The sequence below is a fragment of the Balaenoptera borealis genome, assembly GCF_965194805.1.
Source record: "Balaenoptera borealis genome assembly, chromosome: 16".
Lineage (NCBI taxonomy): Eukaryota > Metazoa > Chordata > Mammalia > Artiodactyla > Balaenopteridae > Balaenoptera > Balaenoptera borealis.
Genome location: NC_138872.1, coordinates 28,649,966 through 28,773,417, shown reverse-complemented (window position 1 = coordinate 28,773,417; position 123,452 = coordinate 28,649,966). Strand labels below are relative to the sequence as shown.

Genomic DNA, 123,452 nt, shown 5'->3' with positions numbered 1-123,452 from the left:
ACAGCAAACATTTTCCTGCCTGGAATATCACAGCTTTCAATAGCTAAAGCCAACTGCTACAACATAAGAAACATCATACAAGAGCATATGGATCAAAGGCTGGTTTCCTCCCTTGAACTTCATAGTAAATACTGATAAATCTTGGAATAACAATGGCATCCAATATATAGGTTATTGATAAGGTCCCAGGCTCCTTGCTGATGGGTTGTCTTATTTACTCTTCAAACAACCTCACAAGGTAGTTAGTAATTTCCCTCCTTTTGAGATGAGGAAATGGCCTGGAGGGAGAAGCCACCTGTCCAGGGTCACATAGTTGGGGATGATAGAGACAGAATTCAGCTCGGGTTTAGCTCCCCTTTTCCCACCTCAGGGCACGGTGTCACAGTGACCACTCAGGCAGACATCTGGGAGATGCCCTTGATGCCAACCTCACGTCTTCCTTAATATCACTCCATAAGCAAGCCCATCACTCCACCTTCAAATAGGACTTTATCCACTTCTCACTGCCTCTACCCTCTCCACACTGGTCTAAGCTGCTTCCCTCCTGGAAAAGCTCCAACAGCTTTCTCAGCAATCTCCCTCATGTCACTTGCCTTCCTTGAGCCCATTGTCCACACTGAAGCCAGAAGGGTCTCCCCCTTTAAAGCCCTTTAAGTCCTCCTGTTGCTCTTAGAATAAAATAAACTCCCTCCTAACAATTACAGGGTCCTGCATAGTCTCCCCCTTACTTATTATTCTAGCTTCATGTCCTATGGGTGGATTTATCCTGACCACAATGAATCTTCAGTTTCAGGGCCCTTGCTTGCATGGGCCCCTCCAAGGCCCTGGGAGAAACATAGCAGTGTGTTCACCTGGGTGTGTGTTTTTGTAAACATTGCAGAAGTAAGATATTTAACTGTAATCCTTTAAGATGGATGTCTTTCAGCTCTCCCTTTATCATACTGTATTGTGGCAATGGAGTACCTGAAGGATGCAGCTAAGGCACAGTTGAGTTAGGTGTACATTAATTTAGGTTCAGAGGTGTTATGGATTGAATGTTTGTGTCCCCCCAAATTCGTATGTTGAAATCCTAATCCCCAATGTGATGATATTGGGAGATGGGGCCTTTGGGAGGTAATTAGGTCATGAAGGCTCCACCCCGATGGGTTAATAATATGGGATTAGTGCCCTTATAAAGGAGACCTTTCAACCTTTCTGCCTTGTGAAGACACAGCGAGAAGATAGCTGTCTGTGAACCAGAAAGCAGGTTCTCACCGGACACCAAATCTGCTGGCAACTTGATCTTGGACTTCCCAGCCTCCAGAACTGTGAGAAACAAATGTTTGTTGTTTAACCACCCAGTCTATGGTAGTTTGTTATAGCAGCCTGAACAGACTAGGACAAGAAGGATCAATTTGTACGGTTCACAGCCCCTTTCATCTTTAGTTGTGTCATTGCCGTCCATCTCAGTGTAGGAATGGCTTCCAGGAATACCCCTAATGTCCACTGTGCTGACTCACCCTGCACCGTGACAGGAAGGTGCAGGGCCACATGTTATATGAGTGCCCAGCATCAGTGCAAAATGGGTGGAAAACAAGATTTGGAACATACGGTGCCAGAGTTAGTCTACAGAAAATTCTTCTGATCATCAGATGTATTAAACTATATGCAGAGGATTTGGTTCCCCACAAAGCCTGGTTAAAAGCAGAAGTATATTTGGCAGTGCAGCCTATACAATTATAAATGCACTGCATGTTTTTTCTTCCTTTCTAATAGGAATTGCACAAACTAGAAGATATCAAAGTCCTATGTTTGTAGGGATATGGCGAACTGTAAACAGCGAGTATGTCCATGAAGGAATTTGAGTGTTGTATGAGCTCATTGTGTTGGGTCATGCCTTACTTAGCATTTCTGCCCTAGCAATGTCTTACAGATGAAATGGCCTGTAGATGGTAACGAAAGTAGTATAGTAGGCCCTCCATATCCACAGGTTCTGCATCCGTGGTTTCAACCAACCTCAGCAAAAATTTTCGAAAAAAGATTCCAGAAATTTCCAAAAAGCGAAACTTAAATTTGCCACACAGTGGCAACTATTTACATAGCATTTACACTGTATTAGGTATTATAAGTAATCTAGAGATGATTTAAAGTATGGGGGGGGGGTGTGAGTAGGTTATATGCAAATACTATGTCATTTTACATAAGAGACTTGAGCATCCATGGATTTTGGTATCTGTGGGAGAATAATTGCCCCGCAGATACCAAAGGGCAATGGCAATTCATTAAGAGGAATAGATACATTTCAAATCAAAGTAATGAATACACTTATAGATTGTTGTGATAATCTAATTAAAAGGAGTGAATTATATAAATACATTTGGGGAAAGATTCAAATATCTCACTTATTTGACATGAAATACTGATATGGATGAAGATAATGAAGAATTCATATTATGCCACCACATGGTGATGCTGACAATAAAATTAGTTAATGTGCTGTCAACCCAAAAAGTATTTAAGCTTAGTCACTATATAAAGAGACTTATAGCTCATGTATGAAAGAAATTTAGAGGTTTTCTCAGATTTGACAATAATCCTAAGAATTTACATGGCATTAAGCTTTACAACTTAAAGAAAATCGTTTAAACTATTCACCAAAAAAGTTAATCAATCTTGTAAACACTAAATTATCATCTTCATATTTTTATAAAAAGACAACAAAATCATTGTCTTATGAGTATATGGTCAAAGAATATACAGCAAAAAATGTAGAGAAAAAATTATTATAGAACCATATCATGGCGGCTAATTAATAAAATATTATGCTATGTTTCCAGATTTTATGATTTTATGATTGTCAGCTTTTAACATTTTATAATTTGTTGTTATTTCTTCTGTCATTCTAGAAACAATTCCCCTTTCTAACCTAGTTCTGTATTTATGACTTTATTCTTTTTCTTTAAGAAAAGAATACTCTACGTTTTATAAGCTTCAGGCCCCATAAAACCTGGCCCTGTCCCTGCCCAACCCTGTGCTCTTGCTCCCTGTGCTCTAGCCATATTGGATCCCCTCTATGCCCATTGCTTAGAAAATTGCCTGGCACACAGTGGTACCAGAAAACTATTTGTAGATGAATGAATGAATGAATGAATGACTCAGAAGTCAGAATGCTAGAATGTTAACTCCAGGGAAACATGAATTTTGTCTGTTTTATTTGTTCTTACATTCCCACATCCAGAACAGTGCCTTGCATACAGCAGGTGCACAATAAGTATTTTTCTAAATGAATCCAGACCTGTTTTATTGCAGATAATGCTTCTTTTCATTGCCTCCAGTTATTCCATTTACAAAGTACTTTCCTAAGATCTCTCCATAACTCTCAGAGATGTCATTTTCATTTTAGAGTTAAAGTTCAGAAAAGGAGAAGTGACTTGCCCCAGGTCATTCAGTCAGTGGCAGAGCTGAACTTCAAACCTAGATCTCCAGGGCCAGAAAGCCTCAATGTCCACAGCACTCCCAATAACCTGTCCCACAGTAGGAAAGCAGACAGTGAAGAAGCCACTCCCACAACGCAGAGCAGGCCGGTTCCCAGAAGAGTTACTCTGCCTGGACACCAGGTGGCGCCATCCACCGAGTAATTACCCTAGTCTTTGCTAACAACTTGATAAGGTCAAAAAAGTTTATCAGAAACCAAAGTTTGAACCCCCAATTTCATTTGCTTTCAACTGCCCTGCTTTTCCTTCATTGCCCACTTGCTCTTTGGGTCTCAGTTTCCTTTCTGTCAAATGGGAATATTAACAGGTACTTCCTAACCAAGCGATATGTTATGGTGCCCATGCACAGCCCATATTCAACAAACATGCATCCTACTTCTTCCAACAGGGCTCACGGTAATCTCCAGCTGTACAAAATTCTTCTTAGCCCTGCACATTGCCAGAGAATGATTTCCAGCAGGAATGAGAAGGAAATTCCTTTTTGTTGATCACCTACTGTGGTAGGTGGAAAAATGACCTCTACATCCTAATCCCTGGAGCTTGTGAATGTTACTTTATGTGGCAAAGGGGGGATGGGGGGTCCTCCTTTGTAGATGTGATTAAATTAAGGATCTTGAGATGGGGAGATTATCCTGGATTATCAGGTGGACCCTAAATACAATCGCATGTATCCTCAGTAAGAGGAAGACAAAGGGAGATTTTACACAGACAGAGCAGAAGGCATAGGTGTGGCTTCAAATCAAAGAATACCAGCAGCCACCAGAAGCTAGACAAGGTCAAGAACAGATTATCCCCTAGAGCTTCCAAAGGGAGTGCAGCCTGGCCCACACCTTGATTTTGGTCCAGTGAAACAGGAGCAGAACTGCAACCATGGGGCAGAGGCAGGGCAGAAATCCCACCTATGAACTGGGTTCAAGATATGCTGGAGGCAGGGAAGGGGGCACACTACTGGGGACACCCAGACGCTAGGTCTGCTCACCAACCATGGTGATTCCAGAAGGTGTTGTCTAGAGATGTCTTTGAATTCCTTTCACACATACAGAGACTGTCTTGCCCCAGACTCTGCCAGAAGGAGTGGAGGGGTTGGTAGCGGGGCATGTGAGCCCAGCATCTCTGCATCCTCTTTCCCACGGCACCCCTCCCTCCACTGCTGCTGATAGGAAGAGCACCATCATGCTGTGGGTCAGAGCTCTGCTTAGGCAGAAAGTAGATCTGAGACTTACTCAGTGTGTTATTTTGGGCCACCTAGTTCCACTAAAACTCAATTCCTTCATCCGTAAAATGGAGATGTAATATCACCCTTGCGGAGCTGTTGAGTGGGTTCAGAGCAACAATATCTTTACAATGTTTCATATGGTGCTGGTAGTTAGGGTAGATAATTGATAATGAAAATGAATAGTTTACATGGCACACACACAGCCCTTATTAGATGGCAGGCACTGTTGTAAACGTTTTGCATGTATTTTTTTTTTAATGGGACTAGAAAAGAGTTTTATTTGAGCCAAACTGAGGACTATAGGCAAGGAGACAGTCTCTCAGATAGCTCTGAGGCACTGTTCCAAAGAAGCACTGTTTTCAACACAGCTTTGTATCTTGTCAGAGCAAAGAACATCAAACATTACAGAGTACATTCCTTCAGAATTTCAAAGGAGACAGATGAGCACGTACACAGCAAATCAGCCCGGCCTTGACGCCTGCGAAGAGGGTATTATCATCAAAGGAGTATTAGCATTGATGTTCCAGGAAGGGAGGTATTTATCTTTATCTTCAAAACAGACATTCTTTACTTCTGGACAATGCACCCTTTTCTTTAATGATTAGAGCAGAGGTACAGTGTATGCTTTTTTTTTTTTTTTTTGGTGTAAGCAATATTTTTTTTTTTTTTTTACTCACATCACTCTGTTATTGGTCAAATCAGTCATACAATCAACCGGGTCATTCCATAATTGGATGACTTGAATAATATATACACATATATATTTTTTTATACAGCAGGTTCTTATTAGTCATCAATTTTATACACATCAGTGTATACATGTCAATCCCAATCGCCCAATTCATCACACCACCACCACCACCCCTCTGCAGCTTTCCCTGCTTGGTGTCCATACATTTGTTCTCTACATCTGTGTCTCAATTTCTGCTCTGCAAACCGGTTCATCTGTACCATTTTTCTACGTTCCACATATATGCGTTAATATACGATATTTCTTTTTCTCTTTCTCACTTACTTCACTCTGCATGACAGTCTGTAGATCCATCCACGTCTCAACAAATGACCCAATTTCGTTCCTTTTTATGGCTGAGTAATATTCCATTGTATATATGTACCACAACTTCTTTATTCATTCGTCTGTCGATGGGCATTTAGGTTGCTTCCATGACCTGGGTATTGTAAATAATGCTGCAATGAACATTGGGGTGCATGTGTATTTTTGAATTATGGTTTTCTCTGGGTATATGTCCAGTAGTGAGATTGCTGGGTCACATGGTACTTCTATTTTTACTTCTTTAAGGAGCCTCCATACTGTTCTCCACAGTGGCTGTATCAATTTACATTCCCACCAACAGTGCAAGAGGGTTCCCTTTTCTCCACACCCTCTCCAACATTTGTTGTTTGTAGATTTTCTGATGATGCCCATTCTAACTGGTGTGAGGTGATACCTCATTGTAGTTTTGATTTGCATTTCTCTAATAATTAGTGATGTTGAGCAGCTTTTCATGTGCTTCTTGGCCATCTGTATGTCTTCTTTGAAGAAATATCTATTTAGGTCTTCTGCCCATTTTTGGATTGGGTTGTTTGTTTTTTTAATATTCAGCTGCATGAGCTGTTTATATATTTTGGAGATTAATCCTTCGTCCGTTGATTCGTTTGCAAATATTTTCTCCCATTCTGAGGGTTGTCTTTTCATCTTATTTATGGTTTCCTTTCCTGTGTAAAAGCTTTTAAGTTTCATTAGGTCCCATTTGTTTATTTTTGTTTTTATTTCCATTACTCTAGGAGGTAGGTCAAAAAAGATCTTGCTGTGATTTATGTCAAAGAATGTTTTACCTATGTTTTCCTCTAAGAGTTTTATACTGCCCAGTCTTACATTTAGGTCTCTAATCAATTTTGAGTTTATTTTTGTGTATGGTGTTAGCGAGTGTTCTAATTTCATTCTTTTACATGTAGCTGTCCAGTTTTCCCAGAAGCACTTATTGAAGAGACTGTCTTTTCTCCATTGTATATCCTTGCCTCCTTTGTCATAGATTAGTTGACCATAGGTGCATGGGTTTATCTCTGGGCTTTCTATCTTGTTCCATTGATCTATGTTTCTGTTTTTGTGCCAGTACCATATTGTCTTGATTACTGTAGCTTTATAGTATAGTCTGAAGTCAGGGAGTCTGATTCCTCCAGCTACGTTTTTTTCCCTCAAGACTGCTTTGGCTATTCGGGGTCTTTTGTGTCTCCAAACAAATTTTAAGATATTTTGTTCTAGTTCTGTAAAAAATGCCTTTGGTAATTTGATAGGGATTGCACTGAATCTGTAGATTGCTTTGGGTAGTATAGGCATTTTCACAATATTGATTCTTCCAATCTAAGAACATGGTATATCTCTCCATCTGTTTGTATCATCTTTAATATCTTTCATCAGTGTCTTATAGTTTTCTGCATACAGGTCTTTTGTCTCCCTAGGTAGGTGTATTCCTAGGTATTTTATTTTTTTGTTGCAATGGTAAATGGGAGTGTTTCCTTAATTTCTCTTTCAGATTTTTCATCATTAGTGTATGGGAATGCAAGAGATTTCTGTGCCTTAATTTTGTATCCTGCAATTTTACCAAATCATTGATTAGCTCTAGTAGTTTTCTGGTGGCATCTTTAGGATTCTCTATCTATAGTATCAGGTCATCTGCAAACAGTGACAGTTTTACTTCTTCTTTTCCAATTTGGATTCCTTTTATTTCTTTTTCTTCTCTGATTGCCATGCCTAGGACTTCCAAAACTGTGTTGAATAATAGTGTCGAGAGAGGACATCCTTGTCTTGTTCCTGATCTTAGAGGAAATGCTTTCAGTTTTTCACCATTGAGAATGATGTTTGCTGTGGGTTTGTCATATATGGCCTTTATTATGTTGAGGTAGCTTCCCTCTATGCCCACCTTCTGGAGAGTTTTTATCATAAATGGGTGTTGAATTTTGTCAAAAGCTTTTTCTGCATCTATTGAGATGATCATATGGTTTTTCTTCTTCAATCTGTTAATATGGTGTATCACATTGATTGATTTGTGTATATTGAAGAATCCTTGCATCCCTGGGATAAATCCCACTTGGTCATGGTGTATGATCCTTTTAATGTGTTGTTGGATTCAGTGTGCTAGTATTTTGCTGAGGATTTTTGCATCTATATTCATCAGTGATATTGGTCTGTAATTTTCTTTTTTTGTAGTACCTTTGTCTGGTTTTGGTATCAGGGTGATGGTGTCCTCATAGAATGAGTTTGGGAGTGTTCCTTCCTCCACAATTTTTTGGAAGGTTTGAGAAGGATGGGTGTTAGCTCTTCTCTAAATGTTTGATAGAATTCACCTGTGAAGCCATCTGGTCCTGGACTTTTGTTTGTTGGAAGATTTTAAATCACAGATTCAATTTCATTACTTGTGATTTGTCTGTTCATATTTTCTATTTCTTCCTGGTTCAGTCTTGGGAGGTTACACCTTTCTAAGAATTTGTCCATTTTTTCCAGGTTGTCCATTTTATTGGCATACATTCACTTGTAGTAATCTCTTAGGATGCTTTGTATTTCTGTGGTGTCTGTTGTAACTTCTCCTTTTTCATTTCTAATTTTATTGATTTGAGTCCTCTCCCTCTTTGTCTTGATGAGTCTGGCTAATGGTTTATCAATTTTGTTTATCTTCTCAAAGAAACAGCTTTTAGTTTTATTGATCTTTGTTATTGTTTTCTTTGTTTCTATTTCATTTATTTTTGCTCTGATCTTTATGATTTCTTTCCTTCTGCTAACTTTGGGTTTTGTTTGTTCTTCTTTCTCTAGTTCCTTTAGGTGTAAGGTTAGATTGTTCATTTGAGATTTTTCTTGTTTCTTGAGGTAGGCTTGTATAGCTATAAACTTCCCTCTTAGAACTGCTTTTGCTGCATCCCATAAGTTTTCGATTGTCGTGTTTTCATTGTCATTTGTCTCTAGGTATTTTTTGATTTCCTCTTTGTTTTCTTCAGTGATCTCTTGGTTATTTAGTAACGTACTGTTTAGCCTCCATGTGTTTGTGTTTTTTACATTTTTTCCCCTGTAATTCATTTCTAATCTCATAGCGTTGTGGTCAGAAAAGATGCTTGATATGATTTCAATTTTCTTAAGTTTACTGAGGCTTGATTTGTGACCCAAGATGTGATCTACCCTGGATAATGTTCCGTGTGCACTTGAGAAGAAAGTGTAATCTGCTGTTTTTGGATGGAATGTCCTATAAATATCAATTAAATCTATCTGGTCTATTGTGTCATTCAAAGCTTCTGTTTCCTTACTTATTTTCATTTTGGATGATCTGTCCATTGATGTAAGTGAGGTGTTAAAGTCCCCCACTATTACTGTGTTACTGTCGATTTCCTCTTTTACAGCTGTTAGCAGTTGCCTTATGTATTGAGGTGCTCCTATGTTGGGTGCATATATATTTATAATTGTTATACCTTCTTCTTGGATTGATCCCCTGTTCATTACATAGTGTCCTTCCTTGTCTCTTGTAACAGTCTTTATTTTAAAGTCTATTTTATCTGATATGAGTATTGCTACTCCATCTTTCTTTCCATTTCCATTTGCATGGAATATCTTTTTCCATCCCCTCACTTTCAGTCTGAATGTGTCCCTAGGTCTGAAGTGAGTCTCTTGTAGACAGCATATATATGGGTCTTGTTTTTTTGTATCCATTCAGCAAGCCTGTGTCTTTTGGTTGGAGCATTTAATCCATTCACGTTTAGGGTAATTATCGATATGTGTGCTCCTACGACCATTTTCTTAATTGTTATGGGTCTGTTTTTGTGGGTCCTTTTCTCCTCTTGTGTTTCTCACTTAGAGAAGTTCCTTTAGCACTTGTTGTAGAGCTGGTTTGGTGGTGCTGAATTCTCTTAGCTTTTGCTTGTCTGTAAAGCTTTTGATTTCTCCATTGAATCTGAATGAGATCCTTGGTGGGTAGAGTAATCTTGGTTGTAGGTTCTTCCCTTTCATCACTTTAAGTATATCATGCCACTCCCTTCTGGCTTGTAGAGTTTCTGCTGAGAAATCAGCTGTTAACCTTATGGGAGTTCCCTTGTATGTTATTTGTCGTTTTTCCCTTGCTGCTTTCAATAAGTTTTCTTTGCCTTTAAGTTTTGTCAATTTGATTACTATATGTCTCAGCATGTTTCTCCTTGGGTTTATCCTGCCTGGGACTCTCTGAGTTTCCTGGGCTTGGGTGGCTATTTCCTTTCCCATGTTAGGGAAGTTTTCGACTATAATCTCTTCAAATATTTTCTCCGGTCCTTTCTCTCTCTCTTCTCCTTCTGGGACCCCTATAATGTGAATGTTGTTGCGTTTAATATTGTCCCAGAAGTCTCTTAGGCTGTCTTCATTTCTTTTCATTCTTTTTTCTTTATTTTGTTCCGCAGCAGTGAATTCCACCATTCTGTCTTCCAGGTCACTTATCCGTTCTTCTGCCTCAGTTATTCTGCTATTGATTCCTTCTAGTGTAGTTTTCATTTCAGTTATTTTAGTGTTCATCTCTGTTTGTTTGTTCTTTAATTCTTCTAGGCCTTTGTTAAATATTTCTTGCATCTTCTCGATCTTTGCCTCCATTGTTTTTCCGAGGTCCTGGATCATCTTCACTATCATTATTCTGAATTATTTTTCTGGAAGGTTGCCTATCTCCACTTCATTTAGTTGTTTTTCTGGGGTTTTATCTTGTTCCTTCATCTGGTACATAGCCCTCTGCCTTTTCATCTTGTCTATCTTTCTGTGAATGTGGTTTTTGTTCCACAGGCTGCAGGATTGTAGTTCTTCTTGCTTCTGCTCTCTGCCCTCTGGTGGATGAGGCTATGTAAGAGGCTTATGCAAGTTTCCTGATGGGATGGACTGGTGGTGGGTAGAGCTGATTGTTGCTCTGGTGGGCGGAGCTCAGTAAAACTTTAATCCGCTTGACTGCTGATGGGTGGGGCTGGGTTCCCTCCCTGTTGGTTGTTTGGCCTGAGACAACCCAACACTGTAGCCTACCTGGGCTCTTTGGTGGGGCTAATGCCGGACTCTGGGAGGGCTCACGCCAAGGAGTACTTCCCAGAAGTTCTGCTGCCAGTGTCCTTGTCCCCATGGTGTGCCACAGCCACCCCCCACCTCTGCAGGAGACCCTCCAACACTAGGAGGTAGGTCTGGTTCAGTCTCCCCTGGGGTCACTGCTCCTTCCCCTGGGTCCCAATGTGCACACCACTTTGTGTGTGCCCTCCAAAAGTGGAGTCTCTGTTTCCCCCAGTTCTGTCAAAGTCCTGCAATCAAATCCTAGTAGCCTTCAAAGTCTGATTCTCTAGAAATTGCTCCTCCAGTTGCCAGACCCCAAGTTGGGAAGCGTGAAGTGGGGCTCAGAACCTTCTCTCCAGTGGGTGAACTTCTGTGGTATAAGTGTTCTCCAGTCTGTGAGTCACCCACCCAGCAGTTATAGGAGTTGATTTTACTGTGATTGAGCCCCTCCTACCGTCTCACTGTGGCTTCTCCTTTGTCCTTGGATGTGGGGTATCTTTTTTGGTGAGTTCCAGTGTCTGCCTGTTGATGATTGTCCAGCAGCTAGCTGTGATCCTGGTGTTCTCACAAGAGGGAGTGAGAGCATGTCCTTCTACTCTGCCATCTTGGTTCCAATCACATTTTGCATGTATTAACTCATTGTTCCTCACATCATCCTCAGGAGGTAGGTATATTATTATTCCCATTCTATAGATGGTGAAACTGAGGCACAGAGAGTTTAATGACTTGCCCAAGCCCACACAATGAGTAAATGGTAGAGCTGGGATTTGAACACTGGCAGTGAGTCTCCAAGCTGTACCTACAGCCACTACACTATCCTGAGCTTTAAAATAGTAGCTGTTATTATTAATTATAATAGCTAAGATTGATGTGCCAGGACCATGTTGACTCACTGCATTTGCTCAATAGCTGTATGAGGTAATTTCTGTTGTATTCCCGCTTTATGGAGGAGCAAACAGAGGGAAGAAAAGTTATGCTATTTGCTTAACATCACAGAGCTAATGAGTAGCAAACCTGGGATTCAAACCCAGGCAGCCTGGGGTCAAGGCCCTCACTCTTAATCATTGCACTGTATTACCTGTGTATTGACGATGATGATGAAGGAGAAGAGGTAGAAGAAGAGGAGGGGGAGGAGTAAACACACCTACCTTATACCAACCACCTATGATGTCAAAGGCTGAGCTGATCCATCAGATTCTCTCTCTCTAGACTTCTGTTTTTTTTGAATTTTGTTTTATTTATTTTTTTATACAGCAGGTTCTTATTAGTCATCAATTTAATACACATCAGTGTATACATGTCAATCCCAATCGCCCAATTCATCACACCACCACCACCACCACCCCGCCACTTACCCCCCTTGGTGTCCGTACGTTTGTTCTCTACATCTGTGACTCAATTTCTGCCCTGCAAACCAGTTCATCTGTACCATTTTTCTAGGTTCCACATATATGTGTTAATATACAATATTTCTTTTTCTCTTTCTCACTTACTTCATTCTGTATGACAGTCTCTAGATTCATCCACGTCTCTACAAATGACACAATTTCATTCCTTTTTATGGCTGAGTAATATTCCATGGTATATATGTACCACATCTTCTTTATCCATTTGTCTGTCGATGGGCATTTAGGTTGCTTCCATGACCTGGCTATTGTAAATAGTGCTGCAATGAACATTGGGGTGCATGTGTCTTTTTGAATTGTGGTTTCCTCTGGGTATATGCCCAGTAGTGGGATTGCTGGATCATATGGTAATTCTATTTTTAGTTTTTAAGGAACCTCCATACTGTTCTCCATAGTGGCTGTATCAATTTACATTCCCACCAACAGTGCAAAAGGGTTCCCTTTTCTCCACACCCTTTCCAGCATTTGTTATTTGTAGACCTCTCTCTAGACTTTGACAGAGAGAAATAGCAGGAGGGTGCAGTCTTTAGCAGTGGGAGCGGACAACGAAAATATGCAGAAAGAAGACAAAGTAAAGCCCAGACATAGTTAAAGGAAACTGAAGCTAGGAGCTAGGACAAACAGCAGAACAGCCCCCGGCCCCAGTTCTCAGCCTTCCCTTGGGGGAGTGGGGGCTGTGGAAACTCAATCCCCCGACCCCACCTCAGAGGCTCTGGTTCAGCAGGCCTGGGTGGGCCTGGGTGTCCGCACTCCTAGTGCGCACCCGAGGAGCTTCTGGGACAGTGGTGGAGACTGATGAGGACCCACTCTGACACGCTGAGGAAGCCGGTCTGTTGAGAGAGAATGGAGCATGTGTCTGACATGGGGGTGCTTGCCAGACTCTCCGTCCACTCCTCACATTTCCCGGCCCCCACACTGGGACAGACCACGTGACTAACTCTAGCCAATGGGCTGTGGGCAGAAGGGACACATGTCACTGCCTGGCTAAAGTGTGGAAGAGACAGTGTATGACTCTCCTTATGTATCTTCCCTGCTATAGCATCTGGTGACAGCGCAGATGGTGGCTGGGTCCCCGAGCAGGAGCCTCCTCTCCCCCCGCTCCATAATAGGGCCATAGGACATGTAGTGTGAGCCAGGAATGGACCTTGGTCGTGTTGAGGCCTTGAGATCTCAAAGTTCGTTTGTCACAACAGCAGAGCTGAGCCCGCCTCTCAGTAACACACTGAAACACAGTAATGCTGGAGTGATGGAGTGAACTCTTGTAGATCCAGACCTACACTTCACATCCTGGAGTTCCTGCTCTTGGATTTTGATGAGATTCTGTCTTATCACTCTGCTTGAAGTTACAAAGTGTTGGTGCCTATTCCTTGAAGCTGGTGTGCCACACTGGAAACCTATCCAGTCTTACATGATGTGGTGGCTTTAAAACATGTCTGCAAGTTCTTTGATGCTCCTCCCATCAAGAGGTGGTCTAATTCTCTTCCCCTTGAATGTGAGCTGGCCTTGGTGCCTGGTTTCTGCTGCATAAGATGCAATGGATGTGACACTGTGTGACCTCCAAGACTGAGTCATAAAGGCTATACAGCTTCCTCTTGGCTCTCTTCAGATGCTTGTTCTTGGCACCAGCCACTATGCTATGAGGTAGCCCAGGCCACAGGGAGGGGTCATGGGTAGGTGTTTCAGCTGACAGCATCAGCTAAGGTCCCAGGTAACAGCCAGCATCCACTGCCAGACATGTGAATAAGCCTTTGAGATGAATCAAGCTGGACACCATCTGACTGCAACCACTTGAGAGACCAAAAGCAAGAACCACCCAGCTGAACCCAGTCAATCCCCAGAACCGTGGGAAGTGTGATTTACTGCAATGATGAATGTTTGTTGCAATAATAAAGTGACTGTTGTTTTAAGTTTGGGAGCATTTTGTTACATACCAGCCAGAACACTTGGGCTCTGTAAGACATCAAGCCTGGCCCAGGGCTGGACGCTGGCCCCAGGTAAAAGTGAGCCTCTGATCCTTTCTGGTTAGTCAGAGGATGAGTCCTGAACTGCCGACCCTGACAATAGGTATCACATCTTGAACTGTTCTTCTTCTGCTCCTAATTTTTTAGCTTCTGACCCCATCAGTCCTTTCCCCACATGTGTCCCCTTCTCTCCTCACCCTTGGTTGGGAAGCTTGGGTGTACAGTCCTGTTTTTGCTGCCTCAGCAGAGAAAACCTCAGATTTTCCTTTGTGACCATGATGCAAAGGCTCCCTCTGGTGCTCACTTGCTCTCTTGGATGAACATGATCTATAACCCAGCCCTCTAGGAACCCACACTGAGGACGTCATTGCCACTCCAACCCCCTTGTCCCCCAGCATCTGGGCTCAGATTGAGTTTGTTCTGACCTGGGATCAGGAACTGAACACTGGTTCCAGAGGTGGGGTCTGGAGAACAACACATACCCGAGCAGAGGGTCAGGTTTATCTTCGCAGATTGTTAGAGGGGCGATTGGCAGATGCTTTTGGTCTGGGGGCCCAGCTGTGGGAAGCTGGGTGAGGCAGAGGGTGCTGGTTGTTGGCATTGGGCATGGAAAACCAATGTCATTGTTACTTTGCATGGCCAGGCAGATGTCTCTCCTAATGATGGTTGCTAACAAGCTTGTCTACTTGTAATAGTCATAGTTTCACAAATCAATATATTTGTGATTACTCAGCAATAATAACAAGCTGTCATTTATTAGCCTTTACAATGCCCAGTGCTGTGTAAAGTGAGTTATATGCATTCTCCTATACAATACAAATAATAATCCTATGAGGTAGATATTATTATCCCTTCTTTTACAGATGAGGCTCAGAGAGGTTGAGTAACTCATCTTAGATCAAATAGTAAGTGAGTGGTGGAGGTGGAATTAAAACTCAGGTTAATCACCACATTTGTAGGAATATGCAAGTTAAGACCACAGTGTAATACCATTTTGCACTCATTATATTGGCAAAAATTAAGAAGATTGATAATACCAAGTGTTGGCGAGAATGTTGAGCAACAGGAGCTCTTGGACACGGCTTGTGGGAGTTTAAGTGAATACCCCACTTTGGAAAACACGTTTCTTGTAAACTTGAGTATTCACACACATACTTCCAGTTCAACTCTTTGCTCTACAGGTATCCATTGTTTTTCGAAAGTTCACTTTATGCCACTTTGCTTTCATGAAAGAGCTACATTAGTACCTGTTTTCATGAACTGAAAGAAAGCCAAAGATGATTTTCACTTTTACAAAAACAGGTGAAAAGTGAAAATGGTGTTCAGTGTTTGATCTGGGGTGAGCTGTTCCAGAGGCAGCAAGCACCCTGGGGGGGAGTGGCACCACCAAGCTACTTCCCCAGGAACCGCACTCAGCATTTCTGCACCAAGCCACCATAGGTTTGACCTGGCTTTGACCTGTGTCTATGAGCATCTGTGCTTCATCTCAATTTATTTTGGGCCTCTGTTAGCAAGATGTGTCCTAAGGTAATTGCTTCTTCACTTTACACAATTTTGCCTTGTGAAAGGTTACATAGGAATGCTCTATTTTCAGATAGCGGGGGAAAACCTGTATATCCTAGGGGCACTGGGCTTGTGCACCGGAGCACATGAACTAAAGTGATCACAGCAGCATTGGTAATTATAGCCAAAAACTGAATTATTTTAACAGAGAGAATTTAATATAAAGAATTGCTAACTAGGTATAAAGTTGTTAACTGGGTGACCGAAAGTTTACAAAAAGAGCTCTTAGAATGAAGGTAGCACTTGCAGGAAGCACCTACCACTCCCAGGGCTGAGCGAAGAAAGAGAGGAGACTGAAATTATTAAAGCTTTCAGCCTTGCAGAGTTCCACTTCAGGTATCTGAGAAGGGAGCTCTGCTCAGCTGGGCTCGAGTCTCAGAGAGCAGAGAGGAGCCAGGGAGGACAGGAACTGAGACTTCAGGGGAGGAGATGCTGGCCATCTGGAGCTGATGTCTCTGAGGTTGGGGGAAGGGCCCCACAGGGCTGGCACCTACAGCCTTGAGAAGGGGGTTCTGGCTGGTGCCACAGGGAGGAATTGCTGCTTTGAGGTGAAGGAGCATTGCCGGGTGATGCTCATGAGAGCAGGAAGGCCACAGGAAGCTACAAAGAACAAAGATGAAGAAGCAAGTCTTTTGTCTCTCGTCCAGCCCTGTGGTGTCCCTCTAGCCCCACCCTGTTTATTGGCAAAGTCTAACCCGGAGCAGCTAGTAATGCAGAAATGGGGTTTGTGGGGCTCCAGCCCCAGCATCACAGAGCAGGTAATTTTAAAATTTAAAGTATTTATTTTTAATTGTGGTAAAATATATCATATGATAAATATTACCATTTTAACCATTGTAAAGTGTATAGTGCATCAAATATTTTCACGTTGTTATACTACCATCACCACCATCCATCCACAGAACTTTTGTCATCTTGCAACACTGAAACTCTACACCCATTAAATGACCCCCCAACCCCCTACTCCCTGCCCCCAAACTCTTGACAACCAGAACTACTTTCTGTCTCCATGAATTTGACTCCTCTAAGTATCTCGTATGAGTGGAATCATATCATATTTGTCCTTTTGTGACTGGCTTATTTCACTTAGCACAATGTCTTCAAAGTCCATCATCCATCTTGTGGCATGTGCCAGGATCATCTTCCTTTTTAAGGCTGAATGATATTCCATTTTATGTATATATCACATTTTGTTTATCCATTCAGCCATTGATGGAGAACTATTTTTTCATATTATCAAATATTATATAGAAACCCCAGGTTAGTCTGACCGTAACCATCGTACATATAATGCAACTCCCCCACCCTTTGCCTCTGTATGCAATGGATTTACTTCTTCAAGGCCATTAAAAGCAATATCCTAGCAACATGCAAGAAGATTTTCAAAAATAAAAAGGCCTGATGATACTCGGACCATGTTAACACCAGGACTTTATTTTCACCTGTTCCATTTATATCTTTCTTATAGGCAGACATAATTTTTCAAAGTTATGACTCCTGCACCCCATACAATTGAGGGTTCTGCCACATCATACACCTTGTTGCCTGCCTGCCAAACTCGGTTGTCAGAAATGCCATTTGTTTCATGATTTCTCTTCTTTGCTTCTTTGACCATCCGGACTGTTTTGGTTGCAAATAAGGGAAACCTTATTCAAATCAGCTTAAGCAAAAACAAACTGGTGTGTGCCTTTGTGGGTGGTGGTGGTAGAATTTACTGGTTTCTGCTCTGGAAAGACAGCAGGAGTAACTCACAGAATTAGGGTCTGAAACCAGGGACTAAAAAGAGCCAGCACCCTTCCTCTCCACCCATCTCTTTTGTGGCCCTCTCTCTGCTTCTCTTTGAAGATTAGCCTCTTTCTTTCCTACTTCAAGCAGGTCTCCCTCACCTGACAGCGATCACGGCCACTGGCAGCCCCAGGTTTGCGACCGCAGTAGAACAAGAATCAAGAGGGCAATCCCAGAGAAGGGCTGTGATTGGCTCTGTTGAGTCACATGCCCACTCATTGGGCCAATCATGTTGTTAGGATGACCATGAATTGTAATTGGCCAGGCCTGGTTACATGCCCATCCCTATGGCCAGGGTGGTTGTAGGGCCTGTTGCTTTCAGATAAAGGGGAATAAGAAGGCCTGCCGGGAAGACAGAAAACAACCGTCAAGTCACTGCACGGGGTTCTGTATTTTTGCCATGGCAACACTAGATAAACATCCTGGTACATTGAGCCCTTCTTTAACAATCACCTTGTGGGAAATTCCTAAGAATAGGATTACCACCATGGTGCTTTCCAGAAGCCATGTAACATGTTTGTGTTTTCCAAATGTGTTCACATCCAATACTTTATTTGTGCAAACCCTGAGAGGTGACAGGAGAGGAAAGAGTGACACAGAGAAGCTGAGTGACAGGTCCAGGGACACACAGGGAATGAGGGCAGGGGTGAACCCAGAGACCGGCCTTCCTGACTCCCATTCCGGTGCTCTCTCTCATCACAATCAAAGTTTAGACCAGTGGGGGGAGGGTTTAAAGTCAGGGTCATCTCTGGCCTGTTAAGGGAGGGAGCTTCGTCTGCTGTCTACCCCTTGGAGGAGCTGGGCCAGGCCCCTGGAGGAAAAGGGCTGGTGGCCCCTGCCTTCCGAGCCTGCTCGAGGTCTGATGGGGGAGGTCCCGCCACTGGATCTGGCATCCTCCCAGTGGGCACTCTCAGCACGCAGCTCCTCCAGGACACTGTGAAGATGCTTCAGCGTGAACAGGAGTCTCTGGTCTTGGACCTGCATCTCAGCCTAGGAGAAAGAAGGAGTCTGTGAGGGGGCGGCCAGAGGGCTGGATGTTCCCCCAGAAAGCCTGCTCCTATCATTGTCTCATTGGAGACAAGCCCACAGCCTCATAGAAGCCATGTCCACCGAAGCCTCAGTTTCTTCATTTGCAAACTAGAAAGCAAATTACTTGCCTTTCAAGCCTCTCTCCCCTGTTTTAGATTCCACCAGGACTTTGGGGGCTGACATAATCACAGGAAAGGAGGGAGAGCACCAGACTTTCATCAGTGTTCATCAGTGGCAGTTGCTGGTGTCACTGACTTGTTCCTTCTGCTGCATAAAGTGACTGACATACTTCACTGATGGTCAAGCGGGGCTTCTTGGCTGGGCTCCAGACGGGAGCCCTTGTGATGTCATGTAAATTCCCTGTGATGGAGGTTAAAAACACACTTGACTGGGCTTCCCTGGTGGCGCAGTGGTTGAGAATCTGCCTGCCAATGCAGGGGACACGGATTCGAGCCCTGGTCTGGGAAGATCCCACATGCCGCGGAGCGGCTGGGCCCGTGAGCCACAATTACTGAGCCTGCGCGTCTGGAGCCTGTGCTCCGCAACAAGAGAGGCCGTGATAGTGAGAGGCCCGCGCACCGTGATGAAGAGTGGCCCCTACTTGCCACAACTAGAGGAAGCCCTCGCACAGAAACGAAGACCCAACACACAGACATACATAAATAAATAAATAAAAACACACTTGACTGAGAAATTTGCAAGTCAGGGACCAGCAAGTGGAGACTCAAGGCTCATCTCTTGGCATCATGTGGAGGCAGAGGACATTTGGCCCCGGGAGGCTGTGCCCTGGGTAGGCTTCCCCCCACCTCTACCTCTTCTCCCTCCTCATGGGTAGGAGAGAAGAGAGGTACTTTATCAAGTGGAAATCGTCACTTTGGGTTCAGGTACTAAGCAGTCTCAGTGTAGTGCCTAGTGTTTAGGGGGAGCATGGGGAGGGACTGCCACTCAGCCTCTAGATCCCTGAGGACTGTAAGAAGCTGCAGTTCCTGCTGCTGGAGTCCCCTGGGCCCATGAGAAGCCCTACTGGGTCAGCCCCTCCCACCGAGGTGAGGACAGGGTTGGTTCCCAGCTAGTCTGTTTCCTGGCAACCCAGACAGGTCATTTTTGGACAGTCCTCTCTGTCCCTCCCCAGAAGAAGAAGCTGGCGTATTGGAATACAAACTTTGGGTGCCTTCTGTGGTTCCCCAAACCACCTTCTTCTCTCTCTGGGCTGGTGTCCCCACATACTTTGGGGCTCCCCTCTATTTTTGGACTTGGAAAAAACATCACAAGGAGAGGCATAAGGCCTGGCTTCCTGAGCAGCCACTGAGGGGCCAAGTGACACAGCTCATAAGTTCAGGTGAGTTAGTGCCCCATGGGGTAGAGCCTTACAGACAGGAAATGCGAGACAGGAGTGAGCTGGGCAGATAAACTTCCTCTTCTTCTCTCCCCCAGGGTGCAGATCCTCCTTCAACCCCTGCAGAGAATCCTGAAGCCAGGTAAACCGGCAGCTGAGAGGGCCTCTGGGCCTCTTTAGGGCTCCTTTCTAAGTGGCAGCCAGCTTGATAACACAAGGCATCTCCTCAAATAGCATTGGCCTTTGCCTCCACTCCCTATTTCCCTCACTCTCACCACTCTGGGCTTGTACCTCCAAATAAACGGTTAATATCCCAATCCTTGCAAGCCTCTGCTTTCTAGAAGACCCAGGCTAAGACAGCTGATGTACTCCATATCCAGCTGGGTCAGGATTGTAACAGCCAACATAGATGTGCCACGCAGGCACTAAGTGAATTACACCATCTCCTCACCAAATTCTTACAATAACCCTTGTGGTGCTGGTACTATTGTTATCCCCATTTTACAATAAGGAGACTGAAGTTCAAAGAGGTAAAGCCACTTGCTAGAGGCCACACAGCTGCAGAGCTGGGCACATACCAGGACTCAGTGTAATTCTAAAACCAGTCAGGCAAGTACCGCAACCAGAGCCTCCTATGTAGGCCACGACCTACTTATCCCAGCACCTGAGGTGGTGATTGTGCAGTGTGTGGCTGGTCCCAGGGGTGCCTGCAGGGCCTACACCCCAGCCTGAAGCTCTGCCCCAGCCTAGGGGGCACCTGGGAGTGGGGGAACCAGGGAACCTTGGAATATATGGTGTGAAAGCGCCAGGTAAAAAGAAATGTAAAGCCTTACCAGCTCCTTTCTCAGCCACTCCAGGGTCTGCCCAAGACTTGAGGTTGGCTCTTCTGCTGTTTTCATCTCAGCGTCCTTGGGAGAGACCTTGATGCTGACCTGGTGATGGGCCTGAGGGACCTTTGACTTGGACAGTCTGCTCTCTGCTTCAGGCCAGGAGCAGGGTCTGGCTAAGTCACTGAGGATGGAGTTAATGAGAGCAGGAAGTGGCTGACATTGGAAAATGTAGTGTGTGTTTTTTTTTCAAAGGGCTTCAGTGCTCTGAATAGAACAAGGGGCGGGGGGAGGGAGATCACTGGGGTATGGGTGCCTCAGTGCCTATGGGCTCCAGAATCCAAATCTGATGCCAACAGGATCACAGAGACTATAAAGCTTTAAATGATAAAATTAATAATTATTATGAAAATAGGTGTCCCCTTTCTGAGGGCTTGTTTTGCTCTAAATGCTTTGTTTTATTTATATATATAGATAGATAGATAGATAGATAGATAGATAGATAGATAGATAGATATAGATATAGATATATAAAACCTCATTTGGGGCAGATGGCACATCTGTGTCCCCAGTCCTCTCCCTCCCTCCCTCACCTATCTATAGAGTCTATCGATAAGGGAAATGCTCACTTTCCAAGTCCCCTTTCTTCTGGATGCCCATGCGCCCCACTTCTAGCACATGAGATCAAAGCAGAAATTTGCTGTTAGACTTCTAGGAAAATGTTACCTACATGATAAGGAAAAATGTCAATGATGCTTTCCCTTTACTCTTACTTTCTTCTACTTCCTTCTGCCTTGAATGTGGATGTGATGCCTGGAGCTACAGTAACCATCTTGCAACCCTAAGACAAAGGCCAAGAAAATTGCAGAGTCATTGAAATCACTCAGTCACAGAATCACCAACATCATCTGCCTGTTATATGAGGCAAGAAACCCAATTTTTAATTGGGCAAACACAGTTCTAACTGACATCCCATTTATTCTTCACAACACACTGTGAAGTGGGCATCCTTTAGTTCTCTCTTTCAACAAATACTTTCTGAGTGCCTACTGTGTTTAAAATTCTGCTGTAGGCAGATAGAGGAGTAGAGCCCAAAATCAGAGAGACAAAGGCTGGAGCTGACATCCTAGTGGATGGAAACAAACTATAATCAAGTTAATACTATGATGCCAATAAATAGGATCTATTCTCATGCAGGCTTTTAAAAAATGTATTCTATCCACTTGAACTAGGAACCCCAAACTAAGAATTAACATAGTGATCCCAGGTAAGGAGCTGAGGTGACCAGCAAAGCAAACTTAACCTGTTTTGGAGGGACTTGCCCTCAACTGGGCTACACAAGCTGTCCACAGGTAAAGCTCCACTGAAGGTGAGCTCTTAGCCCCAAATTACAAACCACACAAGGAAACCATCCACCGTAAGTGAGAGTCAGCAGACACCAGCAACAGCAGGATTAGACCCCACTTCCCCTAAGAACTTCAGATGAGATTTTTAAAAAAAAAGTATTTTGAAAAGAATTAAAGTCATACAAAAGAATTCAAAAACATAAGAAAAAAGACACGATTTTAAAAGGCAGATATGAAAAATAGCTAAATAGAATTTATAGAAGTAAAAATTATAGTAAATGTTTATAAATTAAAGAAAAAAGAGTGTACATTTAAGTGTAGTGCCAGAAGACAGAGTTAGGGCAGGCGATATAGGACATAGGGAGGCAGATTAGGACTCAGTAGGAGGAAAATGTTGCTTAGAATTCTTCCAAGCAGTGGGCACTCAGCCAGTGGAGTGGGGAAGCACAGCCCAGACGATCAGGGAGGCTGGAGAAGGGGCTCCACTGGCTCAGAGATGGGACCTGCAGCATCCTTCCAAGTGTGAGACTGACTGGGCAGGGAAGGGGGCCAGGACACTGTATAGGAAGCCAGGACACCTGGGTTCTAACCCGGTGGTACCAAATTTTCTATGTGAGCTTGAGCCTCATCCTTTCCATCTTAAGCATAATGAGGCTCAAAATAGTTACAAAAATGAGTTGTAAGAAACATCACATTTCTTATACCCTGGAGTTTACAGCTTAAGATGCATTCTGACTGCCACATGCAGAGAAAATTTTATGTGCAATTTCTCCTAGTTTAGCTGTCACTCTTCAGAACCAAAGAGGATCCAAGAATCTCCTGCTTGCCACACTCACACCCCTTCTGAACACAGGGGCCAGAAATGAATGCTTCCAGGCAGATCACCAGGCTTTGTGTCACTTGACCCTGTAATTATGGGACAACTGCTTGGATCAGAAATGGGTGTCCCAGCCCAAGGCAGCCACCTGCAGACTGGACAGGAGGGAGACCTTCGGCTTGTGGGTGATGGTGTGAAAGCAGTTATGTTCTGGGTGGTGGCCAAATGATCCAATCAGACCTTCTCTCAGAGAACTTGAATTTGCCACAGTTAGAGGGATTGGATTGTCACAAGACTACTGTGTAATGAAACTCTCCAAAACTCCATACCTTCAAACAACTGTTTATTTTTGCTCTTGAGTTTGTGGTTTGGCTAAGATGGTCTGCATCGGTCTTCAGGTCTGCAGATCCGAGCCTTCGCCATGGGTCTCTTGTCCTCCTCCTAGAATCACTGGGCTACTGGGGCAAGTTCTTCTCTTGGCAATGGCAGAGGATAGAGAGCAAGTGGAACCATGTGAGGCCTCTTGAGACAGGCTCAGAACAATCAAGCTGTCACTTTTGCCATGAAGCAAAGTGAGTCACACAGCCAAGCCCCAAATTAAGAGGCCAGAATGTATACTCTACCTATGAAGAGATTGTGCCATGTGTGGAGTTAGGGAGGAGTGAAGAAGGGGGGCTGGCGATTCTATATGAGAAGGAAGTTAGTTCAGAGGCAGGGTCACAGGCCCCGAGGGGTCCAGAGGGAAGGTGGCAAGCAGAAACCATGAGATGGCAGGAGCTGGAGGCAGGAAGAGTTGCTGGGTGGCAGCGGCAGGAGACACAGAAAGGCCTAGAGAGACTGGAGGATGATTTAGGACAATTAACATTTACTGCTCTCTGACTCCAGACCAGGCGTTGTGATAAGCCCTTGACAACACAACCTCATTTCATCCTCAAAACCTTGTGACTGCAGTTCCCAAACTGAGTGCCAAGGCACCCAGAGGCACTTCAGAAAACTCACAGAGGCACTGCAAAATATTTTTAAAATTTGAGGGAAACACAATAATATCTGTTGGATACTGTACAAACTACTATTAAGTTGTTTGAACCTAATTTAACAAACAACTGTTAGACATTTCTTCGGGCCTGGGGCACTGTGAAAAAATTACAGAGATGATAAGGATGCCATGAACTGAGAACATTTGGGAACCGCTGCCTACGAGGTAGGTACCATTGTTATCTGCATTTTATAGTTGATTAAGAGCCTATTATTAACCCCTTTTTACAGGTGAGGAAACTGAGGCTCAAAGAGGCATAGATTTTCCTAGGATCACCCCAGCAGGTAAGCAACAGGGCTGGAATTAGAACCTGTTCTCCCTGACCTGTGTGGGAGGGTCTTGCCTGTTGTCTTGCAGGGGTGGAGGGTCAAGCGGGGGCTCAGGCTAGGCCATCTGCTGCCGTCCTGGGCAGCCCAGCAGGTTCTCTGACCGACACAGGAGTGGTGTTGATAGGAGTGCTTGGCTATTAGAGTCTGATGCTCTGTCCTTGGCCTCCAGTGCCAACACTGAATTATCCTGGGAAGACATTTCTTGTGGTTAACTTGTTTTGACACACTTTCATTTATTTTTAAGCCCACTCTCACGATTCTGGCTCAGAGAACATTTTATTTCATAGGCTAGGAAAGCCTTGGCACATGGGGAGAAGGGGAGGTGGAGCCAGGAGGCCTAGGAAAGGAAAGAACTTAAACTCCTCAGCGAGGAAAAATGTTCTCACCAATTATCAAAGCCAGAATGGTCATCCATGCATCATCCATGGGCAGCTGGCAATATGGCTTCCAAGTGCCAGACGAGACTCTGCCCTGGACGCCAGAGGTATGGCGGTGAGTAAGAAAGACCTCACACCTGACCTCACAGGGCTTATGGTCCAGCTAGTAGGCGAGTTCATTAGCAATCAAGTGGTTCAAAAATCGTACTTTATATCACAAGCCTGGAATATATATATGAATGAATGAATATATGAATGAATGGACGCATGAATAAATTTGCAGATGAAGAAACCATGGCTCAGATGGTGATGGGAGTTGCCCAAACAAGTCAGCAGCTGTGGCAAAAATTGCAGGTTGTTCCTCAATATCCCTTCTCCCATTCACACATGGCAAAAGACTATCCCTAGACTCCGTGGCAGGGAAGTGTGGTCAGATGATTAAATCCTGGTCAGTGGGATATGAATGGATGTGATGTGTGCAATTTCTGGGCTGTGCCCTTAAAAGGAGGAAGGAGGGTTCCTGCCCCTCCCCCTGCTTCTCCTTCTGCTGACTGGAATATAGTCATAAGGGCTGGAGGTGGAGCAGCCATCTTGGACCACCAGGTGGAGGATGGCAGAGCAACAAGATAAAAAGGACTGAGGTCTCCTATGACTTGTGAAGCCACCATATCAGCCTTAACTGCTGTGTATGCTTTTACATGAAAGAGAAATGAATTCGGTTTTATTAAAGGCACTATCATCTTGGGTCTCTTTATTACAGGAGTCAAACCAATATCCTAAAAATACAGCAGCAGAGCTAGAGGGAGAAGCCAGGTTCCTTGATTTCCCCCACTCAGGCCCTTCCATAATCCCCCCACCTATATATTTTATTCTCTTCCCAGTGTCTTCTTGTTTGTGACCTGATCTGCTCCTCACAACAGCTCTGTGAAGTCCATAGCAGGGAGAGGACTTCCGTGATGCTCACTGGGCAGACAGGGAACCCAAGATGCAAGAGTAGTAGGTGACCTGCCCTGAGACACATGTGCAGAGTTATTTCCATCTCTTGGATGGGGCAGGTGGGCTCAGTGATGTCACTGAGCTCTGCCTCCGTGTCTAACTCCTAATCTAAGGCCCTACCCATCCTTGAGGGCGGTCCCTCTTCTATCCTGGGCACCTTCGCCCTCATCCCCACTTTGTAAAATACAAATAAGGTGGAAGTTTAGCAGAGAGAAGCTTCCACATTGTGAGAGCCCTTAAGCCCACCTTTCCTACCACGCAAGCACATGCCATCACAGCAGCCAGCTGGAGCACACGGATGGAGGACCAGTTGACTTGGGGGTCCCAACACTGCCTCTTCTTCTGTGCTATTTACCCCCTCCCAGCAGGCCCTCCCTTCACCCCGGACAGCAAGGCTGGTAATCTGATCATTTGTCTTCTGCCTGTGCCCTTTATCTGTGTACTCATCGGTCCTGAACATGCCCTGCACCTCTGTGTCCTGTAGCAAATGCTGCCAGGGTTCCACCCACATCCCCCTGACATTCCCCTTCTCCATATGTGCCCAGGGCTTCCTACTGCAAAGCACATCTGACTCTCTGCTTAAGGAACGTGCCTGACCTGTGCAGAGGACAGGCTGGAAGTGCTGGCAAAAAGGAGATGGTAGATAAATACCTCCCTTCCCTCAGCTCTCAGGTGGGACAATACTCAGTCCAGCGGGACTGAGTCCCAGTTGCCTGCAGCAGCCATGTGCTTGCTCACCAGTACATCGGAAGCCTTCCCGTCCCTTCCGCGTCTAACTTCCCCACTCCTCTACAGTGCTGGAACCACCTCTCAGATAAACCACTTGCCCTCAAATTCTTGTCTCAGGTTTGCTTCTGGGGGAACTCAACCTATGACACATCCTATCCATGCGTGCCCTGTACACATGAGTCCCGTGCACCTCTTCTGCGCATGAGTGTCCTGTATACAGGTATTCTAGCTCTTCTGCTCTGTACCCTGTGTACGTGTATCCTATACACACCTGTCCCATGCCCAGGTACCCAGTACACAACCCTATGTCCTTATGTCAGGGAAGCACAGCCTCTGACCCTGACGAGGTGGTGGAGACTCTGGAAGCAGAGTGGAACTGTGGGAAAAGTGTTTCTTGGCCGCAACTAGCCTTGGGTGTGACTCTGAGGCAAGTTGGCCAGTTGATTTGAGCCCCAATTCCCTCCGCAGGTGAAGGAGTGGGAGATAAAACTGAATGGGGTAGGGAGAGTAGGCATGCGGCCGATCAGCCCCGGGACTTTAGGTCTATCTGAGGTTCCCAAATCCATCTGCAAGTCAAGGCCCTTGGTTCTGGTTGTACTTCTACTACCCCTCAGTGTGGCTACAGAGCAATCTCCCCTCTTTGGCATTCAGTTTTCCTAAATGTAAGAAAAGGGATTAGGAATTCCCTGGCGGTCCAGTGGTTAAGACTCGGCGCTTTCACTGCGGTGGCCTGGGATCAATCCCTGGTTGGGGAACTAAGATCCTGCAAGTCTTGTGGCTCGACCCGCCCCCCCCAAAAAAAGGGGTGGGGAGAATAACGTTAACAGCTCAGGAATTTTGCACATGCTTTGAAAATTATGGTGGAACTCAGCATAGTGACTATCAGCACTTAGTTGGGGTCTGGATTTGAATCCCAGAAATGTCGTAAACCAGCTGTGTGACCTTGGGCAAGTTATTAACCACTCTTGCCTCCACTTCCTCATCTTAAAATGGAGATAATCATAGCACCTGCATGATAAGGTGGTTACGATAATTAAGTGAGTTAAAGTTTGTAAAGCACTTAGAATATTGCCTGGCATATGGAGAGGGCTACCTAAGTGTTTGTCAATTAAAATAAACACACAAGTAATTCATTACTATTATTTCATCCCTGAGCCTGTTAAGAGTTATTCCCTCCTCCAGGAATACTTTCCCTTTCTCCCCCTTTCTTCCCCTAGTGAAACTTCAAGTTTGTCTGGGTTATTCTTTCATATCACCCTTTTGGACACACTGAAGGCTGTATTCAGAGTTTTCTCACCTGGAACACAGGAGGTCAGATTGGATCTGTATTTTTCAAACTTCAGCTACTCACATACCTCCTTCTTGGTTTTGCCTACCACCTCTACTTTGATTTACTTGTATTTGTCTTTAAACCGATCATATTAGATAGGAATAGCTCTTCTGAGTGACAGAAAATTCCAGGTAATAGTAGCTTATACAAGAGTTTATTTCTCTAACAAATAAAAGTGTGGGAAACTATCCCAGGCTGGTGTTTCCATGGTCATCTGGGATCTAGATTCCTTCAATTTTGTTGCTCCCCGATCCTAACATGCTTCCAGCTCAGGGTCCAAGACTACTGCTCCAGCCCTAGCCATCAGGTCTGCATCCTGGCAGCAGGAATGACAAAAGGGGAGAAGGAGGGCATATCCCCTTCCTTTAAGAACACTTAATGCATTTTGCCCACACCTTCTCCTCTGATGATGAATAATGGCTTATTGCCTACTTGGTCATACATAACTGCAAGGGAGGCTGGGAAATGGAATCTTTATTCTGAGTGCACTGTGCTAGCTATCGGTCAACAAGTCTATCCCAGTGGAAGAAAAGGAGAGTGGATAGTGGGGGAAACCAGCAGAATATGTTGCTCCAACTTCATACAGACTCATATATTTTTCTGTCCTCATTCTAAGCAATATTATCCATGTTAGCTTTAGTTTCATGAGCTAGTTATCTGTTTTTCTAAAACACATTAGAATAAAATAAATACCTAGCCATTAAAATGAATACATATACACATGGGTGTGTGTGTATATAGATACAGGATAGATGGTGGGAGACTGTTACTGCCTCCAGTGACCCATGCCTCTCAGTATTCATACACTTAGGTAGACCCCTCCCCTTGACTCTGGGCTGGCCTGTGACCTTCACTAAAGCAATAGCATGCAGCAGAAGTGACACTGTGACTGTTCCCTCAGCTTTAGAAAGCTCCAACAGCTTCTGCTTTTGTACTCTGGGAAAGTTGAGTGCCATAAAAAACTCTGACTACCTTGAGACCACCATTGTATAAGGAAGCCCACGCTAGCCACCTGGAGAGTGTGGTAGATAATAGAAAAACCCACAGCCAGTTCCCAGCTGTTTGTACCACCCCAGCTGACACCATGTAGAGAAGAATTGAGCTGCCCCCACCGAATCCAGCCCAAACTGCAAAACTGAGCAAATAAATCATTTTCTTTCAAGCTGATATATTTTGGGGTGCAGCCATAGATAACCAAACACATTTATCTATATAACACCAAGAAATCATGTCATGTACCACTACCCTTTGGAAAATTCTGGATTAAGTGATATTCTAATATTCTACAAGAACATTCTCCCACAGACCCACACGTCTCATAGATACATAACCGCAGTGAATTGATTGAGGACTTATCACATGCCAACATGACCACAATAACCTCCTGATGGTCTCTGCTATCTCTCTTGTCCCCTTGCACCTGGGAGCAGCCAGAGGGAGAATGTTTTCAAAATGCAAATCTGATCACGTCATTCCCCTGCTTATCACCCACTGCAATGTCCACAAGGAGTCTTCTTAGGTTCAACTACACACTCAGACTCAACAGATGACCATAAGCCATACGTGGCATTGACATACTCTGATGGATATAAGACAGGAACCTCAGCTTGCTAGAATGGCACTCAATGCTAGCATCAGCACTCAACTCTCCCTTTCAGTGGGGGAGTCCTTGTTGAATGTGTACCAGAGCAGTACAGCACAGGTTCAAGGAAATGAATCCCCATCTGGTGGGTGCAGGAGTCATCCTGGCTTAAAAGCTTCATGTCCCCTGGGAGCCGATACCTTTGTACCTGCCCAATTACATGAGTCACCATGCTCATGAAGCCCAAAATATGATTTCCCACCAGGTATTTATAGTTCCTCTCATCCCAGATGCAATTTACCAATCAGGGGTCTTTAAGAAAAAAAAAAACCTTTAGTTTTTAGAACAGTTTTAGATTTACAGAAAAATTGGGAAGGTAGCACAAAGAGTTCCCATATACCCATACCCAATTTCTTCTATTATTAACACCTTATATTAGTATGATAAATTTGTTATAATTAATGAACCAATATTGATCCATTATTATTAGCTAAAGTCCACACTTTATTCAGATTTCCTTAGTATTTACCTAATGTCCTTTTTTCCTATTCCAGGATCTCATGCAGGACACCATAGTACATTTAGCCATCATGCATCTTTAAGGCTCCTCTTGACTGTGACAGTTTCTCAGACTTTCCTTGTTTTGACAGTTCTGAGGTCAGGTATTTTGTAAAATGTCCCTCAGTTGGGATTTGTGTGATGTTTATCTCATGGTTAGACTGGGGTTATGGGTTTTGTGAGAGAGATCACAGAGGTAAAGTGCCATTCCCATCACATCATATCAAGGATATATACTATTAACATAATTTGACTGTTGATGTTGACTTTGATCCCCTGGCTGAGGTAATCAGGTTTGTCAGTTTCTCCACTATAAAATTATCTCCACCCCCACTTCCATATTGTACTCTCTGAAAGGCACTATGTTCAGCCCACACTTAAGAATTGGGGAGTTATGCACAAATAATAGAGAATAAACTAGTGGTTACCAGTGGGGAGGTGGGAGGGACAATACAGAGGTGGGGGGGTGGGAGGTACAAACTATTGTGTGTAAGATAGGCTACAAGAATGTATTGTACAACCCGGGGGAATATAGCCAATATTTTGTAATAACTGTAAAGGGAATGTAACATTTAAAAATTGTATTAAAAAATCTCTACACAGAAGTCTAAAAAAAAAAAAAAAAAGAATTGGGGCGTTATGTTGCTCTTCCTTGAGGATGGAATATTTGGAATTCTGCATCAGAGATTTATCTTTCCCCCCCCATTTTTTTTTCATTTATCATATTTTAGGTTACAATCCAATATTTATTTTTTTGATCAAATTTTTCTAACTTTGGCTATTAGGAGCTCTTTTAGTCAGCCTCTATGTCCTTTGGCATACCCCCATCATTGTGTGTGTGTGTGTGTGTGTGTGTGTGTGTGCGTGTGGTTTGTTCCTTCCTTCCTTTCTGGCACTATCAGATGCTCCAGGCTTGTCTTGTACATTTCCTGCTCCAGTCCTAGAATCAGCCATTTCTCCCTGGTTCCTTTTATTGGAGAGTGGTATTAGAAACCAAGATCTGGGCACCAGGTGCGCTTGTTGCTATGCGGTGTCATGCAGCTAGGTCCTCTCAGCTGACAGAGAAAGGAAATATAGTGTATACTGACTTGTGTATATATACATTTATAGTTATCTATCACATGTATCATAAATATGTACTCATCTGTATCAATATTATGCTAAACATGAATTCATACTGATAGCTCCAATTCTAATCCATTACCACATGGATCATTCTAGGCTCCTCCTTGGGGTCATTTTTATCATAGCAATGTTGCCTAGTAACAGAGTGATATATGTTTATCTGTTTCCAAGGAAACAGAGCTAGACAGTTAACCAAAGGTCAAATTCTCATGCAGAAGAGGAAAAGTTTGTTAACTCTTTACTCACACAGATCAATGACTCCCCACTGCTCTGGGGATAAAGAACCAACTGCTTGGCTTACAAGGATTCTCAGACCTGACTCACGGATAGTCCAGCCTCCTCTCCAACGTTCCTTATTGAGCCCTTCAGGGCAACCACCCTGGTCTCCGTCAAGCCTCACACTCACCATACTCTCTTCCACCCCAGGGCCCTTGCCCATGCCAGTCCCTCCGCTGGGCCTCTCTTCCTGCTGTCTTTACCTAGTTGCCTCCTATTCATCCTTTCAATCTCGGCTCAGTCCTCACTTCTGCAGGGGAGCCCGGAGCCATCCCCATCTCCCAGAAGAGGTCAGCACCTTGCTGGAAGCTTGAACAGCACTATGTACCTTTGCTCTGTGGCAGTGTTACATTTACTTATCCTTTTCTCTCACTGGAATACAAACTTCTAGAGGGTAGGGATGAAGTCTACCTAATTAATCAGTATATAATAGGAGCTCAATAAATATTTGCTCATTTTCTCCATTCTTTATACAATAAATATTTATCAAGGGTCTCCTATGTGTTGGCTCCTTTTCTAGTGTCTGGGGATACAGGAGGGAGGGAAACAGGCAAAGCTTCTGCCCCTTGACACATATTCTAGTGGTGGTGACAATAAAGAAAGAAATAAGCAACTGTCAGGAGTTGATAAATGCTATGGAGAAAAATTCAGAGTTAAGGAGTAAAGGGTACTGGGGCACTGCTAGTTTTAAAAGGATGATGTGGGAAGGTGTCTCTGAGAAGGTGACATTTGAGCAAAGACGTGAAGGAAGTGAGGGCGAGCTCTGGGGGTCTCAGGAAGAAGAGTGTCCCAGCAGAAGGAACAGCAAAGGCAAAGGCTCTGAGGCAGGGCTGAGGGAGGGAACTGTGTGCACTTTACAGGGAGTATCTCATCTAATCCCTATAACCCTTACTAAGTCCATTAAACAGATGAGGAAACTGAGCTCTGAGAGGGGACGAGGCCACACACCCATGAGTGGTGGAGCTGGGATTCTCTCGGGAGTCTGGTGCCACAGCCAGCTTCCTTTTGAAGTCCCTAACAATAGGTCAGGCTTCTGGAAGGCAGGAAGAGACTGAAGCCCTCCCATCCCCGGAGGTCCTGCCCAGGTCTCTGTCGCACTGGCCTTAAAAGCCTGGGCACCTGGCCTCCAGGGTGGCCTCCACTGTCCTGCTTGTCAAGGATGGCACAGGCCTTTGGAGCAGGACAGGTCAGGTTCTCACATGAGGTGGCTGAGGAGCCAGGACAGGCATCCCCATCTGCCTGTCCTTCCAGATGGTTGATCTCTGCTGACCCTCCCAAAGCTCCTGGAGTCTGCATTTTCATGATTCCATTGGCAGAGGCGAACACGGAGGCTCAGAGAGGCGGGAGGACTTACCTGAGGCCACGAGAGTGAGCTGGCCACGGAGACTTCCGGAAACCCCATGATCTTCAGACCAAACTCCTCTCTGGGCTTGACCTGGGCCCACAAAGAGGGAGAGTCTCCTTAACTTTTGTGCTCTAGGCACCTCACTTGATTCACCTTAATCTGAGCCCTTTAAAGGAGAGAAATAGTGAAATCTGCCCTACTCACCACCTGTTCACCCAAACCCACCGCTGGGCTCTGGGGGGGATCAGACAGGGGCCCTGTTCTCCAGGAGGTGCCAGTCTGATGAGGGAGGCTGGCACTTACTGAAAATCACAACTCTCAGAAATAAGGACAATAATGCAGGCAAAGAGAGCGCTGTAGGGGCCCCTGGGGCGAGAGAGTGTGCGGGGCAGCCAGCTAGGCTTCCCAGGGGAGGGGGCACTACAGCTGGGCCTTGGAGGGAGAAGGTGTGTGTGGCCATTGGCAATCCTCCAAGATAACACCCGTCTTGGGCTGTGTACCTCAGTGTCCCACAAAAAAAGAAGAGCAGGGAAAAAGGAGGAGCGCGCGCGCGCGCGTGTGTGTTTGGGGGTGAGGGGTGGTCTTCAGAGGCTTCCTTTCAGCCTTCAGGTGGCGCCCTTGAGCCACGGAGCCGCAAACGCCAGAGAAGACTATCCCGACCTAAGGACCTCGGAGAGGACCATGGGTTGTGGGTTGAGGGCTGTGTGTGTGGGAGGGGGTGAGGAGCGGAGGAAGAGTGGGGGCTTGGCGCAGTAGGGGCTCCCCAGCCGAGGGGCGAGGCCGGCGGCCGAGGGAGGGGTCTCTTTCAGCACTCACCCCCGCGCCTCGCCCCTGCGCCCAGGCACCACGGGCTGAAGGCTTCAGTTCCCTAAGCCCAGGTGCTGGCGAAACAGATCTGCCCCAAGGGAGGGGGCGGGGAGGAGGATGGAGCCATGTCCCCCCACTCTCACCCTAGTCCGTTACCCTCCTCCCAGTGCCTCCCCGTGCTAACTCTCCCGGCGCCCTCGCCGGCCGCGGGCGGAGCTCGATCCGCTGCGCTCGGCGATCCCCGGCTCCCGCCCCTTCCCCGTCCCTCCCTCCCCGGAGCCCCCAGAGGCCGTGGCCGCCTCCGTACAGCCCCGCGCGGAGCGAGCAGGTAAGTGCGCCGCGGCAGCGTCTCCGGGCCGGGCCGGGCCCGGACGGGAAGGGGGCGGGAGCCGGGGAGGGCGAGGAGGAGGCGGCGGCCGGGCCCGCTCCCTCCTGGGCTGCGCCGCAGCACAGACACCGGCGGGCGGGCACCGGCTGCGGGGAGGCGCACGGGGAGGAGGCGCCCTCGCCGTTGCCCGGCGCCCTCGCCTCCCGCGTGGGGAGGCAGTGAGGGAGGCCCGGCACAGGTACGCACGCGAGAAGGGGACTGCGAGGGGCGGCGGGAGACCGAGGGCCCGAGGCGGGGAGGGGCGGCCAAGGAGAGCTAGCCTGACCTCGCGGCCCGGCCGAAGGACACGAGTCGAGGGGACCCGGGCGCACGCCTGTCCTCGCAGATCCCGGCCTTCTTGGGCCGCCTGGCCGCCTGGCTACCGGCGCCGCTCGGCCCGGTCCGGCCTGGCCCGGCCCAGCGGCGTTTGTGGTCAAGGGCAGGAGCAGGGGGTGTGAGCTGCGGGCTGGCGGGCGCGCGGGTGCGGCGGGCAGTCGGGGTGCTGGGGCTTTCCGCGCGGAACTTTGGGTATAACAGCGTGGACATATCTGAGCGCCCAAGGCTTTGTGTACAACTCGTGCGTGTGTCTATCGATTGGGTTTTGTGAAGCTTACCCACTCCCGCTGTCCGTCTGTCTCCCCGCGTGTTAGTGCACACCAGTGGGTGGGGTGCTGGGCCTGGGGGGATCTTGGTGGATCTTGGTGGATCTTAGCAGTCCTGAGGGTAGTAAACTCTGTGTGTGTGTGTGTGTGTGTGTGTGTGTGTGTGTGTGTGTGTGTGTGTGTAACCAGCTCTGTCCCTTGCTGGGGTGTGGGTACCAATGTGGTCTGTGGATCTGTGGCTCACACTGTGTGGCTTCCCATGTCTGTGAATGTTGCATGTGGAAAAGGCCCCTGGGGGTATGAGTGTGGAACTGGGGTGTGCTTTTCAGGTCCTGCTGGACTGCAGATGAAACTGGAGTGTTACTGGTACAGTTGTGGGGTGTGAGCAGTGGACACCAGCATCATTGTCAGCTTGTCTGTTTCTGCTTATGTTTTGGATAATTGACTGGGCATGCCCTTGTAAGTGGTGGGTATCTCTGAACCTGTGTGTCAGATACATAGCAACTCTAGGTAAGAGGGAACTTCCTTTTCCTCCACCCTCTTCCTAACTCTGCTGGCATCCTAAGGAAAAAGTTTTGGGTTCCTGCCAGGTGAAAGAGCCCTGCTCCAAGAATTTGGGTGTCCTGGGTTTTTTCTGGGATATGGAAACATCAATGTGTTGGTCTGGGAAGGGGGTTCCTGGGCCACTCCAGGGGCTGAGTTCTGTGGAGGATTCTGAAGACATGGGTGGGGGACCACATCTGGACACCAACTGGGCAGGAGTGGTCACTGCCAGTCCCTGTTACTGGCTGGGCACTCAGGAAAATGCTTTTGGTGCCAAAAGTAAAAAAAGCCAATGAACACACCTCTCCTCTTGGTTTACTGGAAAGTGGGAGCAGTCTGGGCAGAGCCTGGCCCTGAGTAGGCACTCCCCACCCGGTGTGTGGGAAGGATTGTCTGCCTGGGCAGGTTGCCAAACCATTCCTGAGGGCTGGCTGTGTTCCAAGCCCTGTGCAGGGGGCTGCGGACCCAGACATATCCCTGCCCTCAAGCTGCTCGTGGTTGATGTTAAACAGTGGGATAAAGTAGAGAATCTACAAATGAGGCCTGGAAGACCAGGGAAGGAGGGCGGAATGATGCCACTGGTACAAGAGTATGTGGGTTTGCAGGCTTTTAAGTGATAACAATTCTTGGAGAACCTGCTTTCAACTCCTGGCCCCCACATGCATGCCATGGGATCTTGGCCACATTTTGTAAAATGGAGATAGTAATAACTGCTCCTGGGGCTTGTGAGGGTTATACACAATACTCCTGAGTGAAGTGCCTGCAATAGGGCCCAACAGGGAGTGTAGGTGCTCAGTAAACATTTATTAAATTGGAACTCAGGAAAAAGGGACATGGTCATAGAGATGGGTTGTAAGTGGAAACAGGCTTTGTACTCAGATGAAAGGCCCTGTGTGTGCTAAGAGGAGGTGTCTGATGCAAGTCCATGTTGGAAGGAAGATCAGAAAGATCGTGCCTTCCTGCCCTGAGGCTCTTTGAATTTCATTCATTCCATTCATTTTCACTTCATTCATTTGCTTATATCCACTCTCTCTCTCTCCCTCTCTCTCTCACACACACACACACACACACACACACACACTGAAGCACAGAGAACTGGAGAATAAATTCAGGCACACGAATGCAGAGGAAGGTCTAGAATCCTGTGTACGTGTGTGTAGACACACTAGACATATGAGCCACTCTGCACCTGGGGCTCTCTGTGCAGTGTGGGGACTTGGGTCTGTGGTGTATGTGCCCACAGTACATCAGTGTTCAGGGGGAACGGGGTAGTTCTGCTGTGGGATCAGGAGTTCTACATGCCAGGTGGGGCCTGTCGGGGGAGCACCAGATCTGCCTGAGGGAGGACTCCATCATCAGCTCCAGCTGAGTGTGGCTGTGAGGGAATGGGGGCTAGGGTGGTCAGATTCTTTCCATTTGCAAGAGAAGCCAGGCATCCAAGGTTTAAAGTGTAAAATGTTCATTGCAGCACTATTTACAATAGCCAGGACATGGGACCAACCTAAGTGTCCATTGACAGATGACTGGATAAAGAAGATGTGGCACATATATACAATGGAATATTACTCAGCCATAAAAAGAAATGAAATTGAGTTATTTGTAGTGAGGTGCATGGACCTAGAGTCTGTCATACAGAGTGAAGTAAGTCAGAAAGAGAAAAACAAATACCGTATGCTAACGCATATATATGGAATCTAAAAAAAAAAAAAAAGGGGGTACTGATGAACCTAGTTGCAGGGCAGGAATAAAGAGGTAGACATAGAGAATAGACTTGATGACATGGGGTGGGAGGGTGAAGCTGGGGCGAAGTGAGAGTAGCATCGACATATATACACTAAATGTAAAATAGTTGGCTGGTGGGAAGCAGCAGCATAGCACAGGGAGATCAGTTCGGTGCTTTGCGATGACCTACAGGGGTAGCATAGGAAGGATGGGAGGGAGGCTCAAGAGGGAGGGGATATGGGGCATGTGTATGCATATGGCTGATTCGCTTTGTTGTGCGACAGAAACTAACACAGTATAGTAAAGCAATTATACTCCAATAAAGATCTATTTAAAAAAATAAATTAAAAAAATGAAGTGTAAAATCTTTTGCTTTTTATATATTGGCAACTGCTTCACCAAAAACCAGATGAACAGACCAGAAACAAAAGGAAGCAAAACTTCTATGAGCCAAATATGGCCCATGGGCTGTAAGCTGGTATCCTTTGGCACATGTGCTGTCTGTCTCTCTGTGTGGGTGTGTATTCAGGTACTTGGGTAGGGTGTCTCCTCTTTGAGCAGAGAGTACCCCCTTACCCACTCCTCTCCCAGCTCCCCTTCTGTGGTCCGCATCCATGTCCTCCCATCTTCTATTTACATAAAGGCATTTGGCCTTGACCTCAGTCATGGCTCTCAGATATGCTCCTTTCTCTTTGCCCTCTCAGCTTCCATGCCTCCCCTGACCACGCTGGGTTCCTCCCTGGACCCCTGGCCTCCACTCTCCTCCTTCCCCATCCTGTCTGTCCTCCATGCAGCAGCCAGAGAGAGCTTTCCAAAACCTAGGCGATGTTAGCCTTCCCATCCCCAACACCTCGCCTCCCTGACTCCTTGGCCTGGTTTTCAGAGTCCTTAGCGAGCTGGTCCCAGCTGACCTCCAAGGCACCCCTTCTCCCTCTCCAGAATGCCCTTGTCCCCTCTCACTGCTGGGGGATTTCCCACTCATCCTCCAAGGTTTGGCTTAAATGCCACCAACTCCTAGAAGCTTCCCTAACTTTCTCCTCTTTGTTCTTACGACCCCTTCATCTCTACCCCTTCCCCTGCCCCCAGTCACTCTCACTTCATCACAACAGTGTCCATTAATTGAACTGGCAGGGGCCTTAAATGCCTTATTTTATGAAATCCTCCATCATCCCTATGAGGGAGACATTTGGCTTATTCACATTTAACAGATGAGAAAATTGAGTCTGGAAAGGTCACCTCACTTGCCTAAGCTCAAGTGGTGACGCTGGGATTAGAACCTATCTACTGTATTTAAATTCCCTCCATCATAATAATAGCTCATTGCTGATACTTACTGAGTACTTACTATTCTGAGCACTTTATATGGATTAACTCAATCCCTATATCAGCCCTGTTAAGTAGGGAGTGGTAGTATTACTGTCATTTAATATAGAGGGAAACAGGCCCAGAGAGGATACGGGAATTGCCCAAAGCCCCATGCCCGCCAGTGGTGAAGCAGGATCCTAGCGCGGATTGGGTCTCACTGCTCTGTCATTGTCTTATTCCCTGCCTCCCCCTCTGGCTGGCGGGCTCCCCCCGGTGGAAACTGGGCCTGACTCACCTTCACATCTCTCGGGGCCTTCTGTGATGTCTGGCACCAGCAGGCTCTCAGTAGAGGTTTGCTAAATTCCACTGACTTTCTGTTTTCTCTTCTAGCTGCCAAGCGGCCAAGGGATGAGCTGGGGCCCGCCTTCCCAATGGCATCTCCCCGTGGTCTGGAACTGAAGACACTGAGCAATGGTCCCCAGGCCCCAAGGAGACCAGCTCCTCTGGGTCCAGCGGCCCCACGCAGGGAGGGTGTGGAGAATGCCTGCTTCTTTTCGGAGGAGCACGAGACTCATTTCCAGAACCCTGGGGAGGCCAGACTGTGCAGCTCCCCCAGCCCCCCTGAGGGCGTCCCCTCATGGCCCCGATCCCAGAGGGACGCCCTGTCCCTGCGTTCAGAAGAGGGGCCAGGCCTGGAGCCTGTGAGCCGCCCGGTGGATTACGGCTTCGTTTCCGCTCTGGTTTTCCTGGTGAGCGGGATCCTCCTGGTGGTGACTGCGTACGCCATCCCCCGAGAGGCGCGTGTCAACCCGGACACAGTGTCAGCACGGGAGATGGAACGACTAGAAATGTACTATGCGCGCCTGGGCTCACACCTGGACAAGTGCATCATTGCAGGCCTGGGGCTGCTCACAGTGGGCGGCATGCTTTTGTCCGTGCTGCTGATGGTCTCCCTGTGCAAGGGAGAGCTGTACCGCCGGCCGAACTTCGTCCCTGGCAGGGGCTCCAGGAAGACCTACGGCTCCATTAACCTGCGCATGAGACAGCTCAGTGGGGATGGGAGCCAGGCCCTGGTGGAGAACGAAGTCGTCCAGGTCTCGGAGACCAGCCACACCCTCCAGGGGTCTTAAGTAAGAGCCCACCCTATCTGGCTGCTTCAGCTTCAGGGCTACAAGGCCCCCGAGTCTGGGGTTTCGGACTGAGCTCCACATAGGGCCCCGTGGAAGGAGTCCTGGGTGCTGGAGGAGGAGCTTGGGGCCTGGCCCAGGCTTTGCTTGGGAGAGCTGCCCCCGATCTGTTTTGTAGCTTGAGGTTTTGCATAAGGTTTTGTTTGAAGGATGGCTTCTGCTGCTAAAAATACAAAAGTTTGGAAACTGCTGCCCTTGGAGGATGAGTTTCTTGGCCTGTCCGAGGATTGAGAGCTGTCTGAAAGGCTGCCCATCCTGTTCCCCATGCCTTGGGGAATTCCGGGTCCTCTGCTGTCCTCATCAGCCATGTTTGGGTGTTGGGCAAACTTGGCTTTGAGCCCTGACTGTCTAAGGTGGGAGGTGGCTTCATGATGAGGGGAGAAGTCAGCCCTGGGATGACCTCCCCACTCCAGGCCTCAGTCCCCCTGACTGTGAGGTGAGAGGGATGGCCCCTCCAGTTCTGCCCTAGGAATTCCTATATGGAATGGGAGCCCAGTTTCTGCATCTGGCCGCTCCTTCAGGGGACGAGAGTGTCTGGCAGGTGCTGACCATTCTCTGACCCAGTGTTGGTGGCCACCAGTGTCACACAGCCAGCATCTCACACGGTCCTGTTAAAGGACCCCCTAAGTCCTCAGGTTAGACTGGGCTAAATCCAGAGTTTGCTACAGCCTGGTCTTGGTCTTGGAATTGAATTACCTGCAGTGACTAGATCTTAGCACACATTTTACAAAGTCATGTGCACAGTTTTCACTAACTCCCTGGACAAGGGCTGGGGGATGTTTCAAACAGGAAAGGGTAGGGGCTTTGTTGTATTTCTGTGGACACAGTGTGGGCCTTCATTACCTCCCCTTCCTCAATAGTATGTCTCTTAGGCCTGACCTTATTCTGGTAACAGAAAAAAAAATTTTTTTTAATGCTGAATTTGTAACCTTCCTTCCCCAACTCCCCTAGCTGTAAAGTGCAGCCCCAATTTATTTAGGGAGAAATCAGGCACATTCTGGTGGCCTGAAAATTCTAGCCATATTGATCACATTTGTTCTGTTTCTCTTGTCGACTGTTTCCAGGCTCTGTCCAGACTCTCTTTAAACTACTGACAAAGAAAGGAAGTGGGCCCTAGCAGGCAAGGAGATAAAGGTGTTTGAGGACTGGGGGAGGGCATCGTCCATTCTGAAAGGCCCTAGAGGGCTTTGAGAGTACGTGCCTTCTAGGCCACTGGCGTGAAGACTCTAAAGGGGTCATTTCTGTGAGCCCCCGACCCATGCAGGTCCTACGTACTCCATCTCAGTTGGCCATGTGGGACATTGATCCTAACTGACTCTTCAGGGTGGGAGGATAGGGTGGGCATGGGGTCTGTAGGCTAGAGCAGCCCTGATTATCTGTAACCTGAGCCTTCAGTCCGGTGAGTTGAACATCTGGGCAGTGTAACATCATAGCTTCTATGACGGATCAAATATCTGCTCCTGCTGGCAGGTTTTGCCAGGAGTAGGGGGCTGGGGGAGGGCTGGAGGGGACAAAGGCTATTCAGCTTGGCCTGCCAGGTTCTGTTCCTGGTGTTTAAGAGGTGTGGTTTGAAAAGGACAAAGCCTCAAGATGGTGAAAGATTCACAAGTCAAGTCTCCAAGCGAGGAGTAGAGGCAGAAAGTGGCGTGAGCCATTCTAGGTAGTAGAATTGAACATCCCAAATGATGGGCCTTTCATATCCAAAATGATAATAAAAATATCAATCCAAGCCAAATGGATTATTGTGAGATATTGTCAGTTTAAATGCAATGGATTGTTTTTAGGGGCTAAATCTATTAGAAGATTAAATCTAGATTAAACCAGGAATCTCAGGTTTTCTCTAAGTCAGAGAAGCCAGCTTTGCATCCTAATACAGAAACTCCTTTAGGAAATGTGTAAAAGGGATGGAGGCAGTCATTACTTTGTCAATGTGTTACGAAAACTTGAGCGATGCCAAAAACATTTCCCCAAGATTGCAGCTGAGATCTCCCAGCCAGTGGATCAGAAACAGGGTCAGGAGGGAGCATGGCGTAGGGTGCCGAGAACTTTCTTTGCAGGTTTTTTGGGGGTAGGTGTGAAGTGGTCCCAAGGGACCCTGTGGTAGCCGAAATGTGCCTCATCTGCAGGAACTCCCTCTCCCACCCGACAGCCTACTAGGGTCCCCAAACCTTGCTTTTCCTGGTGTATGAGAACAGATAACTGATTTTGGAGTTGGTAAAACCTGGGTTTGAATCCAGGGTCTGCCATTTATTGTCTGTGTGGCCTTGGGCAAGGTACTCTATCTCTCTGAGTATCCTGAGTATTGTTTTCTTTGGGAAGTGGGAGGAATGAAACTTCGGCCTCAGCCTCCTTGCGGGGAGAGGGGGGTTGGTGAAAATCATAGAGAAGTTAGAGGCCTGAGTGTATGAGGTCCAGTTACCATGTTCATGCTCCTTCCCCACGCCAGTTGAAGATAACTGGATTAGGCCTAAAACCTCAGGGTCAACCCTTCTTACTTCTCTCGAGCCTCCCATTCTACCCATCAGCAGATCTTGTTGGTTCCACCTTTGGAATCTGACCCCTGCCCGCCCCTCAGCCATAACTGCCTGGCTCAGGTTGCTCATTAGTGCCCTAATTCCTCTACTCTGCCCCAGTTCATGTTCCACTCTGCGGCCAGGCAGATCCTATTCAAAGGTTAATTCGGTCAGGTAGCTCCTCTGCTCGAAACTGTCCTATGGCTCCCTCTCATTCCAGGCAAAAGCCACCTTTCTCGCCAGTCAAGGGTAGATTTACCATCCAGGCTCCTCACTTGCCCAGGCTCCTTCCAAGGCCCTGGGTCAAACTTTTATTTGTAATTTTGTTTTTTTAAAAGAGGACAGCTCCCTAAATTGCATAAGCTTCAGGTCCATCCCTCACAGTGGCCTATAAAAGGCCTACACAGTCTGGGCCCTGTGCCTCTCTGACCTTATCTCCCACCCTAGCCTCTGCTCACTCCACAGCAGCCATGCTTGCCTCCTGGCAGGCACACTCAACATGCCAGGCACACTGCCACCTCAGGGCCTTTGCACTTGCTGCTCCTGGAAGGCACCCCTTCCCTGTGGGCCTTTGGGCAAACTATTCTACCTCTCTGGTCTTCCAGAGTGAGACTAGAAACCTTCCCACTCTGCCTTCTCTTGGGACTGAGGGGATCAGGAAACACAAGAAGAGGGCTTTCCAAAGTTAAGACCATGGTACCATGTCTGGAGAGCTTTGGAAGGGCAAGAGGAGGGGGAGGAAATGAGGCATTATGAAGAAGCCACAGGAGGCAGGGTTCTAAGGGTTCTGTCTGGGAGGAAAGGGGAGGGTCAGTGGCACTGACAAGAGGCAAGGAGATGCCCTCCAGTTGGGTCTGTTGGTTTCTCCCGAGAGAGTGGGCTCCTCTTGATGTCCCCAAGGAGATGAGTTTCAGCTAAGGGAAGGAGAAGCTTGCTGAGATTTTGCCTGGGTTGGAGTGATAGGGAAGTCCTTGTCAGTGGAGGTACATTAGCATTTACTGGTCAGATGTTGGGTGTCTTCAGGCAGAAGGCATAGTGGAGTTGGGTAGGATTTAGTCACGAGGCTCCCCAGGGTCCCAACCCCCCTCCTTGGAGGAGAGCCTCTGCCCCAATGGCCAGAGCCTGGCTAAAGACAGTAGCAACCCTGGCCCTCTGTATCTTCTTTTCTTTGGCCCCAACACCCTCTTCCCAAGATCAACCCTCTTCCTGGGTCGGGTTGTCCTTGAGCAAATGGGCAGGCCCAGGAGGTCTGAATGGTGCAGAGGGCGGCAGGATTACTGCCTTCCTCCTCCAAGGGGACCAAGCACTTCTGAGCTTTCTCCCTACTCCAGTCTCAGAGGGACTGGGGGCAGAGCCCCTTATGGAGAGAGTCCAGTGAGGAGCGCCCACCATGTAATAGTATAAGGGTACTGGCTCTGGGGTCGGATGGCCTGGATGCTTAGTGGATGTCTAATTCCTCTGAGCTGCTGTTTCTTCATCTGTTAAATGATAGCACCTTCCCCATAAGGCGTAGTGAGCAGTAAATGAAATACCTGTAAAGCACTTAGCATAGTGCCTGGTACTTCATAATTCACTCAATAATGTTAACTATTCATTTGTCCGTTCACTCACACCTATCTGTATTCTTCCCTGGGTGGGGCACTACAGGGACACATGGGCCCTGCCCCTGGGGAAACAGGACAGTGCCCAGAGGGCTGTGTATGTGGGGCCAGGTAGGGGGGTGTTGGCACAGAGGGGGTATCTGATTAAGTTGGGGTCAGAAAAGGCTTTCCTGGAAGGGGTGATGTCTAATAGGATTCTTTTAAACAGGAAGTAGGACTTATAAATTTATTTATTTATTTTTGCTGTGTTGGGTCTTCGTTTCTGTGCGAGGGCTTTCTGTAGTTGCGGCGAGCGGGGGCCACTCTTCACTGCGGTGCGCGGGCCTCTCACTGTCGCGGCCTCTCTTGTTGCGGAGCACAGGCTCCAGACGCGCAGGCTCAGCAGTTGTGGCTCACGGGCCCAGCCGCTCCGTGGCATGTGGGATCTTCCCAGACCAGGGCTCGAACCCGTGTCCCCTGCATTGGCAGGCAGATTCTCAACCACTGCGCCACCAGGGAAGCCCAGGATTCTTAAACAATGAGGCAGTATCCAGTGTGGGGTGAGAATGGGGAGCAGGAAAGGTATTCCGGGCAGAGAGGAAAAGCATGAGCAGAGGCTCAGAGGCAGCCTGGTGTGTACTGGGGAGGGGCAGGGGTGGGCGGGAGGCCTGCAGGTTCTGGGCTGGAGTGTTGAGATGAGGCATGCTGAAGAGCAGGGCCATCATAGTGGGGGCTTGCATTTCATCATCTACAGCCTGGGGGCAACCACAGTCCTTAACTCACAGGGTTGTTAGGAGGACTCGGAGTTCATACTGGTATAGCGCATACTTAGGGGCCTGGTACGTGGGGAGAACCCACTGTCAGCCATATGATTGCTTATAGATGTGTGTGGCAGGAAGACTCTTCTTTTTTTTTTAAATTTATTTATTTTATTTATTTTATTTTTGGCTGCGTTGGGTCTTCTTTGCTGCGCGTGGGCTTTCTCTAGTTGCGGTGAGCAGGGGCTACTCTTCGTTGCGGTGCTCGGGCTTCTCATTGTGGTGGCTTCTCTTGTTGCGGAGCACGGGCTCTAGGCACCTGGGCTTCAGTAGTTGTGGCACATTGGCTCAGTAGCTGTGGCTCGCAGGCTCTAGAGCACAGGCTCAGTAGTTGCAGCGCATGGGCTTAGTTGCTCCGCGGCATGTGGGATCTTCCTGGACCAGGGCTCGAATCTGTGTCCCCTGCATTGGCAGGCGGATTCTTAACTACTGCACCACCAGGGAAGCCCCAGGAAGACTCTTCTGAGGGCAGGTGCATTGTAGGGGTGATGCTGGCATTGGGGAGGCCAGTCCATGGGACTGTCCAACTGCAGCCAGAGGACATAACCTTGAACTCCAGACCTCCATCTCTGCAGCCTGTCCCTTCTCAGCCTCCGAGCTGCCAAGGTTGAGGTGGAGGCTGCTGTTCTCCTGGGCCTGGGGGAAGGTTAGTGAGTGGAAGGATCTTCTGGCAGGAAAGCTGGCCCCAGGGGAGCAGGGAGGATAGGGGAACAAGGCGGCTGCCATGCCAACCTTTTCGCGGGTGGGAGGGCATCGGAGCCAATAATGACTTAGGGTAAAGGGCATTCAGAAAAGGCCATCTCTCTCCCTCTCCCAATTCTTTTCAACCAGTCTCTCCCTATCCTCCTCTTTTTTATTTCTCTGTGTCTACATCCCCTTTCACTAAAGCCACTCCTGGGGGTTAGGCACCCACAGGTGAGTTGCTACTATTGCTGACTCACCTGCCAGCCATCTGATTCTCCTCCTGAGAGTTTCCACCCTCCCCCGCCAAAGATGAAAGAAGGGCCCCAAATGCAAATGCCTGTACAGCTTGGCAGATGACATTCCCGAATGAAGCAGGTGGCGGTGAACAGCAGTGGCAGGATTAAAGGGGTGCCTGCTTCAGCTGGCTAGCTGTTGCCCTGGTGAATGGGCTCAGGGTTGCCAGAGCTCCTGACTTTTCAAGAGCAGCTGGACATCTGGAGCTTTGCGTGGGTAAAAGGATGCTGAAAGGGATTATCCCATTGCCTGAGAGTTGTGACGGGCCAGAACTGAGGACAAGGGAGTGTCCAATGAGATGCCACCTGCTGGGGCCAGACATCCACCCCCTCCCTGGCCCAGGGCTTACTGAGTCACTCATAGAGATGGGGGCACCCTCAAGAAGTGGACTAGACTGCCTCCCAGCTGGAGGCTCACTGAACTACAAGGTCTGCAGACCACTTGAGTGTTTCCCATCCAAGATCCTTCGTTCTTTCAACAAAGACTTAAGCACCATTCTGTGCTAAGTTTTGAGGTATAGCACCAAACAGATGAAAAAGGTTTGGGAAGTATTCTTTTTTGTTTGTTTGTTTTGTTTCTTCTTCTTTTTTTTTTTTTTTTTTTTTTGATCGGCAGCTAAGTTTGCCATCAGTTTTATTTTTTTTTCCCCATCTTTGGCTTGATTGTGTCTTTTGGCTGGATACCCACCAAGAGGCAAACCCAGTTTACAGGTGACAAAATTAATTTCATATTCTTTTTTACTGTTATAATGTGGCTACTAGAAAAATTTTAATTATATATGTGGTTGTCATTGTATGCCTATTGGACAGCACTGGTCTATATGTTTCAGCCAAGTATTATACGTATATACATGTATGTGCACATGATATATCTATAACATGGCTTATATCATCTTTCCATAGCATCTATCACCGTCTTATTACCAAACACTTAGAGAGAACTGTTCAATGTCAAAGTGAGTGCCAGCCTTTCAACGTCAGCTGAAAGGGCTGCCCCCATCATCTGAAGTATCCACTTCCAAAGCAGAGAGTACCTGTTGACTCAGTCTGACTCATCTGCCTGACTGACCTTAGTCTGATGTTGCAGAGCCTTGGCAGAGATGACAAACCTCTTGGGAATGTTTTTATTTTTTCTCATAACCTTACTAGTTCAGAAAGGATTATAACCATCCTGCCAACGGGTATGCACTCCAAATGGCCACACATCCTGGATTAGGCAGGAAATGACTAGGAAAATATTCTTGAGAGGGCTTGACAAGTATCTTCTGGAGCTCGTGAATTAGTGTGAACATGGAGATGAGGTCTATTTCTGACCTGGAGAATTTCTGATGTGGGAGGCCCATGCAAACAGCCCACGCTGGCTTGAAGGGATGATGGTGCTGGGAATCAGGGAGGAATAAGGGCAGTCCTGCATCCCCTCCCAGTGTTCTGAGGCCCTTGAAGGTAGGCAGGTGAGAGGAGGCTGGAGCTGTGGGGTGGCACAGGTAGCTATGCAGCCCAGCATACTACTTCAAGAAGCAGAGGGGCTATGAGCCTCTTACGGACTGAGAGAGATCCTCACTACTCTCTGAGAGTCCAGGATAAAGCTCTCAACACCCCCCCCCCCATATTTGGCATGTTGTCTACTGAAGACTCCAGCATCAAAAACAAACAAAACCTCAGCATGAGTTAGAGTAAGAGCACCTCCCCTGGCCCATCATCATGGCTAGTGAAGAGACACTTCATTTTCCTCCCTTCTTCCTCCCCATCCCACCACAGTGGAGGAGCAAGGGTTCAAAAGGGGTCAGAGGAGACCTCTTGGAACTGGATATAAGTTGGAAAGTTTTAAACTGGACTGGACTGAATTTGAAAATCAAAGTGACCAGTTAGTTATTGGTTGGGCCCTAGATGCTGAGATGAGAAAGGGGGATTTGACAGAGGTTAGTCGGATAAAAGAAAACACTTCATGTTTCTACATTTCAGTGAACCCGTTATGCGTTATACACATTAGACCAAATATAGTGTTCTTTCTGTGCCAGGCACTCTTCTAAGTCTTTATATCTACTAGCTCACTTAAACCTCACAACCATCTTGGAGAGTGGGTGCTATCATTACTTCCATTTTACAGATGAGGAAGCTGAGGCACAGTCAGGCTAAGTGACTTTCCCAAGGTCACACAGCTGGCAAATAGCAGAGTCAAGACTCAAATTTAATAGCATGCAGGCCAGTCAGAGCACGTTTGTGGATCTGGGCTGTGGGCTGCCACTTTGAGGCTCGTGGTGGAGACATGAATTGGGAAGCTCTGTGGGGGAGAGGAGGGGACAGTTGGGGGAGCACTGAACTTGGGCAGACTCATGGCCTACTTAAATCATGGAATCTCACAGGTGAGCAGGATCTTGGAGGCAGTCAAGCCCACCTTTATCCCCATTTTACTACTGGGGAAAACCAAAAAGGGGGGTGGAACTTGCCCAGGGGCCCCATGGCTCAGGCCACCTCTCTTCTTCCTAGGCTTCTCATGTGAATTTATGTCCTAGGAATCAAGAAGCGTACAGGATGAAACTGTGCTCCTGTGGCTCTAATCTGAAGGAGAGAGGGAAGGCGGAGCTCTGCCTTGGAGGCAGGATACCTAGGTTCAGGTCTCCTTCTCTTAGGGATGCCTGCCTGTCCCCAGGGGAGGGCCATCCTGGATTGGGGAGCAGCAGACACAAGCTTACCCTGGCCCAAAGGCTACCTCTTGCAGCTGCGCATAGGTGGGCGCTGACCAGGGTGCTGAACCTGTATGGCCCCTTCCCCTTACAGCCTCACTGAGGGGAGAAAAGGAAGTGGGAGGGAAGGGGATTCTCCTATTTTTGTCCCTCAGAGACTAACATGACTGTTTTGGGTACTGTTTAGTAGGAAAGCCTTGGGCTAGGATTTCTGTGGTCTTTGTGGCATAGGTAAGGTCACTCAAGTGCTCTGGACCTGCTTCTTATCTGTTCAATGGGGAGAGTAGCTCCCATCCTACCAAACTCAGAAGGCTGGGGCGAGCATCACTTGTGGTCAGAGCACAGAGTCCAAGGCCATTTCTGGGGCCCAGTGAAGCCTCTCAGGAGGTCACCCTTACAGAGAGGCTTTGTGGGCCTGTTTCTTCCTCTGTGGGATAGGGGTTGGGCTGGGTGGTTTCAGATGCTCCTAACCTGGGTGCTTGGGTGCTGTGGCTATAGGTGGAAGTGCTCAGAAACATGAGATACACTTTGCAAACAGGGCTGACTTAGGAGTCTTAGACCATCTTGGGAATTATGCAGCACTGTTCTCATACAAGACCTGACTTGTTTTCCAGCTTCAGGAGTGGGTTTTGCCCATACTCCTCATCTGGACAAGATGTGAGGTCTGGGTACAGCAGTTTTACTAAAAAGAGCACTGGTTTTAGAACCAGCTGACTCAGGTCCCCATCATGGTTCTGCCACCCCTAAAAGAGCAAACCCAGCACCACTTCAACTAATGCTGCTATCAGTGTTTCCTGCGGGAGTAGCCAGGTGTACTACATGAAACAAGGAAAAGCCTAGCACACTGTGGGCACCAGATACAAGCTTGTTTTCTTTGTTGGGTAGCAGCCTAAGGTTCCCCTCCTCTTGTCCATGACCCTCAGTCTTATCTACCCACGTGGCTTCAGTAATGATAGCTGGTAGCCACTGAGCTCCTGCTATCTGTTTATAAGACACATTATTTGGTTGGACCCTGCAACAATCCTGAAGGTAGAGGTGATGCTCATTTTGCAGATAAAGCCACATACCAGCAAAGGGAGGGCTGGAAGTCGCACCCACTCCTGCTTGATTCTGAGAGCCCTGCTTGGCTTTGGGCAAATAACTAGACCTTTCCAAACCCTCTTTTTCTGGCCTAGAAAATGGGGATAGTATTTCATTATGGTTATGATTTGAAGATATAATGTATGCTATTTTACAAGGGTCCATGCATATTTTAAAACATATATGAAACACATTTGAGTGATATGGGAGAAAAGAATGGAGAGGTTACAGGGGGTAAAACGGAAAAAACTTAAAATAAGGATGTTCTTGCATGCGTTAGTCATAGTATGCCATGAACCGAGAAGACTGACCTGATTCTTTTCACCTGATATCCAGGTAAAGGAAAAAGATATCAGGCTTGTACACTAGAGAGTTTCAAACTTTAAAGTGCACACGAATCATCTGGGCAACTTGTTAAAATGCAGATTCTCATTTAATAAGCCTGGGTGGGGCCTGAGATTGCACATTTCTAGCAAGTTTGTAGGTGATGCTGTTGGTGCTGCTGGTTTGAGTAGCAAGGATGTAGCCTTCCCTTCTCAGGAATTCTCAAACTGGTCTCGTCACATGAATCACCTGAGGAACTTGTAAAAAATGAACTTAAAGGCCCTTGCCTAGTGATTTGGATCCAGGTCTGGGTTGGGGCCCAGGATGTACTGTGTCCTTCGAGCAAGCATCTTAGGAGACTGGTAGGCCTGGGCAAGCTGGAGAAGCATGGCTGTGGTGCTCATCTCTATCAAGGCCCATGCTGTAGACAGACTTGAGACACTGGCTCATCAGAACTCTGTCCCAAATGTGCCTTCCTGAAGGGACAGGGAGGAAAAGGAAACAAGAACATTTCCCCAGGCTCCCTTGCAGCTATGGTTTGAGAGGTGATGTCGGTTCCAACTATCAGATGCATGCAGTTGAGCCTTGCACTTGGAACTGAGCTGAGAGTGGGGGCGGTCAAGGTGGCAGTATGAGGGGATTTAATTTCGGGCGCAGATCTAGGCAGTTGCTGTGAGGCTCTGGAGTTTCCTGATCCCCGGATCAAGGCAATGATGATGTGATCTTGCTGATGTCTGCATCCAAATCTTGTTTAAAAAAGCTGAAGTAGTTTCTGTTTCCTGCAGCCCTCCCACTGTCTCCTCTCTCAGAACCCCTGTCATACTCACAGTACTCACCTTACGTGGCTAATATGGAACATGGCCTTTCCTCATGGTCATCCAATCTCCTCTATTAGACTGCACTATCAGCCTAAGCAGAGACAGGCCCTGCCACTAGTGAGGTGTTCCAACCTCATGTCATTGCTGCTCTCTGCACTCTAGGGTCTATCTTTAGTCACCTGGGTCTTGCCACTCACTGGCCACCACCCTCACTGCCTGCCACTTCTACTTGTGACACACCCTCTGGGTCAGGTTCAGGGTCCAGCACAGCTGGAGTGACTTAGGGTGTGCCTTGTGGTATCCCAAGGACAAACAAGAGCTGGGGGCTTGGATGCCTGCCTTTGAACCTCTCTTTTGGTGCAAAAAGTCAATAGTGGTCCATAAGCATGTTAAGTTTTATAAAAGACAAATCTGAGGATATGCATGTGAGGGATCTTTCCTCTCCTTGGTGGTGGGACCTGTCTCATTGGAACTGCCCAAAGTAGACAAGATTAGAAGGTGACAGATATTCATTGCTCCACAGATTCTAATTTTTCTTCTGTGAAGAGGCATGGATCAGTAATAGAATGTCATTAATGAGAGTAGAAAGGGAGGCCATGAAGGAAGCTGGATTTCAAAGAATGAGGTTGTTATGGGGCTTGCTACCCACTTTCTAACTACATGTCAACAGGTACTGACCATCCAGCACAGGAATATAAAATCTGTTTTGAACATAATGCATTCTTAGAGTCAGGGTCTTGAGACCAATGATTTCACCATGGAGGCTGACAGAAGCTCATGACTAAGTAGATAAATGCAATGCAATGAAAAACACAGCCAGCTCTAAGAATTAGGAAAGAGGCAAGGCAAGGAAGAGAAGGTGGGAATGTAGGGGCTGCCAGAGATGGTACACATGGTCTATGGCACTTCACTGAAAGACGAAGATTTAGAACCAGACCTTTATTTTACTTGTAAGCCACTGGATCAACAAAGAAATTTCAAACCAAGCAAAAGTGATGCCATGAATCGCGCTAGACCCGGAAAGGTCATGGCAACTTCCCTACAGACAGGACCTTTCCTGTATCACATCCAGCCCTGAAACTTCCCCAAAAGTCAAACCCAAACTCCTCTGTGGCTCACCAGCCGTGGTCATCCCAAGGTGGCTATTACCAAAGCCATAGTCTGCTCCCCAGGGGTGACTGTCTCTGGTCTCTGTTTTGCTTGACCTAGGTCAAAATTCCTTGTTTGTTTAAAAAAGCTAAAGTAGTTTCTGCGGAGAAACCAGAACCCTCACACTCTGCTGGTGGGAATGTAAAATGGTGCAGTCACTTGGGCAAACAGTCTGGCAGTTCCTCAAAAAAATTGAGTTATCATATGATCCAGCAACTCCACTCCTAGGTGATATACCCAAGAGAACCAAAAACATATGACCACACAAAAACTTGTACGTAAATGTTCATAGCAGCCTTATTCATAATAGCCAAAAAGTGGGAACCACCTAACTGTCCATAAGCTGATAAATGCATAAAGAAAGTGTGGAATATTATTTAGCCATTAAAAGGAATGAATTACTGATACATGCTACAACATGGATGAACCCTGAAAACATTAAGTGAAAGAAGCCAGACATGAAAGACCACATATTGTGTGATTTCCACGTGTAAGAACTGTCCAAAATAGGCACATCTTTAGAGACAGAATATAGACTAGTGGTTACCTGGGGCTGGGAGGAGGGAATGGGGAGTGACTGTTGATGGGTATGGGTTTTCTTTTTGGGGTGATGAAAATGTTCAGGAATCAGACAGGGTGATGGATGCACAACACTGTGAATATACTAAAAACACTGAATTGCACACTTTAAAAAACGTGAACTTTATGGGTATGTGAATTATATCTCAATAAAGCTGTATTTTTAAAAAAGAGGAACAGGTTATTAAGTGCTGATATTTATTGCTAAGGCTCCAACCTTTTGGGTTCCACAAAACATATACCTGAACCATTCCCTTTGGCTGCTTGGCTGGAAGGAGGGAAGTGGCCCAGATATACAACACATACCGACAGCCTGACTTGGAAGTTCCTGAAGGCCCCATTCACCTTCCCCCACATAACTAAGACATAGTCCGTGTTCCTCACTGTCCCTGATGCAAGGAGACCCACTCAGAAAACCTGCTAATTCTGCAGGTGGATCACTAAAGTTTCTATTCTCAGAAAACAGAATTATATTTATGGCTATCCTTTCCACTTTTGCTATTAGAAAATCTAAGTGGCGAATTTATTGTTTCAATCTTGTCCTTTCCTTGAATCAGGGTCCTAAAAGTTATCTACTTCTCCCACTTGTCTGATGTTCCTTTAAATGCTTCATTTTATAATAAAAGATGCTTTTATGAGCAAATTACCCCAAGTCCTTTTGGTTGAAGATATGATCCAGTTTCAAAACAAAAACGTTCTACCCATTTGCTGGCTCTTGAGGAAAAAGGCTATTAATGACTGCATTTGTAGCTCTGCCTGACCTCTGGGTCTTTCTCCAGAGCAGAGCTGTTCTAAAAGCTTCAAGGTGGTCTTTTACTAAATCAGTGCTTGAATTGGGGCCTGCCAGAAATGCCCAGGAAGCCGGCTCATGCTAGCCTCCCCACCTAGTCCCAGCCTCCATCTTGGATTGACCCTGGGCACATATGCCTGTTTAGTTTACTCCTAACCCACTCTCGGGCACAGCAGACAGGCAATTCAGGCTACAGCATATTGGCAGATGCCTCAGGAAGGCTCTGGTAGCCCTCTGCCCACAGATAAATAATACGTCCTAATTTAGGGGAAGGAATCCAAGGAGCTGAGAAGTTTAAGGACCCACCCGTGGCTGAAATGCTAGTTAGGGAGTGAAAGTGACTAGTGCCTTGATCTCTTGCCTCTGAGTCTGGTGCTCTAGAGTGCTTTTTCCACTCCAGCACAGGGGTTCATCACTGACCACATCTGTCAGGCCTCAGGCTGAAAAGGATCTGGAGAACACCAAAGGTCAGATGGGCCTGGACAGAGGGCACAGGTTTCCAGAGGCTGGGGCTCCCTGGGGGTGAAATGCCTTCCTGGGTTGTTTCTTGCATCACCAGCTCCTTCATTCACCCCTATCACACACTCCCCCCAACCCGCCCCCTGCCACTGGCTTTCAGAGACCAGGCTCCCTGCTTGTCCTGAAGTTCATCACCACGCTGCTATGCTTGTGTCTGGGCTGCAAGAGGGGTGAGAGGCACACAGTTGCAGACTCTGTAGGTAAGTACCACAAAAAGCCTTGAACCTTTATTCTTTCCCTTTTGCCCCAGTTCCCAGGGGTCATCAGACATAGAAGCAGACATCAGAATGTTTTAGAGCAAGAAAGGCACACCTCAGATTTCGTAGGTAGACACGATGGCCCTGGGAGGGGAAGGGACCTGCTTAGGGTCACTCAGTAAGCTAGTGGCAAAAAGGAGGTTAGCCTTCAGGTCTGTTCTGTTTATTCCTCTGTTCATAGGCTGCCATTGCCCAGGCACAGAGGGACCCAGAGGACTGGCTCAGACAAGCAGAACTGGAAGATTTTGCCCTTTTCAGAATGATGCAGTCTTTCCGCAATGTGCCTGTCCTTGTGAAAGTCATCCTTGTGGCCTATGGGGTTTCCAGTCACTCATTTTCATCCATGAAGCCAGACTGGGACCCATCTTAGTGGTGTCAGGAGCAAGAGCAATTTATGAAAGGAAGGTGCCTGAGAAGCAAGAACAGGCCCTGGGTAGGAAAAAAGAGTCACTTAGCCCCTCAAAGATTCAAACTCTCGGGGGTTTCCCTGGTGGCGCAGTGGTTGGGAATCTGCCTGCCAGTGCGGGGGACGTGGGTTCGAGCCCTGGTCTGGGAGGATCCCACATGCCGGGGAGCAGCTAGGCCCGTGAGCCACAATTACTGAGCCTGCGCGTCTGGAGCCCGTGCTCCGCAACAAGAGAGGCCTCAACAGTGAGAGGCCCGCGCACCGCGATGAAGAGTGGCCCCCACTTGCCGCAACTGGAGAAAGCACTCGCGCAGAGACGAGGACCCAACACAGTCATAGATAAACAAATAAATAAAATGTCCTTCCCAGGTTTATAAAATCATTAAAAAAAAAAAAAAAAGATTCAAACTCTCAAGTCTCATAAATGGAAGGAACTGAGCAGCAAAGAAGCGTGGGAGACTGGCAACATGAGTTTTGTATTGACATTTGGTTCTTAATAATAACATCCAAAATGTGTTCTGTTCTTACAGTGCTGCAACTGGGACTGCATCGGGTCGAGGGTATATGTTGCCGGAGTCTCCCTGGGAAGTGGGGAGGAGCTGGTGGTGAGAGACACTGATTTCTCTTTGGGACCTATATGCAGCCAGGTGGACAGCTGCAGCAGGTACCTTGGCCCTGGTAGGGGGTGGGGAGGCAATCCCAGCTGGCCTGCAAACACATGGGCCGAGTCCCTTGCCCCCAGCCTGCAAGAAAACGGTTGCTGATGCGGCCAGCAGTGGCAGCTCCAGGAGAGTAGAGGGAAGGCTGGGATGTTACATTCTTGAGGCCTTCACAGGTACATGTCATCGTAGCCCGGCGGGGGGAGATGGTCTGGGTTAGGTCTGGAATGGAAAGAAGGGCTGGTGAGTTGGGGCGATGGAGAGCCAGGGGCACACAGGCACACAGGGTCCTGAATGGAGGGAGCCTGCCTCCAGAATGATGTGGTGGTTTGTGCAGTTCAAGAGCATGCACTCTAGAGTTGGGTCTGAATTCTTATTCTCCCACCTTGGATTAGTTACTTCATCTTTCAGGGCCTTGATTTCTGCATGTGTGAAATGTGGACAGTAATATCTACCCACAAGTGTTGACATAAGCATCCAATGAGTTCCTGACACCTACAAAAAGTCCATTAAGTGTGAGTAGCAACCCCTCCTCTGAGTCCTCCCTGACGGGAGCTGGGGAAGGGAGGCACTGAGGAATGGGAAGCTCCTGGAAGTCTCCAGGGAGGCATCAGGCAGGTGCCTGGAGGAGGCTCCACTCTCTTGGCAGCAGGGGACAGAGTTAGTGGTGACTCTGCGCCTGGCGTCAGACGCCTTCATTCCTGCAATGCTGAGCTGAGCTGCCATCAGGTCCTACTTCTCAGCATACCTGAGTGAATACCTACCCAGATGGGCTGGTCCCAATGGGTCCAAAGGGGTCAAAGCGTGCTCCCGGGGGCACAGCGCCTGGAGGAAGCCGGTTTGGGAGGCCCGATGATGGGTCAATAAGTGCTCTTGGGAAGCCGGATCTCAGGGGATCCACAATCATGCCACCTCTCCGACACCTGAGGCAAGAAGGAACGATGGGTAAGCAAATGTGGCAAGCAGCTGTTGGAGAAGGAGTGAAGGTGGTGAGAATGGATTAAAAATGACTGGGACATCAACTCTGGATGGTTCAAGCAGACACATGTGGATGGCTGCCTGAGTGCCAGCAGGAAGTGGGCAAGAGCAACGACACAAAGAGCACACCTTCTCTGGCAATTGTGGCCTCTACTTTCAGCTCTACAGGCTCCCTGAACCCACGAAATTGAGATCCCTGCCATCTCCTGCACCCAAGGGGGACAATTTGATAGAGAACATGTGCCAGAACTTGTCAAGGTCAACGCAGAACCATCACAAGGCTCTGCAGGCTACTACTTTAGGTCTAAGGACTAATGAATTGAGACAATTCATGATGCTAGCTTTTTGCTCTGTTTCCTTAAAGGGTCGCAGGGCAATCCATAATTTGGTTGCCCAAGTCTGGCTCCTGACAGCATCTGTCCCTCATGGAGTTCCATGGATCCGACCTCATGGCTCAAACTAGGATGAATAAGCTGATGTTCCCCAAACTTTGAAGTCACTGTTCAAGCTTAACTGCAGACTTATATGATTTCCCCATGGTCTAAAAGTGAGACACTCAAGCTGGGGACACTTTGCAGCAGAGGTTAAAATCTAAAAGCATTCAGAGAAGAAAGTGCCTAGCTGAGGCTGAAATAACTTTGTTGGGGACTTGACAAGAACCACACCAGAGTCTAATGAGGATCAGAGACTCCCCTTACCAAGTGAGGTGACCTCTGAACAGCCCTGAACTGCCCTCAGGTCTGTAGCCCACTGTGTGCTCTTCAGTCTGCACCTGATAGATCCCCATGGTATCCTTCCATCCAAGGGACAGCTGCTGTCTTCCATCAAAACAAGCAGGGCCAGAAAACAACAGAGGAGCTGCCCACTGGGCTTGCTCAGCCACTCCCCAACACTCAGAGCCCTCCTGCACTGCTCCAGGAGTGGCAGAGCAGAACAGCGGCAACGCTTTCTCAGCCACTCAGCAGCAACTGCTTCCTTCACCCCAAAGGAAGACTGATGACAAGCTCTAAAATTAGAAGATGAGCTTGGGCTGAAAGGCCGTAAGAGCAAGTCGTGTTGCTGTCACCTCCCCAGCAGTACTCACCCAAAGGGGTCTAGGTCCTCTCCCCCGACAGCAAACGGGCCCAGGGGATCACACCTGAAACAAACAAGGGACAGTTACTGAAAGTCCCAGAGCAGCCTGGCGCCTGGGCTCCCAGAGGTCCAAACCTGATGCCTTTGGGGACACAAATGTACTCCCAGGCATGGGGGACAGGGGAAGCCCCTGCATGAGACCAGAACACAAGGGATATTTCAAAGTGGTCCTTGGCACAGACTAACACTGAAATTATTACAATGGCAATTACGCGAAAAGAGCTGGACATAAAACTAGAAACATGGAGGATCTCAATAATGTAGAAAGATAAAAATATGAACATTGGTAACCAGATAAATTTTATTTTATTCATACCTTTCTCAGGCTCCTAAAGTGTGTACAAAGAACCAAGAACATTTAGATCAGAAAAATACTATTCTAAAACCCCAAACCAAAAGCTCAGATTTAAAAGCTTCAAAGGGTGGAGTGAGATGGGTGCTCATATACAACTAGAACTGTGCTTCTCAACCTTTTTCTCATTATGGCCCCTGCATGAAATGTTAATATCACAGATACTGCACTGGATAGCCACAAACCATTGTAATTTCGAAGATTTTTTTCACCCCCCAACCAAGAACCAATTTTTGCCCACACTGAGACTGCAGGAGCCAGGAGCATAAATCAGTGCGTGCTTTGTGGAGACTAAGTCTATACTAATATATATATACACACAAAATATACCTGCTTCTCAAAAGCCTTCTGTATCTTTACATTCTGTGATCTGACAATTTTATGCCTAGGTATCCATCTTAAAAAAATAATACATAATTCAAATGAAAATGTCATCATAAAGACTTTAAGCAAGGGAACAGGATTGGCTGTAAATGGGGACCAGTTAGGCAGATCATGGTAATGCAGCCATGCAAACAATGTTCTTAGAATGTTTTAAAATGATGTGAAAAAATGTTTATGCTCCAGTGTTAACTGTGGGAGAAAAGGGGATTATCAATAGCCTAGGAAATCAACTATGAAAAGTGTGTGTGTGTGTGTGTGTGTGTGTGTGTGTGTGTGTGTGTATAAATAAAACGAGAAAGAAGCATAACTGAAAATTTAAACAGTGACAGTTACACATGGGAGAAGTTTCTTCTTTATACTTTCCTATTTTTTCTATAAAGGATATGGCTATGGATATAATAAAACAAAGAAGATTTGGTATTTGAAAAAGTGTGCTTTGGAATCTGCCTGGAGCCCTGGTGAGCAATACAAACCTGACAGTTCTGGGGCATGGGAGACCTCAGAAAAGCCTGGTAAACAGCAGCTAATCAAAGCTTACAGGTAAGACGCCATTAATTAAGCAACTAGGAAAATAATCCAAAAGTAGGTGCTTCTCCAGTCAGTTCTACCTTATGAGCTGGAAAGGACACCATGATTTAGGTGGACATGGCTTCCAAGGGAAGCAATTTTTCCTGACCTAGGTTATTGTTTCCAAGCCATGGTTCATAGAGCTGGCAGTTAAAACTTTCTGGTGGCCTCCCAACAACCTGCCTCACTGGACAGACCAAGTGGTGCAGAGGGCAGCAAGCATTTTACACTTATCTCCACAAACTGCCCCCTACAGAGCAGCAAACAGAAGGAGCTTCTAGTGGCTATAAAAATGACTTGGAAAACAGAGCCTTGATGGTTCCTGAAACATGAAGCCATCTCTGTTTTTCTCTCCTAGGCCACAGAGCGTGGGGAGGAAAGAAGAGGTAGAGCACAATGGAGGCTAGAAAGGTAGCTGCCAGGCCCACCCCAACAATCTGCATTCTTGCAATTGTCACGGCATATCCTTTAGGCTCACACTCAACACAGTCTAAGTGCAACACATGCACACTTCTGTGAGCTCATTATATTCATTATATACACACCCAGATCCTATAGTCTCAGTACTGGATATCCTGAATGAGGCTCTTGGGATTAAAAAAAAAAAAGAAGAAGCTAATTTTTGTAAACGGTCTCTAGAATCAAGCCCCTAAAACTTCATCTGGTAATCAACTGAAAGAGAGTGCTGTACACTAAATGCTGTAGGCGCAACTGCCTAGCTGGGCCCACTGGACAGTAAGGCCCAGCTTCAAAAGGGGCCCTTTGGGATTGGGGCCCTTTGAAGGCCCTTTGGGATTTGGGGGTGATCCTGACCACACACAATTCCTCCTTATGTGCTCTCCTCTCCTCTTAGATAAAAACAACACGCCTCCCTTGGGCACACAAATCCTGTTGACGCCATGCTTATGGCTGAGGTGGTCTGGTGAACAGGAAAAACCTCAGGACTCTGGGTGGCGGATTGTCTGGCTGGTTGGCAGGGGTCTGTCACAAAACCTTTGCACCTCAGTCTTTTACGATGGAAAATCTAAGTAGTCACACTCAAAGAGTCTGCTGTCATGGTGAAACATAGTATTGGACATGAACAGATTTGTTGACAGGAAAGGCCTGGAAGAATGGAATAATAGCAGCTGCTGATATTTACTGACAGCTTGCTTTGTGTCAGGCACCATGCTAAATTTAGTTTTTAAAATTTAATTTTCTGAATAGGTAATGCCTTCACCAGTTTCAAAATTCAAAACAATACACAGATTGAATTCAAAATTCAAAGGATACACAGATCCATAATCTTAGGCTGGATGTGTTTTGGAATTCAGAATTTTTCATGTTTCAGAAAGGTCAGATGAATATACCTAACATATTATTGTGTAGTACCCTATAACCAATACCCTAATATTTCTGCAAAATGAATGAGAATTCACACAAAATGAACATATAAGGCGCTTCATGCCACCTCAGTTCAGGTTTTGCTACCAAACAAGGTGTGGCACCAATCTTATGAAAAAAACAAAACAAAATAAAAAAATCAACAACACCTGGTTTTCAGAGCTCTTTTGATTTCAGAGTTGTAAGATAAGAGACTGTGGACCTGTACAAGTAAAAAAATCTCCCTCTTAGCCCTGACCTCCAGGCTACCCACAGACAACTAATGACATCAGTTTCTTGTATGTTCTTCCGAAGATACTTTGCATATATGAGCAAATATGCATTTCCCCTACTTTTTAAACAGATGGATGTGCTGAGCTCCTTATAAACATTACCTTGTTTTATCTTTGCAATAGCCCTCTAAGTACAATTTTTTTCCTATTTTACAAATGAGGAAACTGAGGCTCAGAGAAGCAAGTGTTCTTACACATGGCCAGATGGGTAGTAAGTGGCCAAGAATGAATTCACACTAGGTTTACCCAACTTCAAAAGCCATGACCTTTTAATTGCTGTGTTGAGACCATTTACATTTAATGTGATATGTTTAGATTTAGATCTGCTATTTTATTATTGCTTTTCCAATTGTTCTCTTTCTTTCCTCTATTTTCTCTCTTTTTAATTCAACTTCAGAGTTTTTGACTAGATCTCTTTGTAGTTTTTTCAGTGGTTGCTTGAGGGATTACAATAAACAGATGTAACTTTTCACAGTCTACTGAGAAATAGTATATTACCATTTCAAGTAGAAGGTAGAAACCTTATCAGCATAAGTTAAGTCCTTTCATTCACCTTCCTTGTCTTATATAACATACAATATTGTCATATTATATGACATATATAACTACAATGAATTTGTTCTAATTTTTGCTTTCAATTATAAAACATGTTTTAGAGAAGTCAAGAGAACAGTCTATTATGTTTATCTAGATATTTACCATTCTTATTGCTCTTCCTTTATTCCTGATGTTCCAAGTGTTTATCTGGTATCCCTTCCCTTCTGTCTGAAGAACTTTCATTAGCAACTCCTTCTGAGAAGATCTGTTGACTATGAATTTTCTTTGTATCCTTTTACTAAAAATATCTTAAAATCCTTCAGAAAGAAAGATGACGTATTTGCTGGATATAGAATTCTGGGTCTGACAATCCTTTTTTCTCCATACTTTAAGAATGGTGGTCTACTTATTTCTGGTTTCCACGTATGCTGATGAGAAATCCATAATCATTCAAATTCTTATTCCTCTATAAGCAATGTGTGTTTTTCTCTAGTTGCTTTCATGACTTTCGTTTTTAGCAATCTGATTATGTTTGAGCATGGACTTCTTTGGGTTTATCCTACTTAGGATTTGCTGAGCTTTTTAAATCTGTAGGTTTATGTCTTTTGCCAAATCTGAGAAGTTTTCAGCCATTATTTTCTTCAAATAATTTTTCTGTACTACACTCCTTCTCCTCTCCTCCTAAGACTTTCACGACCGTGTTAGCTCTTTTATAATTGTCCCGCCAGTTCTTGAAACTTTATTTTAAAATATTTTTTCTCTGTATTGTTCAGATGATTTCTACTGATCTAGTTCAAGTACTTAATCTCTCCTCTGTTATCTCTATTCTGCTACTGATTCATCCAGTGAAATTATTTTGATTACTGTATTATTATTTTTCAGTTCTAAAATTTCCATTGGGTTCTTTTTTGTACCTTGTTTCTTTGCTGAGATTTTCTATCATTCCATTTGTTTCTAGAATGCCCTCACTTCTCTAAGCATTTTTATAATAGCTGCTTTATATCTCTGTCACATAATTATTCTAACATTTGCATCACATTGGAATATTGGCATCTGTTGATTGTCTTTTTGTGAGCTGAAATTTTCTTGATTCTTTGTAGGCCCAATAATTTTGAACACTTATGAGGTTTGGGGAGAATCCTGGTATTTTTGTCTTAGCAGGCAATCGACCCAGCTGGGTTTGGGATCCAAGTTCAGGTTTCAATGTCAGTTCTGTTTGGAAAGCCTCTGCAGTGCTATCCAGTTGTGTACCACATATGTGCTAACCAGTGGTCAGTCTGAGACCTGGCAGTGGGCTATCCGTAGTTCTGTTCTCAAAGTCTTTGGTGTGCTATTTACAATCAGATCCACTTATGTACAGTTTGCAGGTAAGGCCTGGAGTCCATAACTTTATGGAGTTGCTTTCTGAACTCTTCCGTTTCTGTGATCTATCTCCTTGGTACCTTCCAGTTCCCTGGGGCTCCTCTTTTGGTCCTCTGGCCAGAAAGCTGGGACACTACTTACCTTGCTCTGCCATGTACTTCCCCTGACAGTGCCTGTGTCCACATGCCTATATCAAATGGAGGGAGAACAAAGAAAGAAAAAAAAGCAACAGTGGTCCACTCCATACTCTTGACACAAGTCTTATTGGAAAGGAAAGGTCTTCTCCCTCAGTTTTAAGTTTGTGGACTGTCACATGCTGGAGTATAAAACAATGGAGAAAAGGAAGAAGAAACAGGGGAGATTTTCCCCATTCTCTCTTGAGCACTAGACCCCATTCCCACTCCTTTAGCCAGAATGGAGGGCTGTCCTGGAGTGCTCTCTTTCCATGCCAATATCTAATTCCTTGTTTTGGGCTTCCTTGAGTTCATACTGGAGGCCAGTATGGTGGAATTTCAACCTCTGGTCTTCTTTCCCAATCTATCTGCTACTACTTTTCAGCATCCTCCAATAATTGCTCCATGCATTCTATATAGCTGCAGTCAATGGGAAAGTCAGGAAGGAGTGTGCTTATTCCAGAACCAGAGTCTTCCAAACCTAGGCTCTTAACCGGTACAGAACATCAATATGGCTGCTTTCAACACAGCTGCTGGTCTGCATGGTGGTCACCAGGCATGAACGCAAAGCTCTCCATCTGCACATCAGAGTTCTTTAGGAGTGCCGGCTGTGCTTTCACAGTGCATCCAGCAGCAATTACCTGAAGATTTCCAGACCCTGATCCCTGAGTCGGTTTTCATGGCATTGTTTGAACCACCTAGGCCAGTTCTGTTCAGGTTGTAATGTGCACATGAATCAGTGGGAGAATCTTGCTAAAATGCAGGTTTTAATTCAGAAGATCAGGGATGGGACCTGAGATCCTTCGTTTTCTGAAAGCTCCCACATGATCTGGCATTGCTGGTCTGGGGAGCACCAACGGCTAGGCTGCTTCCCAGCGAGGGTACAAGTTCAGCTGGGGAATTTCTGTGGTCTGGGTTTATTTGCCTTGTCCTGCCAAGTGTAGAAACTTAGGACTGGGAAAATGGAAATGCTGATAGCTATAGACAACAGTGTGTGCACATAAACAAGGACAGCACCAGTTATGTGCTCTGAGCAAGCAGGGCACTACACCTTTCCTTTTCCCCACCCCTAGATGAACTCATAGGATAGGATATCCTATGAGTTCAAAGGTGAACTGGGGACTGAGAATGGTTGGAAAATACTGAATTTAGGCTAAGTGAACAAAGATTTTCAAAAGAAAGAGAAAGAAAACATATGCATATACTAAAAAATTATAAGAAAAATGTCACCCATCATCTGACTCTAACACAATGACTATTTTTGCTATTCTTTCCTAGTCTTTTTATAAGCATATTTTTAGACAATTATAATAAATATAATTTTAGATCTCACTGTTTTCCTCCACTTGTGTCCTATATTTCTCATGTTGTTTGTCTTTGCTATTAACATTTTTAATGGCCAAATAATAGTCACTCAAGTGAAGCAAATTTGTAAAATTTACTTTATCTTCTACTGTAGGTACTGGTGTATTGCTTCTGGTATGTGTAACTATAAATAATGCTGTAATTAAAAACTTTCATGCTCATATTTTTTTCCAGGTTAGAAATCGGTAACTGTTATTCTTTGCCCATCTGACCACTGTATGATGGGAACAGACATCCTATTTCTCTGGTCAAGAGACAGAAAGCAGTTGTACTCAGGAGCTTCAACTGTACCTGATTTAGATGATTTAGAAGGCTAGATTTAGGTCCTTTAAGCTGATGAGATTTAGATAAGATTTTAGGCTGAGCTGATACAGTAACGGCAAAAGACTCCTCAGAACCCTGGGGGAGGGGAAATGTATTTTGCCTTTGGTAGAAATGTCCCCCTCTCAAGATTCCACACCCCTTAATCCCCAGAATCTGTGAGTGTGATGAGAAATCACTCCTGCATTTATGTTTTCTGGCACAGTTGACCTCAAAAAGGGGGGATTATCTGGGTGTGCTAATCTAATCATATGGACCTTTAAAAGCAGAGAACTTTCTCTAGCTGGTGGCAGAAGTAAAGGTGGAAGGGAAGATTTGAAGCATGAGAAGAACCTGACACACTGCTGTTGGCTTTAAATATGGAGGCAGCCACGTGAGAAGAAATGCAAGAGGTTTAAGGAGGTGAGAGGCCTCCAGCCAACAGCCAGCGAGGAATGGGGTAACAAGAAACTGAATTTGGGTTCAGTTAGCTTACAAATGTTATGGGGATGATGCCTTTCTAAATAATTTAAAAGAAAAAAGAGACTAACTCCAGCAGTGAAAAAGATGCGGAAATGACACCAAAATATAGGGGGAATGCGAATTAATACTACTGTTTAGGGAGGCAACTGGGCAATACGTATCAAAATCTTTAAAAAGAGGCTTAGTCCTTAATATATTAATTCTACTGTCAGGAATGCATGCTAAGGAAATATTCAGATGTGTTCTAAGTTGCATGAAAAGTATGTTCCCTGAAGCATTACCTATGGTAGCCCCAAATTAGAAATGACTTAGGCTAAAAAAAAAAACCTCCTTGCATCATCCTTGCTTTTTCTTCCCACCATCAGGCCAACCCATAAGCAAGTCCTGCATAGTATACTTCCAAATATATCCCAGATCATCTACATATCTGCCACCACGTACCACCTACCATCATTATTTCTTGCCTGGGTGCCTGTGTCAGCCCCTTACCTGGTCTTTCTGTTTCTACTCTTGTCCCTCTCTAATCCATTCTCTACAAAGGAGCCAGAGGAATTAAAAACAAAAACAAAAAAAAGGTAAATAATATCAAGTCCCTCTCTTCCTAAATACACCTAGTGGCTTCCCACTGCTCCTGACAATGACCCCAAGGCTCTACACAAACTGTCCTTTGCTTACCCCTACAGTGTCATCTCCCATCACTCTACCCCACCATGCTCCAACCATACTAGCTTTCTCTTTGTTCTTGGAATAATCCAAGCCAAGACAGTTTCTTTTGAAGCAACTGCTGATATAGGTGTCAAAAGGAGAAAATACCCCTTTGAATCCCACACCGGTGTTTATGAGCTGTGTTTCTTTGGGCAAGTTGATTAACCTCTCTGTGTCTCAGTTTTCTTTTCTATAATATGGGGATAACACTAGCACCTATCTCTCATTCTCTTGTTAATGAAGGTTAAAAGAGATTATATTTTATACTTAACGTAATAGCTCAGCACACAGTAAAGGCTCAATAAATATTACCTATGTTAGTTGCCAGAATCCAAGTGGGATTCCTTAAAAAAAAAAAAAAGTCAATGGTTAAAGGGGTCCCAAATGGATCACTTTCTAACCAAAACATTTTGATGGCTTCCATTACCCCAGGATCAAACCCAGCTCCTTAGCACATAAGGCCCTTTGTGATGTGGCCCCCATGTTCACCTATTCTCCCTTCACATGCCAGCACAAGTAATATATAACCCCCTGATCCATCCCCTGCCTATAAACACACACACACACACACACACACACACACACACACACGATGATAAGATGATTTCATAGCCCCATTTGTACCCACTGTTCCCTTGGCCACAAATGCCAATTACTCCCAATACTACAGATTTTTTATTAGTCCTTTAAAATTTAGTTCATCATGCATTATCTCAGTGAAGCCCTTCCTTCTATATCCTATCTCAACTCAGTCCTTCAGAATAATCAACCTTCTCTGAGCAGAAGACCTCAGACATACTTCTTTCACGATTTTAAAAAGAGTTACGGTCTGGAATAAAAGGGGCCATCAGCCCTAATCGACTGTGAACTCCTTGAAGGTTAGGTCCATACCTCATCATGTATTCCCAGTGCCTAGCACAGTATCTGACACATAATTGACACTTAGACCCACTTGGGGCTAAGAAATTGTGTAGAGGATAAAAGCAAAGGTTTCAGAGTTAGACCCAAGTTCAAATTCAGGCTTCACCATTTAACAGCTGTCTGACCTAGGGCAAATCATGAAATCTCTAAGCCTTAGTTTTCTTCCCTGTAAAATACAGACAATAGTATCTATTTCTCAGGGTTGTTATATGGATTAAATGAGAATGTTTACAAAAGCTTAGCACCTGGTACACAATAAAGAGTTTAATAAGTAGTATCCAATATTCTATTATTATAATACAACTTCTGCTCCTTAATGGTTGTGGTCAAGTTACTTACACATGAGCCTCAGTTTCATGTAAACTGTAAAAGGGGGATAGCCCTTACTGATCTCATGGGGTTGAGAGGATTAAATAAAAGCATGTGGATGAAATGACTAGTATGTTGTCTGCAACAGTTGGCATTCAATAAAAAGTAGCCATATAAATATTACTGAACTAGCTTTGCCATCCATGGGAAAAAGATCAAAGGGATAAAGATTTCTTCCATTCCAAGGAAAAGAATGAGGGCAACTATTATTGTTTCACAAGTAATGAAAAATGAAAATTATTAAGGTGGCATAGGTAGAGGATAATTCTTTTCAAAATATGGTGCTAGATCAAAGCTAAAATATGAATCTATCTCACAACACACATAAAAATTAATTTCAAATGGATTATCTTAATATAAAAGGTGAAACAACAAAGCTTCTAGAAAATATGAGAAATTCTACATGACCTTGGGGTAGGGCAAAAATTTCTCAAACAGATCAAAAAAGCATCACATATAAAAGGAAAGTATTGATAAGCCAAACTACATAAAATATTAAGAATGTTTTAATTTAAAAAACACCATTAACAGAGTGAAAAGACAAACTACAAGAGGGAAGATATTTGTAATACATGTATCTGACAAAGGACTTAAATACAGACTATATAAACAATGCCTCAAATCAAAAATAGACAAGACAACCCAACAGAAAAATAAGCAAGAGATTTGAATAGATTCTTCACAAAAGAGTAAATTCAAATGGGCCTGTAAACATTAAAAAAAAAAAAAAAAAAAGAGTCAAAATGTGGTCCATGGACCCCTGGGGGGTTCCTGAGACTCTCATTTCAGGGGGGGTCCATGAGGTCAAAACTATTTCATCTTAGAAGCTATTTGCTTTTTTCACTGTGTTGATATTTGCACTGATGGTGCAAAAGCAATGGTGGGTAAAACAGTTGATGCCTTAGCATGAATCAAAGCAGAAGCATTCAACTAGCAGTCACTGTAACCTCCCTCACCAGCCACTCCGACCACTCCCACCCCCATCCAGTTTTGCTTCAGAATGTCCTTAAAGAATCGTTAAAAATTACCAAGTGTTCTAAACTCTCGATCTTTGAGTACACCTCTTTTTAATATTCTGTGTGATGAAATGGGAAATATGCATAAAGTACTTCTGTTGCATGTAGAAATACAACGGTTGTCTCAAAGAGAAGTACTCGTGCAGTTGTTTAAGTCGCTAGCTGAAGTAGCCGTTTTTTTCATGGAAAACCATTTTTATACAAAACAATGACTGACAGACAAACAAACCATGGTTATTCAGACTGGGCTACACAGTTGATACTTTCTTGAAAACCATGTGAACCTGTTACTTCAAGGAAAATAACTGACAGTATATGTTGCCAATGATAAAATTCAAGCTTTCAAGTGAAAATTAGCAATTTGGAAATTTGTATTCACCACTAGCTTGACAGCTCTCCCATACTGATGCTGATGAGATCGGTAATATTGATGAATGTGATTTTTAAAATATTGTGTAATAAAATGTGTCAACGTTTAGCGAATCTGCACATCTCAGTGGACCAACAGTTTCCAAATAACCAATTCATGATCTCCCAATAGCATGCACTAGTAAAAGATCCATTAAAAGGGCATGATAGAGCAGTGGATTTTAATGTAATAATGTACAAAAAGTTCACTGATATAGATTCAGATTCTACATTGCAACTAACCCTTTGTGAAAATTAATAAAGGGAAACTAAAATGGAATCAAGAGGCCAGAAGGGAGAGCAGAGCCTTCATGCACGAATCACTTGACATCAACACAGACCCCAGCAGGAAGAGAGTACCTTACATCTCCCGCAGGAAGTAATACTACTTTACTACTGCCAGGAAGAGGAAGAAAGATTTTCTCCTTGTCTGGCAACAGCTCAGCCAATGAAAGAATCTCACAACTCAGCCAATGAAAAGCCACTATACTGCAAACTCCCAGTTTTCTCCTATGGGCTTTAGGTTTATAACAGCCCCTCCCAACTTCCCCTTATTCTCTATAAAAGAACTTCTCCTTTGCTTTACCAGACTTGCATGTGGTGAACCACAGCTGCATGTCCCAAACTGCAATTCTTTGCTGCTCCTGGATAAACCTGTTTTGTTGGTAGTAACTGGCTATTTTATTGTTTTACCTTAACACCTTAAAGAAACTATCACTTATCAAGTTTTGGTATAATGCAAAGAATATTCACAATTACTACTACTCTCTTTTCCAACAACCTATGTTAAGGCTTAAACAAAAACATTATCACCTACAGACTAAATGCAGAAGCAGAAATGAGAATCTAGCTGTCTTCTATGCCACTGTTAAAGAGATCTGCAACAATGAAAACAATGTCACTCTTCTCATTAAGTTTTTGATTTGGAAAATAGTTATTTTCATTAAATTTGTTATTTAGGTTAACACACAACAGGTTTATTATTATTTTTAAATGAATGAATAAATGTATATTTAAATTTAAAATTTAAATTTTTAATTAAAAATTTCAGCTATAATTTATAATATGGTAAATATTGATAGATACAACTCAAACAAACAAGAGCTCTTTTGGGGGTCCTAAATAATTTGGGGGAATGCAAGAGAGTTCCTGAGACAAAAAAGCTTGAGATCTGCCAGCACAGAAAATATAACTCCAGGAAATAAAAAATTTATATACAGATGTTCAGTGTACTATTTAAAATGAAAAATTGGACATTCTTGAAATTCCCTGTGGAGGTTAGGCAAACTACAGCATAGCATATATTAGTAGAACAAAGTATCAGATACTAAAAAGTATATGTTTACCACCTTAGTAAACAAAATACAAAATTTTAAAAAGAAAATGTGAAACACAAATATTGGGAACATTTAGAAAATATGTAAAGATATAGACTGAATGGGATTAAAAATGAATTCTGAATGACTTAAATAAGAGCTTTATATCTAAGGATTAGTTTTAGCAAAGCTGGTTAAGCATAGGAAATTTTGATTTTTCAAAACAAAGAACAAGATTTGGGGCATACAGTCTCCTGACTGAGGACAGATGGAGCAAAGGGAAATGGGTTAGAACTGTAATGACAACAACAACAAAAAGTTAGGCTTAGATGAAAAAAAATTCCCTTAGAGATGGCTTGTTTTCAGTATTTCTTCCCTAGAGATCTCAGGAGTAGAACAGACCTAATCTTCACCTTCAATTCTCTATCACAATGGAATGTCCTCTCCATCTATACCAGCATCACACCAATAGCCTCTGACAAGGTCTGGACACACATCACCACACACTTAGTGAAGCAAGACATCCCAACTTCAGTTAGCATCTGGAGGTTTCCAGGTGTGGGACAGGCAATATGGTGTGGAAAGTGAGGGGTGAGACACAGAACTGTATCCTATGGGAAGGGGCAGAGGCTGTTGTTTCCTACTCAGAATGTAAGCCAAGGCTGTTCAGTGATAGGGTAATTAACAACCTGCAGCAGCCAGATGGGCCCTCTGCTTTCCTGCTTTCCCTTCTTCCTGCCCTAAGGCCCCACCCTTAAATCTGGCATTTGTGGGAAAAACAAAAAGGTGAAAGTGTGAGTGGCTGGTTGCCCAGCAACATGGTAGTGATGGGGCTCTCACAAAGAAGTCGTCATTATAGGCATCTGTGCTGACAGAGGAAGGGGGCTGGCAATGGGTGGGGGTGGAGGGTGAAGGGGACTACAGAGGCAAGACCTGTCAATTCGCTAGTGGCTGACAAAAAGCCTCCTAAACATTCCACCTCCTCTTCTAGTTCAGTGTCCCAGTCCCGGGAGATAAGCTTGCCTGAGAAAGATCTAACTGAGCGGGGTTAGTGGATGGATTTTTCTCCATAATCAGTGTGCACTCACTACACTGAACTTGTACACAAATTGATTACATGAACTAACACTGAAGGGTGCAATGGGGAAAGCATAAGCTTCTGAGTCCCATGTAGGGGCAAACTCCAGTCTTCACCCTCCCAGTTAGATAATTCTGGGAAGTTATGCTACCTCCCTTATCCACTGTATACTGCTCTGTAAAAGTAAGGATGCTGCTGATTTCCGTGTAGGACCGCCTGGAAGATGAGCAACCATAAATGAAAACACTTGGTATGGTGGTCAACACATGGTGGACAGCCAAGAAATGGCAGTTTCTCCTATCCTCGATAAGTGGTGGCCAACATGATGACAGAGGAAACAATGTCCATAAAGGTCCTGGGCCTAAATGTAGTTGCCCAGCACACCCTCTGGGTCGATACTCTCACACCTAAGTGGTTCCACAGCATCAAATCCTTTTCTAGGAGGAACAGACTATGTATTTAAAAAAAATAAAAGAAGGTTCTCTCTTTCGGGGAACCCTCTAGTCATTATACCTTCAGTCTTTTTCTCATCTCTGCTTGCTACCTGAATAGGATCCATTGAGTATTTCTTGAGCATCTACTATATTTTGAGCAATGAGCTCAATACGTGACATCATCATATTCCATGCGAAGAAACCTGAGACAGGTATAATAATTCCCAAGGTGCAGATGAGAAAACCAAGGCTAACTGTGCTCACTGAGAGACAGGCAAAGCTACAAGGCTAGGGTTTGAACCCAGGTGATCAACCTCCAAAGCCTGTGCTGCTAACTGCCATATAATACTCTCTTCTTGACATGGGAGGTAGGTGAGGTAGCAGAAAGAAGGGGAACAAGTTCCATCTGCTAAGAGTGGTATACAGGAGTGATGAGGCTTGGCCCTCTGCCTCACTCCCTCCAATCTGCCAGGATCCTGAGCCAAAGACACTAACATCCTCTCTCATCAGCATCCTTCAATGGTTTCCAACTGCCCATGGGGGAGATTCATGTACTTGGCATCAGGGTCCTCTCCTTCACAGCTGTTATATCCTAGGATTCCGACATGAATTCTTTCTCTAGACAAAATTCAGGGACAGTCCCATGCTTTCAGACCTTGATGCCTCTGGCCTGCTGGTCTCACAACCTGGAACAACCTCCCCACAAAAGGAATCTTAGGAAATAATTCAGACACACGAAAAGGAAAAAAGAAAAGGAGCTTAAGGAATAGTTCTCCTCTTCCCCGTGAAGACACAGCTCAGGCAGCACCTCCTCCAAGAAGTCTTTCCTAGGTTACCTATGAAGGATCTCTGTGCTAACCTCTGCAATGGCACTCTTATTTACTCACCTGTCTCCCACATCAGAGAGAGAGCACATGCCTCAAGAGTAGGGGCCCAGGCCCAGGGATCGCTGAACCCAGAGGGGAACAGTTGCTGAACATAGAATTCATCAAAAATGTGCAAGGCATAGGTCCGGGTGATGGAGATACAAAGAGGTGAAAAAGTAGAGCAAAGGGGATATGCACTTGAAAAAAGCCAATAATCTTGCAATTAGACAAAAAATAACTGAGTGGTAGTATTGTCAAAGATGGGGTGAATGCCAGGGCTAGGGGGCCAGGAGTTTTAGCCAACCAAAGGAACACGAAGGGCAGGATGGGGCAAGACTGGCTGTGCCTGCAGCAGGCCTGTGCTTGGCTGGCACTACTCCCAGCCTCTATTTTCCCATCTTCTAGGCCTAGAACAATGCCCACATATGTCCCAAGGCCTTTCTCAACCCAAAGACTTAGAGCCCTGACACAGTAAAGGTTCCCTGAACTAAGGCCCAAAACCACTCGCTGGGTGGAAAGTACTGTACCCTTCCCCTCCCCACTAAGTGGGGAAGCCTGCCCTGGGCTCAGCAACCGGCTCACCACCACCACTGTACCCCTGCCCAGCTCTAACCACACCACCTGTTCTTCCAGGGCTCTGCACAGGACAGACTTTCAGGCTAGAGCACCCATTCTACCCTACTCTTCGCCTGGTTAACATCTCCTCCTGCTTGGAGGTGAGTCCCTTCTTAGGGAAGTCTTCCCTGAACACCAAGTGTGGTTCAGGTTCCTCTTCCTACGTGCTTCCAAGTAACCCATTCATCCCCATGAGATGAGGTAAGAGCAGGAGCATGAATGGCATCACTGGCCTTTGTGAAGCACCCAGCGGGAGATCTAGTGCCCCGCATATAGTGAGCTCAATAAATACAGTGGACTTAAGAACCTACGTGACTCCTCAGCATCTAAACTTTAAAATACTTTTTACCTTGAAATAATTAAAGATTCACAGGAAGCTGGAAAAATAGTACAGAGAAATCCTGTGTACCCTCACCCAGTTTTCCCCAACAGTTACACCACCACAAAGATCTCCCTCATGCTATCCCCTTTTATTAACACACCCACAGCCCTGTCCCATCCATAACCTCTGGTAACACTAGTCTGTTTAGTACCTCTATAATTTTGTTATTGCAAAAAATATTATATAAATGGAATCATACAGTACGTGACCTTTTGGAATTGGTTTTTTTCACTCAGCCTGATGACCTTGAGATCCATCTAACTGTTGTGTGTATCAACAATTCATCCCTTTATATTGCTGAGTAGTATTCCACGGAATGGATGTTTGTTTAATCATTCACCAATTGAAGGATATCCAGGTTGTTTCCAGTTTTTGGCTATTACAAATAAAGCTGCTTATGAACATTTGTGGATAGGTTTTTGTGTGGCATAATTTTTATATCTGATAAATACCCAGGAGTGTGATTCCTGGGTCTTACCATTAAGTGTATGTTTAGTTTAAAAAACTGCCAAACAATTTTCCAGAGTAGCTGTACCATTTTATGTTCCACCAGCAATATATGAGAGATCCCAGTTCTCTGCACCCTCTCCAGCATTTGGTATCATTACTTTCATTTCAGCTTTTCTAATAGGTATGAAGTATCTCACTGTGGTTTAATTTGCATTTCCCCAATGGCCAGTAATGCTGAACACATTTTCCTGTGCTTATTTGCCATCTGTATATCCTTTTCAGTGTAACATCTCTTCATATCCTTTGCTCATTTTCTAATTGGATTGTTCGTTTTTTTAACCTGTTGAGTTTTAAGATGATCTTTCTAGATACAATTCCTTTGCCAGATATGTGGTTTGCAAACATCCTTTCCCAATCTGTAGGTTATGTTTTTATCCTAACAGGGTCTTTCACAGAACAAAAGTTTTTAATTTTGATGAAGTCCAATTTATTTTTTTTTTCTGTTATAGATTGTGCTTTTAGAGTCATATCTAAGAACTCTTCACCAAGCCTTGGATCCTTAAGATTTTCTCCTTTGAGTTCTTCTAAAAGTGTTGTAATATTAAGTTTTACATTTAAATCTACGATCCAATTTGAGTTAAACTATATATAAGGTGTGAGGTTTAGGCCAAGGCTTATTTTTGCTTGTGACTATCCAATTGCTCCACTGATTTGCTTGGCACCCTAGTCAAAAGTCAACTGGCTATACATCTGTGGGCCTATTTCTGGGTTCTCTATTCTGTTCTATTGATCTATGAGTCCATCCATCTAATGTAGCTATATAATAAGCCTGAACATTGGGTAGAGTGATTTCTCCCTCTTTATGCATTTTCAAAATTGTTTTAGCTACTACAAATTCCTTTGCCTTTCCAGGTAACTTCTGGAATAATCTTGCTCTATCTACAGAAATTTTTGTTGGGATTTTTATAGGAATTCAATTAAACTAGTAAGTCTATTTGTAGAGTATGTGACATCTTTACTATGTTGAGTCTTCCATCCTTGAACATGTTATGTCTCTCCATTTATTTAGGTCTTCTTTGATTATAGTTTTCAGCATAAAAGTCTTAAACATGTTTTGTTAGATTTATACCTAAGTATTTTTTTCAGTGATTGCAAATGGTATTGTATCTTAAATGTCTGTTTCCACGTGTTTACTGCTAATATAGTGAAACATCATTGACTTCTGAATGTTGAACTGGCATCCTGCAACCTTGCTATTATTTTTTTGGGTAGATTCCTTGAGATTTTCCATATAGACCATTATGTCATCTGTGAATATAAACTTCCTTTCTTACCTATATGCCTTTTCTTTTTCTTGCCTTAAGAAAGACAAAGACAAACACAAAACTCTCAGTACTATGCTGAATAAGACTGGAGAGGGTGGATATCCTTACCTTGTTTCTTAGGGGGAAGGAATCCTTTTGCTAGTATAATGTTGGTCCCATAAAATATTGTTTAGGTATTACCAAACCACTCTCTAGTTGAAGGAAAAATACAAAAGTCTCAATCATGGGTGATTATTATCAGTTCTCTTCTAGTTTGATCCTGGGATCCTCATTTCTATTGTTATATATTCACATTTCCAATTAAGCCAAGGTTAGGACCTTTTAATTTTTTTTTTACATCTTTATTGGGATATTTCATGTTTCATAAAATTCAGCCACTTAACAATGGTTTTTAGATGTTCACAGTGTGCAATTATTCTAATTTTAGAACATTTTCTGCACCCTAAAAAGACACCTTGTACCCATTAGTCATTCCCCATTAATGCTCTCTAATCCTTCCACCTCAGCTCCTGGCAACCACTAATCTACTTTCTGTTTCTATGGATCTGCCTATTCTGGACATTTCACATAAATGGCTTTTTTCACTTAGCATAATGTTTTCAAGGTTCACACATGTTGTGACGTGTATCGGTATCAGTACTTCATCCTTTTTTATTGCTGAAATATTCCATCGTATGCATGTATCACATTTCTTTATGCATTCATCAGTTGATGGACATTTAGGTTGTTTCCACTTTTTGGCTATTATGAATAATGTTGCTGTAAACATTCATGTACAAAAGTTGTACATGAATATGTGCACAAACAAGTAGTATATCATTGTAATTTGGATTTCCACTTCCTTAATGATGAATAATGAACATCTTTTCACATGTTTATGGGCCACCTGTACATATTACTTGGAGAAATGTCTATTCAAATCCTTTAACCTTTTTAAAATTGGGTTTTCTTTTCATTACTGAGATGCAAGAGTTCTCTATGTATTCTGGATACAAGTCTCTTGTCAGATATATGATTTGTAAATGCTTTCTCCTATTCTGTGGGCCGTCTTTTCACTTTCTTGATACTGTTCTTTGATGCAACAAAAGGTTTTATTTTTGATGAAGTCCAATTCATTTATGTTTTCTTTTGTAGCTTGTGCTTTTGGTGTATCTAAGAAACCACCTCTAATACAAGGTCATGAAGATTTATTCTTAAGTTTTCTTCTAGGAGTTTTATAGTTCTATCTAGCTCTTACACTTAGGTCTATGATCCATTTTGAGTCAATTTTTGTGTATAGTTTGAAGAATGGGTCCAACTTCATTCTTTTTCATGTGGATATCCAGTGTCCCAGCACCATCTGAAAAGACTACTGTTTCCCCAATGAACTGTCTTGGCACCCTTGTTGAAATCAATTGCCCATGAATGTATGGGTTATTTCTGGACTCTCAATTCTACTCCCCTGCTTTACATATCTATCCTTATGCCAATAGCACCTGTCTTAATTACTGTAGCTTTGTAATAAGTTTTGAAGTTGGGAACTGTGAGTCCTCCAACTTCGTTTTTTTAAGATTGTTTTAGTTATTCTGGTTCCCTTGCATTTCCATATGAATTTTAGGCTCAGCCTGCCAATTTCTACCAGAAAACCCCACAAAAAACCCACACACACAAGCCTCCCCCAACCCCCCTACCCCATACCAAACAAAAAAACTCTGGGATTTTGATTGGGATTGCACTGAGTATGCAGATCAATTTGGGGAGTATTGACAAATATTGTCTCCTTATCTATGAAACACTGGATATCTTTTTGTTTAAATCTTCCTACTTCTTTCAGCAACATTTTGTAGTTTTCAGTATACAAGTCTTGTACTTCTTTTGTTAAGTTTATTCTTAAGTATTTTATACCTTTGGGGGTTATTACAAATGAGATTATTTCCTTAACTTCATTTTCAGATTGTTTACTACTGGTGTATAGAAAATGCAATTGATTTTTGTTTACTGATCTTATATCATGTCATGCTGCTGAACTCATTCATTAGCTCTAGAAGGTTTTTAAAAAGGATGCCTTAGGATTTTCTATATACAGGATCCCATGTCATTGGCAAATAAAGATTGCTTTCCTTCTAACTTTCTAATCAGGATACCTTTTATTTCTTTTTCTTGAGTGATTACTCTGGCTAGAATTTCAAGTACCATGTTGTAGAAAAGTAGCAATAGCAGATATCCTTGTCTTGTTCCTGACCTTACCGGGAAACATTTCCATCTTTCTCCATTAAGTAGGATGTTAGCTGTGTGCTTTGGGAGTTGAGAAAGTCTCCTTCTATTGTTGAATGCTTTTATTGTGAAAGGGTGTTGGATTTTGTCAAATGCTTTTTCTCTATTGAGATGAACATGTGTTTTTTGTCTATTGTTCTATTAATATGGTATATTACACTGATTTATTTTAAGATGTTAAACCAAACATTCCTGGAATAAATTCCATTTGGTCATGGTGTATAACCCTTTTTATATGTTGCTGGATTTCTTTTGCTAGTATTTTGTTGAGGATTTTTACATTTATATTCATAAGGGATACTGGTTTGTACTTTTCTTGTGATGTCTTTGGTTTTGGTATCAGGGTAATACTGGCCTCACAGAGTGAGTTGGGAAGTGTTCCTCCCTCTTCTATTTTTTGGAAGAATTTTTGAAGGATTGGTATCAATAAAAAACTCATTGTTAAGGAAATTTTCAAAGGGACCAAAAAATAGTACAAAGTCTAATTTATGAACACCCATGTACCTTTCCATTCAGTTTTAATAATTATCAATATTCTACCATTCTGGGCTTCCCTGGTGGCACAGTGGTTAAGAATCCAGCTGCCAATGCAGGGGACACAGGTTCGAGCCCTGGCCCAGGAAGATCCCACATGCTGCGGAGCAACAAAGCCCATGCACCACAACTACTGAGCCTGCGCTCCAGAGCCCGCGAGCCACAACTACTGAGCCCACAAGCCACAATTACTGAGCCCGTGTGCCACAACTACTGAAGCCCACGTGCCTAGAGACTGTGTTCCACAACAATAGAAGCCACCATGATGAGAAGCCCATGCACCACACCAAAGAGTAGCCCCCGCTCGCTGCAACTAGAGAAAGCTGCACACAGCAAAGAAGAAACAAAGCAGCCAAAAATAAATAAATAAAATAAATAAATTAAAAAACAAAATATTCTACCATTCTTATTTCACCTACACTCATTTCCCAATGTCTCACTCTTTTAGGGGGTGAAATTATTTTAAAGCAAATCCCAGACATATCATTTCACCCTTAAATACTTCAGTTAATAAAATTATATATATACAATAGACAAAAGACTTCTTTTTTTTTTTTAACATAACCAGAATTTAATTATTTCACCTAAGAAAATTAGCAGTAACATTATCAAATACCTGGTCCCTGTTTAAATTTCCCCAAATATCTCAAAAATAATTTTAGAATTAGTTTATTTGAATCAAGATCAAAACAAAGTCCAACACTGGATTTAGTTGATAAGACTCTAATTAACAAGCCCCCTCTTCCTTTTCTCCCCATGCCATTATTTGATGAAAAAAAACAAGATCAATTAATCCTGTAAAAATTTTTCATGTTCCATACATTGGCTGGAACCCATGTATCCTCATGTGTCTCTTCAACTCATTCTTCTACCTCTCATGCTTCTTTTAAACTGGGAGTTCAATCTAGATTCATGTTGTTGTGAACCTACTATTGCATTATATTAGAATACACAAAGTCTGGCTGTCCCACTTTTAGTGTTAAGATTGACCTATGGGTTCAGGTGCTATCAGTCTGATTCATCCATTATAAAGTTGCCCATCAACCTTTTACCTAATGGTTTTAGCAACCACTGACAATTTGTGCCCAGTCACTACATTATTTCAGCAGAAGCTGCAATATGGTGATTTTCTCATTCTTTCTGTTCTTCCAAGGCTAGGATTTCTTACCTTCATAATTCCAGATTCAGGTCTATGATTCCCAATTAGGATGGCAGAGTCTCCAGGTGCCCTGGAGGTGTTTTTGTGTAAGCCCCAGGGGTGTTTTTGTTTGTTACAGTGATTGGAGAGTGCTTATAGCATCTATAGGCAAAGACCAGAGATGCTTCATGCTCTATAATCCACAGTAGAGCTCCACATAATGAATAATCTACATCCTACACAACTTGCCTAAGTCTTGTTAGACATTCATAGAGATGTAAAGCCTACATAAAATTACCTACCATAAGTTAGTCTAAGGCCATTTTATATGTGAACACAAAGTATTTTTATATTGTTTCAATAAAAATTTTTCCAGAAATGTAACTATAACATAGCACGTGCCTGCTTTTGTTACTGTCGAATTCAAAATAATTCCATATACAAGTGCAAATGCCTATCTTTTTTCCAGTGTAATCATGCTCAGGCATCTACACAATGAAATACACATTATCTTATTAATTACTCACTTTTTATTTCTCATTTATATTATAGTCAGGACTTTATACTGATCCTTTCTGAAACTGTCCATTGGTAAGTTAGATCATCTATGAATTCCATTTTGAGGCAGTGAAGGAGACTTCAGAGAATATTTGTTTTGAAATAGGAAGTAAATCTGAGAGACCTGAGAATTACTATCTACTTAAGGTCTAAAAGTCTCCCCCAATTTGATTGCTGTCCAGGGCTTATCCTTAAATCTTCCCACCATATTCTGGTTGCATCACAACAGAGCACTGTGCTGGAGTGAGGACACCTGGACCCCCAACCCTGGCTCTGTCTCTTTATTAGTGGCTGGTGACCTTAGGCAGGTCATCTTAAATAAAGAGGTTAGATCAGACAAGCTGTTCCCAACCTTTCAACCACTTTTTATTATCCTCCTCTCTCCCCACAGAACCCAATATTTCCAAAGATTGCCAGAGACTTGCCAATTATTACTTATTATAGTAATTAAACAAATTTCCTATTTATTTAACTAACCAAAGGTATATAATTGCAAAACAGAGTCATTTTTAACAACGGCAGCTAACACTTATTGAGTGCTTATTATGGCCGCACAGTGAGCCCTCTCCACAACCCCGCCAACCCCACCATTACTACCACACTGTGGACTCCAAACTGGGACGTGCCATCTCAACTAGAGACTAAGGTGTCCCTGGTCCTTGTCTTCTCCCTCAGAGCAGAAGTCTCCAGTCCTAAGTGCTGCCATCCTAATCTGCAAAGACCTTGTATATGACTTGCTCATACCTCATGCTGTTTTGGCAAAGTTTTCAAGTTGTAAAAGAGATCAGGGGACTACAACGAAGTGAAAGGCAAAGAAAGGGAACACTGGGAACATATTCCCTCCAGGAACTTCCAGTATTTCTACATCTTTGCATTTTCCCCAAAAGCCTGGTCCAGGGTCCTGCACAGACAAAGAGCTCTGGAATAAAAAACTGAACTACCTGGGCAGCAACTCTGGAGGGCTGCACACACACCTCAGAGGCACTGACCCTTGGGCAGACTCAGAGGCTGTGTGTGGCCTCTAGAAAGGAGGCAGGCAGCCTTAGGATGCTGGGTTGTTGGGGTGACTAGTAGCAGTACAAGAACTCACTGCTCCACTTACATCTCCACTTCCTATCTCCATATACCAAGACTCTGACAATTCTATTGAAGACACATGGAGGCCAGAGGGGGGTCAAGTGGCAAGATGGTCATGGTTGGAATCCTTCTGCAGAGGAAGGGGCTGCCACTGTGGGCTCTGTACTCACCAGGGAGGCTGCCGGCTGGTAGGTGGGTGGCGTGGGTGAATCCGGAGTGGGTCCACCTCTCTGGCAGTGGCAGGGGGAAACTCCTGGTGGGGACTTACGCTAGCCTTGACCCAATGCTCATGGATAGGTGTGATGATCCCAGACACAAGACGAGACCGAAGTTCCTCACTCTTCTTGTAGACCCTGCAGGAAGGAGACGAGGTGTCAACTGCTTGCACCTGGTTGGCAACCCTGCGTACAGTATTTTGGCGGCGGCGGCAGCGGCAATGGCGGTGGTGTCCCTGATAGCTCTTGGTGTCACGCTTGGACTGTTTGCAAGGGTGGGAATGGGCCGCCCGGCGGACCTGGGTGAGGGGGGTAACAGCCTGGGGTTGTCTCCGAGATTTGGGCCTAAGCTTCTTAGGCATCTGAGTTGCCCCTCCTCGCTTACCACCCCATTAAAAAGCGGTGAGGGTGTAGGGGCACAGGGCCTAGACTGGCTACTCCTCTGTGCCCTGCCCACCCCACCCCACCCCACCCCACCCTCAGCCTCATTGTGTGTTCATCACATGTCATGGGAAGGGTCATGGAAGGCAAAGTCTCCATGGGGAGGATGAACCAGGTTCCTGGTCCAAGTAGGCAGGGCTCTCAGGGCTTAATGTCCAATTCTGTCACTAACTCAGGGGCCCTTGGAAGGCTGCTCTAGGCCTCTTTTCTCTGCTGGTGAGAGACAAGCAATGTGAGCTATAGCTGAAGTGTTGAGGCAGACTGAGGTAACAGGGAGTGGGCAGGACTCCACAGAGTTCCTAAAAATCTGGTGTTTTAAAATGAGCCATATCTGGGGTCAAAAAGCAAACCTTATAAATCAGGGACATAGAGAGCAGACTGGTGGTTGCCAAGGGGGAGGGGGGTGGGAGAGGGTTGGATTGGGAGTTTGGATTAACAGATGCAAACTAGTATATATAAAATGAATAAACAAGGTCCTACTGTACAGCACAGGGAACTACATTCAATATCCTGTGATAAACCATAATGGAAAAGAATATGACAAAGAATGTATGTACATGTATAACTGAATCACTTTACTGTACAGCAGTTATTAACACAACATTGTAATTCAACTATATATCAATAAAAAATAAGTTAAAAAAAAAAGCAAACCTCATAAATGTAAAAAAAGAAACTGAAATCATACAGAGTATGTTCTTTGACCATATGGAATCATACTAAGCATCAAAACTGGAAGGAAGTCTCTAAATACATGGCGTTAAGCAATACAATTCTAGATAATCCATGGATCAAAGAGGAAGTCTTGAAAAAAAATACAAAGTACTGAATAATAATAAAAGTACAACATATTAAATTATGTGAGATTATAGCTAAACAGTGTTGAGAGGAAACTTTATAGCACTAAATGTTTACACTGGAAAAAAGGAAAGAAATCAACAATTTAAATTCTAACCTCAAAAAGCTAGAAAAAGAAGAGCAAATTAAACCAAAAGCAAGCAGAAATAAGGAAATAATAAAGACTAAAAATAAATAAATGAGGAGCTTCCCTGGTGGCGCAGTGGTTGAGAATCTTCCTGCCAATGCAGGGGACACGGGTTCCAGCCCTGGTCTGGGAAGATCCCACATGCCGCGGAGCAACTAGGCCCGTGAGCCACAATTGCTGAGCCTGCGCGTCTGGAGCCTGTGCTCCACAATGAGAGAGGCCACGATAGTGAGAGGCCTGCGCACCGCGATGAAGAGTGGCCCCCACTTGCCGCAACTAGAGAAAGCCCTCGCACAGAAACGAAGACCCAACACAGCCATAAATAAATAAATAAATACAAATAAAAAAATAAACAGGAGCTGTTGTTTAAAAAAAAAAGCATGGTCCCCACACTAGCAGGATCAGCATCGCTTAGAAGCCCATTAGAAATGCAGATTTCCAGGCACCTCCCAGAAAAATAAATAAATTAAATAAATAAATAAATGAGAAAACAGGAAAACAAGAGAAAATTAAAAAAACAAAAAGCTGGTTCTTTCAAAAAATGAACAAAATTGATAAACTTCCAGCAAGAGCAACAGACATAAAAAGAGAAAAAACAAAAATCACCAATATCAAGAATGCAATGGGATATTATAACAAATCTGTTGCCATTGACAGGATAAGAGAATACTAATAACAACATAATTGAACAACTTAGAATAGACTAATTCTTCAAAAACCACAAACTGTAACAATTTAGGCAAAATGAAATAGATAATCTGAATAGTTCTATTAAAGTAACACAATTCATACTTAAGCACCCCCCAAAAGAAATATCCAGGTCCAGATGATTTCAGTGGAGAAGGCTTCCAAACATTTAAAGAATTAACAACAATTTACAGTTACTTCCAGAAAATACAAGAGAAGGGAACATTTCCCAATTCATTTTTATGAGGCCAGTATTATGCTGATATCAAATCCAGACAAAGACAGTACAAAAAAAAGAAAACTACAGACCACTATTTCCCATGAACTTGGATGCAAAAATGCTCAACAAAATATTAACAAATTAAATTCAAAAATATATAAAAGAATTACATACCATAGGATTTATTGTATGTACGCAAGGCTGGTTCAATAGTTACAAATCCCTACCATATCAATAAGCTAAGAAAAATGATATGGTTATATCAATTGATACAGAAAAGGTATTTGACAAAATCCAACATGATAAATCCATTCATGATAAAAACTCTCAACAAACCAGGAATAGAAGAGAACTTCCTCAACATGATACAGAGCATCTACAAAAAAACTACAGCTAACAATATACTTAGTAATGAAAGACTGAGTACTTTGTCTTTAAGACTGGGAACAAGGTAAGGATGTTCTCTCTAACCACTCTTATTTAACATAATACTGGAAGTTCCAGCCACTTCAGTAAGGCAAGAAAAAGAAAATGCACACAGATTAGAAAACAAGGAATGAAACTGCTCCTATTTGCAGATGACGTGCCAGTCTATCTTGAAATTCCCAAGGAATTTACCAAATAAACCCCTCCAAGAACACTACGAATTCAGCAAGGTGACAGGATATAAGATCAACACACAAAAATAAACTGCATTTCTATATACTAACAATGGACATTTGAAAATCAAAACCAAGAATGGAACACCATTTATAATCACCTCTCACACCCCAAAAGAACAAAAAACATGTCCAGGACCTATATGTTGAAAATTATAAAATGATGATGAAAGAAACAGAGCAAGACCTAAATAAATGGAGAGACATACCACATTCATAGCAAAAATGTCAATTTTTCCCATTTTAGATTTAATGATCTGTAAGTTTAATGCAAATCCTATCAAAATCCCAGCAAGGTTTTTTATGCACAAAGAGAAGTTTACTCTAAAGTTTATACAGAAAGGCACAGACTGAAGAATAGTGAAAACCACCTTGACAAAGAAAAAGTGGGCGATCTTGAATCACTCTACTCAATATTCAGGTGTACTATTGATACATAGTTACAATAATAGATACTGTGTGACATTGGCAGAAGAACAGACATAAAGATCAATGGGAAAAAAAAAAGAGAACCCAGAAATAAACCAACACAAGTACAGACAACTGATTTTTGACACAGTTGCAAAAGCAATTCAATGACAAATGGTGTTGGAGCAACTGGACATCCATAGGCAAGAAAATGAACCTCTCCCTAAACCACACAACTTATACAAAAATTACTTTAAAATAGACCACAGACTTAAATGTAAAACATAAAACTATAAAATGTTTAGAAAAAAAAATAGGAGGAAAGCTTTGAGATCTAGAACTAGGCAAAGGGTTCTTACACTTGATGCCAAAAGCTGGATCCATAAAAGCAAAAATTTATCAAATAGCTATTAACAATTAAAAACTTATGCTTTGCAAAAGACCTTGTCAAGTGAATGAAAAAACAAACTACAGGCTGGGAGAAAACATTTATAAACCAAGATCCAACAAAGGAATTGCATCTGAAATATACAAAGAACTGTCACTAGCCATCAGGAAAATGCAAATTGAAACCACAATGAAATACTACTATACATCAGAATAACTAAAATGAAAAATAGTGATAACACCAGAAACTGGTGAAGATACAGAGAAACTAGCAGTCATACACTGGTGGTGGATATGTAAAATGGTACAGACACTATGGAAAACTGTTTGGCAGTTTCTTAAAAAACTAAACATGCAATTACCATTGAACTCTTGGCATTTATTGTAGAGAAATAAATATGTCCACACAAAAGCCTGTACATGTATGTTCATAGCACTTTTATTCGTAACAGCAAAAAATGAAACAACTCAGATGTCCTTCAACTAGTGAATGGTTAAACAAACTGTGAAATGCCATGCCTACCATACCATGAAATACTACTCAGCAAGACAAAGGGACAAACCATAGATGCATGCAACAACTCAGATGGATCACAAGGGTATTATGCCGAGTGAGAAAGGCCAATCCCGAAAGTTACATACTGTATGATACCATTTACATAAAATTTTTGAACACTCCCTAACACCATACACGAAAACAAACTCAAAATGGAATAAAGATCTAAATGTAAGGCCGGATACTATAAAACTCTTAGAGGAAAACATAGGCAGAACACACTCTGACATAAATTGCAGCAAGATCTTTTTTGATCCACCTCCTAGAGTAATAAAAATAAAAACAAAAATAAACAAGTAGGACCTAATTAAACTTAAAAGCTTTTCCACAGCAAAGGAATCATAAACAAAACAAAAAGACAACCCTCAGAATGGGAGAAAATATTTGCAAATGAATAGACCACCAAGGGTTTAATCTCCAAAGTATACAAGCAGCTCATGCAGCTCAATACCAAAAAAAAAAACAAAAAAAAACAAAAATCAAAAAACGGGTGGAAGATCTAAACAGACATTTCTCCAAAGAAGACATACAGATGGCTAAAAAGCACATGAAGAGATGCTCAACATCACTAATCATTACAAAAACACAAATCAAAAGTACAGTGAGGTTATCCCCTCACAAGAGTCAGAATGGCCATCATCAAAAAATCTACAAACAATAAATGCTGGAAAGGGTGGAGAAAAGGGAACCCTCCTACGCTGTTGGTGGGAATGTAAATTGGTATAGCCACTATGGAGAACAGTATGAAACTTCCTTAAAAAACTAAAAATAGAGCTACCATATGATCCAGCAATCCCTCTGTGGGTATATATCCAGAGAAAACCATAACTCAAAAAGATACATGCACCCCTATGTTCATTGCAGCACTATTTACAATAGCCAGGACATGGAAGCAACCTAAATGTCCATCGACAGAGGAATGGATAAAGAAGATGTGGCACACATATACAATAGAATATTACTCAGCCATAAAAAAGAATGAAATAATGCCATTTGCAGCAACATGGATGGACCTAGAGATTGTCATACTGAGTGAAGTGAGTCAGACAAAGGCAAATATCATACGATATCACTTATATGTGGAATCTAAAAAAATGGTACAAATGAACTTATCTACAAAACAGAAGTAGAGTCACAGATGTAGAAAACAAACTTATGGTTATTGGGGGAGGGGGGAGGGATAAATTGGGAGATTGGGATTGACATATACACACGACTACATGTAAAATAGATAACTAATAAGGACCTACTATATAGCACAGGGAACTCTACTCAATATTCTGTAATGACCTATGTGGAAAAGAATCTAAAACAGAGTGGTATATATATATGTATAACTGATTCACTTTGCTGTACACTTAAAACTAACACAACATTGTAAATCAACTATACTCCAATAAAAATTAAAAAAGAAAAAAGACAAAATTTTAGAAATGGAGAATAAATGATGGTTGCCAGGGGGTTAGGGGTGGGGAGGGGGAGTGGGTGTGGCTATAAAAAGCATCAGGAAGGATACTTGTGGTGATGGAAATACTGTCAGTGTATCAATGTCAATATCCTCACTGTAATATTTAAGGTAGTTTTATACAATGTTATAATTGAGATGAAATGTATAAAGGTAAAATGTATAAAGGATACAAGTCTCTCTGTATTATACCTTACAACTTACAACTGCATGTAAGTCTACAGTTATCTCAAAATAAAAAGTTTAATTAAAAAATCACTTATTACATAACCATAAAATCACTGAGATTAGACTAGATCAGTAGTTTCAGGGCTTCTCTGGCATGGAAGGGGGCCCAGGAAGGGCAATGGAGAAAGCCAAGTGGATAGGGCACAAGGACCTCCATTTGCTGTCCCTACTCTTTCCTCCAGAATCCTAAAGAACATGAAGAGATAATTGTACACCCATGTTCAAAGAAGCATTATTCAAAGTAGCCAAAAGGTGGAAGCAACGTAAGTGGCCACGAATACCTAGGATAGATGAATGGATAAACAAAATATGGTAGATACAGACAATGGAATATTACGCGTGCTTGAATAAAGAGTTCCATGACTAAAAAGTGTAACACCTGCAATGGTTTAGAAGTTCTAAGGGCCTGTGGTCCATACATCCCTACAAAGATCAGGTTCCTACTCAGAACACAGAACTTTGTACACCATGCTGCTTCCCTGACCAAGTTGGGTAGCAGGGATAAATCTAACTCCTCTTTCCTTTCAGTAAGATGAGCTGTGTGTGATACAGGTGGAAGCCCTCTGATCTCCCTATGCAAAAGGTTTACCTGTAGAACTCAGGTCTGATTAAAAAACTACTAAGTCCCAAAGGAGAAGTTCTCGCATGATTTCTAAACCTTAGGAGAACTGCCATTTTGGTAGTAGCAAAAGACAGCCTGTCATCCTAACATAGTAGAGGCATGACAGAAAGGAACAGGTTTATACTCCTTAGCAAACCAGTTTACTCAACTAGGGGCACAGACTTCTACCTAGAAAAGACATGACATGCCATGACGACCTAACAAGGAGGGCCAGATGGTGGAAGGGGGCCAGAAGCAGGCAGCTCAGTGCTGCTGCCAGAAAGGCAGAGGAGAGAGGGAGGGCCTTATGATCAGGAGAGAGATCCAGACCCCAGCTCTCTGAGCCTCAGTTTCCATGGAGATGATTCCTTGTGATCAGATTTCTTTCGTTTGCATATTCATGAAGGGCTGGGCCCAGCACTAAGCACTCTGTGCTGACATCTCATCTCATTCTCAGAACACTCGGAGGTAGTCCTACTATGTCATTTTACAGCAATCAAAACACACACACACCCCCCAAACACACACAAAACTCCAACAACAAATGTTATTTTAAAAAAACAAAATGGAGATATTATCATCGTTTCTCTCTCAGTATTGCTGAGGGGACTAAATGCTCTAAGGAGCATGAACAGCCTGGTGTACAGGCCTGGGTTTTTCCAGAGGTTTTGTCAATTTCTCTCCCAATGGAATTCCAGAATGAAAAAGTCAAGAGAGAGGCCACACTCTCAGTGTCCTTCCCTTTACCCTCTTAAGGGGTGAGGTAGGGTCACGGTGTGGGCAGCACCCAGAAGAGCAGTTCTGCCCAGGCCAGGCCTGGCCTCACTTCACTCCTTCATTCCTTTGTCTACTGTGTGAAAAAGACCCAGATCCTGCCCTTAAGGAGATCACAGGCTAGTAGGCAGTTAATCATAAAATACCCACTTATTAAATGCTTAAAAGGTTCAAACATGGGGGGAGCAGGGGAGGCTTCTCTGAGGAGCTGACGTTTAAATGGGAACTGAAGGAAGAAGAGCAGTTGGCTGTGGGAAGCGGCTGGGGAGAGCATTCTCTGCCAAGGGGAGAGCTCTGAAGAGGGAGGAGGCACACGGCACCACAGCTGAGACACAGGAACTAAGTGGGAAGTGGCACAGGATGAGGTTAGAGGGGCTGGGCCCTAGGCTTTAGGCCTCACCAAGGATTTTGTTCTTCATCCTTGGAGAAATGAACACTCACTGAAGGGTTTGGGGTTTCTTTTTTAGATTTAATTTGTAAAAAATTTACCAACTCTGTAACCAGTTTAAGTGTACGGTTCAGCAGTATTAAGTATATTCACGTTGTTGTGCTATCACCACCACCACCTATCTTCAAAACGCTTCCTCTTACAAAACTGAAACTCTGTACCCATTAAACAATAATTCTCTATTCTCCCCTCTTCCAATCCCTGGCAACCACTATTTTACTTTCTGTCTCTATGAGTTTGACTATTCTAGGTACCTCATATACATAGAATCATATAGAATTTGTCTTGTGATTGGCTTATTTTGCTTGGCACAATGTCCTCAAGGTTTATCCATGCTGAAGCATTTGTTAGCATTTCCTTCCTTTTTAAAGCTGAGTAATATTCCATTGTCTGTATATACCACAATTTGTTTATCCATTCATCTGTCCTAGGTATTCATGGGCACTTACACTGCTTCCACCTTTTGGCTACTATGAAAAACACTTCTATGAACGTGGGTGCACAATTATCTCTTTGAGACCCTGCTTTCAGTTCTACTGGGTATATGTCTAGAAGTGGAATTGCTGGATCATATGGTAATTAGTTTTCTGAGGAACCACCACACCATTTTTCATAGTTGCTGTACCATTTTACATTTTCACCAACAGTGTACAAGGGTTCCAATTTCTCCACATCCTTACTAATAGTTGTTATTTTGTTTTTTTGATAGTAGCCATCCTAACGTGTGTGAGGTGGTATCACTGAGGGATTTCAAGCAAGACTTTTAATCATAACCTGATCTGTGTTTTAAAAACGTTGGTCCAACTGCTGTGTGGGAAACTGACTGGAGGGTGATGACCAGGAGTGGAAGTTGGGATCTCTTCACATAGAGGATGCGTGAAAGAAGGATGGAGACAAAGAGGGGTGGCCAGAATGATGTGGGCAGGTTGTCTGAAGTCTGGGAGAAGTGGAATGGGTTCAAGATGGTTATCGCTGATTAGATGCAATTAAATCCAACAGGGTTTTCTAGGCAGTTCTCATGACTGAATTTGTAGTGATGCCAGGCTTCCGCCAAAACCCTGAAGAGGTCAATGAGGATGGGGATAAAGTCCCCGAAATGGAATAACATGGAAACAAATGGGCCCAACTATCTATCAAACAGATAATTTCATTACACTGATGGACAAATAAGCATTAAATCTAAGTACATTTTGAACACAATACTCTGACGATATACATGCTCAGTGGCACACAGTCAAAGGACAAAAAGAACTGGAAAGAAATTGTATTTGTGACTTTACTTAGTAGATCTGTTCTTGGTCGGCACTGATGTAGCAGTTCAAAAACTATCTGCGTGTATTTTAGAATCAAACAAATGAGTAAGTATTTTGAGGCTGTTGGGCATCAGGGTTCTCAACACAGAAGGGAGTTACAAGTACAGAATAAGAGAATACAAATCCTGCAGTGTTAGATTAAAAATAAAAGTATCAGTTTGAAATGTTAAGGAAAAAAAAAAAAAAAACTCCAGGAAAGTTTCCTAGCTCTTTTCTCTAAAAAAGCCTGAAAGCAATGACATCCTTCATATTAATGAGCACACTCAGGGCCCAGATTTTGGAAACTATTACCCACCAAAAGAAATCATGTTTCCTTAGAAAAATCCCTGGTTTCAAGGCAGGGGCAAGTAAAGTACAAGGTGAGGGCAGAACACCTTATTGTGCCAGGAAGTGTGAAAACGCTCTGACATGGTGACACGTCAAAAAGACAGGTGGGGCTTCCCTGGTGGCGCATGGTTGAGAATCTGCCTGCCAACGCAGGGGACACAGGTTCAAGCCCTGGTCTGGGAAGATCCCACATGCCGTGGAGCAACTAGGCCCGTGAGCCACAATTACTGAGCCTGCGCGTCTGCAGCCTGTGCTCCGCAACAAGAGAGGCCGCGATAGTGAGAGGCCCGCGCACCGCGATGAAGAGTGGCCCCCACTCGCCGCAACTAGAGAAAGCCCTCGCACAGAAACGAAGACCCAACACAGCCAAAAAATAAATAAATAAATTTATAAAAAAAAACAAAAACAAAAAAAAAAACGACAGGTGAAGTAGCTTGAGGGAATTCCTACTGGTCAACTCTGGAACAAGTTGAGCATTCAAAGAATGACAGAAATGGAATATAACTTTGAATAAAAAATAACCCAGGAGTCTATTTTGATATTTTAAAAATTAAAAATAGGGACTTCCCCGGTGGCGCAGTGGTTAAGAATCCACCTGCCAATGCAAGTGACGTGGGTTCGAGCCTTGGTCCGGGAAGATCCCACATGCCGTGGAGCAACTAAGCCCGTGCGCCACAACTACAGAAGCCTGCGTGCCTAGAGCCCATGCTCTGCAACAAGAGAAGCCACCGCAATGAGAAGCCCGCGCACCGCAACGAAGAGTAGCCCCTGCTCGCCTCAACTAGAGAAAGCTCACGTGCAGCAATGAAGACCCAACGCAGCCAAAAATAAATTTAAAAATTTTTTAAATTAAAAATAAGGAGGAGAGGGGCTTCCCTGGTGGCGCAGTGGCTGAGAATCTGCCTGCCAATGCGGGGGACGCAGGTTCGAGCCCTGGTCTGGGAGGATCCCGCATGCCGCGGAGCAACTGGCCCTGTGAGCCACAATTACTGAGCCTGCGCGTCTGGAGCCTGTGCTCCGCAACAAGAGAGGCCGCGATGGTGAGAGGCCCGCGCACCGCGATGAAGAGTGGTCCCCACTTGCCGCAACTAGAGAAGGCCCTCGCACAGAAACGAAGACTCAACACAGTCATAAATAAATAAATAAAAGAATGTGAATTTCTTAAAAAAAAATAAAATAAAATAAGGGGGAGAGAGAACAGAAAGCTTTTAATTAAAAAATCTAACTAATAAATGTAGAAAGAATTATAAACATAGAAAATTACTGTTTTATAATCATCACAGTAATAGTTGATTCAAGCAAGAATCATCAACAGATGCTAAAACCACTGGGTAAAAGACTGTTGGGAGGCAGAATATTCAGTCTGCTAATATAATACCACAGATCACTTATTAAACACAAAGGAAAACAGATGCCTTTACTGGAGAGAAAGGTGGCAGATACTGTCATAACCAAATGATCAAACTGAACAAAATCAACAATAAGATAGATGTCACGTGCCTGATGTAAAACACTTAGGAGAACACAGCTTCCCTTACATAGTGTTCTTGTTGAAAATGTTCAACCTGAATCAAATGATGAGGAAACAATCTGAATGTTCTACACAACAACTGACTTCAAGTCTTCAAAAATACCAATGCTAAGAACAACAAAAGTCTAGGAAACTGTTCTAGTTGAAAAGTAATTGAAAAGACATGAAAATAAATGCAATGTGTGATATTTGGTTGGATAAGAAAAAAAATACCTCAAACCTAAAACCAAAAGACTAGCTAAAAAGGACACTGCTGGGATGACTACAGAAATCTGAACATGGACTGTGTATTAAATGACATTAATGCATCAATCCTACATTTCCTGATTGTGATTAACAGGAGGGTGTCTGTGTAAGAACAAGGAGATAGGGAGAGGAGAGAAGATGGCGGAAGAGTAAGACGTGGAGATCACCTTCCTTCCCACAGATACAGTAGAAATACATCTACACGTGGAACTGCTCCTACAGAACACCCACTGAACGCTGGCAGAAAACGTCAGACCTCCCAAAAGGCAAGAAACTCCCCCCGTACTTGGGTAGGGCAAAAGAAAAAAGAAATAACAGAGACAAAAGAATAGGGACGGCACCTGCACCAGTGGGAGGGAGCTGTGAAGGAGGAAAGATTTCCACGCACTAGGAAGCCCCTTCGCGGGCAGAGACTGCGGGTGGCAGAGGGGGGAAGCTTCGGAGCCACGGAGGAGAGCACAGCCACAGGGGTGTGGAGGGCAAAGCGGAGAGATTCCCGCACTTCCCGCACGGAGGCTCAGCGCTGACCAGCACTCACCAGCCTGAGAGGCTTGTCTGCTCAGCCGCCGGGGCGGGTGGGGCTGGGAGCTGAGGCTCGGGCTTCGGTCGGATCGCAGGGAGAGGACTGGGCTTGGCGGCAGGAACACAGCCTGAAGGGGTTAGTGCACCACAGCTAGCCGGGAGGGAGTCCGGGAAAAAGTCTGCAGCTGTGGAAGAGGCAAGAGACTTTTTCTTCCCTGTTTCCTGGTGCGCGAGGAGAGGGGATTCAGAGCGCCGCCTAAACGAACTTCAGAGACGGGCGCGAGCTGCGGCTAACAGCGCGGATCCCACAGCAACAGGGGCGCAGAGGGAAAAACGGAGAGATTCCCGCACAGAGGCTCGGCGCCGAGCAGCGCTCACCAGCCCGAGAGGCTTGTCTGCTCCCCCGCCGGGGCGGGCGGGGCTGGGAGCAGAGGCTCGGGCTTCGGTCCGATCGCAGGGAGAGGACTGGGGTTGGCGGCGTGAACACAGCCTGAAGGGGTTGGCACACCACAGCTGGCTGGGAGGGAGACCGGGAAAAAGTCTGCAGCTGCCGAGGAGGCAAGAGACTTTTTCTTGCCTCTTTGTTTCGCGGCGCGCAAGGAGAGGGGATTCAGAGCGCCGCCTAAACGAACTCCAGAGACTGGCGCGAGCCGCGGCAATCAGTGCGGACCCCAGAGACGGGCGTGAGACGCTGGGGCTGCTGCTGCCGCCTCCAAAAAGCCTGTGTGCGAGCACAGGTCACTCTCCACACGGCCCCTCCCGGGAGCCCGTGCAGCCCGCCACTGCCAGCGTCCCGTGATCCGGGGACAACTTCCCCGGGAGAACGCACTGCGCACCTCAGGCTGGTGCAACGTCACGCCGGCCTCTGACGCCGCAGGCTCGCCCCGCCTCCTCTGTACCCCTCCCTCCCCGCGGCCTGGGTGAGCCAGAGCCCCCGAAGCAGCTGCTCCTTTAACCCCGACCTGTCTGGGCGGGGAACAGACGCCCTCAGGCGACCTACACGCAGAGGCGGGTCCAAATCCAAAGCTGATCCCCAGGAGCTGTGCGAACAGAGACGAGGAGGGGAAATCTCTCCCAGCAGCCTCAGAAGCAGCGGATTAAAACTCCACAAACAACTTGATGTGCCTGCATCTGTTGAATACCTGAATAGACAACGAATCATCCCAAATTCAGGAGGTGGACTTTGGGAGCAGGATATATTAATTTTTCCCCTTTTCCTTTTTTTTTGTGAGTGTATATGTATATGCTTCTGGGGGAGATTTTGTCTGTATAGCTTTGCTTTATAATAGCTTTATTTTACTTCACTATATTATAGCCTCTTTCTTTCTTTCTTTCTTTCTTTCTTTCTATTTTTTCTCCCTTTTACTCTGAGCCGTGTGGACGAAAGGCTCTTGGTGCTTCAGCCAGGCATCAGGGCCGTACCTCGGAGGTGGGAGAGCCAACTTCAGGACACTGGTCCACAAGAGACCTCCCAGCTCCACATAATACCAAACAGCAAAAATCTCTCAGAGATCTCCATCTCAACATCAAGACCCAGCATCACTCAATGACCAGCAAGCTACAGTGCTGAACACCCTATGCCAAACAACTAGCAAGACAGGAACACAGCCCCATCCATTAGCAGAGAGGCTGCCTAAAATCATAATAAGGCCACAGACACCCCAAAATACACCACCAGACGTGGACGTGCCCACCAGAAAGACAAGATCCAGCCTCATCCACCAGAGCTCAGGCACTAGTTCCCTCCACCAGGAAGCCTACACAACCCACTGAACCAACCTTAGCCACTGGGACAGATACCAAAAACAACAGGAACTACGAACCTGCAACCTGTGATAAGGAGACCCCAAACACAGTAAGATAAGCAAAATGAGACGACAGAAAAACACACAGCAGATGAAGGAGCAAGGTCAAAATACACTAGACTTAACAAATGAAGAGGAAATAGGTAGTCTACCTGAAAAAGAATTCAGAATGATAGTAAGGATGATCCAAAATCTTGGAAATAGAATAGACAAAATGCAAGAAACATTTAACAAGGACGTAGAAGAACTAAAGAGGAACCAAGCAATGATGAAAAACACAATAAATGAAATTAAAAATACTCTAGATGGGATCAATAGCAGAATAACTGAGGCAGAAGAAAGGATAAGTGATCTGGAAGATAAAATGGTGGAAATAACTACTGCAGAGCAGGATAAAGAAAAAAGAATGAAAAGAACTGAGGACAGTCTCAGAGACCTCTGGGACAACATTAAACGCACCAACATTCGAATTATAGGGGTCCCAGAAGAAGAAGAGAAAAAGAAAGGGACTGAGAAAATATTTGAAGAGATTATAGTTGAAAACTTCCCTAATATGGGAAAGGAAATAGTTAATCAAGTCCTGGAAGCACAGAGAGTCCCATACAGGATAAACCCAAGGAGAAACACGCCAAGACACATATTAATCAAACTGTCAAAAATTAAATATAAGGAAAACATATTAAAGGCAGCAAGGGAAAAACAACAAATAACACACAAGGGAATCCCCATAAGGTTAACATCTGATCTTTCAGCAGAAACTCTGCAAGCCAGAAGGGAGTGGCAGGATACACTTAAAGTGATGAAGGAGAAGAACCTACAACCAAGATTACTCTACCCAGCAAGGATCTCATTCATATGTGATGGAGAAATTAAAACCTTTACAGACAAGCAAAAGCTGAGAGAGTTCAGCACCACCAAACCAGCTTTACAACAAATGCTAAAGGAACTTCTCTAGGCAAGAAACACAAGAGAAGGAAAATACCTACAATAACAAACCCAAAACATTTAAGAAAATGGGAATAGGAACATACATATCGATAATTACCTTGAATGTAAATGGATTAAATGCTCCCACCAAAAGACACAGGCTGGCTGAATGGATACAAAAACAAGACCCATATATATGCTGTCTACAAGAGACCCACTTCAGACCTAGAGACACATACAGACTGAAAGTGAGGGGATGGAAAAAGATATTCCATGCAAATGGAAATCAAAAGAAAGCTGGAGTAGCAATACTCATATCAGACAAAATAGGCTTTAAAATAAAGACTATTACAAGAGACAAAGAAGGACACTATATAATGATCAAGGGATCGATCCAAGAGGAAGGTATAACAATTGTAAATATTTATGCACCCAACATAGGAGCACCTCAATACATAAGGCAAATACTAACAGCCATAAAAGGGGAAATCGACAGCAACACAATCATAGTAGGGGACTTTAACACCCCACTTTCACCAATGGACAGATCATCCAAAATGAAAATAAATAAGGAAACACAAGCTTTAAATGATACATTAAACAAGATGGACTTAATTGATATTTATAGGACATTCCACCCAAAAACAACAGAATACACATTTTTCTCAAGTGCTCATGGAACATTCTCCAGGATAGATCATATCTTGGGTCACAAATCAAGCCTTGGTAAATTTAAGAAAATTGAAATCGTATCAAGTATCTTTTCCGACCACAACGCTATGAGACTAGATATCAATTACAGGAAAAGATCTGTAAAAAATACAAACACATGGAGGCTACACAATACACTACTTAATAACGAAGTGATCACTGAAGAAATCAAAGGGGAAATCAAAAAATACCTAGAAACAAATGACAATGGAGATACGACAACCCAAAACCTATGGGACGCAGCAAAAGCAGTGCTAAGAGGGAAGTTTATAGCAATACAAGCCTACCTCAAGAAACAGGAAACATCTCGAATAAACAACCTAACCTTGCACCTAAAGCAATTAGAGAAAGAAGAACAAAAAAACCCCAAAGCTAGCAGAAGGAAAGAAATTATAAAGATCAGGTCAGAAATAAATGAAAAAGAAATGAAGGAAACAATAGCAAAAATCAATGAAACTAAAAGCTGGTTCTTTGAGAAGATAAACAAAATTGATAAACCATTAGCCAGACTCATCAAGAGAAAAAGGGAGAAGACTCAAATCAATAGAATTAGAAATGAAAAAGGAGAAGTAACCACTGACACTGCAGAAATACAAAAGATCATGAGAGATTACTACAAGCAACTCTATGCCAATAAAATGGACAACCTGGAAGAAATGGACAGATTCTTAGAAATGCACAAACTGCCGAGATTGAACCAGGAAGAAATAGAAAATATGAACAGACCAATCACAAGCACTGAAATTGAAACTGTGATTAAAAACCTGCCAACAAACAAAAGCCCAGGACCAGATGGCTTCACAGGTGAATTCTATCAAACATTTAGAGACGAGCTAACACCTATCCTTCTCAAACTCTTTCAAAATATTGCAGAGGGAGGAACACTCCCAAACTCATTCTACGAGGCCACCATCACCCTGATACCAAAACCAGACTAAGATGTCACAAAGAAAGAAAACTACAGGCCAATATCACTGATGAACATAGATGCAAAAATCCTCAACAAAATACTAGCAAACAGAATCCAACAGCACATTAAAAGGATCATACACCATGATCAAGTGGGGTTTATCCCAGGAATGCAAGGATTCTTCAATATACGCAAATCAATCAATGTGATACACCATATTAACAAATTGAAGGAGAAAAACCATATGATCATCTCAATAGATGCAGAGAAAGCTTTTGACAAAATTCAACACCCATTTATGATAAAAGCCCTGCAGAAAGTAGGCATAGAGGGAACTTTCCTCAACATAATAAAGGCCATATATGACAAACCCACAGCCAACATTGTCCTCAATGGTGAAAAACTGAAACCATTTCCACTAAGATCAGGAACAAGACAAGGTTGCCCACTCTCACCACTATTATTCAACATAGTTTTGGAAGTGTTAGCCACAGCAATCAGAGAAGACAAAGAAATAAAAGGAATCCAAATCGGAAAAGAAGAAGTAAAGCTGTCACTATTTGCAGATGACATGATACTATACATAGAGAATCCTAAAGTTGCTACCAGAAAACTCCTAGAGCTAATCAATGAATTTGGTAAAGTAGCAGGATACAAAATTAATGCACAGAAATCTCTTGCATTTCTATACACTAATGACGAAAAATCTGAAAGTGAAATTAATAAAACACTCCCGTTTACCATTGCAACAAAAAGAATAAAATATCTAGGAATAAACCTACCTAAGGAGACAAAAGACCTGTATGCAGAAAATTATAAGACACTGATGAAAGAAATTAAAGATGATACAAATAGATGGAGAGATATACCATGTTCCTGGATTGGAAGAATCAACATTGTGAAAATGACTCTACTACCCAAAGCAATCTACAGATTCAATGCAATCCCTATCAAACTACCACTGGCATTTTTCACAGAACTAGAACAAAAAATTTCACAATTTGTATGGAAACACAAAAGACCCCGAATAGCCAAAGCAATCTTGAGAACGAAAAATGGAGCTGGGGGAATCAGGCTCCCTGACTTCAGACTATACTACAAAGCTTCAGTAATCAAGACAGTTTGGTACTGGCACAAAAACAGAAATATAGATCAATGGAACAGGATAGAAAGCCCAGAGATAAACCCACACACATATGGTCACCTTATCTTTGATAAAGGAGGCAAGCATATACAGTGGAGAAAAGACAGCCTCTTCAATAAGTGGTGCTGGGAAAATTGGACAGGTACATGTAAAAGTATGAAATTAGAACACTCCCTGACACCATGCACAAAAATAAACTCAAAATGGATTAAAGACCTAAGTGTAAGACCAGACACTATCAAACTCTTAGAGGAAAACATAGGCAGAACACTCTATGACATACATCACAGCAAGATTCTTTTTGACCCAGCTCCCAGAGAAATGGAAATAAGAACACAAATAAACAAATGGGACCTAATGAAACTTAAAAGCTTTTGCACAGCAAAGGAAACCATAAACAAGACCAAAAGACAACCTTCAGAATGGGAGAAAATATTTGCAAATGAAGCAACTGACAAAGGATTAATCTCCAAGATTTACAAGCAGCTCATGCAGCTCAATAACAAAAAAACGAACAACCCAATCCAAAAATGGGCAGAAGACCTAAATAGACATTTCTCCAAAGAAGATAAACTGATGGCCGACAGACACATGAAAGAATGCTCAACATCATTAATCATTAGAAAAATGCAAATCAAAACTACAATGAGATATCATCTTACACCGGTCAGAATGGCCATCATCAAAAAATCTAGAAACAATAAATGCTGGAGAGGGTGTGGAGGAAAGGGAACACTCTTGCACTGCTGGTGGGAATGTAAATTGATACAGCCACTATGGAGAACAGTATGGAGGTTCCTTAAAAAACTACAAATAGAACTACCATACGACCCAGCAATCCCACTACTGGGCATATACCCTGAGAAAACCATAGGTCAAAAAGTGTCATGTACCACAATGTTCATTGCAGCTCTATTTACAATAGCCAGGACATGGAAGCAACCTAAATGTCCATCGACAGATGAATGGATAAAGAAGATGTGGCACATATATACAATGGAATATTACTCAGCCATAAAAAGAAATGAAATGGAGGTATTTGTAATGAGGTGGATGGAGTTAGAGTCTGTCATACAGAGTGAAGTAAGTCAGAAAGAGAAAAACAAATACAGTATGCTAACACATATATACGGAATCTAAGGAAAAAAAAAAAAAAGGCCATGAAGAACCTAGTGGCAAGACGGGAATAAAGATACAGACCTACTAGAGAATGGACTTGAGGATATGGGGAGGGGGTGGGGTGAGATGTGACAGGGTAAGAGAGTGTCATGGACATATATACACTACCAAATGTAAAATAGATAGCTAGTGGGAAGCAGCCGCATAGCACAGGAAGATCAGCTCGGTGCTTTGTGACCACCTAGAGGGGTGGGATGGGGAGGGTGGGAGGGAGGGAGATGCAAGAGGGAAGAGAAATGGGAACATATTGTATATGTATAACTGATTCACTTTGTTATAAAGCAGAAGCTAACACACCATTGTAAGGCAATTATACTTCAATAAAGATGTTTAAAAAAAAAAAAAAAAAGAACAAGGAGATACATGATGAAATATTTAGGGGTTAAGGTTTATAAAGTCTGGAAATAGTTCTCAGATGGTTGAAGAACAAAAAAGCATACAGAAAAACTAAGCAGAAGTGGCAAAATGCTAAAAATTGGTGAACCTAGGTAATGGGTATATGGGTGTTCATTGTTAATATTTTTGCAAACCCTCTTTTCTGTGGGGTTGCAAATTTCAAAATAAAAAGTCAAAACAAGTCAGACTAGAAGAAAATACTTGCAAAACACATATATGATTAATGACTGTTACCCAAAATATACAAAGAACTCCTAAAACTCAACCGTAAGAAAACAACTCGATTAAAAAATGGGCCAAAGACCTGGACACCTCACTGAAGAAGATATACAGATGGCAAATAAGCATATGAAAAGATGCTCAACATCATATGTCATCAGGGAACTGCAAATTAAAACAAAAATGAGATACCACTACACACCTATTAGAATGGCCAAAATCTGAAACACTGACAAGGATGTGGAGCAACAGGGAACTCTCATTCATTGCTGGTGGGAATGCAAAATGGTACAACCACTTTGGAAGACAGTTTGGCAGTTTCTTACAAAAGTAAACACATTCCAACACCACCAAGAATGGAACCTGGGTGATAATGTGTGCCAGCGTAGGTTCATCAACTGTAACAAATGCACTACTCTGGTGGACTGTGAGAGTGCGGGGCAGGGGGGAGGTTCAAGGAAACTCTCTGCACTTACCACTCAATTTTGCTGTGAACCTAAAACTGCTGTAAAAAATAAAGTCTATTTTAAAAATTGGGGGATGGAGTGTACCAGATTAGGTACACTTTTTCCTCCTAGGAACTCACTCCGACTGACTCCACTGGCTAGGCCCCGTCTCTACCATGTAGACTTGTGGACTCTTGATTGCATCATTTTATTTCAAGTGGCATTTCCCACGTGAATCTTCTCTTCAAATAAACAGAAAAGAGAAATGAGAAGTGACTGTGCCCAAGAGAGAAAGATCCTTCTGTTAACCTTCCTCCATTCTCTGACACCTCAAATCCATTCCTTATATCTGGCCACTGGTTCTCTCTTCTTTTTCCCAGGGAAAGGCCAACCCTTAGAAATACCTGTGGAAGTCCACCAGGTGTTCTGAATCGATATAATCATTCAAGTTCAGGGTCAAGTCTGACACTTGCTGTGAGCCATGTTCCTAGAAAAATGAAAATAGAAAATGAGAGACTGGGGTATTTCTGGTCTAATGAGTAAGTGGCGGGGCGAGGGGGGAGAGGAACAACTTAATTACTCAACCTAAAGAAATACATATGGGCACAAAGAGACATATATAAGGACTGTTTGTAATAGATGAAATACATTTCTCATGCTTGGGGACTTCTCTGATCTAGGAATAATGCCTTTCTGAGGCAGAGCCCAGAAAAACCTACTTCCCAGGCTCTTTTGCAGCTTGGACACAGGCATGGAACTGAGGTGCCAAATGGATGCACAACTTCAACTTGGAGGTGAGCACCATGGATAAACAGGCTGAGTAAGGGGCAGACGTCTTGCTATCGAGGGTAGCAGCAAGGGTCACAACATCAGTGGCTCCTGAGAAGGGGCACCTGGGTTGGCAGTCAGCCAGTACCTAATGCCCTGGGGTGGTGGCAGCAGCAGTGGTTTCCATGGCATGGTTTGGAGCAATGCCCTGGAAGCCCAGCCTTGAAACTGTTTCTCCAGCCCTCCCGACAATTCAGTGAGTTATCCCAGTTCTTTTAATAAACCTCACTGTTTAAACAAACCTGAGGGGATTCTGTTGTTTATAACTAAGAACACTGTGTGATACAAAATCTAAACGTTCATCAAAAGGGAGAGGGATAGGGCTTCCCTGGTGGCGCAGTGGTTGAGAATCTGCCTGCCAATGCAGGGGACACGGGTTCGAGCCCTGGTCTGGGAAGTTCCCACATGCCGCGGAGCAGCTGGGCCCGTGAGCCACAATTACTGAACCTGTGCGTCTGGAGCCTGTGCTCCTCAACAAGAGAGGCCACGGTAGTGAGAGGCCCGCGCACCGCGATGAAGAGTGGCCCCTGCTTGCCTCAACTAGAGAAAACCCTCGCACAGAATCGAAGATCCAACACAGCCATAAATAAATAAATAAATAAATAAATTTTTTTTTTTTTAAAAAAGGGAGAGGGATAAACAAATTATGGTATTATGGAATACTATATAGTGGCTAAAATGAATAAGGTATAGCTATATGCATTCCCATGTAAAGACCTCCAAAACATATTGAGGGAAAAAAAGCAAAGTGCAGCACAATACAGACTGCATGATACTTTTGTATAAATACAGACAACCAGGCTAAACTTAAAAAAAGAGTCACTGCCCTCAGGGTGCTTATAGTCCATATTACATAGACTAGAGAATATTCTGCTATAGTGGTAGAATACAAATATTACACCAAAGCGTAAATAAGTACACTAATTACAAACTGTGTTAAGTACCAGGCAGGAAAATAAAATGATGAAGCAGAGGCATAATTTAGATTTTTCTGGCAGACGAGAGTAAGTAGTCAGGACTGAACTTTTTGAGTAAGTGAAAAACAAGAGGGAGTCAGTCAGGCTAAAGGAAGGGTGGAGGGTGTGTATCTGTGTGAGGCGGCAACGGTACAGAGGAAGAGCTTTCCAGCATAGGAAACAAGAGGTATACAGGCTCCAAGGCAGCAGAAAGCTAAGCTTATCTAAAGAACTAAAAGTAGCCCCCGGGGCTACAATAAGCTTTTTTCTCCCAAGCTGTCCCTGAATGGATTTACCTTAATTTACTTAACTATTCCTCTGTGATGGAAAGTCCCTCCTCTTACAGTAATAGGCAGGGAACATCTTTGAACACAAAGCATTTCTACATTTAGGGTCCTCGCCTCAGAATAAAGTTCTGGAAGTAGGATCACTGAGTAAAGGCTTCACAAACATTGAGGGTTCTTAAATGGGTTTCAAAAAGGTGATCCCAAGGTCTACTCCCATCAGCGGACCCCTCTGTGTCCTAGGGACTCACCAGCACATTGATGATCATGCTGTTCTCCACAGTGACAGCCTTCACAAGGAGCTTTCTGGACCCATCCTTTGACTCATACCGGAGGACATACAGGTCTTTATTGTTGTTCCATTCCGCTGGCAGCAGTTCTGATTTCTTATCATTGGGACCCGGCTGAGAAGACACCAGAGATGAGAGGTGAAAGATCATGACCTCAGATCTAAAAAGGACCTTACAGATAATCTAATCCCACTCCCTCACTTCACTGATGAAGACATGGAGGTCAGGAGAAGTAAAATGTCCAAGGTCCTACAGCAAGTTAGAGGTCTGGGGTCTCTGGACTCCTGCTCTAGTGATCCTCCCTCATAGCTGACTGCCTTTGTGACACAGCACTGGAACCTGTCAAGAATCTGTAGCCTTGGTTTAACAATCTCTTCTCTATCCCCCTGTCAAGAATAAGGCCAGTCACCTAAAGGGATACTGTGAAATTCTAAGACAGTGTTTCTCGAAGTTTGGAATTCAGGCCATCTGCAAAGGGATCACAGAAGTGTTGACTAAAACTACAGATTCTAATGTACACCTCTCCAGACTACTGTAGTGTCTTAACAAAAATTATGAACAACTTTCATACAAACAAAATATAGCACACGTACAAGATAAAAAAAGAATTATAAAATGGACACCTATGTATCTACAGCCAGCTTAAGAAACAGAACGTGGCCAATTCTGCTCAAGCCTTGAGTAGCGTATCCCCGATGAATCTTCCTCCTCCTCCCTCATGGGTAATCACTAGGCTGTTTTTAAAATTTCTTTACTTTTCCTTATAGTTGTGTTACTATACACAAATCCTAAAAATATATTGTTTCAAATGTTTTTGAATTTTATATAAATAGCATCACTTTTATCATCTGCCGTTTTCAATCGATACTGTTTTGAGATTCATCCATGTCAATACACTTAATAGCTGACTCACTGTACAGCGTTCCATTTTTGCTATACAGTTCACAGCCATATAGCCCATCATTGCATGAATATGCTGCAAGTTACACACTCACTTGTTGATGGATATTTGGAGTGCTTCCAGTTTATTTGTTTTGCTATTATAAACAATGTTGCTATGAACACTCTTGTACACATCTCCTAGTACACATATGGATGAACTCCTGTAGAGTATCTCTAGGGGAAGAACTTTTAATTTATAAGATAAAGTCAACTTGTTTTCAAAAGAAGTATGGATTCACACTCCCATGAGCAATGTATGGAGTTCTTGTTCCACGTGGTCAGCAACATTGCTATTGTCCAATTAAAAATTTTTGCCAACCTAATGGGTGTAAAAATGCATCACTGTGAGTTGTGATGGCCTCATTTCTTTAAAAAAAAAATCCTAGGACTTTCTTTTTACATACTAACGTTTGAGAAATAGTTCTCAAACTACCTCTATAGTAAAAACTAATACAGTGATTTCCAGGTGGGGAAAGATTTCTTAAATGAGTCCACAAAAGAAAAAAAGTGCTGTCTTTGACACTGCTCATAATTTAAAGCTCCAGATCAACAACAGATACTACAGACAAAGTTAACAGGCAGTCACGGGCTAGGATGAGCTATGTGCCGTGGCTGCAAAAGAAAAGAATTAATAACTAGTACAAAAAGAGAATGCCTGGAAAACGAACAATAAAAATTGGGAACCCACTTGAAAAAGGTATGAACAAGCAAAAGATAAGAGCAGTTAACAGTGTATAAAGGATTATTCAACTTTACTAGCACTCAGACACACGTAGGTTGAAATATGAGATACCAGGATCCACCCATCAGACTGCTGTTATCTATTTTTCTATTTTTTTGCCAGAGTTTGTGTGGGTGTGGGGAGAATGGCAACCTCCAGGTGCTGCTGGTGGCCGTTCACACTCTTACAGCCCCTTTGGAGAGAAATCTGGTAATATTCAGTGCAATTAGATAAGCCGACACCCTGTGACCCAAAACCTTCACTCCTGGAAGAAATTCTGTGCACAGAGGCACAGGGATTATGACAAGGGATCTTCATCACAATCCTGTTGGAGGAACCAAACGGGAGTTAAAATGCAAAATATGTTCACAGTGGAATACTGTGTAGCAGTTAGAAGGAACAAACTAGATCTAATTGCAGTATTATAGATAAAAGTAAACAATGTGACAAAGAAAAGTTTTTTTAAAATGAGATTTACAGCCAGGTACCATTTATGCAAAAAATTTAAAAACACACCAAAAATCTATATATTGTTTTCATAGATGCATAGTTCTACAGCTAAACACGCAGCAAGTGGACTGGGAAGATCTGTATTCATGAGACTACGGTGGGAGGGAGTGGGACCAAAGATGAGAAACAACAACAAAAGACAAAGATCCAGCAACACAGACCTCACACCTCACCAAGGACAACGGAAGGCCAAGAATGGAGACTGTGGGCCTCTCCGCTTTGGTCACCTCTGGGGCTCAGGAATCAAACTGGGAAAGTGGTCCCAAATAAAATTCAAGACATTGCAACTGGCATGGTTTCAAACCTGGCTAAATGACAAGGAAACTCACAGGCCTGAAGCAGAGAAATGAGAGTGACAGAAAACAAAAGTGAAACTAATCAGCCCACTCTGCTAAGAGAAAGAGAAACTATCCCCTCACCCTCAACTGGGTAAATTTCCTATTACATGTTTAGTGTCCTGGGTTTAAGGTTTACTTTGGAAGCCAAGAATTTGATGACATGCCTTGTCTTTGTTCTATCAAGGGCCTTTGAATTTATATTTATACCTCCATGTACAGCATTCAACCCACCAGAATTTCTTCTTGGAGTATAAATAATTCAGCCTGCTCACTCTCCCATAACCTCAGGCTTCCAGAGCAAGAGAGAATCCTAGGGCCTGGTGAGGCTGATACCTCTCACTGCAGTGGAACCAATGCTCCCCCGCTCAAGGGCTGCCCTGATATGGGAAAACAGGTGGGACTGAAAGAGACTGGCCTTGGTGATATCAAGCCAAACATGGCATTCAACTGCCCTCTAGAGCAGGACATCAAATATCAGACCTCCCAAAGAGCTACGATTGGAAAGCAGCCAAAGTACATGGTTGTGTAAACTCGTTGGGATGAAAAAAAATCTAAGGGGGGCTGAAAACTGCCCAAGGTCATGGTAAGTCAAGTGCAGAGCTGGGTTTGGCATTCAGAGCTCCTGATTGCCCACGCTATGGCTGGAGATTTTTCCCAGCCAGGTCCCCCAGACTGGCCCCCCCAAAAGTAAAGATAGTTGTCCCCTTAGGCAAAATCCTGGGGCTGGAAGCATTCTTTAATGGCCATGAGTTCATTCCAGTGTCCCTGGGCTAAAATGCACCCAAAGAAGATCATTTGGGGCATTTTCTCTCTTTTGTCATAATCTTTAGATTCCTACAACAGAAAACAATATTCTCAAAATTAAGTCTATGGCCATCTCTATTCCCTTGCTACTTAAACCACCTGACACAGCTGTAAAGCTCTTATGAGGAGCGGTGCTGACTTCAAGAAAGAAATCCAAATTCAAATATTGAATTTTTTATTGAAGATGTATTGCTCTTCTAATCAAGTTTTATGTACACAATTCCCCTGTACCAGAGGACACAAAACCAAAGAGAAAAGCAGACAATTTAGCTTTCTATTTAACTGTCAACATATTAAATGATCAAGCACAAAATTTCAGGACCTTCCTCTCTCTCTTATCACCCCCAGAAGGGTGGGAAGCAGGAGGTGGCTGGAGAGGCAACATAACATCCTCTGAACTTGGCAAACACTACTGGTCTCAGCTGAGACTGCTGGCCCCAGGCTGGAAAGCTAAAACCTCTCTTAAATAAACTAATAGGAAAGATGTGCCTCCAAAAGGTTTCTACTCTGAATGAAAGTAAACTCAGCAGAAGTGAGAGGAGGACAAGTGCAACCTGAACTCCAGTGGCACTTAAGGAGCAGAGAGAAGCAAAAACACACCACGCTCTAGTGCACAGAACAAATGCCCATCCCCCCACCCCGTGGGGGAACATGCTTGATTTAGCACTGGGGTGGACAGATGGACAGTGGGCAATGCCTTCTAAACCCCCATCCGCACTCCCCTGGGCCTCCCCTAAGATGTCTGGAGCCAGCATCTTTTTCTGGCTTGCATGAACTTGACATGTGGCATCATAAACAGAGTGGAATTAGATAGACCTCTGGGATTCAGTTAAGTATCTCTTATTTATTTTTTTAGACCAGTATTGAAATGAGATTGTGTTCTTTCTGAAAATTTGGAAGCCTGGAGTACATGGCAAGGGGATGGTGCCAGTTAGGAGGAGGCAATGACCTACATGAACTGATGTCCCTAAGCTGTCAAAGTGACTCAGACAGAGTTGCCGACAGGATCTGTGAAGGGACGAGTGGTGGGAGCAGATCTGCAGTGTTGATACGTGTGTGTGGAAGGGGAAAAGAGAAGGGAGTCACACAGGCGCTCTGTAACAAGTTCCTGTTCCTGGGGGGAGAGGTTCTAACAGTGTGTCAGGGCAGCAGTAGCTAGCTGAGAGTAAAATACAGAGAGTGAGGTATATGAGGAGGGGAGAAAGCAGCGCAAACCTGTTAGATCTGAAGGACAGGGCAAGGGGCAGGGAGGGGTGGGGGGGCGGCGGTGAGAGCCGATAGGGGAGCCCCAAGGTCAGGAACAAGGCTTACCCCCTCTCCAATTCCATTGTCCCCTGCACCATCCTACGCATCAGCTTTCTGGGAGAATGTCCCAGGAAAAGGTGAAATGAAATGCCTGGGGCAAGTGAAAGAGCCGTTAAAGATTAGAAAGCTGGAATGAGGCAAGCGAGGAGACGTAAGGTTTCTTTTGGGGTGATCACATACTGAAAGTGGAAACCTGACACTCATGATTCTGGGCCCTGCCTCTACCTGATCCCAAGGTCTGAAATGTTGAAAGGCAAGGTAAGTGGAAGGAAACAAAAGGTGAACAGAAAGGCCAGGAACAAAGGCATCTGGGAGGGAGAATGGTTCCTGCTTCCAGGGTGTGTTGTGTGTGTGTGTGTGTGTCTCTGTGTCTGTGTATAACGCTGGTCCTTCTTTTCCCGTAAGCCTGGAGGTGGTGGTGGAGAAGTTTACTGTGTGTATCTGGGGTCCCAGTGAGACACCTGAGGTCTGAGGAGGGGAAAAAAGAGCCAGAAATCCATGACAGTTCTTGTGTTGCTTATTCCTGTTGGTGAGGGTAAAGCATGAGGGGGTGTGATAGTCTTGGTCACGAGTTCTAAGGGACAGAGAAATGGAGCAGTGAGGGGGGGGGGGGCGAACCTGGCTCTAGGAGCCCAGGATGTGTAAACTGTGTCTGAGGAGGGATCCCTAAAGCTCTGTGTCAGAAAAGGAAAAGTTAAGACTCTGGATGTATATCTGAGAAACTAAAAAAGGATTAGGGAATTTGAGAACTAAAGCAGTTAGAAATGAGAGTGAGGTTAAAATCTCACTGTAAGATGAAAGGAGTGAAGCGCCCTGCTCCCCAGAGCTGGTCTAGGTTCTGAGAGTGAGAGGAGAGTGACAGTGAGGGGCAGGCAGAGTCCTGAGCATGTGTATGGGAGGATATTTTCTCGGATGGAGCAGAAGGGAAATGAAGGGGCAGTAAGGGGCCCAGGCCCAGTTTTCACACGAAGCTGGTGTGTACAACGATGTATAGGGGGAGAGTCACAGGGGAGAGTCACAGGGAAGGGGCAGGGAAGATGGGAGAATGCTACGGCAATGAATTAGTGAGGCCGGCTGGGCCCGGCAGTCCTGGGGCTCTGTGGGGATGACCACAGGGCCCCCTGCTGTAAGAGGCAGAGCCTGAGGATGGGAGAGCAGAAGGGGCTGGTCCTGCGGGGACAGCTGCTGGGAAGGAAACTTACTTGGCCCTACACCCAGAGTGCATGTCTATACGTGTGTGGGAGGTGCTTGTTCCCCCGGAGCCTGAGTGAAGACCATAACGGTCAGTGGGCTGCACCAGGCCCTTCAGTAAAGCGTGAAGGGGGTCTGAGCTCTAGGGGATCTTGACTGGAGCTGAGTCCCCCCATACCTGTGCCTGGATCCAGATATCTGGTGGGCGCTCGACTACAGTATGAGGAAGGTAGTACTGGGTACAACCCCACCCCACCCAGCAGCGTGGGAAGGAGCTTGACGGAGTTTAGGTAGGTGAGGAGTACTCAGGAGAGTAACCCCTGTCTCGCTGCCAGATCCGCACAATCCCGGCCTCGGAGACTGCCAGCCTGTGCTGCAGCGAGCTTCTGTCCTTGGGTTTTCAAATCGTGCTGTGCCAGCTAGGCTGGGACAATAGAGCACCTCCCCGACCCGTAGACTAAAGGTACCAGTGGTGTCATGACTCGTAGGACCCAGACCTGGGAGGAGGGAAGGTCAGGCACTTTGGACAGAGCCTCCGGTCCTCTGGGTTTGGGCAGAAGACACCTCACCCCCTCCACACTGGCCCCGGGCCGGCTCCGTGGCGTACCTGGTCGCCGGCACCCAAGCCGTAGTAGCCATGCGTGACCACCTCCCAGTGCAGGAAGCAGACGAGCGCGTCCTGCGCGCAGGTGATGGCCGGCGCCGCCGACGCGAACAGTACCTCCAAGCCCGCCATGAGAGCCCCCGGCTTCTGCGGGCGGAGGAAGGAAGGGAGAATATGCTGTGAGCCGATTCGGCCCTCACGGTTCTGCTGACTCCGCTCCGCTACTCCGCGGGATCTCGTCGAGTCTCCACCTGCGCGGCCAAAATGGAGACACTCAGCTTTGGGGTGTGGCCGCCGGAAGTAACTTCCAGCTCCGGCGCTGCTGCGCGAGCGCGCCCGGCTGGAAACAGAAGGGAGACGCTAAAAGGTTCCGACAGGCAGCGCGTGAGCGGGACAGGACCCCTGGGGACGAGGTCCTTCAAAGCTGGAATCTCCGTCTTCCCCGCAGCAGGCAGGTCCGCTACACGTAGGTTGTGGCATCGTTTGAAGAGAGGTTACCTTGTTCTGAGCCACAGACCTCCCATCTGCAGAATGGGGTGGACGTATGCTGGTGGGAGAAGAGGTAATGAAATAGGGCTAAAATATATTCAGAATAATAATTGACACTTATGCGGTGCTTGCTCCATGGAACATTATTCTGAATGCTTTACTTGTATTCATTTATTTAATGCTCACCACCCAACCCCATAAAGTTGGTATTTGATAGCTCCATTTTACTGATGGGTAAACAGACACACAGAGGGGTAAATTTCACAAAGATGAGTGAGTGGCAGAGATGGTACTGCAGTCTACCAGTCTGGCTCCTCGGATAACATTTATTAAATGTTTACTGTGTGCTAGATCCTGTGTCAAAACATTCACATCACCCTATCAAAAACTCTATGAGGTATGTTCCATTATCATTCCCATTTTGCAGATTTGTCACCAGCTTAGAGAATGGAAGCCGCTTCCCCCAAGAAGACGCAGCTGCTGACTGGAGAGCTGGCGCTCCTGATCCACTACCAAATGTCAGGCATTTATTTGTCTGTCTCCTTCATGATTTTTACCACTTACTGTTTTTACTCAAATAAATTTAGTTTTCCCATCCCAGTCAGCACCCTGCAAGCCATCATCATCTCTCACTTGGATGTCTGCATCAGCCTCTAAACTGCCGTACTCCATCTCTGTCTCCCTAAAGTCTGTTCTACACTCTGCAACTAGAGATTCTGTTAGAACACATGCCAGATCACATCCCTTCACTACTCAAAACCCTCCCAGGGCTTCCACCCTTTTCTTTTCCACCGAAAAGAAAAGTAAGTCCTTCCCATGGTCTGCAGGAACCTTCCTGTGGTCTGTGCTCCCCCCCGCAATGTCTCTCTCTAACATTACCTCCTCCAATCCCCCTGCACTCTTGACTGCAATAACCTTGACTCCCCTCTTCTTTCACACCCACATCTGATCCAACAGCAAATCTAGTCAACTTAACCCTCAAAATATATTCTGAATCGGACCACTTCCACCCACCTCCACTGCCTCCACCCTGGTCTGAGCTTCTGGCATCTCATACTTGGACTATTGCAGAAGCTTCCTAACCAGTCTCCCTCTTCCACATGTTCTATTCTCTAGGCCTTTGCGTATACTCCCTCTGCCTGGATTGCTCTTTCCCCAAACATCTGCATGGTTTGCTCTTTCATTTTAAATGACTCCTTCCCTCATCTCCTATCAGTCTCAACAGAGGGCTTCCCTGACATCCCATCCAAAATAACCTCCTATTCTTAACCCCTTACCTTGCTTTCTTTCCTGCAAAGCATTACTCATAAGCTGACACTATATTAGATATTTATTTGCTTAATTATTTAATGACTGTCTTCCCACTAAACTGTGACAAGTGAGAAGGGACCATGTCTGTCTTGTGCACAGGTATATACCTGAATGCCTTCCTGGCTCAGTATATACTTATTGAATGAATGAATGCTGAATGAATGAATTATTGGCCTGGGCTCAGGCCAATTGGGCCAGTCTCACTGCTTTGCAGTCCACCACTCACTTTGTTAGCTGGCCCCGTACTTTTCCAAATGTTGTGTTCTTGGGGTTCCCCAGGGATGCCCAGATTCTTGAACCCCATCTGCAGAGATTCTGGCTGAGCATTTCTGAGGTGGAGTGCAGGTATGTTGACCACACTCTGGGTGATGCTAAAGCTGGTGGCTATGGAACTCCTGAGATGTACTGCCTGTGACATAAAGCTATTTGCCCTTTCCACTGAGAAGCTTTGTACTTGCAAACTTCCTACTTTTGCTTGCTCTGTCCCTTCTGCTTGCAGTGTCTTTCCCCACTTATTGAAAGTTCTCACCTATTCATTCATTCATTCACTAATTCACTAAACCTCCATAGGCTGGGTTGCCATGGATAGTGATGCAGGCTGTGCACTGCACAAAAGTACCCACCCAGTAGCAGCCCCATTCCTAAGTGTCTACTATGAGCAAGGCCCAGATGACCAAGCCGTAGTTCCTGCCGCTATGGAGCTCACTGTCTAGTGGTTAAAAAAAATTACAGATAGAAGTAACCTAGTGAAAACTGCCATGGCAGAGGGGCACTTGGAGGACTGTACCAGGCAGCTGGTACTGGGTGATTAGAAGGTCACTGCTACAAACTGAGGCCTTCCCCCATCTCCTCCGCCCACAATGACTCTCTCCTCAGTGCAGCTGGCCTCAGTGGAGTGCCAAGGAGCGGGCATGGGACAGAGAGATCTATCAGCTTCAGGGGGGAGGGGAATTTTATCACTGACGTTGGTTAGAATGACTGGTTCATGGTGATAATAAAAAGTAGACTGGCTGTTGGTCCATGTTATTACTGCTTTTAAGTTTTTAAAGACAATGTCCCCCCTACCACTATTGCCTGCCCTGGGCAGACAGCTCCCCTTGGTTCAGCCACTGCTTTGCATGCAATCGGTTAGAGCTCACATCTCACAAAACTTTGGTTCCTTGTTATACATCATCCCTGTTAGCTTGGGTTCCCTCAGAAGCTAATTTGAGATGAGGATCTGAGTGGTTTATTGGGGAGCTGATTCCAGGAGATAGCAATAAGGGAGTAGAGAAGTGAGATGGGATGAAAGGCAGCCAATGTATGTTATGTGCTCAAGCCAGGAGCTCTGGACACCTGGAGCTCAGTCCTGCCAGGCAACTCTGGCAAACAGTGTAGGACATGTCTCAGAGTTGTTTCAATTGAAGGCAAGGGAACTGGTGTGTTTTGTTCACTGACTCCCATCTGCCACAGGTCAAGGGCTGCTTCTGGGGGCATGAAAAGCCCTCAGGCAGAGAATTGCGAAGTTTAAAGAAAGAAGCCTGTGGTTCTTAGAGGTGCCTGCTGAGGAGTGAGTGGGGCACCATGGAGTCTGCTATGTGCCGCATCCCCCACACCCTGGTCTGTGGGTCAGCAGCCAGCATGGAGTAGGCACTAGCATCTGGGTATTGAAAGAATGAAGTGAGCTCTGTCTCTTGCACTAGGCTGTGAGTCCCTTGAGATCAGGACAGTGTTCCATCCACACTGGACCCCAGGGTCCTCCAGGGTCCTCCATGGATGGAAGCAAATGGGAGAATCCTCTGGGGCTGGAGGTTGTCTGAGTCCTTCCCCCCAGTCCATCTAGCACTTTCTGTGGACTTACCTCCGTGAACAAGAGTCTCAGTTGTCCCTGTGAGGCCTGTGAGTGGCTGAGAGGAAAGCAGGTGGAAGGTGCCTCCCTAGCTGGGCCCCCGGTGCCTGGGCTGTGCAGAGCCCATGCCAGAGATGAGGGCCCACGATGATGGAAAGAACGTGGCAGGTTGCTGCAGCTACCAGTTCTTGGTTGCCAAGTGACAGCAACATGGGTATTCCAAGTTCTCTGGAAGCTATCTCCCTGGAAACTGTGAAGCAGTGAGCTGAGAAGCAGGATCCAGATGAACACTGAGGTGGAATCATTCACCACTGGAATCCTGCCCCTTTGGCCTAGCATCAGCCCAACCACTACACCTCCTCCGAGAAGCCCTCCATGATTAATACCGTTCAATAGTATCTGAACTTCCCATTCCCCTGTCGATGGGGTGCCCAGCATATTTGACACCTGGAGGAGATAACTCTTTAAAAAAATTATATATATATATATATATATAATTTTAGTATAACTTAGTTTTTTGAAAGTCTTTTATTGTAAAATACACATGACAAAATTTAACTATCTTAATGATTTAGAAGTGTACAATTCAGTGATATTAAGTACATATTGTTGTGCAACCTCCAACATTCATCTTCAGAACTCATTTTATCTTGCAAAACTGAAACTTTGTACCCATTAAACCTTAACTCCCCATTCCCCTCTCTTCCCAATCCCTGACAATCATCATTCTACTTTCTGTAGAATCATGTCTCTAAGGATTTGACTACTCTAGATCCCTCATTTAAGTGGAATCATACAGTATTGTCTTTTTGTAACTGGCTTATTTCACAGCTTAATGTCTTCAAGGTTCATCCATGTTGAAGCGTGTCTCAGAATTTCTTTCCTTTTTAAGGCTGAATAATATTCCATGTATATATCTGTATCATAGATATATATCTATATATCTATTTATCTATCTATCTATCTATTGGAATATCTATACCTATCACATTTTGCTTATCCACTCACCTGTTGGTAGACACTTAGGTTGCTTCCATCTTTTGGCTATTATGAATAATGCTTCTATGAACATGTGTGTACGAATATTTCTTTAAGACCTTGATTTCAATTGTTTTGAATATATACCCAGGAGTAGAATTGCTGAACCAATGGTAATTCTATTTTTAATTTTATGAGGAATTGCCATACTGTTTTCCACTGAGGCAATAACCTTTTACATTCCCAACAGTGCACAACGGTTCACATTTCTCTACATCATTGCCAACGCTTGTTGTTTTTGGTTTTGTTTTCTGACAGTGGCCATCCTAATGCATATGAGGCGGTATCTCATTGTGGTTTTGATTTGCACTTCCCTAATGATTAGCGACGTTGAGCATCTATCCACGTGCTTATGGGCCATTTGTATATCTTCTTTGAAGAACTGTCTGTGCAAGTCCTTTGCCCATTTCTGAATTAGGTTGTTTTCAAATAGGCATTATTTTTAGAGCAGTTTCATATTCACAGCAAAAACTGGGAGGAAGGACAGAGATTTCCCACATACCCTCTGCCCCAACACATGCGCAGCCTCTCCCTTTATCAATATCCCCCCCAGAGTAGTACATTTTTTATAATTGGTGAACTTACATTGACACATCATTATTACCACAGTTCATAGTTTACATTAGGGTTCACTCTAGGTGTTGTACACTCTATGGGTTTGGACAAATGTATAATGACATGTTTCCACCATTATAGTTTCATACAGAGAAATTTAATTTCACTGCCCTAAAAATCCTCTGCTCTCCACCTATTCATCCCTTCCTTCCTCCTAATCCTTGGTAAGCACCGTTCTTTTTAGTCTTCATAGTTTTGCCTTTTCCAAAATATCATAGAGCTGGAATCATACAGTATGTAGTCTTTTCAGACTGGCTTCTTTCACTTAGTAATACGCATTTACGATTTTTCCATATGTTTCATGACTTGATAGATTTTTTTTTCTGGTCTGTTTTTTGTTTGTTTTTGTTTTTAAGCACTGCATAACATTCCACTATCTGGATGTACCACAGTTTACCCATTCACCTACTGAAGGACATCTTGGTTGTTTCCAAGTTTTTATAAGTAAAAACTTATATTGTTTCCAAGCAATTATAAGTAAAGCTGTTATAAACATACATGTGCAGGCGTTTGTGTGAATATAAGTTTTCAATTCCTTTGGGTAAATACCAAGGAACATAATTCCTAAATAGTATGGTAAGAGTATGTTTAGTTTTGTAAGAAACTGCCAAATTGTCTTCCAAAGTTGCTGCACCATTTTGCATTCCCACAAGCGATGAGTTCCTGTTGCTTCATATTCTCACCAGCATTTCATGTTGTCAGTGTTCAGAATTTTGGCCATTCTAATAGGTGTATAGTGCTATCTCATTGCTTTCATTTGCATTTCCCTGATGATATATGATGTGAAGCATCTTTTTGTATGCTTATTTGCCATCTGTGTATCTTTTATGAGGTGTCTGTTCAGGTCTTTGGCCCAATTTTTAATCAGGTTATTTTCTTATTGTTGAACAACTCTTATTGTTGTTAAGAATTCTTTGTATATTTTGGATTAAAGTCCTTTATCAGATATGACTTTTGCAAATATTTTCTCCCAGTCTATGGCTTGTCATTTTATTCTCTTGACAGTGTCTTTAGCAGAGGAGACTTTTTAAATTTTAATGAAATCCAGTTTATTGATTCTTTCTTTCATGAATTGTGCCTTTGGTATTGTATCTAAAAAGTTATTGCCAGACTGTAGGTCATCTAGATCAGGGGTTCCCAACCCCCAGGCCACAAACCGGTACCGGTCTGTGGCCTGCTAGGAACGGGCCCACACAGAAGGAGGTGAGCGGCGGGTGAGCCAGCGAAGCTTCATCTGTATTTACAGCCGCTCCCCATTGCTCGCATTACTGCCTGAGCTCTGCCTCCTGTCAGATCAGCGGCAGCATTAGATTCTCATAGGAGCGCAAACCCTACTGTGAACTGCGCATACGAGGGATCTAGGTTGCATGCTCCTTATGAGAATCTAATGCCTGATGATCTGAGGTGGAGCTGAGGCAGTGATGCTAGCGCTGGGGAGCGGCTGCAAATACAGATTATCATTAGCAGAGAGGTTTGACTGCACAGAGACCACAACAAATCAATTGCTTGCAGACTCATATCAAAACCCTACCAGTGAGTGGCAAGTGACAAGCTGCATCTGGTGGCAGGCTTTAAAGTGGCAAGTGAGTTGATGTACTTCAATTGTACAGCTGCATCTTGTGGCAGGTCTTAAGGCAGAATCTGACACTTATTTTAGTCTGCATGTGACCCCCCGCCCATTATTTTATTTACCACTTCTGTCCGTGCCTCTTTCCTGCACTGCGTACTTGTCTCAGTCACAGTTTTGGTAAGCCCACAAGCTAACTCTAGCCAAAATTAGTAAAAAACAAGCATCGCTGGAGAGCTTCTTTGAAAAGGGGGAAAGACCCAGTGATGAGATAGCAGAAGACTCTAAGATTGCCAACAAAAAGAAAGCTGCATTTAAAAGAAAATACTAAGAGTCCTACTTAAATTATGGGTTCATTGCAACAGGTGATTCACATTCTCCAAGCCTGCTTTGTATAATATGTGGCGACCAGCTAGCCAATGAAACCTTCAAAACTGCTTCACTACATGGAGACCAAGAACCCTGCATTAAAAGACAAGCCTTTGGAGTTTTTCAAAAGAAAAAATGTGAACATGAGGAACAGAAGCAATTACTGAAGACCACTACTTCATCAAATGTGTCTGCACTGAAAGCATCATTCTTAGCGGCTAACTGCATTGCTAAAGCTAAGAAGCCCTTTACTATTGGTGAAGAGTTGATCCTGCCTGCTGCTAAGGACATTTTAGGAACTATTAGGAGAGGCTGCAGTTCAGTAGTGGCACGTGTTCCTCTTTTGGCTAACACCATAACTAGACGAATTGATGTAATAGCAGAGGATACTGAGGCACAATTGTTAGAGAGGATTAATGAGTCACCGTGGTATGCAATCCAGGTTGATGACTCTACCGATGTTGACAACAAGGCAACAATGCTTGTTTTTGTGAGATACATTTTTCAGGAGGATGTGCATAAGGATATGTTATGTGCACTTTTGTTGCCAGGGAACACCACAGCTGCATAACTATTCAAATCTTTGAATGATTACATATCAGGAAAACTGAATTGGTCATTTTGTGTTGGTATATGTGTGACGGAGCAGCTGCCATGACTGGACAGCTTTCTGGTTTCACTACTCGGGTCAAAGAGGTCGCTTCTGAATGTGAGTCTACGCACTGTGTCATCCATAGGGAAATGCTGGCTAGCTGAAAAATGTCACCTGAACTTAACAACGTTTTGCAGGATGTGATTAAAATTATCAACCACATTAAAGTACATGCCCTTAACTCACGTCTGTTTGCACAGCTTTGTGAGGAGATGGACACAGAGCACACACGTCTTCTCTTATACACAGAAGTGAGATGGCTTTCTAAAGATAGATCACTGGCCAGAGTTTTTAAGTTATGAGAGCCGCTCCAGAAATTTCTTTTAGAAAAACAGTCACCACTGGCAGCACATTTCAGTGACACAGAATGGGTCGCAAAACTTGCTTACTTGTGTGACATATTCAAACCTGCTCAGCGAACTCAATCTGTCACTTCAGGGGGGAACAACAGCTCTGTTCAAGTCAGCATATAAAGTGGATGCATTCAAAGCCAAACTGGAATTATGGGAGCAATGAGTGAACATTGGGATTTTGGACATGTTTCAAACATTAGCAGAGATTTTGAAAGAGACTGAGCCAGGGCCTTCTTTCTCCCAGCTGGTGCATGATCACCTATCTCAGCTTTCAAAACAGTTTGAGCATTACTTCCCAACCACAAAGACCCCCGAAGTGGGAAGGAATGGGTCCGCGACCCATTTGTGAATAAGCCAGGTGAATCAGTTGAAAGTTTTGTCTGTGCTAGAAGAGGATCAACTGCTTGAGACCGCAAATGACGGCGGCCTTAAAAGTATGTTTGAGACAACTTCAAATCTCCGTATGTTCTGGATTAAAGTCAAGGCAGAATATCCTGAGATTGCCACAAAAGCACTGAAAAGCCTGCTTCCATTTCCAACATCCTATCTTTGTGAAGCAGGGTTTTCTGCAGTGACAGCAACCAAAATGAGATTACGGAGTAGACTGGACATAAGCAACACACTTCGGGTGCCACTGTCTCCCATCACCCTCAGATGGGATGGTCTAGTTGCAGGAAAACAAGCTCAGGGCTCCCACTGATTCTGCATTATGGTGAGTTGTATAATTATTTCATTATATATTACAATGTAATAATAATAGAAATAAAGTGCACAATAAATTTAATGCATTTGAATCATCCCCAAACCATCCCCCCCACCCCCAGTCCGTGGAAAAGTTGTCTTCCATGAAACCGGTCCCTGGTGCCAAAAAAAGGTTGGGGACCGCTGATCTAGATAACATCTCCTACGTTATCTTCTAGGAGTTTTATAGTTTTGCATTTTAGATTTAGGTCTGTGATTCATTTTGAGTTAATTTTCGTGAAGTATGTAAGGTCAGTGTCCAGATTCTTTTGTTTGTTTGCATGTAGATGTCCAGCTGTTCCAGGACCATTTGTTGAAAAGAGTATCATTTTTCCATTATATTGCCTTTACTCCTTTGTGAAAGATCGGTTGACTATATCTATTTGGGTCTACTTCTAAGCTCTCCTTTATGTTCCACTGATCTATTTATTTGTCTGTTCTTTCACCAATACCACACTGTCTTGATTACTGTAGCTTTATAGTAAGTCTTGAAGTTGGGTAATTGTTCTCCTTCAATATAGTGTTCACTATGCTGGGTTTTTTGCCTTTCTACATAAACTTTAGAATAAGTTGATATCCACAAAGTAGCTTGCTGGGGTTTTGATTGGGACTGCATTGAATCTATAGATAAAGTTTGAAAGACCTGACATCTTAATAATATTGAGTCTTCCTATCTGTGAACATGGAATATCTCTCTATTTAGTTCTTCTTTGATTTGTTTCATCAGAGTTGTTTGTAGTTTCCCTGATATAGATCTTGAATTGGGATTTTGTATGTGTGTGTGTGTGTGTGTGTGTGTGTGTGTGTGGTAGAATTTTAAAAACTCTTTATATATTCTGGATATTAATCCCTTATCAGATATATAATTTGCAAATATCTTTCATTCTGTGGGTTGCTTTTTACTCTGTTGATAGTGTCTTTGAATATACAAAAGTTTTAAATTTTCATGAAGACCAATTTGTTTATTTTTGTTGTTGTTGCCTGTGCTTTTGGTATCATATCCAGGAAATCATTGCCAAATCCAATATCATGAAGCTTTTACCCTGTTTTCGTCTAAGAGTTTTATAGTTTTAGGTCTTACATTTAGGACTTTGATCCATTTTGAGTTAATTTTGTGTATAGTGTGAGGTAGGGGTTCATCTTCATTCTTTTGCATATGGATATACAGTTTTCCTAGCACCATTTGTTATAAAGACTGTACTTCCCCTGTGAATGGTCTTGGCACCCTTGTCAAAAATCATTTGACCATATATGCAAGGGTTTATTTCTGGGCTCTCTATTCTGTTCCATTGGTCTATATTTCTGTCTTTATGCCTGTACTACACTCTTTTGATTACTGTAGATTTGTAGTAATTTTTGAAATCAGGAAGTGTGATTCCTCCAATGGAGCATTCCCCCCATACATATCATCACTTGAGATAATCAGTAAAAATTATTTTCCTGATTCATTCTTTTTTTCATGAAAGTGTAACTCATACATAATACAAATCCTCCTTTTTAGTGTACAAGTCTATGTTTTGACAAATGTGCACAGTCCTATAACCACCACACACATAGATATTTCTCGAAAGCAGAGATTTTTTAAAAAAATTCTTATTGAAGTATAATTTGTATACAATAAAATCACTGCTTTAATTGTACACTTCAGTGAGTTTTGACAAATGTATACACCAGTGTAACTACCATGATAATCAAGACATAGAACATTTACATTACTCCAAAAAGTTTCCTCATGCCCCTCTGCAGTCCGTCTCTCCAATCCCTGGCTCAGGCAACTACTGATCTGCTTTCTGTCTCTACAGATTAATTTGGCCCCTCTTAAAATTTCATAAAAAAGAATGTCAGTTTGGGGCCCTGGGAAACAGATGTCAGAATGGAGTTAGCGGTTCTAGAGATTTACTGCAGATAGGGCTTGTGAAAGAAAAAGGAGAGCAGGAACAGGTGTAGGTGAGAAGGATTTTCATACTATGATGCAGGTCTAACACCTGTGAAAGAAGAGGGGGAAGAAATGAAAACTGGACAGGAGGAGCCTCAGGCTTCGGTGCAGTTCTTAGAAAATCTCAACCAGCCCAGAACGAAGATTCCCATAGAGTCCCATGTTGGGCTGAAACAGCTGGGCATCCCTCTGTACTCCCTCTGTGACCTGTCACTGGGTGAGCTGCCATGAAGAGCATGGCCTCAGCATTACCAAAGGTGCTACAGCTGTGGGCTATTGGAGAACTTCACTCCTCACAGCTGATTGGCAGTTTCTTTCTTGAAGAGAGACTGGCACACCACCATGGCTGACACATAAAATATACACTCTTTTGTGCCTGGCTTTTCTTCACTCTCACTCATCGTCATGTCAGAGGTTCATCCATGTCGTTCTATGTATCAGTTCCTTCCTTTTTATTTCTGAATAATATTCTGCTCTATGGCTGTACCACAGTTTATCTTATTGATGGACGTTTTGATTATTTCCTTGTTGGAGTAATTATGAATAATGCTACTATTAACATTCACGTACAGGTCTTGGTGTGGACATATGTTTTCATTAGTCTTGGGTACATTCCTAGAGTGGGATTGCTGGATCATGTGGTAGCAGTGTATGTTATAAGAAACTGCCAAATGGATTTCCAAGGTGGGTGTGCCATACTACACTTCCAGAACAATGAATGAGAACCCTAGTTGCTCTGCATCCAGCAGGAATGGATTTAATATGAAAAATTGGGAGCTTACAAAACCATTAGATGGCTTAAAATATAAAGATTAGGCTGGAGACAGCTTTCAAAGAGTCTGGAAGTTGCAGGAACTGCAGGAAACCACTGGCAATGATCACAGCTGCCTCCTATCCTGAGGCTGTGTTCAGGGAAAAGCCTGCGGAGGTGTCTGCAAAACTGAATCCCAAGACTAGAGATTCTCCTACTGCTGTTGGAGAAGCAATAATGTGCCTTTGCTGCCTCCCATTGGCTGAATCTAACCTGGAACTCTGATGGCAAGTCAGGCTTCAGTCCCCTGCAATATAGGGGAGAGGCATAGCATTTGTTTGTGTGTGTGTGTGTGTGTAGAACAGGAATGGTACTGTGGCTTTAACAGATAAATTGGCCAATGTGTATTATCGCATTTAATTCTCATAGCCCTTTAAAGTAGAAACTATTATGATCTTCATTTTTAAAATGAGAATAGTAAGGCCCAGCAAGGCTGTACAATTGCTCCTAAGTGATGAATACAGTCAGGATTTGAACCAAATGGTGTGCCTATGTGCTACACCACCACATGGCTGTGCCCGCTGATAGCATCAAAGGGCTTGCAGGAGCCCAAGTTTTGTGTTCCAAGGTCTACGCAGTAAAAGATGAGAAAACTGAGTAAGTTTTTCAGGCCTCAGCTGGAGGCAGGAAAAGCTGGGAATAGGGGAAAGGGTCCAGGCTGGAAACAGAGAAATGGTCTAGGCACGGGCAGCCCCTCAAACCACAGGGACACATGAAGGGTCCATGCATAGACAAGGGAAGCCACAAGAGGGCGCCTGGGCCCACCCAAATATCCACCGAAGGCAGCCATGCAGAGTGAGGTGTATGTATCACCTTCATCCTGATTCTTTCTACCTGGAGGTCCGGGGAGCCCTAAATAGGGGGCCCCAAAGCAGGCTCTGTCCACAGTGTAGTCAGAGTCTTCATGCATGGAAATACCTGCTTTTAGTTCTGGGCATTGTTGACCTCAGAGAAAAATAGTCCTCAGGGAATCCAAGTCCCAGGGGCACTGAGGTTCTGCTCTGTTGTTTCTGAGGCCATTCCCCACTTCTCTCAGCAGACAGCTTTGTATTCATCTTTTCATAGTTTTGGTCCTGATCCTTCCCCCTGCCCACTACCCCAGTCATGTCCAGCTCCAGCTCCAAAGTCCCATCAGATACTTGCCCCATCTTGATCAGGCAGGTGGGACGGGTGACCAGCCTCACCTTGAAAGGCCAGAAGCTTTTCTTGATGCTCCTGTAACTAGAACGTCGGTTTCATGAGCACAGGGATTTGTGTCTGTTTGGTTCACTGCTGTACCTCTACCTCCTAGAACGGTGCCTTGCATACATAGTAGATGCCCAATAAATACTTGTTGAACCAAATGAATTAATGAATGCATAGAGTGGAAAAGTGTCTAGGTCTTGGAGTCAGGCAACCTGGTTTCTATCTCAACCTTATTGCTTACTCTCTGTGTAACTTTGGGCAAATGGCATCAAATTGTCAAATAGGGATCACCATAGTCTCTCCCCAAGGGTTGTTGGGAGGATTCCTGGAGATGATGTCACCAAAGCAACTCCCACAGTGCCTGGCACATGGCAGGGGTCCTAAGTGGTGGCTCATTATTTGAGATAATGAGGCCTTGGGAAATAGCACTATTTATTGAGGATTTACCATGTTTCTGGCACTTGGCTTACATTATCTAATTCAATTATCTTAACTACTTCATGAGAGGTTAAGTAGCTCAGAGAGGTTAAATAACTTGCCCAGGGTCACACACTGTTGAGAAGAAAAAACTTGGGCTTAAGTCCAGGTCTTAAAGACTGCAGCATGCAAGGTTGGACTTCCTGGGTTCAAGTCTAGGCTCCAACATTTACAAACTGTTTGACCTTGGGCAACATTCTCAGTGGGGAGATATAGGAAGGGACAGAGGGGGCCACCACATAGGCCTGGACTATTCTTCAGGATTTGGAGGGGTCAAAGGCACGGCCAACTGTAACACTGCAGCCTCACTCCCTTGAGATTGAGCGACCTGCCAAGGCCTCTGGAAGCTGCTATTTAACAGCATCACCTGGCCCCCATCACACACACCACACCATTTCCAAATGTATTCTTTGGACTCCACCTGGAGCTGGATTCACAATCTAGTCAAGGAGGCAGGACACACACACACACACACACACACACACACACAGCTCCAGAAGGAGAAATTGTTGGCTTTAGCTGTGTAACCTTGGCTAAGTTGCTTTGCCTCTCTGAGCCCTAATTTCCTCATTTGTAAACTGAAGGGTGATAAGTAGCATCCTATATGAGGATTATCTAGAAAATACACATGAAAGGGCTGAGTCTGGAGCACTGGAGGTGAGCAAGGGAGAACAGGGGAGTTGATTTCCAGGACTCTTGCCGTACGGATTAGGCACTGATTTCTTAGGCCTTGTTAAAAGGTAACCTTCAGAAAAAGGTAAAATCATGACTCTCATACAAATCTAAAAATGATGTGTTAAAGGTTTTATTTTCCTTGTCAAACAGTAAGAGAACCAGATAAATGTTATAACTGGCTCAAAGGAAAAGTCAAAAAAGCACAAACTTATATGGAGTAAAGGAATTGAGTTATATAGAGAGGCAAAGCTAGTTTTTCCACAAAGGGGAGGGAAGTCAATTCTACTAGACAAGACAGAGTTTGCACATTCATCAGTTACCTACGGTTTACAAAGGTGCAAAATAGCTCAAAGACAATGAACACTTCTAGAATCAGACAGCAAGTGTTTGCTGTGGTTTCCAAGATGGGCTACATCTTGGCAGGAACAATCCAGGCTTCTCATCCTGGGGAAGTGTAGCACATCTCAACTTTTTGGGGTTTCAGTTTCCTCATCTGTAAAATGGTGTTACTAATTGTATTACGTCCCAGGATTGTTGTGAATGTGAAATAAGCTGGTGGAGTAGTGCATTTAGGATGGGACCTCCTCTTTTGGGGGCTCCAGAGCTATTCTTAGGGGGAGTCACCACCTGCTGATGGACTGTGGGGGTCAGGCCCCTGCTGTTTGTGTGGATGCCTCATTTCATCCTGCTCACAACCCAATGCAAGAGAGACTGTTCTGACCTTTGATTAGGGCACCGAGGCTCACAAAGGTGGTGGAACTTGCCCAAAGCCACTCTGAAATTAAGCGAAGGCTGGGTTAAAACCCAGGTTGGTCTGGTCTCACAAGCCCTGGGCTTTTGTTGAACATCTGTGTGACCCTGAGCGGGTCTCCTCCCCTCACTGGCCTCAGCCTGCCCATCTCTCCAGGAGGGTTGCATCAGCTGGCCTCTGAATGACATCTCACATTCCCTCCACTCTCTGGGGCACTCCACAGCTGCTGAGCTGGCCAGGCCAGAGCAACTCTGGGAATGGCCTGGTGGGTAGGTGGAGTGGGTGTGCAGGGTCAGGGAGACTGGTTGTCAGGGACATGGCAGGGATGAGGTCCAGCCTCTAGCCGCAAACCTCAGCCTGCCCAGAAGCACCATAGTTTCAACCTTGCTCACAAGGCCTGATGGAAAGGGCTGGCCCTGGCTGGTCCTTAACAAGGAAAAAAAAAAGATATTTCCCAATCACTGGGTTAAACCCTAGGTTGGCAAGGATGGGAAAGATGGAGCACAGGCCAGCTCCATCTGAATGAGTGTGTTTCCTCTGACTTATCCATGGCCCAGCTGTCATCCTGCACACATCTGTTATCTTAGAGCATCTTTGTGCCAATTGCAGCCACAAGGCAGGTTGTTCTGCTTTGGGTCATGGCCTCTGATGTACCCGACTCTATGCCAAGTGCTTTGGTGAAGCTAAGGGAGGGGCCCTTGTCTTTGGAGGGGTCAGCTGTCAAGTCTTCATCAAGGGCTGTAATATTTAGGAATGCTTAGTTTGCACAGGAAGGAAAATTCAAATTAGTTGGGACAAAACCCACAATTTTTTGGCTTATGTAACAAAACTGTGTGTCCCAAGGAAAAAATGAAATGGGGAGGGGAAAGGGTGGATAAGAGCAAGGCGGGCATATTTTAACTAAGGAGGACAGGGAAGGGTCTCACTGACAAGGGACATTTGAGCACAGACCTGAAGGAGGTGGAAATCCGGGACAGATAGAACAGCAAGTGCAAAGACCCTGAGGTCTTTGTGTCTGAGGCATGTGTGTCCAGAGCCCAGGGAGAGAGGGGAGAGGTGGGAGATGAGGTCAGAGGCATCACCTAGAGCCAAATATTAGGAAAAGACTTGGAAAATTGTTTTTGAAAAGAAAGTTCTTTATTCCATGGCCTAACAGAAGAGTCAGGTTCCTGTAGGCTTTGGTGGAGAGGGCAGTTGACATAGGGAGAAGTGGGGGGAGAATAAGATGAAGCAAGGACCA

General features: G+C 44.2%; 3 protein-coding genes across 8 annotated transcripts; 1 reads left to right on the top strand and 2 right to left on the bottom strand.

Annotated features, from left to right (window-relative positions):
• Window positions 1-17,061: 17,061 nt before the first annotated feature.
• Window positions 17,062-33,554, bottom strand: LOC309613757 (uncharacterized protein C20orf202). Of its 4 annotated transcripts, none has more exons than XM_082361038.1 (5): window positions 33,287-33,554; window positions 32,480-32,636; window positions 21,398-21,465; window positions 20,631-20,808; window positions 17,062-18,422 (listed from the first exon to the last, which is right to left on the bottom strand). In XM_082361038.1, the coding sequence occupies exons 2-5, from the start codon at window positions 32,525-32,527 to the stop codon at window positions 18,189-18,191; spliced, it is 528 nt and encodes a 175-aa protein (XP_082217164.1). In that variant the 5' UTR covers window positions 32,528-32,636; window positions 33,287-33,554; the 3' UTR covers window positions 17,062-18,188. The 4 variants fall into 4 exon arrangements, with proteins under 4 accessions (XP_082217164.1, XP_082217165.1, XP_082217167.1 ...); XM_082361039.1 differs by having other exon boundaries at window positions 32,480-32,560; window positions 33,434-33,537; XM_082361041.1 differs by having other exon boundaries at window positions 32,480-32,560; window positions 33,287-33,395.
• TMEM74B (transmembrane protein 74B) lies at window positions 32,325-53,905 on the top strand (the record flags this gene model as incomplete). The annotated part of the gene is given in 3 exon segments (XM_082361042.1): window positions 32,325-32,346; window positions 32,349-32,465; window positions 38,207-53,905. Coding segments are annotated over 3 exon segments (879 nt in total). The 3' UTR covers window positions 38,947-53,905.
• On the bottom strand, window positions 53,036-107,727 carry PSMF1 (proteasome inhibitor subunit 1). Of its 3 annotated transcripts, none has more exons than XM_082361035.1 (7): window positions 107,418-107,727; window positions 100,961-101,113; window positions 99,046-99,128; window positions 79,062-79,244; window positions 56,219-56,272; window positions 54,921-55,079; window positions 53,036-54,378 (listed from the first exon to the last, which is right to left on the bottom strand). In XM_082361035.1, the coding sequence occupies exons 1-7, from the start codon at window positions 107,544-107,546 to the stop codon at window positions 54,327-54,329; spliced, it is 813 nt and encodes a 270-aa protein (XP_082217161.1). In that variant the 5' UTR covers window positions 107,547-107,727; the 3' UTR covers window positions 53,036-54,326. The 3 variants fall into 3 exon arrangements, with proteins under 3 accessions (XP_082217161.1, XP_082217162.1, XP_082217163.1); XM_082361036.1 differs by having other exon boundaries at window positions 53,955-54,378; window positions 107,532-107,693; XM_082361037.1 differs by lacking the exons at window positions 99,046-99,128; window positions 107,418-107,727 and having other exon boundaries at window positions 53,955-54,378; window positions 100,961-101,098.
• Window positions 107,728-123,452: the final 15,725 nt, after the last annotated feature.

What these genes read in the sequence shown, in the direction of transcription:
- LOC309613757 (XM_082361038.1), bottom strand. Translation starts at nt 32,527, where the DNA reads ATGGGGTTTCCGGAAGTCTCCGTGGCCAGCTCACTCTCGTGGCCTCAG. An exon ending in GCTCACTCTCGTGGCCTCAG is followed by an intron (nt 21,466 to 32,479) that starts GTAAGTCCTCCC and finishes CCTTTGTCTTAG; the next exon opens with GGTTGCAAGATGGTTACTGT. An exon ending in GCAGAAGGAAGTAGAAGAAA is followed by an intron (nt 20,809 to 21,397) that starts GTAAGAGTAAAG and finishes CTCCATCCTCAG; the next exon opens with TGACTTAGCCAGACCCTGCT.
- PSMF1 (XM_082361035.1), bottom strand. Translation starts at nt 107,546, where the DNA reads ATGGCGGGCTTGGAGGTACTGTTCGCGTCGGCGGCGCCGGCCATCACC. An exon ending in GCTTGGGTGCCGGCGACCAG is followed by an intron (nt 101,114 to 107,417) that starts GTACGCCACGGA and finishes GTGTCTTCTCAG; the next exon opens with CCGGGTCCCAATGATAAGAA. An exon ending in GAGGACCTAGACCCCTTTGG is followed by an intron (nt 55,080 to 56,218) that starts GTGAGTACTGCT and finishes TTCTTGCCTCAG; the next exon opens with GTGTCGGAGAGGTGGCATGA.